This window comes from Nyctereutes procyonoides, unplaced genomic scaffold (genome assembly GCF_905146905.1).
Source record: "Nyctereutes procyonoides isolate TBG_1078 unplaced genomic scaffold, NYPRO_anot_genome, whole genome shotgun sequence".
Lineage (NCBI taxonomy): Eukaryota > Metazoa > Chordata > Mammalia > Carnivora > Canidae > Nyctereutes > Nyctereutes procyonoides.
The window spans coordinates 3,665,905-3,810,083 of NW_026575123.1; the positions used below are offsets into that span (position 1 = coordinate 3,665,905).

The 144,179-nt window shown below is 41.7% G+C and overlaps 3 protein-coding genes and 1 long non-coding RNA gene across 7 annotated transcripts; all 4 read left to right on the plus strand.

Annotated features, from left to right (window-relative positions):
* The first annotated feature begins 9,567 nt into the window (after nt 1–9,567).
* CDKN1B (cyclin dependent kinase inhibitor 1B) lies at nt 9,568–14,903 on the plus strand. The gene is made up of 3 exons (XM_055336834.1): nt 9,568–10,713; nt 11,260–11,395; nt 13,525–14,903. Exons 1-2 carry the CDS (start codon nt 10,239–10,241, stop codon nt 11,379–11,381), a joined length of 597 nt encoding a protein of 198 aa, XP_055192809.1. The 5' UTR covers nt 9,568–10,238; the 3' UTR covers nt 11,382–11,395; nt 13,525–14,903.
* A 3,728-nt stretch (nt 14,904–18,631) lies between these two features.
* On the plus strand, nt 18,632–57,232 carry LOC129517132 (uncharacterized). Its single transcript, XR_008665956.1, has 4 exons — nt 18,632–18,800; nt 42,205–42,491; nt 49,272–49,395; nt 56,474–57,232. It is a non-coding gene; the product is annotated as an uncharacterized LOC129517132 (long non-coding RNA).
* A 15,364-nt stretch (nt 57,233–72,596) lies between these two features.
* Nucleotides 72,597–77,894, plus strand: APOLD1 (apolipoprotein L domain containing 1). Of its 4 annotated transcripts, XM_055336818.1 has the most exons (4): nt 72,597–72,820; nt 73,153–73,303; nt 73,658–73,702; nt 74,113–77,894. In XM_055336818.1, exons 2-4 carry the CDS (start codon nt 73,202–73,204, stop codon nt 74,851–74,853), a joined length of 888 nt encoding a protein of 295 aa, XP_055192793.1. In that variant the 5' UTR covers nt 72,597–72,820; nt 73,153–73,201; the 3' UTR covers nt 74,854–77,894. The 4 variants fall into 4 exon arrangements, with proteins under 4 accessions (XP_055192793.1, XP_055192795.1, XP_055192796.1 ...); XM_055336820.1 differs by lacking the exon at nt 73,658–73,702 and having other exon boundaries at nt 72,602–72,820; XM_055336819.1 differs by lacking the exon at nt 72,597–72,820 and having other exon boundaries at nt 72,829–73,303.
* A 16,867-nt stretch (nt 77,895–94,761) lies between these two features.
* DDX47 (DEAD-box helicase 47) lies at nt 94,762–110,037 on the plus strand. The gene is made up of 12 exons (XM_055336791.1): nt 94,762–94,853; nt 95,495–95,588; nt 102,464–102,652; nt 102,900–102,971; nt 103,223–103,341; nt 103,949–104,020; nt 104,135–104,251; nt 104,768–104,914; nt 105,613–105,750; nt 107,446–107,516; nt 108,082–108,211; nt 109,714–110,037. The coding sequence occupies exons 1-12, from the start codon at nt 94,767–94,769 to the stop codon at nt 109,846–109,848; spliced, it is 1,371 nt and encodes a 456-aa protein (XP_055192766.1). The 5' UTR covers nt 94,762–94,766; the 3' UTR covers nt 109,849–110,037.
* The last annotated feature ends 34,142 nt before the right edge of the window (nt 110,038–144,179 follow it).

A 144,179-nucleotide genomic window follows, 5' to 3' on the forward strand; every position in this document is an offset into this window, starting at 1 on the left:
ATGGCCAAACTTTTCTTCAATTGCTTAGGCCAAAAAGCTTTGGAGTCTTTATGGACTCCTCCCTCTCATGCACACATTTCCAATCCTTCAGCAAATCCCATTGGCTATGTCTTTAAAAACACATCTATCAATTCTATCCTTTTTCTGCTTACATTGCTACCATCCTGGTCTGAGCCGACATGATCTCCTTTTGGATTACTTCAGTGACCTGCTAACTGGTCTTTCTGCTTCTCTCTTGCTTCTTTGAAGTACTTCCCACTCAGTAAAGTGATCAAAGTTAGCCAAAGTTCGTTCAAAACTCTCTGCTCAAAGACAGCTTATCTCAACTGGAATAAAATCCAAAGTCTTTAGCATGACCTATAAAGGATACATAATCTGGGCCCCTATTTGTCTGATTTCATTTCCTACCTCCCAGCCCCTACTTTATTTCTGGCTTTCTAGTTCCCTAACTGTTCTTCAGCCATTCCAGGCACATTCCTACCTCAGGGCCCTGGGATTTGCTATTTCCTCTGCCTGGAACATACAAAATTACATAGTCAATGCCCTCATTTCATTGAGGTCTCTATTCAAATGTCACTTTATCAACGAATCCTTTCCTGTTAATATAGCATCTGCCATCATTACTCTCGGTACCCTGAAATAGTTTATTTTTCTTTTTAGTACTTGTAACAACATGACATACTATGCTTATTTGTTTGTGTATTGTCTGCCTTCCACACTTGAGTGTAAGCTCCATTCCATGAAAGCAGGACTTTGGCTATCTTTGTTTTCTACTGTGTCCCTAGAAAGGCTGGCATCTGGTAAGGGCTCATTAAAAATTTAATGAATAAAGGAATGAACAAATATTCATGTGAGCAGTTATTCAGAGAGTGGTCAGGAGTAGAAAATGAGCACTTTCTCTCTCTCTCTCTCTCTCTCTCTCTCTCTCTCTCTCTCTCTCTGTCTTTTAGGTGTAAGTTTGCATAAACTGAAGACTGAGATCCTAATCAAGGGAGGTTTTCTCCTTCATGTTTTCTCAATTTAAAGAATAGAATGTCGTGGAAAACAGTGAATTGGTAGTGAACATGTTTATTGTCCCAAATTCCACATTCTAGTCCCCAAGTTTGTCCACTTACATTTCAGTCTTGGAAATTGAATAAATTGGGTAAATAAATCACATAAATCAGGCATGTGGTTATGAATCCAGGTTTTTCTGTTTATTTCCCATTCTTATGAAACCAGCAATACTAGTAAATCTGCATTTGCTTACTATATTTTACTTGAAAATGATGATTTTTCTTTTAGTAGAAATGCTCGAGGGATTTTTTTTTTTTCTTTAAAGCATGACCCCACTTATCAATTTGAAACCCTTGAATTCAGTTTCTTTCAAAGATACTAATTTTCTTCCCAGGAATTTAAATCTCATTTCTCGACCCCCCCCCCCCCACCAAAAAGTCGTTCTTCTTTCTTTCTTTCTTTCTTTCTTTCTTTCTTTCTTTCTTTCTTTCTTTCTTTCTTTCTTTCTTTCTTTTTTAATTAATTAATTTATTTGAAAGAGAATGAGAGAGAGAGAGAGCTAGCACTTGAGGGTGTGGGGGGAGGGGCAGAGGGAGAGAATTTCAAGCAGACTTCCCACTGAGCACGGAGCTCGGCTCGGGGCTGGATCCCAGACCCACGAGATCATGACCTGAGCCCAAACCAAGAGTCAGAGGCTCAATTGACCTAGACACCCAGGCGTTGCCCTATCCCACCAACGAAACTTTTTATGAAGAGTCCATTGTACATAAATTAAGGCAATGATGTCTCAATCATAAAATTTACAAATCCACTACATCATTGCATCTTCTTCAAGTGTCCTCACCATGGACTCTGGACTGTGCTTCACAAGCGCAGGCACACTAGTCTTCATGCCTTTTCCGCTTTCCTCTGTGGCTTTGGAACACTCAGCCTTCTGTCTCAGGGCTTCATCTGCAGGAGTACATAATAGCATTCATCTCATAATTGTGGTCTTATGAGGGCCAAATGTGATGACATCAGAAAAGCTGCTTTCAAATATGTAAACTATTGTGTTCATCAGGAACATCTTGGATTCAGCTAACAGAAACCCATAACAAACTAGCTGGGAAAAAAGCAGGGGAGACTGTTTTATAAACACAGGGCTGTCCCAAAAAAACTTAAGTCCAGGGAGTTGAGGTGCAGGATCCAGAAACTGGGGAGTCTTTGGTTGCTAAGGGTTGTCTTTCTAAAACCCATAGTTTCTCTTCTCTGCCCTTCTTTGCATGTCTATTTCATTCTGCTGACACTCTACGCAATCTTTATCTGCAAATCCAACACATATGGGCCAAAGAGACCTTTCTTAAAACCGCTCTTTCAATTCCAAATCTGCATTACCTTATTAATCTTTAACTTCCAATTTATGAACTGAAGGACTCTGAAACCTGGTTCCAAATTTTCAGGAGAGAGAATTTGGTTGGCCAAGTTTAGGTCAGAGAGGATACCCTTCTCCCCTAATCTGGTCAACTTCAGGAACAGAATGGGAACAGTGTCATCTACTCTACTGTCCCTCCGCAAAAGAGGTTAAGGGAACAGACTTTCTGAGAAGAGAGCATGGGATGGTGAAGAAACAATGAATTTGCATACCTGGAGCACACAACATAAACATAAAAGGATTGAAAACACTATGTACATCCTTATTTCCATGCCTTTGTAAACTTTACTAAGTATCTGATGTGGCTATATGATTAATGGCACATTTATAAATATGGACAGGCCTCACAGAGCCCCACTAACTGTGACGTCCCTTCACATAATGGTTCAGATTCATGTTTCTAATACTATCTCTTTTGCCCTCTTTTTTTTTTAAGATTTATTTATTTATTTATTTATTTATTTATTTATTTATTTATTTATGATAGACATAGAGAGAGAGGCAGAGACACAGGCAGAGGGAGAAGCAGGCTCCATGCAGGGAGCCCGACGTGGGACTCAATCCCGGGACTCCAGTATTGCGCCCTGGGCCGAAGGCAGGCGCCAAACCGCTGAGCCACCCGGGGATCCCCTCTTTTGCCCTCTTAACGAACATTGACTCTCTTTCTTTTCTTGGATCCAGTCTCAATGTGTATTCTGACTGTATCAAATTCTTGATCTTCCCTGTTCTTTATCTCAATTTCCCCCTCTATATTAATTACAATTGACTGTAAAATGCTATAGCAAATAGACCTAAACATAATGGTTCAATGAAATAGAAATGTGTTTTTTCTCTCAAGTCAGGTCAGGGACCCAGGTTGACGTGGTTTTTTTTTTTTTTTTTCTTTCTTTCTTTCTTTTTTTTTTTTTTAAAAGATTTTATTTATTTACTCATGAGAGGCACAGAGAGAGAGAGAGAGAGGCAGAGACACAGGCAGAGGGAGAAGCAGGCTCCACACAGGGAGCCCGACACGGGACCCGATCCCAGGACTCCAGGATCATGACCTGAGCCAAAGGCAGACGCCAAACTGCTGAGCCACCCAGGGATCTCTGGTTGACGTCATTCTATCACCTTTAACATGTGGCTTCCAAGGGCACCTGGCTGGCTCTGTTTTGTAGAGCATGGGACTCTTGATCTTGGGGTCGTGACTGCAGGCCCTACGTTGGGTGTAGAGCTTAAAACAGAAACAAAATGAAAAACCTGTGGCTTCCAAAGTTGCAATAGTATTCACCCTGATAGCCCATGGGAAAGGGGAAAGAGAAGCAGAAGCAGGAGGCTGATGTGACAGGTTTTATGCACTGGACCTGGAAGACACATACTTTTCCTTATATTCTGTTGGAAAATACCTAATCACAAGGTCACATCTATCTGCAGGGGCTGGGAAATTTAGTGTGGATGGGCAGCTGTAAGCCCAGTTATAATTATGAGCCTAAGGGAGAAACCAAGAATGGATTTGGGGGGACAGCTAGCAGTCTCTGTAACATCCTCCCTCTGTGTTACTGCTCTTCCTTAACGGCATTACTCTCTGAAATATCCAAGTGTGAGTCCTTAAAGTCCTCCTCCATTTCTCCATTTTTCCTCAATCCCGTTAGCTCTTTTTGTTGTCATTGTTGTTAAAGACTTTATTTGAGGGAGGGAGAGAGAGAGAGAGAGAGCACACAAGTGAGGGAGAGGGGCAGAAGGAGAGGGAGAAGCAGATTCCCTGCTGAGCGGGGAGCCTGATGCAGAGCTCCATCCCCGATGCTGAGATCATGACCTGAGTGGAAGGTGGATGCTTAACCAACTGAGACACCCAGGCACCCCCTCCTTAGCTCTTCTAACTACCTAAGCAATCCTACGTTTGTTCTGTGCTTTTCATTCCCTCCTGCGCAGCACTGCTTAATGCTGTTGTGTTCCTTGCTTGAATAACTGCAATCAACCTCCAAAATAACCAAAATTACCTCCCTGAGTCAGCCTCTCTAGGCTCATCACCCATCTTTTACTCTGTTGTTAGATGTTACTTCCATTAAAAAAAAGAGAAAGAAGATTTATTTATTTATTTATTTATTTATTTATTTATTTATTTATTTATTTTCATTCACGAGAGACAGAGAGAATGGCAGAGACAAAGACAGAGGGAGAAGCAGGCTCTTCAAAGGGAGCCCCATGCAGGGGATCATGCCCTGAGCTGAAGGCAGACGCTCAACAGCTGAGCCACCTAGGCATCCCCAGATGCCACTTCCTAATACAAAGATCCAGTTTTCCAAGACAATCTAGACCCCTTACCAGTTACCTCTCCACCTACCATCAAGGCCGCAATCACCACATACAAAACATCTGCATCTACTTTGTAGCTCAGGTGGTCACGCCAGATGGCCTCTTACCCTCTGTTCCAAATCCTCTCATCCTGGTCTCGTGACCCATGCTTCTACTCTCTTGCCTCACATCCATACTTCATCTAACAACCAGCTTCCTTTGGATTAACACAGTAATGGGACTGTGTACCTAGCTTTCCATTTTGTTCTTTCCATTTGCCACCGTCTCTCAGGGCCCAGGCTTGCTCTTCTTCAAGAGACAAACCTGGACAGTGATCATGTTATTTACTTACCAAAAGCTCTATCAGTTCCCACTGTTTTTTGAAGGAAAAAAAATTTTTTTTTCAGCATACCATCCATGGCCTGCCAACTGTCTGATCCCATTCCCCGATTACCACCCCTACCAATGCAGCCTGATAATCTTGCCATTCTTTTCATTCTTCAAGATCTGACATGACATATATATCACTTCCTTGAAGGCTTCTTCTTTCTCCCTCTTTTGTAGTTCATCTTCATGCCCTGTTCTTCCATGTATTGCTTTCTACCTCTCTAGTGTTTTTTTTTTTTTTTTTAAGATTTCATTTATTTATTCATGAGAGACACAGGGAGAGAGGCAGAGACATAGGCAGAGGGAGAAGCAGGCTCCCTGTGGGGAGCCTGAATGCAGGACTCCATCCCAGGACCCCAGGATCACAACCTGAGCTGAAGGCAGACACTCAACCACTCAGCCACTTGACGTCCCTTACCCCTGTAGTTTTTTATGTACATGGTGGCTTCCCTCACACCTGATGTATACTCCCTAAAGGCAGGGACTGTGATTTAAGTCATCCTTTTAAGCACCATGCCACTGAGAACAATGCTGTGGGGAGTATCTCACACGTGGTAAGATCACATCATTCTGCTGCTTAAAACCTCCTAATGTCCCAGTGGCTTCCCATATCACTGGGTCCGTGATAAAAACTCCACATAGGCCTAAATGGTCTTTGATGATGGGAGTTCCTGCTACCACTCTTTTTTGCTCCTTACTGTTCCTGGAACACATCACACAAGATCTCACTTCAAAGGTACTACATTGACTGTTCCCTTTATTGGGATACCTTTTCCCCAGGTCTTAGCATGACTTGCTTTCTACAGTCCTCAGGGCTTCTCTCCAAGGCCACTTTCTCAGTGAGACATTTCTTGGCCACTTTGGTCACTTGGGACCTCACAGCCTTCTCTTTTCCTTGGCCCTGCTATCACTTCCTTACACAGTATATCTTTCATTCGTCTATTTTTGTGCTTATTTTCTGTCATCCTAGTTTAAATCTGTTGGTTTACTTCTTTAGCTCCAGAGAGATAATTCCTGATATACTGAAGGCTGTCAGTAAACATTTGTTGAAGGGGGGGGGGGATAAGCAAGTTAATAGAGGTGCCCAATAAATATTTCTTAAATTGAATGAAAACGTCACAAACACTTGACTGTGAAATCATCAAATCCTAAAAGTATGTGGGTTGAGGAGAACAGTGAAATTGAGCGAAAGCTGTCTCATTATAAACAACCTCCAGGAAGGATTAAAATTGGGTACTTGTGGGAGCGGCAACTGGGCCGGGAATCCAGTACCTTCGCAGAAACGCTGGGGGCTGCATAACTCCTCCCCCCACCCCCCGGGGACTGCATCTGGGAGGCCAGCTCGCCCTACCTCCCCATTTGGACGCTAGTCGATCACACAGGTGTTTGAAGTTATTTTAGGGTCTGCCTCTTTCAGTTTGCGAAGGACACGGAAACCTTGATGGGCTTTCGTGACACCTCTCAGTTCTAGGTAGGAAACTAGCCCGAGTGTAAACGACAACAAAAACACCGCTCCGGACTCGATACTGGGGTTTGGGGAAGCAGAGCCCATTTTAGAGCAGCGGGAGTGGAACTTTCTGCCTTTGCGACCCAAGCTCCGCCTTCACACTGTTTTTCTGAAAATGTTCTCCCTGGCTTATTACTCTTCCGCAGCGGCCCACTTTCCGCAGGGGGATGGCGCTCTGATGTGCACATTCCCTCTTCCCTTGGGGGCTCCATAGTATTTTTTTTTTTTTTTAATTTTTTCACGCTTCGACGCTACCGCTGCAGACGCCTGCCTTCTCATTATTTGCCCTACGGATCTCCGATCTCCGGTGCCCGGACTGTAAACAAAACACTTTAGATCATAGCAAGGTCGATGTAAGCACAGCCTTTCTGCTGGCAGCCAGTCGTCTTAAGGTGGCGTGACTGTGACTCGTTTACTTTGCAAGATTAACAAAGCAACAAAATGGTGTTCCTACATGTTACTTGCAGAAAGATTCAGGGTGTGTAGGGGACAGGAATATTAATTTCCTATCATTACTTGAGATATTAATTCCACGAATAAAAGGTTAGTTGTATGTTGTGATACTCTAGAATATCTCCATTTACATAATATGTAAATAGTTTCTGTATTTAGACATCTGAATTTATTCTTATATATAACATAGAATTCCTGTGTAGTCTAGCAGCTGTGTAAAAATGTCAACAGGAATCTAATTTCAGAAATAGAGTATAAATCATGGTATGGAGGCCTACCCTCATTTTCCTGTCCTTCTCCCCCCTCCTCCAGTCCAATAAGTTAAATAGCATGTTCCCTGTTAGAAAAGGATGAGAGGTGTTACTTGGATCACAGGTGAAATATCTTTGTCAATTACGTAGGCAGTCCTGACTTAGAAACAAGTTTTGGACACTGCCTCTCCCTCTCTGCTCTCTGGGTATCACCCTTGTCCGTTTGGAATCTGCATTTTAGTTGAACCTAGTGCATAGTGATACAAAAGGCCAGTGACAGCTGCATATAAATATCAGTGACCACAGGCCACATCAAGGAAACATCTGCAGGCAGCCCAGGGAATGAGCAGGGGCCATTTTGAATCCCTTGTAAGAGAGGAGGACCAGCCAGACTGCAGCACAGGCCAATCCAGACAAAACCTGAACCATTAGGAAAGAAAGAAAGAAAGAAAAAGAAAGAAAAGAAAGAAAGAAGAGAGAGAGAGAGAGAGAGAGAGAGAGAGAGAGAGAAGAAAGAAAGAAAGAAAGAAAGAAAGAAAGAAAGAAAGAAAGAAAGAAAGAGAAAAAGAACCTGCCTGAGAGTTAAGGAGACCCGCCTCTAGCCCTGGCTCTGCTATCCACTGGATGTGTGTCCCTGGACAGGAAACCTCTCCTGCTCTCAATTTCCTCAGTGGTAAAAAGAGAGGGTTGAGCCACAGGGTTCAGAAGGGCCATGCCAGCTCTTACATTCTGGAGTGCTGAGGTGAGGCACGCACACAGAATGGAACACACAATACGTGGTTAAGAAAACAAGTTAAGAATCAAACTCATCTGTAGCATAGATGCATAAGAAAACATTGCTGTGCTGTGCACTATTAGAACAGAAGGAGAGCAGTTTCCAGTAAAATGTATTAACTTTGGCCCAGACCAAGATTATATGTATGGGGGTGGGATGGGGTGGTGTGGGGAGACAGTACAAGACCCTTTGAGCTGTGTCTCGGATAGGACAGCCCTCCCCCCTCCCCATACCGTGTTAAGTCCTATCATCCTGCTCAGGATCAAATCGATAGGTCCTTTCAAGTTGGAAAGTGGAGTAAAGAAACGCCCAAGTAAGAATATCAGACGTGAGGACACGGTCGTGGTGGGTTTATGAATCATTTCATAATCTGGACTTTCCGATTACTTTCACCCTTCAAAGACTTGCAGCCCTCTAAAGGCATTCCCTTGCATCTAAATTTTGTTGTGGGAGGGTTGGAGCAGTGAATCTGGTGGGAGAGAAAGGTGGAGGAAGGAAGGAGCTGTTGTATTTGGCGGCAGGACTCAGGTAGAGGAAGCTGCTACAACCCGGGAAAGAATTGAACACTATAAAGAGGGGACGGGTTCCCACACGCAGCCCAGGTCAATGGCTTTCACTGTGCTCGGGAAGCAAGAACCTGGGTCAGGGTGTAACCTCGCTTTTGAAACCCAAGTGTGTCTGAGGCAGCTACAAAAGTTTATTAGGGACTTGGGAGGCCAGTGGAGTTTTTGATCTTGAAATTCTTATTTTTATTGCGGGGAGAGCTTGGGTTCAGACTACATGAGAAGTGCTGCGCCTACGTTCGCCTTGGCGTCTTCCCAGAGCTCCCGCCTCCCCTAGAACAGCAGAGCCTCCTCCTAGGTTCAGAGGGAGCTAACCACTGCTCCCCGCTAGCAGAGGCACCCAGGTCGGGGTGGGGGTGGCGGCGGCGGCGGGGGCGCGGCTCCCGGCCCCTCCGCGAGCGCCGAAGGCCGCCCAGCCTCCCCGCAGCGCCGGAGGGGGGGCCCCCGCGAGAGCGCAGCTGGGGGCGCAGAGCTCCCACCGCCGGCCTCCGCCCCCCGCGGCCCGCACCCCCGGCTCGGCGAGCGCGGGGAGGACGAGGTCGCCACCGGGCCACCTAGGAGGTCATCTGATCCTGCCCCCTCCGTCTCCCCGCGCGCGGAGCGGGCGCGCCAGGCAGCGCAGCGCGGGGACCTGAACCCGAGGCCCCGCCGCCCCCGCCCCCCCCCCCCCCCCCCCCGGCTTCCCGGCCGTTCGGCTGGTTTGTTTGTCTCGCTTTTAATTTCTCCGAGGCCAGCCGGAGCAGGTTTGCTGGCAGCCGCGCACCTCCGGCAGTCACGCGACCAGGCAGGCTCCGGGCGGCGCAGTCGGAGGCGGGCGGGCGCGCGCCCGGGGAGGCGGGGCGGGGCGGGGCGGGGCGGGGCGGGGCGGCCGGGAGGCGTCGCGGCCGCGCGGGGCCACCTTAAGGCCGCGCTCGCCAGCCTCGGCGGGGCGGCTCCCGGCGCCGCGACCAATGGATCTCCTCCTCTGTTTAAATAGACTTGCGGTGTCAATCATTTTCTTCTTCGTCAGCCTCCCTTCCACCGCCATATTGGGCAACTAAAAAAAAGGGGGCTCGTCCTTTCGGGGTGTTTTTCTCCCCTTCCCCTGTCCCCACTGCCTCGCCGCTCCGCGACGCCGACGTCCGCAAGGTTTGGAGAGCCGCTCGGTTGGCGCGACCCGCGGGCTCGCAGCAGCCCGGGCTTGGACCGGCTCTGCCGCCCCCTCCTCTCCCCTCCTCTCCTCTCCCCTCCTCTCCTCTCCCCTCCTCTCCTCTCCCCTCCTCTCCTCTCCCCTCCTCTCCTCTCCTCTCCTCTCTCCTCCCCACCCCTCCCCTCCCCGCCCTCCCGCCCGCCGGTCCTCTAGAGCGGCGGCGGCTCTCGGCTGCGGGCCGGGGCTTCCCCTCACCCTCACCCTCACCCTCACCCCCACCCCCCACCCCTCCCGCCTCCCCCGAGCCAGCGCGCCCCTGACGCCCGGGCAGTTTCTTGTGCGTGTTTGTTTCTCTTGGCTCCGAGCGCGATCGCAGGGCTTCATAAGGGGGGGTTCGGGCTGGGTCGGGGCGTCTTGTTTTGTTCAGTTTTGTTTTCCGAGAGAGGGAGAGAGCGCGCGCGCTCGCGGCGGTCGTGCAGACCGGGGAGGAAGATGTCAAACGTGCGAGTGTCTAACGGGAGCCCGAGCCTCGAGCGGATGGACGCCAGACAGGCCGAGTTCCCCAAGCCCTCCGCCTGCAGGAACCTCTTCGGCCCGGTCAACCACGAAGAGTTGACCCGGGACTTGGAGAAGCACTGCAGAGACATGGAAGAGGCGAGCCAGCGCAAGTGGAATTTTGATTTCCAGAATCACAGGCCCCTGGAGGGCAAATACGAGTGGCAGGAGGTGGAGAAGGGCAGCTTGCCCGAGTTCTACTACAGACCCCCGCGGCCACCCAAAGGCGCCTGCAAGGTGCCGGCGCAGGAGAGCCAGGACGTCAGCGGGACCCGCCAGGCGGGGCCTTTCCTGGGGTCTCAGGCTAACTCAGAGGACACACACTTGGTAGACCCAAAGACTGATGCGCCCGACAACCAGACGGGGCTAGCGGAGCAGTGCACCGGGATAAGGAAGCGACCCGCGACCGACGGTAATGACCCCTCCCCCAGCACAGAAGGTCTGGGTGCCCAGGACCCCAACCGCAGCTTGCTTTTCCAGAGTATTCCGACGTAGTGGAGGTGGGTGGGGGGAGCGAACTGCCCTCCTCTTAGGTTTTAAGTGCTTGTCCGCCTGGCTGCTTGTCTGTTTATGATTTTTAAGTCAGGAGCCTGTTTTTAAGTCAGTGAGATGCTGTTATCTGATCATTGCTCCAACCGAAAACATCGCAGTTCCTCCCGGCTGGCCAGCGCTGGGTCTGTGACTACGTCGGGATGTTTATCAACGGCCTCCCTCTTTGCAGTGGAGAGGGAGAGAGAGAGACAGAGACAGAGACAGCTCTAGGGGCATAGAATACACTTTCTGTTATGTGAAAACAACCTCATTCTGTGCCCTTAAAGGCCACCGGGAATGACGGATCCAGGATGGTGGGTGGAGGTGTGGGTTTTTCATCCCCTGACTATTGTGCCAACTTGTGTCAGCCATTGTTTTTCTAATAAAGATTGTGTGTGTTCTTTTTAAAATTCCCTCTTGCCCTTAGATTCCTCTCCTCAAAACAAAAGAGCCAACAGAACAGAAGAAAACGTCTCAGACGGTTCCCCGAACGCGGGTTCAGTGGAGCAGACGCCCAAGAAGCCGGGCCTCAGAAGACGGCAAACGTAAACGTAAACTGCTCGGTGGGTTGATGACTAGGAGCAAGAAACTGACACTCCGAAATGGGCTTTCACACCCCCAGATACCCAATCTTGGTGGTTGCTGGCAGAATGGAGCTTGTGGGTTTTTGTTTCTATTTTGTGAGGTGGAAAAATAGGAATGGGGAAGGCTGGGAATCACTGGTGGGGATCCTGTAATTTTTTTCACACTGTCTACGTCCTGAGGTCATTTTTCCTTGAAACACGGAATAACCAGAGCAAGTGTCCTAGCCAAAGTACTTGTGACCGAGACTGGATGATGAGTGGGAAGGTCAATTCCCTGTGAATCCCACCAAAACCGTTGGGAACAATAGGTTCTTTCCCCCCATCTGAGCAAGAACTGGCATATGCCTCAGTCCCACTTCATAAGAATTCATTTCCCAGAGGTTTCAAGTTGAGTCAGTAACAGATTTTGAGCCATACATGGGAAGAAGGCAAATAAATGATAAAAGTTAAAATTTGAGGAAAAGGGTGCAGATGGCTCATATTTGGTTGATCCTATGGTTAGTAGTGTGAATAGTGAGGTACGTCACATGATCTTTATCATTTTCATAAATTGTCACTTTCCCTGTTTGCTTACAAATTTGGGGAACAGGAAAGGAACCCTGTGTATTTTTATTTTTATTTTTTTAAAAAGGAAAGCTATAGTATGGAAAAATACTAGGGGTTCCTACAGAATTTCTGATAACACTGAAGTTGCAAAGCAGAAGTTAAATTAACTCTGCTGGAGTAAGCAGTCCAGGAACACGTCACCATGTGTATGCTAATTGTGCTACAAAAGGATCATTTGTATATTAGTAGGGAAATGTATAGTAGATACACGGGCTGGCGAGGGTAGGTCTACCCCACACTGGAGAAGTGGAGATTTTTTTCCATCTACTTAAATCTGATCAGTATGAACAGCTAATTTGAATAATTCAGCACTCAACATTTCGTAGATTGGCTAGCCATAGTGATCAAAGTGCATATGTTAATAGTTTGAAAACTTACCGACGAGGACCATGACCTCTTTTTTTTCCCCCAAAAAACACACTCATAGCTTCGCGTGTAGAGATTTTAGTAGATGTTGATACTAATTTTCAAAATCCTCATTTATAAAAAGGTAAGAAATAAAGAACATAGAGTTTAAGGCGAGATTCCAGTTTGCTGTGTTTTTAGACCATAGTAACATATATATGACTTTTTCACCCACATCTGACGGTTTTCAAAGCTTATACAAAACATCACTCTGTAGAACCTCTATATTACAGTTGTATATGAAATGGGAAAAGTGTATGAAAAAAAATTTCTGAAGCAACCTGCAGCTTGGGACTTGTGGTTTTTGACCTGTAGCTTAGCTCATCAGATGAGCCACTGTGAATCGCACCTACTGGATTTTGATCTGACCCCATTCTGACATAGAGAGGCATTTGTTAGTAAATATGGCCAGTTCAGAGAATTCTAGAAATAGTAGTTAAGAACCTATTCAGAAGCATTCATTTGTATATTTTGCATATGACTAAGAAACTAGAATGTTTTGAAAAAGTATTAATAGAATTTTCTTTAGAGAACGTTTATGAGTTAGAGTTCCGATTAGTTTTCAGATTTAGAAGACTCAGATGCTCTTGAGTATTACAGTTTCTTAATTCTCCTCTCTTTCTTAGTATCTTTGACCCCGATTCTCTAGACGAGGGTTTCTCAACCTCTGCACTATTGACATTTTGGGCTGAATAATTCTTTGTGTGGGACGCCATCCTGTGCATTAGTAGAATGTTTGGCAGCATCCCTGGCCTCTACCCACTAGATGCCAGTAGCACCCTCCTCACCCCCAGTGTGACAACCAAAAATGTCTCCAAACATTGCCAAATGTACCCTGGGGGACAAAACTGCCCACTGTTGAGACCCACTGCTCTCAACAAGAATACACACACACACACACACACACAGGAGAGTAAAAATCCAGTGAAGGAAACATTGGATGGAGAAGACTGTAGTCATCAACTTTTAGTACACACTTTCTTTTCCATTGCTCAGGTATTTCACAACTAAGAGAGTAACAAAAGAATTCCTCTACTTTATTGATAATGTTATTCTGGTGCTTTTCTCCTAATTCCTTCTTCTTTTTTCTTCTGCAGAATTAAGAGCATGTTTCCTTGTTTATCAGATACATCACTGCTCGATGAAGCAAGGAAGATATAAATTAAAAATTTTAAATACATATCGCTGACTCCATGGAATGGACATCCTATATAAGCACTGAAAAACAACCAACACAATAACACTAAAATTTTAGGCACTCTTAAATGATCTGCCTCTAAAAGCATTGGATGTAGCATTGTGCAATTAGGTTTTTCCTTATTTGCTTCATTGTACTACCTGTGTATATAGTTTTTACCTTTTATGTAGCACATAAACTTTGGGGGAAGGGAGGGGAGGGTGGGGCTGAGGAATTGCCATGGGGGGCTATGAAGAGCTTGCTTCCATTTAGAGCAAGGAGAAAAGTATATGACTTGCATGGAGAGAAGCAGTTTGGGGAAGGATTTGAATTGTTTTCTTTAAAGATGTAATGTCTCTTTCAGTGAAAACTGGTAATTCATTTTAAAAAATCATCCGAATTTGAACACTGGTTGCAAATAATTGCTAATTATTTTTACATGAAGCTTTTTCTTATTTGGGAGCTCAAAGATTCCGTTATATAGTAATAAATGGCTTTTTTTTCTTTAACAGCAAAAACTATCTTCAGTACTCTACCCCCCCCACCCCCCCATCCCCATTTTTTCATAAAATCGGAATTTACCAGTTAATTATTCAGCAGTTAGGTAATCATTCCAGGTAATTCTGGGCAAAATTCTGGGGTATATATGTGTGTGTGTGTGTGTGTGTTGGGGGGGGATGGTAATTCTGAATGCTCAGAATCAACCATCTAATTTTTATCAGGTTTATTGAGAAATTTTCTTTGGACTTTGGGCTATGTAGACACAGTCAAAATAATTTTAAATCTTGGGAAAAATTTTAAAGATCTGTAACTTCACACAAAAAAAATAATGAAATAATTTTTAATTTAAAGCTTCTCGTTCTATTGGTTAATTTGCCCAAAGGAAATGTTTTTAAAAGAAAGTGTGTATAAAGAAAAGCACACGTGGAATTACTGAAATGGATACTACATCTTTAAACAGTATTTTTACATTGCCTGTGTATGTGTATGAAACAAAACCAGTTGAAGTGTACCTGTGTACATAACTCTGTAAAGACACTGAGAAATTATACTAACTTATTTATGTTAAAAAGAGATTTTTTTTTTTAATCTAGACCATATACAAGCCAAAGTGGCATGTTTTGTGCATTTGTAAATGCTGTATTGGGTAGAATAGTTTTTTTCCCTTCTGTTAAATAATATGGCTATGCTTAAAAGGTTGCATACTGAGCCAAGTATAATTTTTTGTAATGTGTGAAAAAGATGCCAATTATTGTTACACATCAAGCAATCAATAAAGAAAACTTCCATAGCTATTCATTGAGTTGAACTGTAATGTGCTTTATTAAGCTTGGGGTATTTGACCTGGCATACTAGTCATACTTGCACAAATATAACACAAAGTAGCAGATATCTTGATAATTTAGGCCCACCCACGTCTGAGATGATGTTTATGTGGCTCTGAATATAGTAGTCACTGTTTTCCACTTAGGAAAGTGCCACTTTTGGGTGGACAAAACTTTAGACGTGTAAAGTGGAAACGCCACATTTTCATAAAAGATTGTCAAATCTCCAATAGTTCAAATATTTAGGTCTTAATAGGGTATGTATCAGAACCAAAGATTTTTACACAAGTGTAGGCTGATCACACATTTGCAGGATTGAAAATGAAAGTAACATGGTGACTTCTCTAAATTCTGTATTTACACACTGCAAGTGTGAGAAATTAGAGCAATTGTTCAGACCATCTAATCTACACCTTTGTCCAAAATATTTATATACGGGTCCTTTAGAAATTTGCATGCATTACACACTAATTTAGATAGAACAGGTATTCTCCAAATTAAACTGGTCATGACAAATCACTCAATTCCGAAATTTCCTGGTTATAATCTACACCACCTAAAACTGGTTAATCTCAATAACCAAATCTAAGCGTTTGGAGCCCCACATCCACATGGCAGAGATATTTTTTACTTAAGAAAAATTTAAGGCATTTTCAAGTCAAATTTTCTTTAAAAAAGAAAAACAAAAACCCAAAAAACAATTACTGTTACTTCACTCTTACAAATGTAGCTAAGGTGTAAAAAGTAAATTATTTTTTTCTAGGAATCTGCAGATGGTTAAATCATGAAAATCTGAATTTGGGTTAAGCAGTTCCCGTCAAATACCTGAATTTACATTATTGCACCCCAAAGGGGGCTCTAAACAAGATAGTTTCAGCTTATTTTGATCTGAAGTTACTTTCAAAAAAAAAGAAAAGAAAAGAAAAGTGACTCTTCGGCTGCGGGGAAGGGAAAGGAAGATCATTTGGTGACGGGGCTACATCTTCCAAGTAGGTATTATTTCAATTAAAGGCTAAAGGTGTTTTTGTGATTCTACTCAAAACACGCAGACGGGGTGTTTTTCAGGAAGATACTGAAAAGGCAAGAAAAACAAAATGGGGAGGAAGGAATGAGAATCAGGAAATAATGAAATCAAATTAGTTTCTCTGAACCAGAGAGTACTTCTAGAAGTGTTTCTAACAGAGGAAAAAAAATCCTCTTAATTGCTGCCTGCACCCCATTTTCCTTTCCTCAAGAGGCATCTCCGATGTGAATTTTTAGAGACTGCGTGTTAGGAGCGCTGGGCGAAGAAGTGGATGCTCGCCGCGCCAGGCACGTTCCCAGGGACGCAGCCCCCGGAGTCACCGGGGCGATCCTTTACACGTCTGGGTCAGCTCTCCAAGTGCGTCCTCGGGTCCCGAGCGTCCTCTCCCCGGCCGCGGACGGCGGGGCTGGCTGCGGGCGTCCCTAGGCGGGGATGCGGCCGCCGGCACCAGCCCCAGCCCCAGCCCCCACCCCGCTGCCCGGGGCAGTGCGCCGGCGTCTCCGCAAACTGCCCCGAAGCCCCGCACCCGCCCGCCCGGGCCGCTGCGGGGGTCGGGCAGGCTGGCGCCCCCGGGACCAGGAGCCCCTCGAGTCTCGCCTCTCCGTCCGCCACTTGCAGCGCCCACGCCGGCGGGGCCGGTGCGCGCAGTTCCCGCGCCCGCGGCGCCCGCAGGCCGTGCAGGGCGGCTGCGCCCCGGCCCGCGCAGCGGCGCGGGGCGGCTTCTCACCGACTTTGCTCCCTCATCACCTCTCCGCTGGGTTCAGGAAGAAGCGGAAGCCCCCGCTCCTTTCCACAGGCAGACCCTGCACACCAGCACCTTGCCGAGTCTCGGGCGGTGGCGGGCTGGGGAGCTGAGCGAAGGGGAGAACCTTCCCGAGTCCGTGGGCCCTCCTGGGCAGCCGCCCGCTCCCGCTCCCGCTCCCACCCCCACCCTGGGCTCCAATGATCCGCAGCCCCGCGCATTTCGAAAGGCCTCCGGGCTCGCGGGCGGCCGGGGAGGACCGCAGCGGCGCGCAGGAGGGGCCGAGCGCCACCGCCGCTTGCGGGGTCCCTTCCAGCCTGAAAGCCGCCGGGCAAAGCTCCCCCCACCCCCCATCGCATCCCCGGCTGTCGAGCGCGGGGCACCGGGGCAGGGAAGAAATGGGAAAGCGTGGGGCTGGGGGCTATGACTGGAGGACGGAAGGGACCGCGGAGATCCACACGACGGGAGCGGGGCAAGCGGCCTTTCAGGCCACCGTGCGCCCACCGCCCCGGCCGCGCCGGGAGACCTTCCTCCGCGTCCGCGCAGCGCTGCCTTCGCCATTTCATCTTCATCATTGCGAGCGTGCGCACTTGCTGTCCGTAAGCTTCCCTCGGACTGAAAAGGTGCTTTAAAAGCACATCTGGGGTCGTCAGTGTTTCCCCGAGTGTGCGTTTCTTTTTAAAATGTGCCAGTTCTTTCACCTGAGCCACACCCTACGCCCGCTCCCCTCCCTCCCCGCCAACATCGAGGTAAAATCCTGCACACGCACTGGGGAGGGGGCAGGGAAGGAGGGCCCACGGCCCCGCGAGACCCCCCGCCCCCGCCCCCGCCCTGGGGCGTGGGGAGAGCCTCCCGCATCTCGGCTCGCGTGGGGGTGGGGCGGGGCGGGGTGGGGTGAGCCTCAGGCAGACCCTGCAGAAGCGAAAGTGCAGCGTTTGCGCGGACACCCAAGTCCCCGTGCGGCCGTCCGCGTCCCAGGCCCGTCCCGCGTGGGGACGTACAGGAGGCGGTTCTCGGAAAGCGCAAACTACAAAAATAAACGGGTGCGTGTTGGGCGCGAAACGTCCACGCGCCTCAAAGGAACGCGAAGCCAAGGCAGCGAGCGGGCGCGCGGCGGGGACGCGGGGCCGGGGGATTGCATCATTGCAGCTCCCCCTGCAGAAAATGGGCTCCGGACCGCGGCGACCATCATGGCGCTCGGGTCGGGCCGCGCTTCCCGCGCGCCTTCCCCGAGCGCTCGGGCCGCGGGCACCGAGCCCCAAACGCGCGTTTTGCAGACCTTGCCCCCCTCCCCCTCCCCCTCCCCCGGGCGCCTGCCCCCCCGCCCCTCCTTCCTTTTGTGTGCCTCTGTGTGTGAGTGCGTGCGTCCGTCTGAGTGTGTGTAGGACTAGAGAACTTGAAGATTTTTTTTTTTTTCTCCTCTTTTTTCCCTCCCGTGCTGGTGGTTGTAAACTTGATTGGCATTGGCTGCGCCCACTGACCCCTGCGCCGAGTCCACCGAAGATTTAAGGTGGATCCAAAAGGCTGCAGCTTCAGGCGGAGTCTCGCGCTGTAGCTGGTTTGGGAGGAAAGGGAGGAAAGAGGAGGAAAAAAAAAAAAAAAAAAAGCCCAAAACCGTGCGCCCGGCGCGTTTTCCCGAATCCCCTGCGGTACCAGCCCGCGCGCCCGCCCCGCCCGCCGCGCTCTTCCTCCGCCCACCTCCCGCTCCTTCCCCATTGGCCCGCCCGAGCAGTTTGAATTTTTTTTTTTGGATGCTTGTTTTCTCGTAAAAAAAAAAAAAAAAAATACAGTCCCTCGCATCGTACCACGGAACCCACTTTGGCGGCCCGAGGTGGGGTGTTTTAGCTGGATTTGGGGAGAGGCGGGTGGGCGGAGCATCTGTGCCAAAATTTTGCCCGGGAGTGCGGTTGACATTGTGCAGGCGGGTGGGGGAAGCGTGGGGCCGCGGTAAACAAACGGAGAAGCTTCGGCGGGGGCAGAGCTGTAGTATAAAACGTTAATGGGTGTCCAGGGCGCGCCGTTTCCCCGGCTGCCGGCCAGAGGTGCTAGGGAAGCGCTGACAGGAGCCCGGGAGAGGAGGATGCACCGTCCCCCGCCTTGGAAAGGTAGACTTGGGGAGCGCTGGGGCTGGGGGTGAAGGTGGCCCGGAAAAGAACACCTCCTCTCAACCAAGGAAGGGGGGTGGGAAGAGGAAAGAAACCGACTGGGGAGATGTAAATATAGCTCAGGTCTATTATCTCAAGCGCTACTCAGCTAGAATCCATCATAATTCAGCCAGTCGCTGTCATTTTTATTGGATTTTTTTTTAAAGTTTTCTGTCTTTGATGCCCAGAGGTTTTTTTTGCTTAAGGCAAATGTGAAAATAAAATTGAGGAAAAAGGGAATATGACTTTTAAAATGCCTTTGATTTCTGCGTCTGGAAATTAAATCTTTTGATGAAGTCCTTTAAGATTTAGGATAATATTATTTGTATTACAGGTCTAATAGAAATGATATCCCTTACTAATTGTAACCCAATTATGTTTTACTGTGCTGTGAAATTCTCAGAAGTTTATGATTCAAAGTATTCTTCAAATCACTCTGTCTTCAGATTAGTGAAGCCAGCATATATACATATGTTGTGGGGGTCTGTTACTCTTCCTGCAGTGTAGCTAACGATTTTAACCAGACGTACAGCCCAGCCTTCAGCCCAGTCCTAAGAGTTACTAACTTCCCCAGCCATTTTTTAGTTAATTCCTCCAATCCTTCCTGACCCAACTAACCCTATGTTTACTCAACCTAACAAAGCTCCTGCGACCACCGTAAACCAACCCACCTGTGCCCTTGGTGAGGTCCTCCAGATGGACTGGCAGTCTCGGGAAGTAATGAGTTCCTCATCCCTGGAAGTGTGAATTGGGCACTAGTCTGGATGACCCCTTGATAAGGACATTGTAGACAAGGGCCATATATCAAGTGAGTGTGAGAACTAGTTCCTTTCAAAGTCCGTTCTAAATCCTTGAGATACTGTATTTCCAATCTTGAATGCTATGGATATCCAGTAAATTAAGCAATTTTCCCTGGTGATTACCATTTCTAGAGTTGTACTGTCTGGTATGGTAGCCTGCCAGAAGCCGGTGTGGCTCTTGAGCTTTTGAGTATGGCTGTTCCAAGTTGAAATGCGCTGTAACTGAAATATACACCAGGTTTCCAAGAATTAGTATGAAAAAGAATGTTAACTATCTCAATAATGTTTATATCGATTACATGTTGAAGTGATAGTATTTTTGGTATATTTGATTTAATAAAAATGTTTAATTTCATCTGTTTCTTTTTACCTTTTTTAGCCTGGTTAAATGGACAATTTTAAGTTGCATATGTGACTCCCATTATATTTCTCTCTCTTTTTAAAAGATTTTATTTATTCATGAGAGAGAGAGAGAGAGAGGCAGAGACACAGGCAGAGGGGGAAGCAGGCTCCATGCAGGGAGCCCGATGTGGGACTCGATCCCGGGTCTCCAGGATCACACCCTGGGCCAAAGGCAGATGCTCAACTGCTGAGCCACCCAGCGTCCCTCCCATTATATTTCTATTGGACATTGAACACCTATGTTCTACACCAACACCTTTGCTAACTTGAAGCACTGTCTTTGAGAGTGGTAACTAATAATACTGAGGAGTAGCTGGTAACTTCCAGCTGCCATTCTAACTTTCCAACTGAAATCGTGGCCCAAACAGCCTCTGGAAACTTTAAAAAGAAGTCTGCCAACACCTAACACCTACTATTTCATCTTTAACACTTGGTATTGGGTTTGAGCCCAGACTATGGAAATATGGTACAGATATGTGTCAGATTAAATCAGACTTGATAACAGCTTTCCACATTATGTAAACAGAGCAGTCCAATATGTTAGAAATGACCCTGGAAAACAATTTAGACTCCAAACAAAGTGTCCACAGTAGCTTTTCACCACCACCACCACTCTTCAGTGGATAGGAAGGCAGTGGGCAGACAGAGCAATGTTCTCTCTGTGGATATATCTCTAGCAGAGGACTTCAATAAATGAAATTGTGTGCCATATTCTTGGATAGAAATACTCAATGTGATAAAGATGGCAGTTAAATTTATACTTTAAAAAATTAGGGATCCCTGGGTGGCGCAGCGGTTTGGCGCCTGCCTTTGGTCCAGGGCGCGATCCTGGCGACCCGGTATCGAATCCCACGTCGGGCTCCCGATGCATGGAGCCTGCTTCTCCCTCTGCCTATGTCTCTGCCTCTCTCTCTCTCGCTGTGACTATCATAAATTAAAAAAAAAAAATTATACTTTTACACTAAATTCTGGTAAGTTCTGATTATCCTATTCCATTGTTCTGTCAGTTTATGTATTTAGGACTATATTACTTTAATTACTGCAGATTTAGAGTTTTGTCTTAATTTCTGGTAGCACTAATTCTCCATACCCAACCATTCCCTTTACTCATTTTTCCCCCCCCAGAATTTTCCTGGCCCATTTTGCTTGGCTTTTTTCCCATTTAGATTTAAAATGAATTTGTCTAGTTGGAAATATAATTTTTATTGGCATAAAAAAATGGATTGGGATCCTTATCTCATACTTTACACTAGGATCAATTCCTGGAGGATTAAAGAGTGAAATTAAAAAAAAAAAAAAAGGAATTATAGACCTACCAGAAGAAACAAGTGGATTTTTCTTTTTATTTATTTATTTTTTAAATTTTTATTTATTTATGATAGTCACAGAGAGAGAGAGAGAGAGGCAGAGACATAGGCAGAGGGAGAAGCAGGCTCCATGCACCGGGAGCCCGAAGCGGGATTCGATCCTGGGTCTCCAGGATCGCGCCCTGGGCCAAAGGCAGGCGCCAAACCGCTGCGCCACCCAGGGATCCCAACAAGTGGATTTTTTAAAAAAAAAAATAATCTCAGAGTTGGGAAGGTCATGCTAGGTATGAAAGCAGAATCCATTAAAATGTTAAATTCAATGACAATGAAAATGTTCTGCATGGCAAAAGCTATCATAGCAAAGTTAGACACAATGACATGGGGGTGATAGTTGCACAACAATGTGACTATACTTGATGCCCCTGAGCTGTACATTTAAAAAATGGTTAAAGTGGTAAATTATATGTGTATTTAATAATAAATACTTACATACATGCATATACATATATATGCACATACTACTGGAAAAATTTTAAAGTTTGTCTATGTTCTAAAAGAGTCTCACACACAGTGTTGTGGGTCCCATCGTTTTTGAGACACTAGTTGCACTTCAGGCTTGAATCAGATTACTTGGGTTACCTAATTCACTGCCTATATGACCTTTTGCAAGTTACCTCACCTTTTAAAGTTTCTATTTCTTCGTATAATGAGGATGCATTTAGCTATCTCATAGTGTTTATTAACCTATTCAGTTGGATAATGTATTGCAGTACTTAGCACAGTACCTGTTATATAATAAATACTAATCGTTATCTATATTTATAAACATTATAACATCCACCTCATATTTTGGATTCTCAAGTAACCAACCACAATCAGCAGTATATTAACCTTGTAAATATGTTTCTGTTTTATTTTATTTTATTTTTTTGTTTCTGTTTTAATTACTGCTATAATTACCCTTAAGAAGGGCAATTTTTATTATTTGATAAACACAATATATTGCAAAAAATGGCTAAATGGTAAATTTTATATTATGTATATTTAACACTAATTTTTTAAAAAAGCTTTAAAAATAAGGCATTCATTGAATTTAGGGCAATCTCTAATTATCTCAGAAAGGACCTGGTACAGATGTTTGTTTGTGGAACTAAATCAATAACACACCCACAAACAAATAGAATGGCAAACTGGAAAAAATGTTTACAACCCATATATTGAAAGGCTAATTTCTCTGATAAATATAAAATTTCTGCAAATCAATGAGAAAAAGCAAACTGACAGAAAAATAAGCAAAGGATATGAACATAGTTTTCAGAAAAGGAAATATTAAAGGCTCTTAAAATATGAAAACATGCTCCACTGGTAGTTTAAAACTATAAGAGTTATAAATTATATACACAACACATAAGTCGAGGCAAAAAAAGTCACAATTTCACTTAGATACAAAGGCGGTCATTTTCCTTCCTTGATAGTTTAAGCTTTGCTTCCCTCTCTGTCCAAGGCTGAGTGATCCCCCCCCCCCCCGCCCCAACTCACCAGCTTCATTGGTGACCAGAGAAGCAAAGAGTTTGCATGTGTGGAAGCCATGACTACCTTTCAAATTCAGTGTAAAATTCCTCTCATCCAAACCAGCTAATCTTTGGCTTAGTGTCACTTTTTTTTCACCCATAGAAATCCCCCAAATCAGCCTCTTAAAGTGAGTACAACCATCTTTCTTGACACATTTCATCCATTTCCACTTTTAATTCCTGCATATTGGCTGATAATCTGAGCCTCCTCAAAATCACCACCTTATCCTCGTTTTTCTTACAGGGTCTCTATTTTCTTAAAAGCTTCAAGCAGAATTTATATGATAAACACAAAATGTCGAACCAGCAGAGAGAGACCGTGTTATGGAATAAATGGCATTAGATTATAGGGCTAAAGCCAACAATGTGGGAAAAATGTTAAATCTCTCCTACAAACACATATATACACATATTGTATTTTATATTATATACTGCAGGCTTACTTTTTGATTTAACAATTCCTCTTCTACAAATTTACTTTTGGGAAATAATTAGATGTATGACTAAAGATATATTCACCAGAATGATCTTTGTGAAGTTACATATTTGATTATAAAAAGAAACAAAAAAGTAAACAACTGAACAACAACTCCTTAGATATATGAATACGGGATTATTTGAATCAACTATAGTATATCCAAGAATTATACAGATTGCAGCCATTAAAACACCCTGGGGTTGCTTCATCTACATTAATAGGAAAAGTTGTCAATAATATTAAAGCAGGCACAGAGCAATGTTTTGGTATGACCCCATTTTTGTAAAAAAATTTTAACAAAAAACCACCACAAAGATATTTCAAATTCGAAAAATAATTATCCTTATAATTCTTTTTTTTTAAATTTTTATTTATTTGGGAGAGAGAGAGCAAGCACAAGTGGGTGGAGGGGCAGAGAGAGAGAATCAGATTACCCGCTGAGCAGAGAGCTGGACATGGTGCTGCATCCCCGGACCTCTGGGATCATGACCCGAGCTGAAGGCAGATGCTTAACCGCTTAACTGACTGAGCCACCCAGGTGCCCCTATCTTTATAATTCTTGAATGCAGAAGTTTCTCTTTGTACCTCACATTCTCTTTTCTCAGACATTAGCAGAGAACAAGCATTTCTATAATTCATTTCCCCTCTATTTTTGTCTAGTCTTTTTTTTTTAAGATTTTGTTTATTCATGAGAGACAGAGAGAGAGAGAGAGAGAGAGAGAGAGAGAGAGAAAGAGAGAGGCAGAGACACAGGCAGAGGGAGAAGCAGGCTCCATGAAGGGAGCCCGATGTGGGACTCGATCTCCCGTCTCCAGGATCAGGCCCTGGGCTGAAGGCGGCGCTAAACTGCTGAGCCACCCGGGCTGCCCTTTATTTAGTTTTATATATCATTAAATCCGTATATGAATTTCCAGGAGTGTATGTGTTTGGGTATATGGTTTTGCTTCCAGGACACATAAATGAGGTATGAATATCATTCCCATTGACTAAGGAATATCTTATCAAGCCATGGAAAATCGAGCCTCTTCCATCTTTTTGGCACAAGAGATCCTGTGGATAACATTATCCCAAACCTCACATTCTTTGGTCTTTGGCATTTGGCACACCCAGGGATGCTGCCCAGAATTCAACAGATTAACTCCCTGTCTTAGTTTTATTATTTAGGATGTAGTGCTGCAGAGATTGTTTTAAATTTCTAGTTAGCAGACCGTCTTTAGCTGTCACTCTCCATGGGACTGACGTGGGGCAAATCTTAGAATCTCAGAATACCAGGTGTGGGAGATCACTGCATCCAGTGTTCGTCTTATAGACAAAAATATTCGATCCTTGATTTCCTGTAAAGTGGGGAAGTTAAACAAGATGATTTATAGGTTCCTTCTGGCTTATGATTCTGTGATTTCTGTTTCCTACTCAGAATCACGTAGTCCATCCCTGTGGATCAGGTTATTTTCCAGGGAAGCTAGATTCCTGATTTTTGGCTGAAAACCACATACTCACAGGAGTCAAAGGAAGATGATAGTAAAATAGTGTAGACTGAACAGTGAACATGTATTATCTTACTAGAAAAAAAGCATGTGATAACTTACTGGTTGCTCAGTACTTCTTCACTGTTGCATGTGTACTCATGAAACCCCTGCTAGGGGCCAGGCTCGGTGTCTGAGACAAGCAGGAGTATTGCCCTCTTCAGGCTGTTGGAGGAGATGGACAGGGAATCCGAGCCATCATTATTATTAAATGCAATTTACTTGAGCATTCGGAAATGTTATGAAGGGATCTCAAAGCTTCTGTTTTATGCTCCAATAGTTTCGGCCCCATAGAAAGATGTTTAGCTGAGGGTATAAAGCAGGGGCTGAAATCCAAACTCTTTCCTCAAGCCTCCCTGTGTTGGCCAAAAAGAAACAGACCTTTAAAAATCCGTCTCTCCACATGGGGCCTTCTGCAGTCTGCTGAAAGTTCCCCGGGTTGTAGTGGCTTCTCCTATAGGATGCTGTGAGAGTTTGAGACAGGGTGCCTAACCTAGCGATGGTAGCTTGGAAATCTCTCCTAAGGAAATGACCTTCAGCTCAGATCTGGAGACTGAGCAGGAGATTTAAGCTGTCTAAGGGAGGAGGGGAAGGAGAGTGACACAGGCTGAGCTGGTCCAAGGCCCCAAGTTGGAGAAGGACTTTGAGGAAGTGAAAGAAGGTGCTTATGGCTTAGAGCAGTGAACAAGGCCAGCAGGAATAAGTACTCGGATGGAGCCGTGGGGAGGTCCAGACGTGAGGGGGTTTTCAAGCCATGTTAGGAATTCTGAACTTGACCTTAAGAGCAATGGGAAACCATTTTTCTTTCTTTCTTTCTTTCTTTCTTTCTTTCTTTCTTTCTTTCTTTCTTTCTTTCTTTCTTTTCTTTCTTCTTCTTCTTCTTCTTCTTTCTTTCTTTCTTCTTTCTCTTCCTTCCTTCCTTCCTTCTTTTCTTTCTTTATTTTCTTTCTTTCTCTCCTTCCTTTCTCTCACCTGAGAGAGAGAGAACTTGAGCAGAAGGAGAGGGAGAAGCAGACTCTCTGGCTGAGTAGGGAGGCTGACATGTGGCTGGATCCCAGGACCCTGGGATCTTGACCTGAGCTGAAGGCGGATGCATAAAGGACTCAGCCACCCAGGCGCCCCAGGGAGCCATTTCTTAAGCAAATGACTTGTGCAGGTTCAATTAAACTTGCTTATTTCCTCATTTTATCTAATTCCAGTCAAAGCCCTTAGTCTTGATCAGGATCATTTCTATAGGATGTGGGAAAGAATGTTTAAGCTGGCACCTTTATGTTCCTTTGTGATGCTGTTTAACATACACAACAGAGGGCAGCCCTGGTGGCCCAGCGGTTTAGCACCGCCTTCAGCCCAGGGCCTGATCCTGGAGTCCCAGGATCAAGTCCCATGTCAGGCTCCCTCCATGGAGCCTGCTTCTGCCTGTGTCTCTGTCTCTGTCTCTCCCTCTCTCCCTCTCTGTCTATCATGAATAAATAAATAAAATCTTTAAAAAAAATACACAACAGAAAATATGTTTTAAAACTCTGGTTTAAGGGGCGCCTGGGTGGCTCAGTTGATTACACGTCTGCCTTTGGCTCAGGTCATGATCCCAGGACCCATTGAGCTCAGCATGGAGCCCAGCATGGGGCGGGGAGTGGGGGGGAGGAGTGGGCTCCTGCTCAGCCTTCTTCCTCTCCCTCTGCCTGCTGCTCCCCCAGCTTGTGCTCTCTGTCAAATAAATAAAATATTAAAAATAAATAAATAAAATTCTGGTTTCAGTAAATGAAGGGGACATGAAGTCCTTGGACCATCAGGGCGAACACTGGCCACAACTGATAAATTGCAGGTTCAGCGGGTGGGGGGGCACCCCCTCCCCTGCAAGTCCCACCTCCTGGTGTCTTCTGTTGAGCCATGAAAGCTGAAGGAGTGAATCTCACCACTTGGGCTCCACCTGCTAACAGTTCAGCTTGCCTTCTCTTCTCATTGCCATGATGAGCCGGTTGCTTGTGTCATTTTAGGGGCCAGCCCATGTTTTGCCAGGAGAGTTGGTGTGAATCTTCTAAGCAGGCAAACAGCTTAGGGGTGAATACTGCGCCGTTTTCTTCAAATAGCTCAACGTTTTTGTCTTCCATTTTTACTGGGCAACTGGCTGGAATGTTTACGGCTACTTTGGCCAAAGGATTCACTATTTATTTGGTTTTGGAGGGAGACTTCAGAGGAGGGATGAGAAAAATGGGCAAACCCCGGAGTTCTTTTTTTTTTTTTTTGGCGTGCGTGGGTGGGGGGGGGTTGTTAACTGAAGTTTAGGAAAAGAGAGACCTCTGCTGGCTAAACTGAGATAATGACCTGCACTTGGTCTGTGACCCAAGCAGAAGCTGTCCGTTCAGTGGGTACAGGTGTTTGCAAATTCCCAGCTCACTGTTCATCTCTTCAGCAATCAAATCAAGTGCTTTTGGAGTGAATCTAAGTCACTTGTAATTCCCAGGCCTGGCCATCTTGCTTCTGTTCCAGTTGTCTCTAGGAAGAGCGTCAGATAATCTTTGCATATTTCTAGAAAACAAAAGCTCTAAATATCAACAACTGGTGAAAACCGAGGCCTGAAACAGTTCCTACATCTTCTCTTTTGTTTCCTTTCTCTTTTCTGCCCATCGCCTCCTTGCCATCCTTCTGCCAGGGAAAACAAAATAAAACAAATCTTCACTCAAAAGGGAGCTAGTGCTGGTGAAAGGGAGAGGGAGGAACTAACCGCTTATCTGTAGCAATCCACTGACTATGGTGGCTGGGGGCCAGGGTTGGGTGATACACCCCAGCAGAGCCATGAACCCTGTGCATGAGGCAGTGGGACTCCAGAGACCTGATGCTCCTCTGGAGAAGGCAGAGGGTGGTGATGTGGGAGGAGGGGGGGAGAAGTCTCCTTGTGCCTTCTTGTTTGTCAGCAATGATGACAATGATGAGTGCCCAAGGCCAAGTGCTTTACCTACCTTAATTCTGTTTCTTGCTTTGCCTCTCTCTTTACAATCTTTTTTATATTTTTTAAAGGTTTATTTATTTATTTATTCATGAGAGACAGAGAGACAGAGAGACACAGGCAGAGGGAGAAGGAGGCTCCATGCAGGGAGCCCGATGTGGGACTCAATCTCAGGACTCCAGGACCATGCCCTGGGCAGAAGGTGGTCAACTGCTGAGCCACACAGGGACCCCTGTCTTTACAATCTTAAAACTGTCTCTCTCTAGAAAAAAAATTAAAAATAGGTAAAGAATTTAGAACAAAACCTGCATAAAAATAATAACTATGTGTATGTTTGCTATTTTATTAGTATTTTTTGACTCTACAGTATACCACACCCACCCTGCGTATGGGAAGAGACTTTCCCTGTGCTTGTGCTCCCTGGAGTAAATCCTAAATTCACTTCCAAGGTAATACCTCTGGGCCTGTGGTGGAGAGCACCAGAAGGGTCTCTTCAGTGTGGCACTTTATTTCCTGTCTAACCTGCTCTTACCCCTTAAACACTCATTCTCCTAGGTTTCATCTTTTTAAAGATTTTATTTATTCACGAGAGACAGAGACACAGAGACATAGAGATGCAGGGACATAGGCGGAGGGAGAATCAGGCTCTCTGCGGGCAGCCTGATTCGGGACTCGATCCGGGACCCCAGGATCATGACCCAAGCCGAAGGCAGATACTCAACCGCTGAGCCCCTCTCCTAGGTTCCAACAACTTTTTTTCAGCATTGGCTAACGCAGGAGCTATTAGTATCAGGTAATGGTCACTTTAATGCTGTTAAGGGACCTTACACGATCTAGTCAAAACCTCTCTTTTGAGAAAACTGAGACCCAAAGAGGTGGTCAGCTACCAAGAGTTACCTAGCTAGTGGGTGGCTGAGGCAGGACTGGAACCCAGAGCCCTTGGATTTTTTTTTTTTAAGATTTTATTTATTCATAGAGACTCAGAGAGGCAGAAATATAGGCAGAGGGAGAAGCAGGCTCCATGCAGGGAGCCCGATGAGGGACTTGATCCCAGGCCTGTGGGATCATGACCTGAGCCGAAGACAGATGCTCAACCACTGAGCCACCCAGACATCCCACATTCATTAGTTCTGTAAGTGATAAATCCTCCTGCTTCAGAACTCGTGCAGAACTCATTCATTCATGGATCTGGCAGTTACTGAAGGAGTAACCCATAAAGTATGGTGTACTGAGGCCCTTGAAGACATTTGAAAAAAAGTTTGACATCTGCCTATCTGTCCCCTTCTGGCTGCCTGGAAGGTGGATAAGATGGATGCAACCTGAGGAGGCATCCTTTGTTTCTGAGGATAGAAGGTGCATTGTAGAGCACAAAGATGCAGAAACTATAAGCGATGCCACACCAGCTCTGCGCTGCTTATCTCCAGAATTCCTTTAAAGAAAAGAAAAATACACTTTTATCTTATTTAAGCCACTATTATTTCTGGTCTCTGTTACTAGCTGCCAAATGCAAATCTTAACTGATATAGAAGTCCTTGAGGATTTTTGAGCAAGGGACTGATTCTGATTGGTAGCTACACAAGAGATAGATTCCAGGAGGGGGTGTTCCGGGCCATACAGAGATAAAGTTGGCTTGGCAGGTGTGGATGGATGGGGGGTGGGTAGGCTTTGAATGAGGAGAATACACATCTCACACAGGGTCATTGATTTTGTTTCTTTTCCCCCAGGACACCTCTGCTAAACTCCTGTTATATGATGGTTACTTAAATATGTAGTTACTGAGTGATTTGCATTGTGCTATTATCCTGTGGCCCGAAAGCTAGGGAGATTGAGAAGATGGGTATTCTTTGTGTCTTAAAAAGGAGCAGGCAAAAGCTGGCACGGGAAAAGAGTATCACTGTTACAGTCAAGTGAAGTTACTATGTTTTCCAAACTCCTGCAGACATTTTCAAGGAAAGGAACTTTTGTTACATGGGACTGTCTAATCAAGATACATTTGAAATGTATCCTCTACTAGAGAGCAACTGTAAATAATATTTTAAAAATATATCTTGGAGCAACTTGCAGGGTAAAGATACATTTCATAAGCTAAAAAAAATCTCTCAAAGGGGAAAAACTACTTTATGAACTAGCTTTAAGCTTCATATCTTCCTAGTGAACGTTCCCTCTTGAGGTTGGGCAGGTAAAGTCACACCTCCTAGATCAGAAGACATTTCATTCTTGTTGAAAGGGGTTAGAAACATATAACAGTATAGCTATAATATAGAATAGCTTTCCTGTGAATTAGATGTGCTAACTTAATATCTCGGTCTTTCTGTTCCTTCCAAGCCTGGCTAAAACAGGTAATTGGAAGCCTACTATGAATTTCAAGGTCCCTTTGGACTCTGGCCTTCAGCCTTTCTCCCCCTGTGCATAGGAAGGCAGATGGGCCCAGTATTATCTGAAAATTCTTTTCTTCTTTCTTCTTTCTTTCTTTCTTTTTCTTTCTTTCTTTCTTTCTTTCTTTCTTCTTCTTTCTTTCTTTCACAAGCTCTGACTAGTTAAAGAAAAATTTTGTGTGATTTACATTTCACCAGTCTGTTCTTTCATTCTTCTAATGGTATCAGAATTACCTGGATCAGTGATAGCCAGCCTGCATACTTCTCACATGCTGTGCCCTTACCTGAAAATTCTCCTGCATTAATTATGTTTCCCCACTCTTTCCTCCATTTGGAAAAAATACATTAGAATGCAGGCAACTGGGGGTGCCTGTGTGGCTCAGTCGGCTAAGCATCTGACTCTTGATCTCAGCTCAGGTTTTGATCTCAAGAACGTGAGTTCTAACCTCACATTGGTCTCCATGCTGGGTGTAGAGCCTACTTAAAAAAAAAAAAAAAAAAAAAAAAAAAGGAATCCCTGGATGGCTCAGGGGTTTAGTGCCTGCCTTTGGCTCAGGGCATGATCCTGGAGTCCCAGGATCGAGTCCCACATTGGGCTCCCTGCATGGAGCCTGCTTCTCCTTTTGCCTGTGTCTCTGCCTCTCTCTCTCTGTGTGTCTTTCATGAATAAATAAATAAAATCTTAAAAAAAAAAGAATGCAAGCAACTTATTAGTTGTACCTGGACTATCTGTTGCAAACTCCATACTTTTCTACAAGCTCAATTTTAGTTTTTAGATTTTTAAAAAAGATTTTATGTATTTATTTGAAAGAGGGAGAGTGAGAAAGAAAAAATCACAAGCAGGGGGTAAGGGAAGAGAGAGAAGCAGACTCCCCACTGAGCAGGGAGCTCAATAGGGGACTTGATCCCAGGCCCCTGGGATCATGACCTGAGCTAAAGGCAGACACTTAACCAACTGAGCCACCCAGGCACCCTACCAGCTCAATTTTAATAGCATATATAATTGTCCCTTGTTTATAAGGGGAAGAAACAGAAAAAAAATGATTCCAAATATTAGGTTTTGATTTACAGCTCCCTGAAGTGCCTGGGTTGAATCCCCTGTAGTCTGATAAGCAGATGTTCTCTTCCTATAGTTGAATAGATAATAACATGAACTAACATTTATGGAGCACTCAGCATGTGCCAAGTCACTTGTTTATATCATTTTTTAAAATCCTGATGAAGATCCTGAAAAATCGCTGTATCGATGAAGAAACTGGGCCTTGGGACTATTGCTCACAGTCACATTAAGCAGCTGAACCAGGACCCAGTTCTCACTGACTTTTTGCCTGGGTTAGAGGCAGTCCTGTTTTTCCTGTAAATAATCTCAATGAGAACAAGGCCAAGTGGCTCAGTGTGACACTCGATCCCAAATCATTCTCTTTTACTTTCTGCCAGATTGGAAGACTGTCTAGTGATTAAATATTTCTGGCCAGCAATATCTTGCCATTTATGGAAAAATGATACCCCCTAATCTTTAATAATTGTTTTATTAAGAACCAAAACAAAGCGCCTGCTAAACTTTGGAATGACTACAGGAAAATCTCAGTATTTGCACCTTTGTCTCTGTCTCTCCTGGGGCAAGATGGGAAGAACAGTATCACTTTCCAAAGTTGCTTTAGGAAGGAGACAAACAGAGGATGCTACTGAGTTATTATTAGTAGATACTTTTTGTGGCTACAACTACCACAGGACATTTTAAGGTCAGGAAACCCCCCTTTTTTTTTCTTTAAAGATTTTATTTATTTATTAGGGAGAGAGAGAGATAGAGATAGTGAGAGAGAGCATGAGTGGGGACGACTGGGAGAAGCAGGCTTCCCGCTGAGCAGGGAGCCCAACATGGGGCTCAATCCCAGCACCCCAATACCATGACTTCAGCTGAAGGTAGGCGCTAAACTGAGCCACTCAGGTGCCCCAGGAAACCCCTTCTTAAGGGATAAAGCTTGGAAGGCCTAAGGGAGGGTTTAAAAAAAAAATATGAGCTTGCCTCAGAAGCTCCTTTTGCTTTTGAGCTCCATATAGATTCTGATGTTTCTTCAAGACCACCTTACAAGTTAGGTAAGATGACCTGGTCCTATCTTTGCTAACCTTGTTTGTGTTAGGTTTCCTACCTCCTACTTCATTGGCCTGGGAGAGGGGACCCAGCTTGTTTTTGGGGAAATGTAGTAAGGTAAGAGCCAAGTGATGTTTGCGAATTTCTTTATTTAGTGAAGGATCTCATTAAAATGGTCACCTATTTGTGTGGCTAAAGAGATCCTTGGGAAGTTTTCTCATTTATCTGGGTTTAGGTCCTGTTTCGAAGGTAATTTTGTAAAGAACAAATAAGCCTTAGATTTTCTTTTCAATCTGTCAGTTAGGCCCTGGAAAGGCCAGTTGTTTTTTTTGGTGGGAATCCACCCACAGGTGGGGATGGGAGTGGAGTGGGTGGGTGGAGGCAGAGCTGACTATTTGGAATCTAAGGCAATCTTCCTCAGTGGGCCTTGGCAATGTCTCCATCAGCTGGGCCACCGCAGACTTGTAAGTGAGGTCATCATCTTTGTGTAGGATGCCTAGCTTATGAGGGAAACTAATAACCTCCCCACAAGGTTGTTGTCATGAGCCACTGAAATAATGTATCTGGAAGTGCTTTATAAATACATTATAATAATGTGAGAAAATGGTGGCTAATGGAAGTGCTACAAAATGTCAGTTATTATTAATAGGAGTGCAATTCAATATTAAGCCTAATTGGAGGAAGTTGATTGATACATATATGTGGCAACTTTTCAAAATATATCCTCTCCCTACCTGTTCATTGATATTCCTCAGCATCCATTCCCATCACTTCCCTGCTCTCTCCAATTTGCATAACATATTCATACAAATGCATGCTTCTGTTCATTTTTAGCAGCTAGAGTGTGGATTTGGTTTCCTTAGTTGCTTTGTTCTGTGTGAAGCAAACATTGACTACACATTATTCTTTACTTCAGGAACAGTGAGGACAATCCAAAGCCAAGGGCATGTTGTAACACCACTTAATAACATGATGTAACATGGCCCATACTTGGAATAATAGGTATGTTTTCTTCAGGACTGGTGTCTTATACCTGTTTCCTAGGGCCAGTGCCTCATTACCAAGCACAATATTTCTTAATTAATCAAATGAGAACCAGGTCATGTTGGTATGAAATAACTGCATTAGTGCTTGGCATAATTTCTTCTTTGGTCACCTAAATGAATCATTCAAGATAGCTAAAATAACTGTATGAACCGTGGTTCTCACACCTGGTATGAGGAAGAATTACCTAATGTAGTTTTTTTTTTTTTTTAAGATTTTCTTTATTTATTCATGAGAGAGACACAGAGAGGCAGAGACACAGGCAGAGGGAGAAGCAGGCTCCACGCAGGGAGCCCGATGTGGGACTCGATCCTGGTTCTCCAGGATCACACCCTGGGCCGAAGGCAGGCGCCAAACCGCTGAGCCACCCAGGCTGCCCTACCTAATGTAGTTTTGATGATGCTACAAAGTTCAGGAAAATATCAGTTCTATATCAGTTTTCTTTCTTTTTTTTTTTCTGTATCAGTTTTCTTTTTTCCTTCTTTCCTTTTTTTCCAATAAAAATGTATTGAGTACCTACTATATGCCAAGCATTAGGTATATATAAAAAAAGCATCCCTGCTCTGACGTCCTTAAAGAGCTCAGATGTGTGTGTGTGTGTGTGTGTGTGTGTGTGTGTGTGAGATCACAGTACAATGAGTTATGTATGAACAATGAGATAGGTTTGAACAACCTTCTGTGAGTACACACATGGGAGAAGGCAAATCTGGGAAGGCTTTGCAGAGCAGATGTTACATTAACTATTGGAGGATAAATAGGAATTTGCTGGGCCAAAACCCAACAAACAAGAGTAAAAGAAGGGCCATCCATTTGGCTGAACAGAATCTACAAAGGCCCAGAGACATGGATGAACATGATTGAAACATATGATACATAGTCTGGTATTGCTAAGCTTGGGGAATTATGATGTTGTAGTCCAGTGTTACTAATGCATGGGTGCATGGTTCAAATAATTAGACATTCTGTGGATCTGCTTCTGAGATTGCCCCATGGCTATGGTAATCATCTGCTACAATCTACTTTTTGTAGGCCAAAATCATTTTCCCTCTACTTCATGGTGTGGAATTATGGACAATCAGTAGAACTCTTATGAATCAATTATCTGTGTGGAGATAGATGTGAGTGAAATTCTGAACCCTGAATCAACCACATAGGTTCTATGATAAAATTACCTTATATCATTTGAATTACCTGTTTTAGTAAATAATGCTGGATTTCAAGAGTCACACTAACTCCTATTACTAGACCACAATCAAGGTTAAGTGGTTTCCTCCATCTCTTTTCTCCTGTGCTTTCATCTAATTCTTACTGAGTGTCTAGACAGTGCCTTCTCCATAAGTGAAAGCAGCTCCTGGACCATCTAACTATGCATGGAAGGGGAGTGTGAAAAGTGACAGGTCTAAGATAGGAAAAGCCATGATGGATTGGGTCAAGGGGAAAGAGCAGCCAGAGGAGTCTCATGGCTGCCAGGTGTGGTCTTCAATAGCGTGATTGTGTTCAATCATTGGCTGGCAGCAGCCTTGGGAAGCATGGCCCCAGCACAGAGTCAAGGGCGGGTTTCAGGTGACTGGCTTAAGGACTCCCAGTGGCCTTGCTGAACTTTCTTTAGAACTGCACTGCAATCCAAGACACTTTCACTCAGCCTTCCTTCCTTCCCACTCTCCTTCACTCAAGGTCAGATACGCATCATAGTTTGACAGCTTCCCCAACTTCTCTTGGCTCCTCCTCACTTCCTCTGCAGATGTTTCCCCTAGGAAATTTCTTGTGTGTCTAATTCCACCTTGGTGGCTGCATCTCAGAGGACCTGGAATAATAGTGCACAGAAAGGGCAAAGGAATGCTGTTTTCAGCTCTACATTCTTTACTACTGAGATTTGCCAGTAGGAAAATGTATGACTTTGATCAAAAGAAAAATTTAAAAAGAAAAGAACAAAAGATGTGTCAATAAGAGAAAGCTCTTGAAAAGGATTAACATTAGATAAAATAGAGATAATAGGGAATGAGATATAGGGAGATACAACTATTTAAAAGTATTTGAGGGACACCTGGGTGACTCAGCATTTGACCATCTGCCTTCAGCTTAGGGCGTGATCCTGGGTCCTGGGATCAAGTCCCACATCAGGCTCCCTGTGAGGAGCCTGCTTCTCCCTCTCTCTGTGCCTCTGCTTCTCTCTCTGTGTCTCTCATGAATAAATAAATAAATTTTTTTTAAAAAAAGTATTTGAACAAGCGTGATGTGGAGAAGGGTATAATCAAAATGCAATGGCCAAATGCAAAATGCCACGTGGTGGCACAGCACCCTCCTAAGGAATGTTTAGTGGGCATAGCCTTCACTTGTCTCTAATTGTCTTAATCATGGGCTTCCCCTTTAGCTCACTAGCTCACTCTTGTATAATAAAAATCCTCTCTCACAGTGTCAATTCAGCAACTAGAATTGTCCAATTTGATGCTTAATCAAAATTCAGTCTTCATTCACATGAAAAACTCTTCTTCTTATCTATTGACAGGGACAAGAAGGATCCTATGACCTCTTAAATTCTAGACAAAACTGGTATTCTTGTCTTCTCTGCTTCATTCTATTTGCCAAAGCAAGTTATATGGCCAACTCCAAAGGCAAAATTCAAGGAAATATACTAATTTCTGAGTGACAGAAGCTGTAAACTACATGGTAAAGTGCGTGGATAGAGGGAGGAGGAAAAGTTAGGGCCAGTAATTCAACCTTCTGTAGTACCAAGGGGAGAAAATCTCCAATTAGCTATGCTTGGCTCCTGCGTCCATCCCTTGACCATTCCCTGTGGCCAGGGTGAGGACATGGTAGTATGATTGGCAACTACAATAGGACCATGTGCTTGAAGTGAGTAAGAGGAGCTTTTTCCCCAAAAGAAGGAGATGCTGATCTGGGAAGAAAGGAGGAGTACTGGAAACAAAATAAGCAACATCTACCACCATGCCTTCCATGTCTTGACTTGTCAGTCCTTATAATTATTCTTTGACACAGGTACTACTACTACCCTCTTTTTACAGCTGAGAAAATTGAAGTTAAGAGAAGTTATATAAGTTTCTCAAAATGACACATCTAGAGTGATGAAACTTTTTGGATTAAAAATAGATGTACATAGGTATGGCTAGCTGGCTCAGTCAGTAGAGCATGCAACTTTGGATTTTGGGGTTGTGAGTTCACTCCCACATTGAATATAGAGATTATTCAAAATAAATACATCTGTCTATTCACCAAAGCTACAGTAATTGAGAATGGTGGTATTTATTGAAAGGATAGACACAAAGACAATGGAACAGAATACAGAATACAGAAATAGACACACCCATGTATTGTCAACCAATTTTAAAAAAGATTTTATTTATTCATGAGAAGCACACACACACACACACACAGAGAGAGAGAGAGAGAGAGAGAGAGAGAAGCAGAGACATAGGCAGAGGGAGAAGCAGGCTCTGTGCAAGGAACCTGATGTGGGATTCGATCCGGGGACTCCGGGATTGTGCCCTGAGCCAAAGGCAGACGCTCAACCCCTGAGCCACCCAAGCATCCCTGTCAACCAATTTTTAATAAAAGCACAAATCCAATTTAGTGAAGGAAGGATAGACTTTTCAGTAAATGCTGTTGAAACAAATAACAACCACACACACACACACCGCGCGCGCGCGAAAAAAAGAAAGAAAAAAAAGCCAAAAGGAAGAAAAAAGAAAAAGAATCTCAACCTTTCACCTTATGCAAAAACCTCACAATGGATCATAGACCTAAATGTAAAATATAAAACTATAAAGCTTCTAGAAGAAAACGTAGAAGAGAATGTTTGTGAATTTGGATGAGGGAAAGATTTCTTAGCTATGACACTAAAAGCATGATCCTGAAAGAAAAAAAATTGTAAATTGGACTTCATCAAAATTAACAACTTTTTGTGAAAGTCACTGTCAAGAGAATGAAAAGGCAAACCCTAGAGAAGGAGAAATAGTTTTGAATCATGTACCTGACAAAGGACTAGTATATAGAATATATAAGAATTTTCAAAACTAATCAATGAGAAAACCACCCAATTAAAAATGCGCAAGATTCTTTTCATTATTCTATGTATGAATTATATATATCCTTTATTTTTAAAAATATTTTATTTATTTATTTGAGAGAAAGAGAGCAAGCAAAAAGGGGGAGGGGCCACAGCGAAAGGGACAAGCAGATTCGTGCTGAGCACAGAGCCGGATGTGGGGCATGATCCCACAACCCTGAGATCATGACCTGAGCCGAAATCAAGAGTCAGTTGCTTAGCTGACTGAGCCACTTAGGCACCTCTACGTATATTCTTTCTTTCTTTCTTTCTTTCTTTCTTTCTTTCTTTCTTTCTTTCTTTCTTTCTTTCTTTCTTTCTTCTTTCTTTTTTTCTTTCCTTTCTTCTTTCTTTTTTTCTTTCTTTCTTCTTTCTTTCTTTCTTTCTTTTTTTCTTTCTTTCTTTTCTTTCTTTCCTGAAACAGAAGCAGGGATATAGGCAGAGGGAGAAGCAGGCTCTGTGCAAGGAGCCCAATGTGGAACTCGATCTGGGGACTCCGGGATCATGCTCTGAGCTGAAGGCAAACACTCAACCACTGAGCCACCCAGGTGCCCCCTTTTTAAAAAAATATATACATCCTTTAAATAATACTTTATCATTATAACCTGGATTTTTTGCATGACATAGGCATTAAGGGGATAATTTTTAAAATTTCACATAGTTGAGCAATTTTAGAGGCTGCTTTTATTGTTTATCACATTACAGAGCAAAAATATAAGATATATAGGTTTTCTGCCTTTCTGATACTTATATTTTTCTATCTAAGCAATCCAAAAAAGTAATCAACATCGGCTTAGTTAAAAAAAAAAAGTGGTTCTTCTGTCTTGCTATTAAATCTTACTGTTACAGAGTTATTTTTACATCATTTCTTATTTGATATAATTTGTAAAAGTGTGTTTTATCTTTAAAAATGTTTTACTTTAATTCCAGTATAGTTAACATATGGTGTTATATTAATTTCAGGCACACAGTATATAGCTTCAACAATTCTATTTTCTTTTCTTTTCTTTTTTTTAAGATTTTATTTATTTATTCATGAGAGTCAGAGAGAGAGAGAGGCAGAGAGACAGGCAGAGGGAGAAGCAGGCTCCATGCAGGGAGCCCAAATGGGACTCTATCCCGGGTCTCCAGGATGAGGCCCTGGGCTGAAGGGGGCGCTGAGCCACCGGGGCTGCCCAGTGTATTCTTAATCCCCTTCCCCTGTTTCACCCATTCACCCACCCACCTCCTCTCTGGTGACCCAGTTTGTTCTTTATAGTTAAGAATCTGTTTTTTGGGCAGCCCTGGTGGCGCAGCGGTTTGGCGCCGCCTGCAGCCTGGGGTGTGATCCTAGAGACCCGGGATCGAGTCCCACGTTGGGCTCCCTGCATGGAGCCTGCTTCTCCCTCTCCCTCTGCCTGTGTCTCTGCCTCTCTCTCTCTCTGTATCTATGAATAAATAAATAAAATCTTTAAAAAATCTGTTTTTTGGTTTGACTCTTTTCTTCTTTCTTAGTTTTGTTTCTTAAATTCCACATATGAATATTTGTCTTTATCTGACTGACTTATTTCACTTAGCATACTATCTAGATCCACCCATGTTGTTTCAAAAGGCAAGATTTCATTCTTTTTTATGGCTGAGTAATATTCTATTGTACATACTACCTCTTTTTTATCCGTTCGTCTATGGATGGGCACTTGGGTTGATTCCATAGCTTGGCTACTGTAGATAATGCTGCAATAGGCATAGGGGTGCATATGTTTTTTCAAATTAGTTGTTTTCATTTTCTTTGGGTAAATACCCAGTGATGGATTTTCTTTTTATTTTTTCTATTATTTACTTAATTTAAATTATCTAAATTTATTTTATAATACATATTTATATACTAATATATTTATTATTTTAACTTTATTTTATTATTTATTTATTTCTATTTTTAATCTTTTGAGGAACCTCCATATTAGTTTCCACAGTGGCTGCACTGTTTGCATTCCCACCAACAATGCACAAGGGATCCTTTTTCTCTACATCTTCATCAACACTTGTTGTTTCTTGTGTTTTTTATTTTAATCATTCTGGAAGGTGTGAGGTGGTACCTTGTTATAGTTTGATTTGCATTTCCCTGATGATAAGTGAGGTTGAGCGTCTTTTCATGTGTTTGTTTGCCATCTGGATGTCTTCTTTGGAGAAATGTCTGTTTAGGTCTTTGCCTACTTTTTAATTGGATTACTTGGGTTTTTTTTTTTTTTGGTGTTGAGTTGTATAAGTTCTTTATGTAGTTTGGATATAACCCCTTATTGGATATATCATTTGCAAATATCTTCTCCCATTCAATAGGTTATCTTTTAATTTTGTTGATTGTTTCCTTCACTGTGCAGAACCTTTTATTTTGATGTAATCCCAATAGTTTATTTTTGTTTTTGTGTTTTCCTCTTCCTTGCCTTAGTATACAAATCTGGAAAATTGTAGCTATGGATGTGTCTGAGAAATTACTGCCTATGCTCTTTTCTAAGAATTTATGGTTTCGGGTCTCACATTTAGGTCTTTAGTCCATTTTGAGTTTATTTTTGTATATGGTGTAAGAAAGTGGTCCAGTTTCATTCTTTTGCATGTAGCTGTCCGGCGTTCCCAACACCATTTGTTAAAGAGACTTTTTTTGCATTGTATATTCTTCCCTCTTTTGTTGAAGATGAATTGACCATATGATCATGGGTTTATTTCTGGGCTCTCTATTATGTTCTATTGATCTATGTGTCTCTTTTTGTGCTGGTATCATACTGTTTTGATTACTATAGCTTTGTAGTATATCTCAAAATCTGGGATTGTGATACTTCCAGTTTACTCTTCTTTTTCAAGACTGCTTTGGCTATTTGTGGTCTTTTTGTGGTTCTATACAAATTTTATTTGTTCTAGTTCTGTGAAAAAAGAACATTTGGTATTTTTTTAAAAGATTCTTAAAAATTTATTCACTCATGAGAGACAGAGAGAGAGGCAGAGGGAGAAGCAGGCTCCCTGCAAGGAGCCCGATGTGGGACTCAATCCCGGGTCCTGGGATCATGCCTTGAACCGAAGGCCGATGCTCAACCACTGAGCCACCCAGGCGTCCCGCTTTTGGTATTTTGATAGGGATTCCATTAAATCTGTAGATTGCTTGGGTTGTATGAACATTATAACAATATTTGTTCTTCAAAAAAATGGGCAAAAGATTTTGACTGGATACTTCATGACAGGAGATATACAGATGGCAAATAAACTCATGATATATGTTCAACATCATTAGTAATTAGAGAATTGCAAATAGCAATAAGATAATACCATACCCAGGACGCCTGGGTGGCTCAGCGGTTTAGCGCCTGCCTTCTGCCCAGGACGTGATCCTGGAGTCCCAGGATCGAGTCCCACATCCGGCTCCCTGCATGGAGCCTGCTTCTCCCTCTGCTTGTATCTCTGCCTCTCTCTCTCTCTCTCTCTCTCTCTCTCTCTCTCTCTCTATGTGTCTTTCATGAATAAATAAATAAAATCTTAAAAAAAAGACAATACCATACCCCTATTAGAATGGCTGAAAACCCAAACCAATCCTATCTAACTCAACTGAAACTAAAACAAAACAAAAACTGACGATAAACACTGGTGAAGATGTGGAGCCACTAGAATTCCCATACACTGCTGTTAGGAAGCAAAATGGCACAGCCACTTTAGAAACAGTGTAGGCGTTTCTTATAAAGGTAGCACACACTTACCAGTAATCCTAGGTATTTACCCAAGAGAAACAAAAACTTAAGTTCACACGCAAAAAAACTATAAATGAATGTTTGTTGCAACTTTATTCATAATCATCAGATACTAGAAACCAAAATGTCCATCAACAGTGAGATGGATAAACAAACTGGTATATCCATACCATGAAATACTCCTTAGCAGTAAAAAGGGACAAACTATACACACAACAACATGGATAAATCTCAGATGCATTTTGCTAAGTGAAAGAAGCAGATCTGAGTGACTACTGATTGTATGATTCCATTTATCTGCTATTCTTAGAGATTATTGGTTACCAGGGACTTGGGGTGAGGGGATGTATTGATTATAAAGAGGCAGCATAAGGGGATTATTTGGGCTGATGTAACTCTTCTGTATCTTAATGGTGGTGGTGGCATAATACTGCTGCTTCATTTCTGAGCCAAGAGAAGAGTACACATTTTTTTTTTCCAATTTAGGGAGCTAACATGAGAAATCTTTTGCTTTCTGACTAAATTGAAGTAATTATATCTACTAGTTGAATTCTCTGAAAGGGCTTTTGTTAGAGCTCCAGCTGGAAATTTTAGAGTCAATGACAAGCCTAGGTCTCTAGAAAATTCTATCACAGATAAGATTGGTAGGCAGAATAATGGCTACCCAAAGATATCTATCACTTAGTCCCTGGAACCTGTGAATATTACCTGAAGTGGCAAAAGAGTCTTTCCAAATGCAATTTATGATAAGGATCTTGAAATGGGGAGAATAGCTTGGATCATCCAGGTGGGCCCAATCTAAATAAATGAATCCTTCAAAGCAAAAACAGATATGGCCAGAAGGAGCCATGAGTATAGAAGACTGGTCACTCCTTCTCCCTCATCCCTGATTTGTTTTTCTCCATAGCACTCACTACCATGTAGTAGGCAGAATCATGGATCCCCAAAGATGTACACACCTTAATCCCCAGAATCTGTGAATATATGTTACATGGCTAATGATGAGTGACGTTTGCCGATGGAATTATGTTTGCTAATTTGCTGACCTTCAAACAGGGAGATTATTTTGAATTGTCTAAGTGGACGAATGTCACAAGGATCCTGCAAAGTAGAAGAGGAGGGCAGAAGGCATCAGAGTGAGAGGAGAAGAGGACTCAGCCTGCCCTGGTTGGCTTTGAAGATGGAGGAAGGAACAATGGGCCAAGGAATGCACAGCTTCTAGAAGCTGGAAGAGGCAAGGAAAAGGCTTCTCCCTTAGAGGCTTCAGAAGGGAATGCAGCCCTGCTAACACCTGGACTGCTGCCCCATGAGACCCATCTCAGACTTCTAGCCAATACTGCAAGGTATTAAGTTTGTGTTGTGTCAAGCCAATAAATTTGAGGTAATTTGTTATAGCAGCAATAGAAACTAATACATAAGAGGAATATATTACATGTCATATAGGAAACTTTCCTTTTAAATAGGGGGAAAATAGTTTTTTGAAGATTTTATTTATTTATTCATGAGAGACACAGAGAGGCAGAGACAACAGGCAGAGGGAGAAGCAGATTCCTTGCAAGGAGCCTGATGCGGGACTCGATCCCAGGACCCCAGGATCACCCTGAGCCAAAGGCAGATGCTCAACCGCTGAGCCACCCAGGTGTCCCAACAGGGGGAAAATATTAATGTTAAGCAGGTTTCCTGGTTCTTCATCTCTTAACTCTAGGCAGGTGATCTATTTGTCTACTTTATATTTTTTTAAAGATTTTATTTCTTTATTCATGAGAGACACACAGAGAGAGAAAGAGAGAGGCAGAGGGAGAAGCAAGCTCCATGGAAGGAGCCCGACGTGGGACTCGATCCCAGGTTTCCAGGATCAGGCCCTGGGCTGAAGGCGGCGCTAAACCACTGAGCCACCAGGGCTGCCCTATTTGTCTACTTTAGAATCAGTCTCATTGTCAATGGTATCAGTTCTGATCCTGGCAGTAAACTTATGGGGGTATTTATTGAGAATAAGATTGAGTATTAAACTGCACTCCTGGGGCACCTGGGTGGCTCAGTCGGTTAAGTGTCTGCCTTCAGCTCAGATCATGATCCCGAGATCCTGGGATGGAGTCTCACATCTGGCTCCCTGCTCAGTGGGGAGTCTGCTTCTCCCTGTCCCTCTGCCCTGCATCCCCCCCCCACTCGTTCTCTCTCTCTCTCTCTCAAATAAATAAATAAAATATTAAAAAAACAAAAACAACTGCAGTCCTGTTGCCTACACTAGTGTTCCTGAAAACACTTTCCTGCCTCCTGACCTCCTCTTGCACAGGGGACTTGACCTCATTCTGAACCCAGATGCATGCTATATCTGCCTCTGCCTCGAGGTCCATGTTCTGATCTGCTTTTCCTACACATTACATTACAAACTTGTGCCTCACATTTGCTTAACCCTGACATAACTTTTTCTTCCCTCTGCTTCTTGCCTGCTTGGAATTTTGTTTTGTGCCTATGTGCCAGAGGGGGAAAATGTATCATAATGATGTACTGGCAATACCTCCCTTCTTGTCCACAGGAAGGCTGAATGCTTTGTGTGTTTAGCTCACTCTTAATTTGTTGAATTAAGCGGGGTGACTGGCAATGAAGGGAGTTAAAATGCTGAGAGAAGACCAATTTGCTCTACCCACCACAGGTTGAGGGTGATCCTTGGAAGAAACTTTTATGAGAAGGTTGCAGAGGCAGAAGAGATGGGTGAGCTATAAGCTGTAGAACTTTTGAGGAAAGAGAAACTCGATGCATATTTAAAAGGAAGGTTTCTTGTATGATGTGTATGGTATTATTATTGTCTTTGCTTCCCTAAGAAACTCTCAATAAACGCTGGCTCTATGGGGGCTTGGATGCGGTAAGTGCTGAGGGTGGCCTTAAGGCAAGGGAGGGATGACCCCAAGCAGCCCAAGTAGTTTCAGATGGCAAGTGAGGTGAGAGCAGGAGGTGGTCTTTCCAGTGGCAGGCCTTTCAGCAGGGTTTTGCTCAGTCCTCAGGGTTTCTTCAGAAAGGCTGCAGGGAGAAGCCATGCCTCAGAGCAGTCCAAGACAGAGAGACACAAGGGGACATTTACCTGCCCTTTCCTGTCTTCATTTCCCTTGGCCAAGGTTCCCCCTATACAGAGCCAAACTCCCTGAACTTCCAGGTGGTGTGGTCTGGCCCCTCTGTGACCCCTCTGGAAATTAAGTTCACACATTGCTGCATGGCTGGTTCCTTGCAGTCTGGAAGTGTGCTGTGACTCGCATGGGTGGGGCTCTGATGGAAGAAAAGAACAGAAGAGGCAGTGGAGGGAATCTGAGAAGGCTGACAACATTTGCCTCTAGAACTGAGAAAGGCTTTTATTTAAATCTTGCTCCAAATTGTGAATTGTGTTTTTTTGGTTTTTTTTTGTTGTTGTTGTTGTGTTTTTTTTGGTGTTTTGAGAGAGAAAGAAAGAGTGAGCTCAGGGTGGAAGGGCAGAGGGAGAGGGAGAGAGGGAGAATCTTAAGCAAGCCCCATGCCCAGAGCCCGAATTGGGGCTCCATCTCATGACCCTGAGATCATGACCTGAGCAGAAATCAAGAGTCCGAAGCTTAACTGACTGAGTTACTCAAGTGTCCCAATGAATCGTGTTTTGAAAGCTAATAAATATATGAATTGACTGCAAAAAAAAAATACATGCATATATATATATATATATATATATATATATATATGAATTGACATTTCTTTTTCATAAAGACATACAAAAAACTACTGGGTAAACATTCCCTAAAGCTAGTTGACAATGCCCAGAAATCATATCTTTAGAATTCCAGATTATAACCACAGCATCACAGTCCTACCTGATGGGAGCTTCTACCATTTTGGTTTTTTTAAAAAGTCAAGTTTAAGTATTCAAGTAACATATATATATTTTGACGAGTAAAAAAAAAAAAAAATTCAAGCAAAAATCACCCTTCCAAGTGAAGGCGGTTGCTCTAGGCTTTTCTCTGCCCTTTCTTAACTCAGCCCTGAACTGAAAAAGGCATGATTTGATTGGCAAATTTGGGGGAAATAGAGTGGGCATGCGCAGTTCATTCTCATCCACTTTCCTCCTTGGAATCCTGCCGGCATGGGGTCTGATCCAGGGGCAGGCTGACGCTCCCACCCACTGGGAGGCAAGTCAGCTTTGAACCAGAACTGCTGGCTCTTGCTCTTGGTGTTGGGAAGCTCTTCTAACTCAACTCAGCTTTATCGGGAGCTAAGTCATACTTTGGCCTTCTTCTTCCACTCCTTTATCTTAATTCATTTGTTTTGAGCTCAGAAAAGGAGGAAGGGTGGTATTTTTGGGTTCTGCTTCAGTGTTCCAACACTTCGTGTACTGGCCAGAAAACTGATGTGTGAGAAATAAGATGCACAATTAGGGAGAAGCAAATGAATACCCGTGGAGTGGCTGAGGCTTCGGAGTGGCAAGGGATTGGCCTTGGCCCTGGGGTCTTGTTATTTAGTGTGTGCAGGACATTTCGATCTTGGCAGTTTGTATAGGCCTCTGTTGAGCCAGGTAGGTTTTTATGATGGTGCAGTTGGCTCTTAACAGTGGGGGCCTGGGAAAAAAAGACCCTGGAAAAGCCACTCAGAAGCTGTAAGAGGGCCTTGGCAAGGGCGCAGGGGCCAGCAAGCTGAAGAGGCCTTAATAAGCAGTTACAAGCTGAGGCTAGGATTCATTGTAGGGAGAAAGAAAGTCTTTTCATATATTGCCCTGTTAGATATTAAAGGAGTAGAAAAATATTTGCTGTTTTTAAACTGTGGGGGCAGCTTGGTTCCCTTTGGACCGCAGAGCACTAGTGAGAGATTGGTTTTCAATGTGCTAGTACTAGGTCTAGGTGGGTAATGTAAACAAACAGCCCTGATTTTAATTCCTCTTTTTTTTTTTTTAATTCCTCTTTTATGTTGCTTTGAACTTCTTCAAGGGCAAAAGTGGATAGGCTAAGTTTGCGTTTTTGTAGCTTAAAAACCATGCCTTCTACTTGTCTTGAAGTTTGCTAGAAACTGGTTATTTAAATATGATGGAGAAATCCTCCCCAGGTGATGGTTTTCTTAGGCCTAAGGAATTTCATAGAAAGAGATGGTGGAAAAAGCCATTGCAGCAGGTGCCTGGGTGGCTCAGTGGTTGAGTATCTGCCTTTGGCATTGGTCGTGATCCTGGGCCCCGGGTTGAGTCCTACATCAGGCTTCCCAGTGGGGCCTGCTTCTCCTTCTACATCTCTGCTTCTCTCTGTGTTTCTCATGAATAAGTATATAAAATCTTAAAAAAAAAAAAAAAAGCCATTGCAGCACAGGAATAGAAAATGCTTCCTGGTTATCGTGGGAGCTCTGTTACTGGATGGAATTCACCTTCATTGCAACCCTACAGTGCAGGCACCTAAAGTTCACAAGGGGATGGAAGTTAAAAGGTTTTAAGTATCTGGATGGGAAAGAACAGCTCCATAAATAAGGTGTATTGATGGAAGGTATTGCCACTGCAGATTTCTGCCTTTGCAAGAAGGCAACATCCCCTCAAATGCCTTGCTGCGGGTAAAGCTTCCTAGATATGGTAAATGCAAGGTACCATCATGGGAAATTTCCTGTAGCTAGTAGTTTTCTAACTGTTTTTTTTTAATTTATTATTATTAAATAAATTATTATTATTATTATTACTTTTTAAAAGATTTTATTTATTTATTCATGAGAGACACAGAGAGAAGCAGAGACACAGGCAGAGGGAGAAGCAGGCTCCATGCCCCGGAAGCCCGACGTGGGACTCGATCCTGGGTCTCCAGGATCGCGCCCTGGGCCAAAGGCAGGTGCTAAACTGCTGCACCACCCAGGGATCCCAAATTATTATTTATTTGAGAGAAAGAAAGAAATAGAAAACATGAGTGGGGGGAGGGGTTGAAGGAGAGGGAGAAGCAGACTCCCCACTGAGCAGGGAGTCAGATGTGGGACTCAGTGGCAGGACCCTGGGATCATGACCTGAGTTGAAGGCAGACCCTTAGCAGACTGAGCCACCCAGGCATGCCCTAACTGGGTTTTAATGGATAGTCCATAGATTCTGGATTGTTGGTCTCAATCACCTTGCTTCTTGGTGAGGCTGCTGTCTCTGCAACAGTCTCTGGCAACCCAAAATACTGATTCTGGGTATTTTTCTTGAGATACCTGCTAAAAATCACTTATCTGGGTATGGTATATGTAGAGCTGGTGCTATGATCATTTTGCCTCTCCCAAATCTGTAGACTCTAGGAAAAAGCACATTACAGACTTGCTGGTGTAATTAATCTAATCTCTAATTGGGCCCTGTAGGAGCTGCCCCCGTTCCAGTGAGATCCAGCTTAAGGTGTAGTTGCTAAAGATCTCCAACTCTACCCAGACATTGAAATCCCCTCCTGCTGAGACAGAGCAGAATAAAAAGTTGGGGCAGACAAATTTTGGACCTTAATTTCTTTGAATTTTAACCCACAAAAATAGGATTCATTTTATTTTGAACCTTACTTTCTTTGAGCTTTCATGCCTCATGATTTGGATTTCAATCCTTGGACTTTAATTTTTCCATAGACATTTGATCAAGTGAAGAAGTTTATGTTAAAAAATGTTTCCCCTCAAAACTATTGGCATTTTGTTATTGAGGTTTTGTTGTGCATATTAATATTGGAATAGTGTAGTTTTGTCATTTAATTTCCATCCTGATCCTCTGATATGCTTTGCAGACAACATGGACAAGCAGGATAAAAAATGGGTGATAGAAAAATGAAAATTTCAGCTTTGGATACAAAATGGCATTGGCCTATTTAAGTAATGCATTATAAGGAACTATTTGGAACATTTTGTGAGTGAAATCTCTTTCCCATCAGTGTTCTTGGGAGGGGAAAAAGTTGGGCGATACAAGAGGAAGATGGGGCAGGACAGTTCTGATAGGCTGCTCGGATCCTCTCAAGAATGTCAGATACACCTCTGGTTGACATAGATTTAATGTCTATACCAGTGGTTTAAGAGAACAAAATTCAAGGGAATATTAGTGGGGGAATAATTCTTAACGAACTTTTTTTTTTTTTTAAGATTTTATTTATTTATTCATGAGAACACAGAGAAAGAGAGAGAGGCAGAGACACACGCAGAGGGAGAGGCAGGCTCCATGCAGGGAGCCCGACGTGGGATCAGGCCCTGGGCTGAAGGCGGCGCTAATCCGCTGAGCCACCCGGGCTGTCCAACTTTTGATATTACCTTCTGTCATAGGCTGAATGGTTCCCCAAACATGTCCATGTCCTAATCCCCAGAACCAATGAATATGTTACCTTATGGTGTAAAAGGACTTTTCAGCTGTAAATTAAGATCCTGAGGTGGGGAGGTTATCCTGGATTATCTGGTTGGCCTGATGTAATCACAAGGGTCCTTACAAGAGGGACACAGGAGGAGTTAAGAGTCAGAAGAAGGTGATGTGATGTGATGACAAAACCAGAATGGAAATGATGAGCTTTGGCAATGGAGGAAGGAGACACAACCCAACAAGCACAGGCAGCCACAAATGACAAAAAACAATCAAACAACAACAGAAACAAAAAACCTGCCAGCACCTTGATTTTACCTTAGTGAAATGGATTTTGGACTTTTGACCTCCAGAACTACTAGAGAATAAAGCTGTGTTGTAAGTAAGCATGTTGTAATTTGTTACAGTGGCAACAGGAAATGAATACACCTTCCATAGCGAAGGAACCTAACTTAGTAGATCTGTGTTCTTGGAGAGGGTAATGTAATCTGATTGGTAAATTCTGGAATAATAAATTGAGCATCATGGGCTTGGTTTTATTCTTCTTCCTCTTCGGGAGCCAGTCAGCCCAACAAAGCACAAGCTCTGCTTCTTGCAGGGCAGGGCCACCCAGGTTCGCTTGGGGCTGCCAGGTTCGGCTAGTTAAGTCTATATAATTCTGTGGTTCAGTAGTAGTAAGCTCATTTGCCTTTCATGCTAAGCTACATTCTCCAGTGGCTTTTATCAGAAAAGGTGATATTTTGGTTCCTATGGACCACTTTTTTGATTATTTCTCTCTGTGTATAACTCAAGCATGGTAAAAATGTGAACTTGAAGATAATAGATTGAACAAAAATGACACAATCTTTTCTTCCAGCCCCAGATTTTGTTGAGGAATGGAAAAGATAGATGAAGAGCATCACAACTGCCTGGGAAACAAGAGGGGGAACTTTCCAAGGACCAGAAATTGTGACAAAAATGCCTGCATGACATAGGACCAGGTGAAGAAGATCTACTATAGATAAAACTAGAATAGTGGTTTTTTTTTTTTTTTTTTTTTTTTTTTGCTGCAAAATATAGGAAAGCCCTGAATGCTCATCACCCCAAAGTGGTAGATGCTAGCAGCAGGAAAATGTCCAAAGTTCAAATAAATTGACTAATTCAGGTACCACAGCCAAGGATATCTAGATGGTTTGATCCCTCCTTACCACCCCTTCAGCCAGATGATGTAATAATGGTGGTGTCTATTTCCAGTGGGAAGAAAAATGGGAAGGATGGTGACAGTAAGAAAGATAAAGCAGGGCCCCACCTTCAGGGTCTGGAGGTATCTGGAAAGAATGAGGAGCACCCGCATCAGAACACTAGCCACCAAAGTATAACCAGTGGTACCTTCCATCCTTCCTCAAAACAGGCTAAGAAAAGTGATGCATGGGGTACCTGGGTGGCTCAGTGCCTAGGTGTCAGCCTTCAGCAGTGGTGATCCCAGAATCCTGGGATCGAGTTCCTCATTGGGCTCCCCATGGGGAGCCTGCTTCTCCCTCTCCCTATGTCTCTGCCTCTATCTCTCTGTGTCTCTCATGAATAAATAAAATAATAAAAAGAAAGAAAAATGATGCAATGATGTAAGTCTAACAGGGGCTATCTTCTATAGAGATGAGCAAAAAATTAAGAATGCCTAACTTGAAAGAAGGCCACCTTGGAAGAGAGAGGATATGCAACAGATGGTTAAACTTCCATTTGAGAAAATGGAGTTAGTAGAGCAAGAGGGCTGTAAAGCCAAAGGGCTTTATTTTATTTTACTTTTAAAAGATTTTATTTATTTATTCATGAGAGACACACACACAGAAAAAGAGAGGGGTGGAGACACAGGCAGAGGGAGAAGCAGGCTCCATGCAGGGAGCCTGACGTGGGTCTCGATTCGGGGACTCCAGGATCACGCCCTAGGCTGAAGGCAGGTGCTAAAACGCAGAGCCACCCAGGGATCCCCGGGGTTAGGACTTTATAATAAGTTACGATTTGTGTTGTGAAATAAATGTGAAGGCATAATACACTTAAGTATGAATAAATGAGATTATGGTATCTGATTGTTGAAATAATAAATGGACATTCTGGATCTATAGGGAAAGGATGAACTATTATATTACTGATGCTGGGATAACCCCTTATACATAGTTAGATACCTAGCTCACATGATATACCAAAAATGAGTTCTAGATAAGAATTCAAAGTGAAATGATGTCTGGGTGGTTCAGTGGGTTGAGCGTCTGCCTTCGGCTCAGGTCATGATCCTGGGGTCCTGGGATCAGGTCCCTTCATTGGGCTCCCTGTGGGGAGCCTGCTTCTCCCTCTGCCTGTGTCTCTGCCTTTCTCTCTGTGTTTCACATGAATAAATAAATAAAATCTTTTTAAAAAAATTATTCAGAGTGAAAAGCAAATTTTAGAAGAGAAAACGAGAATATGTTTATGATCTTGCTTTTTAGTATAAAACAAAGCCAAAAACAGAAACCATAAAGGAAAAAACTGATAAATTATTTTTAAAGGTTTATTTATTTACTTTATATATAGAGAGAGCATGAACAAGTGGGGAGGGAAGGGAGAGAGAGAGAATCTCAAGCAGACTCCTTGCTGAGCGTGGAGCCCAAAGCAGGGCTGGATCCCACAACCATGATATGATGAGTAAGCCAAAATCAAGAGTCAGTCACTTAATGGGCTGAGACGTTCAGGTGCCCCCAAAATTGATAACTTCAACAACATTTTAAAAAGATTTTATTTATTTGTTCATGAGAGACACACAGAGAGAGAGGCAGAGACATAGGCAGAGGGAGAGTATGCTCCCTGCAGGGAGCCAGATGAGGGACCCGATCCCAGGACCCCAGGATCACGACCTGAGCCGAAGGCAAACACTCACCACTGAGCCACCCAGGCATCCTAATTTCAACAACATTAAAAGGAAAATAATGTCTGCTTATTAAAAGTCACAAAAATTGAGAAGTTACACTTGAAAGAAGACTTGTAGCAGATAAAATCCACAAAGACTGGCATACAGATTAGATAAAGAACTCCTACAAATCAATAAAATATAAATAACCCATTAGAAAAAGACAAAAATATAAACAGAAAAAGAAGATCAAATGACAATAGAATGATCGACATTATACTAAGATTCATAAAAATGCAAATAGAAACGATAACGTGACTCAATTCTTTTTTTTTAATTTTTTTAATTTATTTATGATAGTCACAGAGAGAGAGAGAGGCGCAGAGACATAGGCAGAGGGAGAAGCAGGCTCCATGCACCGGGAGCCCAATGTGGGATTCGATCCCAGGTCTCCAGGATCGCGCCCTGGGCCAAAGGCAAGCGCCAAACCGCTGCGCCACCCAGGGATCCCCGTCGTGACTCAATTCTTTAGGAAGTTTGGCAAAAATAAATACAAATATGATACCAATTGTTGGTGAGGGCATAGAGCCATAGGACCTATCCCTCCTCTGTACTTCTGGAGGGAAGTTAACTGGTATGTTCACTTTGGAGAACAATTTGGCAATGTCTGGAAGAGTTCCACTCAGAGGCATTCACTCTAGAGAAAATCTTGCCATAGAAAGTCAGCAGCACTCGGACAAGAAAGTTCAGAGTGACATTGTTAAAATAGAAAAATGAGAAACATACATTAGAAATATATGGCAATGAGTAGTTAACTTGGATTCTATTTATAAAAAGATTACTATAAATGAATCTGTTTAGATTGTGATTAAACTTGAGACTTGAGCTACAGATTCAGAATAGGGAGGACTTTTACAAATGTAAAAAAATGAATGAAAAAAAAAACTGTCCAAAAGAAATACATTCAGTAATATATCATTTATATAAAATTTAAAACCAAAAGAATAATATGTATTGTTTCAAGATACATACAGAGTAGTTAAAGCCTAACAAAATGCATGTCCTGATAAGCAGGACAGTGTTTGCCACTAGAAGAAGAGGAGAATGTCATCACTAAGAAAACAACAGATCAAAAAAAGTAACTATAAGAGATTTGAATCAGGGATCCCTGGGTGGCGCAGCGGTTTGCCTTTGGCCCAGGGCGCGATCCTGGAGACCCAGGATCAAATCCCGCATCGGGCTCCCGGTGCATGGAGCCTGCTTCTCCCTCTGCCTATGTCTCTGCCTCTCTCTCTGTCTTTCTCTGTGACTATCATAAAAAAAAAAGAGAGAGAGATTTGAATCAGACAATTAAAATCTTTTTTTTTTTTAAAGATTTTATTTGTTGATTCAGGAGAGAGAGAGAGAGAGAGAGAGAGAGAGAGAGGCAGAGACACAGGCAGAGGGCAAAGCAAGCTCTATGCAGGGAGCCTGACGTCGGACTCGATCCCCGATCTCCAGGATCAGGCCCTGGGCGGAAGGTGGTGCTAAACCGCTGAGCCACCTGGGCTGCCCAAAATCTTTTTCAAAAAAGATTTTATTTATTTATTCATGAGAGACCCAGAGAGAGACAGAGGCAGAGACATAGAGAGAGAGAAGCAGGTTCCATGCAGGGAGCCCGATGAGGAACTTGATCCTGAAACTCCAGGATCACACCCTGAGCCGAAGGCAGGCGCTTAATTGCTGAGCCACCCAGGGTCCCAGACAATTAAAATCTTAATCAAACTTTGGAAACATATATAGCCCATATATGTTGGTATATATATCCAACAGGTAGAGAAATAGCATTTTCTTCAATTCACATAAAACATGCACAAAAATTGAGCATGAATGTAGTAAGCCTATTTCCCAACCTGTATACTATGTAGGTCCCATATATCATGGGCCAGAGTTTGAGGATTGTAGCCTGACTCCTACTAGCATGCTAGTCTGAGTCTCTACATTCTTTTGCCCTCCTAAGATATGCAAATATGATTTTCTAGATTTACCACAACACCAAAAAGTTTGGGAAGCATAAAGAAAAGCTCAACAAATTTCAAGCTGCATGCAGTGATTACAGTGTAATAAGGTTAGAAACTGAGGGTAAAAGGAACCATCCTCAAAAAAAAAAAAAAAAAAAGGAACCATCCTCAAATCTATACACTTAAAAAAAATTAAGAATAAGAAGAGACATTTAAGGGATGCCTGGGTGGCTCAGTGGTTGAGCATCTGCCTTTGGCTCAGGTTGTGATCTGGGGATCCTGGGATAGAATCCCACATCAGGCTCCCCTCAGAGACCCTGCCTCTCCCTCTGCCTATGTCTCTGCCTCTTTCTCTGTCTCTCATGAATAAATAAAATCTTAAATTTTTTTAAATTAAAAAATAATAAGAGACATTTAAAAAACTCTTGGATTAAAAAAAAAAACTCTTGGATTAAAATGAAAGTCAAAATAGAAGTAAATTACCCAGAATGGAGCAAAAAAAAGAACGCTATATATTAAGACCCATGGAATGGGGTAGAAGAAGGAAATCTGTAGTTTATTTATTTTAAATTTATTTATTCATTTTCCATAACCCGTCCACCCAGTGTGGGGCTTGAACTCAAGACCTTGGGTCAATAGTCACATACTCTATCAACTGAGCCAGCCAGGTGCCCTGGAACTCAAATCAGTAGGTTTAAATGGACTTTTATGGAAAACAAGAAAGACAGAAAATAAGTGCCTAGGCTTTTAACCCAAGAAGCTAGAAGAATAGCAAACCCAAAGAAAGTAAAGTAAAGAAAATAATAAGGATAAAATGGGAAACTAGGGAACATATGTCTTACTTTTTTTTTTTAAGATTTTTAAAAAAATAATCTCTACACCCAACCTGGGACTTGAATGTACAGCCCCAACATCAAGAGTTGCATATTCCACTGACTAGCCAACCAGGTGTCCCATGTTATTTTTTTTTAATTTTTATTTATTTATGATAGTCACACACAGAGAGAGAGAGAGAGGCAGAGACACAGGCAGAGGGAGAAGCAGGCTCCATGCACCGGGAGCCCGACGTGGGATTCGATCCCAGGTCTCCAGGATCGCGCCCTGGGCCAACGGCAGGTGCTAAACCGCTGCGCCACCCAGGGATCCCCCATGTTATATTTTTATTTGCTAACCTGGCAACCCTAAAATTAATGAAAATAGAAAACGAAAGTAGGTTTTTTCTTGGGGGGGAAAACAAGCAATTAGGTAAACTTTTAGAAAGTTTAATCAAAGAAAGAAGATAAACTTAATTTTGGGATAGAAAGAGACACACTATAGATATAGAGGAGATTTTCAGAGTTATTAGAGAATACCACATGTAATTTAAGCCAATATATTTAATGAAATGGACAATTATTGAAGATAACCTAAATGTCAAAAATTAGATCCACAATAAGGGAAAAATACGAATATGCCAATAACCACAAGAGAAATTGAAATGATTGTTATAAGAATACCTACTGAAAACGTACATGGTCCAAACATGGCCCGTGTTTTACAATGAATTCTCTCAAGCAGTCAAAGAACAGATGATTCCCATCCTATCCAAGCCATTTCAGAGCACAGAATTAAATGGAAAGCTATGTGATTCATTTATAATCCTGATGAAAAGGACAACACAAGAGAAGAAACAGCCTCAGTCCTATATAGGAACACAGAAGAATCAGTGACTCAATAAGCAAATCTAATTTGGATGTGTTCTGAAAGAATAATGCATCATGATTAATTAAAATTTATCTTAGAATGGAAGAATAATCTAAATTAAAATTGTTAACTAATTTACCACATTAACAGATTCATTTAGCAGGGGTTTATTGAGTTCCTATTACCTATCAGGTGCTGTACAGGAAATGGGGAAAAACAATGGTAAACCAACAGCTTAAAAAAAAATGTTCAACTGTATCTGCCTAAAACTCTACCATAACAATCAGAATTCTGTAAATCTTTCATTTAAGTAAAAATACAGTCACTTAAGTAATAGTAATTTCCTAAACTAAAAATGAGCAACCATTCAAAATTAATTTAGAAAAGGGATTTTTTTGGGACACCTGGGTGGCTCAGCAGTTAAGTGCCTGCCTTCAGCTCAGGGCGTGATCCTGGAGTCCCAGGATTGAGTCCCACATCAGGCTCCCTGCATGGAGCCTGCTTCTCCCTCTGCCTATGTCTCTGCCTCTCCTTCTCTGTGCCTCTCATGAATAAATAAATAAAATAAAATAAAAAAAATAAAATAAAATAAAAAAAGAAAGATTTTTTTTCAAGTCTGCAGTTCAGGGACACCTGGGTAGCTCAGTCTGGTTAAGCTTAAGCACCTAAACTCTTGGTTTCGGCTCAGGTCATGATCTCAGTCTTAAAATCAAGCTCCTGCATCAGGCTCAATGCTGGGTGTGAAGCCTGTTTAGATTCTCTCTCCCTTTTCTTCTGCCCCCCTCCCCACTGTTATCTCTCTTTCTCTCTCTTAAAAACAAAAAAAAAAAACCCCAAAAAAGGTTCAGTAGTGGGTGTGATTGAAAGTTGAATCAACCCTGAAAAGAACTCACTACTGCAGGATACAGGATGGTAGAGTAAAATAGTACATAAGGGAATAAAAGGAGGCAAACATTTTGATGAATCGGTATTTCTTATTGTTTCTGAAGGATGTGGTAGGCCAGGGCAAAAGGATTGGTGTGGTCCATACATGCTTTCTGGAGAAGCAGGAGGAAGAAGAGGTCCCCCTGGACACACTGGCAACATAGAACTATGAATTAGAGAATGAGGTGTGTCATAGATAATTTTATTGGTCAGTTTGCTAGGCTGTGGTGCCCAGTTGTTTAGTCAAGCACCAGTCTAGATGTTGCTACGAAGGTCATTTTTTTAGATGTGATTTACGTTTATATCAATAGACTCTGAGTTAAGCAGATTACTCTGAATAATGTGGGTGGGCCTTGTCAAATCAGTAGAAGGCCTCAAAGGCAAAGACTGAGGTTTTTCAAAAAGGCAAATCTGCCTCCAGATTGCACTGTCTACTACCATCTGACTTTCCAGTCTGCAGATTTCACACTCAAAATTGCAACATCAACTTTTCCCTGAATTTCTCGCCTGCCAGACTGCTCCACAAAGTTCAGACTTGCCTGCTCCACAATTGTGTGAGCCAGTTCTTTAAAATAAGTCTTTCTCTCTGTGTAGATCCTGTTGGTGCTGTTTCTCTGGAGAATTCTACTACAAGGCAGAAGAACACAGTCTTCGAGCAAAGGAAAGACTGAACGGAATGAAAAGATCTGCTCTTAAATGAAGCTGAGGCTGTGTTGAAGAACTATACTGGACAATACTGTGTGTCAGATGGAAAGGTCTGAGTGATTGCAGGGGGGTTGAGTATGTTCTGGTGTTTTTACCCTCCTTGTTATGCCAGCAGCCAACTTCCCAGATTTCTTTTCATCAGTTTTTTCCATCAAATCTGCTTCATCATAGAATACAGAACTGGACCCGTGTGGTTTTTCATAAGTAGCCTCCAGATTTGCTTCTCCCCATGACTCTTCACAAAGGCTGGCATCTTGTAAGGATAACTCCACACCATCTTAATTTCTTAATATGACTAATCTCTTCAACAATTTTACATTTTCCTCCAATTAGTTTGTCAAGTTGTATAGTGAGTTTCCCTCCTTCCTCTACAATGCTTTCTGTTTTGTTTTTTGGTATTTGTTTGTAATTGTAAAATACACTTTACCATTTTAATCATTTTAAAGTGTGCCATTCAGTGGCATTAAGTACCTTTGTAGTGTTGTGCAGCCATCACCACCATCCATTTCCAGAACTTTTGCATCATCCCAAACAGAAGTTCTGCATCTGCGAAGCAAAAACTCCCTATTTCCCTCTCCTCCCAACCCCTGGTAACCACTATTCTACTTTCTCTCTCAATAAATTTGCCTAGTCTACATACTTTATACAAGTGGAATAATACAATGTTTATCTTTTTTTTTTTTTTTTGTAATCTCTACATACAACATGGGGCTTGAACTCATGACCCTGAGATCAAGAGTTGTATGCTCTTCCAACTGAGCCAGCCAGGGCCCCCCAATACTTGTCCTTTCTACAGTTGCTTTTCAGCTGAGTGAAAAGTTCTCCCAAGTGAAAAAATCACAAAATCTTCCAATAATTTTTGCCCACACCATCATCTCCAAAAAAACTCAGAAATTAGAACTTAGACTCATGTTTTCAGGCAACCAGACTACAGTTGTAAGCTTCTCCAGGAGAAGCCTGACACTCATTTCTGAGGCAGTCTGTAGCCCCTTTGTGGAGTTCACGTTCACCACAGACCAGCTTGTGTTGTGGTGGCTGTTGGCCTGCTGTACCACAGCAGACGCCTCCCCACTTTCCAGAACACTCCACAACCTTCAGCTGGAGCCAGACCTGCACTGGCATCTGTCAGTGGAGCAGGCTCAGGGTTCAGAGAGGCACACTGACAAGTTCACTCTACATTCCTTCTTCTCATCAACACTTGAAACATTAACAATTTATGGGGTGCCTGCATGGCTCTATTGGTTAACCGTCTGCCTTCAGCTCAGGTCATGATCGCTGGATGCTGGGATTGAGCCCTGCATCCTGCTCCCTGCTCAGCGGGAAGTCTGTTTCTCCCTGTCCTTCTACACCTCCTGACTGCTCGTGCTCTCTCTCACAAATAAATATAAATAAATAAATAAATAAATAAATAAATAAATAAATAAATAAAATCTTTAAAGGCAAAACAAAACACCCTCCACCCCAAACCCGTTAACGATTTGCTTTACTTTTTACTGAAAAATAAAACTGGTTAGAATATGACACAAAACAAATCATTATAACCACCACCAGAGTCAAGAAATAGAATCTTGTCAGCCACCCCAGAAATTCTTATATGTGCCCCATCCCCAACTCAATCCCCTGCATTCCCTCACAAGTAGTCATTCTTTTGATTTTTTTGGAACTACTTTATTGAGGTATAATTCACATACCATACAGTTCATGAATTTGAAGGGTGGAAGTAAATGGATTTTAGTATATTCCCAGAGTTTTGCAACCATCTCCTAACTTTTACAGAACTTCTTCATACCCACTATATAGAAGAAAGGCAGGATAAATGTTTGTTCTGTCCCTTAATTTATCAGTTTTCAAGATATTAAATTAACTTTCTTACATACTTCAGAGGTGACTGGGTTAGTTGAGGTTTTTATGCTTTTGTTTTTGGGCATTTTGTTGTTGTGCTTATTGTCTTGTTTTGTTTGTTTTTAAGTGGGCTCCATGCTCAATGTGGAGCTTAAATTCGTGACCTTGAGAACAATAGTTGTGTGCTCTACCGACTGAGCCAGGAAGGTGTCTCTGTTTTTCGTTGTGGGTTTTTTTTTTTTTAAGATTTTATTTATTTATTCATGAGACACACACACACACAAAGAGAGAGAGAGAGAGAGAGAGAGAGAGAGAGAGAGAGAGGCAGAGACATAGGCAGAGGGAGAAGCAGGCTCTCCATGCAGGAAACCCGATTCGGGACTTGATCCTGGGACTTGATCCTGGGACTTGATTCGGGACTCCAGGATTGTTCCCTGGGCGGAAGGCAGGTGCTAAACCCCTGAGCCACCCAGGGATCCCCTGTTTTTCGTTTTTTAAAACAATTGTACGCTCATGGTTTTAAATATATTTGGTGAGTTTCAATCCATTGCAAATTATTAGAGAAGCTCAAATTGTCCCACCTTGGCCAGTATTGCCTCCTATGTCCCTTTGACACAACTCTAGTTGTCTTTGATAGCTTTCTTGATATCTGGTATGATGAGCTTCTATAAAGTATGTCAGAGAGTTTGGTAATTTAAACAGTGTGATATTGATGTAGGAACAAGCAAATTAATAGAAAATGGAGGCTTAGTAAGTTGTAAGATTATGAAATTCCAGAGAAATTTTTACACCAAAACAGTCCTCCTCAGTCCTATTTGCTAGTAATATTTGCACTGTGATTGGCTGGCTCTGATTACCCCATAAACTATTTTCATAATTAGTACTGCCAGCAGTAGTGGCATACACTGCAACTTTTCTGCATAAAAAGTATTAATTACATACCTACCACCCATACAAATAGTGTTTCAAACTTAAGTGAAATTAATTTCCATTGCTGTGGCAAGTTTACTGAGAAATTGTTTCATAAATGGATATCCCTACTATGACTGTGAAAACATGTCAAGTGCCACTTTAGTGTCACAGACAGAAAGCACACACCTATGCAATATGGCTTACCCTATATTTATTTGTAAAAATCCAAGCATAGTTTAAAATATATGATGTCAATATTACTAGTCTTAAGTTTTTAAGAGGGTTCCTTATGATTATTCCAGGTAAGTGTATAAAAGAGATTAAGTGCTTTTCCTTCATCACTTATTTTCTTTAAAATCAGCTATTACAAGATATTTTTTTTACTTTATACATGTTTTTTAATTAAAATATAATCACTGAGAACTGAAGTTTACTAATTTTGATTTTATAAGGTTTGTAGCATTACAGAATAAACTGGGATTTATAAACCAGCTGTGATTAACAATGTAAAGAATTATTGAACTTGAATCAGATTTTTAGGAAAATTTTGTTCTTTTTCCCCTTTATGGTCTCACCTAATTTGAATCCTTCAAGAAGAATTTTTCCATACTATTTTTTGAGATAGAAGATAATTGGGGGGTGGGGGTTAAGAATGCATGTATGATACTCCATAAATTCAACATTCTTTAATAAAAGATTATAAACAAACAAAAAAGCTGTAAGGTTATGCAGTGGACATATTTTTTTTGCTGCCAGCATTTATTGCATTTTTTACTAGGAAGTTTCCCAAAGTTTATTTTGGCTGTCATTCCTTACTTATTCAGCCTTCTTGAAGTGTGTTGAGAGGAACTGATGGCATCATCAGCTCTAGTTGCTGCCTTGACGAACTTATGCCACTCATACTATCCAGTCACCTTGTTCACAGTGACTATTCTAGAGATATGGGCATGACCAGAATCCATGAAGACAAGAACACATTCACTGGGTCTTTGAGGAAAGACATGGGGATAATTTGCCTTCCTTTTGGAAGGAGGTATTTAATTTCAACTTCTTACCATTCATATATATTAAATGAAGGGGTACTAACAACCTAGAAGAAGAGTCTGTTATTAGAAGACACAGAAAGGTAAAAAAGCCATGTTGATAGATTGGTAATTTGGTTACATGATGTTAGGACTACAAAACACCATGAATAAAATTAAAAGACAAACAACTGGATGAAAGTAAACATTTCTGACATCTATAACAAGAATTGGTACCCTTATCATTGTAAACCTTCTATATGCGATAAGAAAAAAGGCAACCCAATAGAAATATGGGCAAAGGATACGAACAGATAATTCACATAAGAGGATATAGAAAGGGGAAAAAACCCAAACATATCAAAGGTGCTCAATTTCACTCACAATCAAGAAGGTACATTTTAAAATTACAGTATAACATTCCATAGCGTGAGTTTATTGAAGTGTAACTAACCATTTTCCTATATGATGGGAATTTACGTTATTTTTAATTTACTACATATAATGCTCAGCAGACATCTATCTTGCCTCCTTGAATCTATTTCTGCTTCTTTTTTAAAAAAATATTTTATTTATTTATTCATGAGAGACACACAGAGAGAAGCAGAGACATAGGCTGAGGGAGAAGCAGGCTCCCTGAGGGGAGCCTGATGTGGGACTCGATCCCAGGACCCTGGGATCACGACCTGAGCCAAAGCCAGATGCTCAACCACTGAGTCACCCTGGCATCCCTCTATGTCTGCTTTTGAGATATTAAAGTTGTAAGCTTAAACCTAGAACATGATAGCAGATATCTTGGGGTCTGGGCCTCAAACAGAAGTTGTATATAATGTCAATGTCCTCTGCAATTTACCATCAGAATGTTCTTTGGATTTTATTCTTAATCATGTGCTTAATCTAATACACTTAGGGACTACTGGAACTTTTTCTGGTCAGATTAGTTCAAACAGTCAGAAATTGTTCTCTTTCCTTGAAATAAAGCTGATTGAAGGATTACATTGTCTGAATAGCTGGAGGATTCAGAAACTCCTTTATAAAGACTTACTTTATTTTTAGATTTAAAAATATCCATGATTTCTTTTGGATTAATGGTCTAAACAGGCATGTTTTACTAGGATCTTACTGTTTTATTTATTGTAGCTATAGCTTGTTTGTTACTCACTGTATGTATGTTCCAGGGAGAGGAAATTGTTGACTCTCTGCCCAGGAGGGAGAGAAAATATTCATCAAATTCAAAATATGTTTGCCTTTTGTTCCAGCAGTTACACTTTTTGGAATCTCTCCTGCAGAAATACTCATCTAGAGTATATGCAAACATACACATGGCTGCACCCAAGAATATTCACTCTACTATTATTTGTAATAAGCATTCAATTGAAAATATGATAAATGCCCATCAATAAAGGAATGGGTAAATAAATCACCCTGGGAAAAAAATGTCTGTATACAAGAGGGTCCTGGCGGGCAAAAGAACTCACCCCACATGGTTCAAATGAAGAGATCTTAAGGAAGGATTTGCTTATGAAAGTTGAACAGTGTTAGACCAACAAAGAAGAGATGGGGAAGTGCCTACAGACTAGCAATTAGTGGAAAGCTATTACCATTCCTAGGGCTTAATGTAAAAGGGAGAGGACGAAACAGGAACCCAGTGACATTTGGAACCATAGAGGCAGGGCCACAAGTAGAACTATAGTCAAAGAGAGTTACATCTACTGCAAAAGACAGAGCTGAAGCAGGTGTAAGTAGAGAAGGAACACTCTAACTTCCTCCCTCTTATGCTCTGATCTCCTGCTGGTGCCTCCCATTGGCTGAACCCAGTCAGAGGCATCTGGCAAGGGATCCTGAGTGAAACCATCCACAGGGGTCAGCCCGCTGGGACACAGAGCAGGACAGAGAGAAAAGCTAAAAAAATGACATATGGGGATAGGGAAAGGACTAGCAAAATGTTTATATTTTCTAAGTGGAAAAAAAGTTGAATAGCAATATGTACAACAATATGCTATTGTCATAAAGGAAAACCACAACACATTTCATATAATCATAAACATAATGTAAGAACATATAGCAAACTGTGAAGCTCAGTGTTACTTGTAGAGGGTGAAAACAGATGGAGACAAAACTTTCTAACTTTCTACATTTTTATATTATATAAACATGTTACAAAAAGTATTTCTTTGGTGGTTAGGGAAATCAAGATAAACTGTATTTTCCATGAAAAGAAAGCACTGGGGGCCCCTGGGTGGTTCAGTAGTTGAGCATCTGATTCTGGGGGCCTGGGATTGCGTCCCGTATGGGGTTCCTTGCAGGTCGCCTGCTTCTCCCTCTGCCTGTGTCTCTGCCTCTCTCTGTGTGTCTCTCATGAATGAATAAATAAAATATTAAAAAAAAAAGAAAAAAGAAAAGAAAGCATTGCTATACCTAAGATGAAGACCAAGTAGAAGAACCCCTAAGTGATTAATAAATAGTTGATTCACTCATGGGCACTGCAGAGAGAAACATCCCCCAAAATCTACATTAATTATTATTATTATTATAATTATTATTATTATTATATTTTAAGGATTTATTTATTTTGGGGGGAGGGGACAGACGGTGGGGGAGAGAGAAATCTTCAGCTGAGTGCAACTCCATGCTGAGTGCAAAGCCTGATGAGGGCCTCAATCCCACAGCCCTGAGATCATGACCTGAGCCAAAACCAAGAGTTGGACACTCAACTGACTGAGCCACCCAGGCGCACTACATGTTAATTAGTTTAATGCTAAAGTCAAATAGTAGATTTTGTATGATATAGTGTTGGTTAGGTTTCTCTGTTGCAAAGATGAGAACTCAAATCAATATCATTCAAGGAATAAAAGGGGAGTTAAAAAAAACTAGGGATATATAGATGGTTCATGGAACATAGTGATGGCAAAAAAAAAAAAAAATGAGACTCTTTCTATTTGCCTCCAGGTCCTTGTCTCTTTATTGCTCCCAGCAAACACACCTTCTCTGCTCTCTGGGGAATATAATAGCCAAAATGCAGGTGTCTCACAGATCTGGACTTTCATACTTCATCTGTAACCCCTGAGAAGATTAACTTAACTCTCTTTAGGTGCTTTAAGTTTATGTTCTTTCTATAATCTCTTTAAGTTTTTGTTCTAAACTTCCAGGAGAAAGAATCTGATTGGCCAAGTTTGGTTCAGCTGGCACCTCTGGTCCAGTTGGCTATGGTCAATGGAGCAGTATCATGCAATATAGTACCACCACAGATCCTAGAATCCTCTGGAAGGAGATAAAGAGATATTGTTAGATCAAGGGTAGAGGATATGTTCTACTACAATTCCCAATAAGGCAGAGAACATTATAAATCGATGAGTTAAAAATCACTTTTGCATTGTTCCATAGCTGAAGAGTAAAAATGATATTCTGAGGGAACCATAGAAAGGTTATGGTAAAACACTGATATAAAACAAAATCAGTTGGTGGGATGCCTTGCTGGCTCAGTCAGTAGGACATGCAATGCCTGATCTCAGGGTTGTGAGTTCAAGCCCCATGTTGGGTGTAGAGATTACTTAAAATAAAATCTTTTACAAAATAAAATAAATCAGTTGTAAATCACATACTATACTATTATAATAACAATAAAGTGTACATTTTTAAAGTGTACATTTTTAAAACCATTTAAAAGGTTAGTTACAGATAATCAGAAATCACAGTCACTGGTTTGAAAAAAGGTACTAGTAACATATTTATAACACATTTTATAGGTCTCAAGAGGATTCTACATTCATTTTCTAATTTATTTAAGAAAACCTTATAAAGGTAGTCAAGGATCAGAGAGGTTAAGTTATTTGCTCAAAGTTATACAGGAACTAAAGACTCAGGACTCAAGCCTGGTGTTCTCACTCTACATGCTGAGCTTTACCTTATTGAATATGCTTTCCTTGTTTCTCAAAGGTAATATAAAATTTTTTTAGCATCAAAGTAAAGGCAGAAATAATTTTTGAAGTGCTAAATTTTAGGAAAAATGGATTGATAAGTTATTTTCTCACCTAATTCAAAAGCAAATAGATCAAAAACCCTACTATAGAAACTATTTTTTTTAAAGCAAGTAACCAGAAAAATAGCAATCAACTTTTGGTGTATCGGAAGATACATCCTTGCTTCACTATAATGTTTAATGTGAATGATTACATTCTTCTTTTAAAAAAAAATAGGCTTTGAACAAAGTCAGGAAAGAAAACCTATATCCAACATTCTCTTGCCTATAAGAGACATGCAGAAAATTAAACTCTTCAAGGAGTCTAAAGGTTAAGGGAGAGCTTAAGATTTATTATGCCTCTGTACATACAAAGCCAGCAGGTGTTCTAATCCAGGGTGCAGTGATTATTGTATATGTGTGAGAACCAGAGAGAGGGGATCCCTCGGTGGCGCAGCGGTTTGGCGCCTGCCTTTGGCCCAGGGCGCGATCCTGGAGACCCGGGATCGAATCCCACGTCAGGCTCCCGGTGCATGGAGCCTGCTTCTCCCTCTGCCTGTGTCTCTGCCTCTCTCTCTCTCTCTGTGACTATCATAAATAAATAAAAATTTAAAAAAAAAAAAAAAAAAGAACCAGAGAGATAATGACTAAGCTTAGGAAAGGGAGAGGCAAAGGTAATAGTTTCCTGGTGTCCTGTCCTGGGAGATAAGAGAATCTTTATGGCTCCTGGCGGGGTGTGGATTCAGCTGCAGTCTTTTGGGCACCATAGGAAAAGGCATGTGGTAAAGAAGATATGCTGTAATAGAGCCCATAGGGCAAATACTTCTATGTTAATGATGTAATGTATGTTTCACTCACGTGATCCCAGGTGTGCTCTGCAGGTGTGCACACTTATGGAGGAGAAAGTGGAACAAAATTAAACTGGCTTTAGTTGATCACACTAGGGAGACCGGGCAATTGAAGAGCTCTTCGTGTCAGGTTTGTCCAGAAGAACAAGTAAGATTATATTTTTTTTCCAGAAGACAATGACGATAGATCCTCACTTTATTTTATTTTTTTAAAGATTTTATTTATTTATTCATGAGAGGCACACAGAGAGAGGCAGAGACACAGGCAGAGGGAGAAACAGGCTCCATGAAGGGAGCCTGAGGTGGGACTCGATTCCAAGTCTCCAGGATCACGCCTTGGGCTGAAGGTGGCGCTAAACCGCTGAGCCACCCAGGCTGAAGCAGTGATTTTCAAAATTATATTATATTAAATCAAAAACAGAGAAATTGATCAGTGAAACAGGATAGCATTTCTAGAAGTATAGGCAATAATAACAAATCAAGACAAATTTAGTCCCTTTATAGAACACATTTTTAGGAAAGCATATTACTTTTTTATGAAACTGATCAAAATTATTATATTGATCTGGGTAGGAATTAGGTTAACTCCCACCATGTACTATAATAAACTCCAGGTGGCTCAAAATAGATGAAGAGTTTATGGTGGATGCTTTCTTTTTCTTATTTCTTTTTTTTTCCTTAAGCATTGGTTTCTCTCTCCCCCAACACCTACCATAATTTCCTACTGTAAAATTTCTTCTCCTTGACTATATGTAGTGTTAGCGAAGGTATGTTACCATTTGCATTTGGAAGCTAACATGGTTCACTTTTCCTCTCTCTTTCCAGTATGGCCAGGGGATGGGGACTTGGCGTAAGCTCAGCCAACCTGGTGGTCACTCCTAGAATTTTGATGTTTAAGCCTATGCCAGTACAGGAAAGAACAGTTGTTGGTCAGTGGCATCCAAACAGGCTATTCGAGCTATAAAACAGCAGCTATCCTTTCAGCTTTGGTTTGGCAGAGCTCCTTAGTTCATTCTCAAGCATGTTGCTACAGACTTATATCAATAGTTTGATTATTCTAGCCAGAGCAAGATTCTTTCTATATTCATATAGAGCCTGTAATTCCAAAGAAATAACTGAGGAGGAAGAGAGTGTGTGAGATGCTTGGTGGTTTCACAGTTCACCATAGAATATGTATCTCCTCCACAAGAAAAGCACTCTGGTAGATGGCCTGATGGTTTGCATTTCTTCCTCTTGCCTCTGACTATGGCAGGAGTGTACTTCTGTGTTCCCATTTTTTGGTTGGTCATCTGTCTTGATTGACCAATAGAATGCAAGTAGATATGATGAGTACCATGTCTGAGCAGAAGCTTTAAGCGTGATTTTTCAATTTTGTTTCCTATATATGTATGTGTGTATATCTACTCCATTCCATTTTGCCAACACTGTCCAAATCCATGATAATCTCATTTGTTTAGTTCAACAACGTTCTAATCATCTCTGTCCTTTTAGCCGTGTACCTCTGAAAACTATCCTTCATACAACTGTGAGTGATGTCAGATGTAACCCCTTAAAGCCACAGATTAAAGCCTTCAATCTCTCCCTTTCCCTCACATGGCATTTGACAGCAATCCTGATTTATCTGTACATACCCTCTCAGCCTCATCTCTGGACATTCCCCACGTCATACTTTATGCTAATCAATATGAAATTGCCTGAAGCATCCCAGACACTCCTCCGTACCTTCATCCATTCTGTTCCTTTATTCTATCCTCCTCTCCCTCTTAATTTTATCCAAATAACATCTGTTCAACTCTCAAGTGGGTATCACTGCTTTCAGAAAGTCTTCCCTGGTCCTTCCTAGCTAGGCATGCACTTTCCCTCTGCTTCCTTAGTGCACACACATCTGGCACCCTCCACATTGAATTGAAATGATTTGCTCTGTATCTTTCTCTCTAATAGATTGCCATTTCCTAGAGGGCAGGAATGGTATATTATTCAGCTTTTTATTTATTGTTATATTTTATTTTTTATTTAAAAATATTTTATTTATTCATGAGAGACAGAGAGAGAGGGAGGCAGAGACAAAAGGAGAGCAGGCTCCCCATGGATCAGGGAACCCAATGCAGAGTTCCATCCCAGGACCTTTGGGATCACGACTTGAGCTGAAGGCAGATGCTTATGACTGAGCCACCCAGGCGTCCCATATTCAGCTTTTTATCCTCAAAATCTAGCATGATGTCTGACATACAGTAGGTACTCAATACACATTCACAGAGCTGAAATAAACCAATGAAATTAACCATTAATATAAGAAAACTAAGTCGTCTTAAATTCTGCAGCCGGGATTCCTAAAAGCTAATGGCATAAAGTGGTTCTTCTGGAAAGCAGTATAGCAGCATGTAACAAAAACTATGAAAATGTTCTTTTTCCTTCACTTGGTATTTTCCCGTTTGTGAATACTCCCCAAGGAAGTAATCCAAATGGATAAAATGTACCCAGATGTTCCCAGCAACTCTAGTTATAATAGTAGGGGGGGGGGAAACCCTGGAAGCTATCCAAGTGTCTAATAGGGAAATGACTAAGCAAACAATGGGATTATTACATAGCTATTAAAAATGACAGAGGTGAGGACTATGTCAACATAGAGAAGTGTGTTTCTGCAGGAACGTTAAGTGGAAAAAAGAACATAGACCAGTGTTTAAACAATAGTGGTTAATGAGGAGTGTTTACCTTAACAAAGATTAGAGGCCAGTTTGGAGAAATGAAGATGGCTAAAGTTCACTGGGTCTTTTTTTTTTTTTCCTGTGAATTTCATGGGTTGATGACAATAATAGTTGAGATATTATTACAACATCGATATCCTAAAAGTCCTCTGCAGGATAAATGCTCTATGTAACCTACTAGCTTGTATATTTCAAGAGAGAGTTTTATGGTAAATTCTCATAAAATTATTATGAAAATAATGACATTTCTTTGAGAGAACAAAATAATTTTCTTTAGTTTAATTCTTTTTTTTAAGATTTTTTTTTAAATTTATTTGAGAGAGAGCAAGAATGATCACAGAGGGAGAGGAAGAGGGAGAAGCAGACTGTCTGCTGAGCAGGGAGCCTGATGCAGGGCTTGATTCCAAGACTCAGAGATCATGACCTGAGCTGAAGGCAGACACTTAACTAACTGAGCCACCCAGGTGCCCCAGGTTTATATTTTTGATGTTGTCTCCAAAAAAAGGTTCTATGTATAGTAGCTGAGATATACTGGTAAAGATTAAAAGAAAAAAGTCATCATCATATAATTCTAAACTTATGTTGCTTTACCCCTGTAGTACTCTGTGAGTTAATATTTTATAAATTCTATGCTTACCTTAAATAGCAAAATATTGCCATTACAAGATACATTACATTGCAATTAAAAGAAACCACCCTTTTTTAATATCTTTTTTTAGAAAGTTTTCATTTTTAAAAATTTACTGAGATCCTTAGAAAAATGGAGGTGGTCCAGGCATCTCTGAATCTCTGGGAGATCTTGGTCATAATCATCACTTTATCTTTAAAATATGATAGTTTGGGGATCCCTGGGTGGCGCAGCGGTTTGGTGCCTGCCTTTGGCCCAGGGCGCGATCCTGGATCGAATCCCACATCGGGCTCCCGGTACATGGAGCCTGCTTCTCCCTCTGCCTGTGTCTCTGCCTCTCTCTCTCTCTCTCTCTCTCTCTCTCTCTCTCTGTGACTATCATAAATGAATTAAAAAAAATAAAATGTGATAGTTTTAACAAGGGACCCCAAACTAATAACTGTATAAACACCTAACTCACTAACTGCTGTCAGCGAGCCCTACTGTTTTGCTGCCATCTAACCAGCAGTCAGAAAAGTCACAGCTTCTAAAGCAGAGGTTCACAATCCTGGCTGCATATCAGAATCACCTACATTTTCCCCCAGATCCCACTCTGGACCTCCTGATTTAGATTCTCCAGGACTGGAGTCTGTAGATGACTATGCTTAAAAGGCTCTCTTCCTCTCTTTTTTCCTTCCCTATTTCCTTATGGTTCCAGGACTTGGAATTCAAGCTAGTACTGTTTAGCTTCATCATAGGTTTAACAGATCTGAAGGCTAATCTGAGGGTCAACCACCATTTTCAATGTAGTATTTCTGGGGCAATGTGTTACAAGTGCCACAAGCATAATTTAGAGTAGAAGTTTGAGGATGCAGATTTTTTAGGGGCACTGCTCACATAAAACTTTTGATCAAAATACCTTCGATTATTCTTCAAATTTCTTATTGCATTTAAATATATGAAAGTAAATGCTGAGATGAAAGTGTTATATTCAAGTGTCCATTCTTTTTTTTTTTTTTAAGATTTTATTTGTTTATTAGAGAGAGCAAGAGAGTGAGCACAAGTGTGAGAGAGAATGAGCATGGGGAGGGGCAAAGAGCAAAGTAGACTCCCACTGAGCAAAGGGCCTGACATGGAGCTTGATCCCAGGACCTTGGGATCATGACCTGAGCCAAAGGCAGATGCTCAACCACTGAGCCACCCAGGTGCCCCTCCAGTGTCCAATATTATAAATAATTCAAGGTATTATGTTGGCCATTCTTCTATTTCTTAATTATAGGTCTATGCTATGATTACTGATGCTCTGAAGAAGACGATCCTCCTGTATCTCAGTAAAATTCCTCATCCAAGAAATAAAAATTTAATCGTAGTCATCTAAACCCCAAATACACAAGGAAATATCTAGGGAAGTTGGGAACTGAAGAACCAGTCCCACCTTGCTCCCTGACCCAATTCACTCTGGCTTACATTCCATTTGGGATGATTATATCTATGGGGACAGAGGAAGATATGTTCCTACTTCTTACCAGGAAAGTGCAGGCAGATATTGAAGTCATCTTGAGTATTGATACTCTGAGGAGTTGTGACTGAAATACTTGGACATGGACAAAACTCAGAAAAATCAAGTTCCAAAGGACTATGGTTGTGAGTAGTATAGCAAATGGTGTTGTGTTGATAAATACAAAGCATAATTATAAAGGTTGGGAATTTATTTTTTCCTTTTATTTTTAAATATATGTATTTTTTATTGGAGTTCAATTTTCCAACATACAGCATAACACCCAGTGCTCATCCCGCCAAGTGCCCCCCTCAGTGCCCATAACCCAGTCACCCCAACCCCCCGCCCACCTCCCTTTCCACTACCCCTTGTTCCTTTCCCAGAGTTAGGTGTTTCTCATGTTCTGTCACCCTCTCTGATTTTTCCCATTTTCTCTCCTTTCCCCTTTATTCCCTTTCACTATTTTTTATATTCCCCAAATGAATGAGAACATATGTTTGTCCTTCTCCGATTGACTTATTTCACTCAGCATAATACCCTCCATTTCCATCCACATCGAAGCAAATGGTGGGTATTTGTCATTTCTAATGGCTGAGCAATGTTCCATTGTATACATAGACCACATCTTCTTTATCCATTCATCTTTCGATGGACACCGAGGCTCCTTCCACAGTTTGGCTATTGTGGACATTGCTGTTATAAACATCGGGGTGCAGGTGTCCCGGCGTTTCACTGCATCTGTATCTTTGGGGTAAATCCCCAGCAGTGCAGTTACTGGGTCGTAGGGCAGTTCTATTTTTATTTATTTTATTTTTTTAATTATTTATTTTATTTTATTTTTTATTTTTTTAAAAAGATTTTATTTATTTATTTATGACAGAGAGAGAGAGAGAGAGAGAGAGAGAGAGAGAGAGAGAGAGAATGACAGAGGCAGAGACACAGGAGGAGGGAGAAGCAGGCTCCATGCAGGGAGCCCGACATGGGACTCGATCTGGGGACTCCAGGATTGTGCCCTCGGCCAAAGGCAGGCACTAAACCGCTGAGCCACCCAGGGATCCCCTGGCAGTTCTATTTTTAACTCTCTGAGGAACCTCCAAACAGTTTTCCAGAGTGGCTGCACCAGTTCACATTCCCACCAAGAATGCAAGAGGGTTCCCCTTTCTCCACATCCTCTCCAACATTTGTGGTTTCCTGCCTTGTTAATTTTCCCCATTCTCACTGGTGTGAGGTGGTATCTCATTGTGGTTTTGATTTGTATTTCCCTGATGGCCAGTGATGTGGAGCATTTTCTCATGTGCTTGTTGGCCATGTCTATATCTTCCTCTGTGAAATTTCTGTTCATGTCTTTTGCCCATTTCAGGATTGGATTGTTTGTTTCTTTGCTGTTAAGTTTAATAAGTTCTTTCTAGATCTTAGATACTAGCCCTTTAACTGATACGTCATTTGCAAAAATCTTCTCCCATTCTGTGGTTGTCTTTTAGTTTTGTTGACTGTTTCTTTTGCTGTGCAGAAGCTTCTTATCTTGATGAAGTCTCAATAATTCATTTTTGCTTTTGTTTCCCTTGCCTTCATGGATGTATCTTGCAAAAAGTTGCTGTGGCCAAGACCAAAAAGGGTGTTGCCTATGTTCTCCTCTAAGGATTTTGATGGAATCTTTTCTCCCATTTAGATCTTTCATCCATTTTGAGTTTATCTTTGTGTCTGGTGTAAGAGAATGGTCTAGTTTCATTCTTCTGCACGTGGCTGTCCAATTTTCCCAGCATAAAGGTGGGGAATTTAATTTTGTTCCAGAAAGATATGGCTGTTAAGACTTTGTAGATGAACCAGAGAGTTGAGACAATCATTATTTAAGTGAAAAACCAACTTGCCCTTCCTTATTTGAAGGTGGAAGAATGAGAAGGATGATGTATTTGGGGCTTCCAGGCTGAGCTCCAACCACCTATCTGAACGCTTCAGAAAAGCATCCACAGATGCCATACATGTTTTTCCCTCCGGAATGATCCAGATAATTGCCCTTCAGCCCATGCTCCACTAACCTGGGAATAGAATCCATTCATTTAACTATTGTATAGGGCTACAATTGCCACTTCAAATGAAAACCCAGGAAGCCAAATTCCAGCTGCTGTTGAAAGTGTATAATTAGCTCCTTGTGCAGCCTGACCCCACTGATTTTTCTGACGCATTTGGCCTGCAGTGTGCCCTTTCTGGGACCTCCTGGATCTTCTCCGCAGCTGGAGATTCCCAAAACTGCACGGAGCACTTCCTGTGGGTGTGGCCTTACACTCAAGACTGCGCGCTGAGTGGGTCGCGTTGCAACCGCGCAGATTCACAAAGCTGTTTAAAATACCGGGAGTGGACTGTGGGCGGCTACATCAGCCATAAGAGGGTTCCCTCCTTTCTTTTTCTTTTTAAAAGAGGGTTTTGTCATGACGTCCTCTCAAGAAACACTATACTTGGTCAGCCTGGCATGCTGTTTGTCGTCCTCCCAGATAACGTCATTAGCTATTCTCAGGAGAGGAAAGGCAGGGTATGCCCCCTGGGAGAATGACAACAGTTGTTTCAAGTTGGGGAAGAGCCTGTGGCTCTTTTCCTGCGTTTGGGGGGAAAGCGAACACACAATGTTCGTTTCCTAAAAACGGGATGTGCTGTGTGCCTGGCAGGTCATTTTCCACCATGTCACATCCTTCTGGTTGAAGGCAGCAGGGGACCAGGACAGGAAATGGCAAATTCTCAGAATGAGACAAGGCTTTCCCAGGGCAGCCATTGGTTCTCTGGAACTATAAAACATGCTCATCCAGAAACAGCCTCAGCTTTTGCTTTCCTGGACATAGCCAGAAGTGAATGGTAAGTGGGGGAGCCTAGAGGGATTCTGTCTAAAGGATGGCCATTGGAATAGTAATATTGGGGTTATATCCTTGGTCCACTGTATATTTTGTGTGACTCTTCCTCATTTTACTAAGAGGTGTCTTTGCCTGAAAATTTATCACCGGTGGATGGAATAATGAGGGCGTGCAAATAAAATTAAGGCCTAGGAGTCGGGAGACCAAGGTTCTAGACGGTTCTGTGAAGAATCAGCTGCATCTAGAACGTGTCTGTATCTTTATTTTTCTCATCTTTCAGATGAGAATAATGATCCGCTTTGATGTCTCACAGTATTGAAATGCTCTATTTCTAAGGTTTATTTGCGACTTTTAAGAAGTTCCTATAACGAGGAGTACAGTGGGTATGAAGGTGGGAATCTCTGGCAACAAGGAAGGATGTACTTTTACCCCAGATGTACAGTTCTCTCTGTCATCTTCAACTGGCTTCAATTCAACTTGGTACAAGGTAGCCCTCCGTGAGTTGTTAAACAAAAATGTCGGACACTTGATTTTATCCAGCCGTTACTCATTTTTTAAAGGAAGATTTCCTCGTAAAGAAACATAGTGGCACTAATTTTAATGTGATTTAGTTTTAACTGTGCACCCATCAAAGAGTGAGAATTAGAAAAAAAAAAAAAAAGCCCAAAGGACATCTTAGGCTTGACTCTAAAGTAAGAACCTGGAAAAACAAGCAGAAGAGTTAATTCAGGGAAGCATCTAAGAAAGATTAGTTTCTTACATTTGATAAAACAATACGATTTTTGAGGTTGGTTTTTTTTTTTTTTTGGGGGGGGGGTGACTTGTCTTTCTCACTCACCAGGAGGGAAAAAACATATTGCAAAACTCTCAGGATCCAAGTCTTCACGTAAGGAAAAGGCTTTGCGAACTGGGTACAATGTGCCAGATGTAAAGTGACAGAGCAGGGGCCTCGGAACTGCAGTAGACTTCCAAGGCCCCCACCCCTCCCCCCTGAGCATCTCCCATCTTAGGTAACGGCGTTCCCGCTCCCGCTCCCGCTCCCGCTCCCGGGGGAGGGAAGCAGAGCAGAGCATTACACCCCCCGCTTGCATGTGCCTGTTAGGGTCCCGAGAACTGGTGTGGTTGGGCGCAGGTTCCAGAGCTGGTCTTTGCGAGCGGGCCACGCACAGGCCTGGCTGGAAAACGAGCTTGTGTGATGCCCCGTGGCGCGGCAGCAGCCGCCACCAGCCGCCGCGCCGCACCGGGGCGGGGGGCGGGCGCGGAGACTCGGGCTGACGCGCGTGTGTGTCCCCGCAGGGCATGGAGCCGCCGGCGCGGGAGCTGCAGGGCGCCGACGCGCTGCGCCGCTTCCAGGGGCTGCTGCTGGACCGCCGCGGCCGCCTGCACGGCCACGTACTGCGCCTGCGCGACGTGGCCCGGCGCCTCGAGCGCCTCCGCCTGCGCTCCCTGGCGGCCAACGTGGCCGGGAGCTCGCTGAGCGCCGCGGGCGCCGTGGCGGCGATCGTGGGGCTCTCGCTCAGCCCGGTGACCCTGGGGGCCTCGCTGGTGGCGTCGGCCGTCGGGCTGGGGGTGGCCACGGCCGGAGGCGCCGTCACCATCACGTCCGACCTGTCCCTGATCTTCTGCCATTCCCGGGAGCTGCGCAGGGTGCAGGAGATCGCCGCCGCCTGCCAGGACCAGATGCGCGAGATCCTGAGCTGCCTCGAGTTCTTCTGCCGCTGCCAGGGCCGCGGGGACCGCCAGCTGCTGCAGTGCGGGCGCAGCGCCTCGGTCGCGCTGTACAACTCCGTCTACTGCGTCGTCTTCTTCGGCTCCCGCGGCTTCCTCCTCCCCAGGCGGGCGGAGGGGGCCACCAGGGTTAGCCAGGCCGTGCTGAAGGCCAAGATCCAGAAACTGGCCGAGAGCCTGGAGTCCTGCACCGGGGCCCTGGACGAGCTCAGCGAGCAGCTGGAGGCCCGGGTGCAGCTCTGCGCCAAGGGCGGCCGCGGCCGCGACCTCAGGATCGCTGCTGACCAGGCCGCAGCGCTGTTTTTCTGAGAACATCCTTTCCCCGGTGACCAAGGCCAGAAGCCGTCCCCACGGGATGCTCTAGATTTGCAGTTCCCTCAGGAAGACAACTCCAAGTTGGATTAGGAGCCGAACGCAAAGGATGAGAAAAACTGTTCTTGACTGTTCTTGAAATCGGGGAAAGGGGGGAGTCCTCAGAGCCCCTCTGTTCCCATCACTGTGACGTCCTGCCTGGGGTTGAGGGCCAGGGGCTTTTTTTTGTTTTTTTTCTTGCCTAATCCTATGGGCTGTGTGAGCCGAAAATGATGTTTCCTTTATCAGAACCGTTCAGGCTCCACTGCGGTGGGCACTACTGTATTAAAGCTGTTTCAGGGTCCCTGCCCCAGGCGCGGTGGTTTGGGTAGAGGTTGGGAAGGACGCGGGAGCAGCCACCCTCTGGGGCCTCTCGAAGCTCCATCAGCAAGCACTGCGGGCCTCAGAATGCCTATGGGAGGAGACACTAGCTTTTAAACTTCTCTTCCAGAGTGTCTGAGTACAAAGAGCTCCAGAATCCAGAGCACATCAGATACCCTCTGCACCATGTAGCAGGGTTTAGTACCCAAGAGGGGCCTCCCCCGTCGACTGGCCCTTGCACCACTCTCAGTGTCTCCGACTCACAAATCGAGCTCGGGGCAGAGGAGTTATTCCTGAGGACTTTCATATCCAGACCTTATCATATACAGATATTCTGGGAGGGAAACCAGCTAAACGGTCATCTGAGTCCCACCCCCTTGCAACAAGAAGCTGAGGCCAAGGGAGATGAAGTGACTAACAATTGCATTTACGGACAGCCTAGTGTACTGAAGAGAGCAGTGGCTTTGAGTTAGACAGTCCTGGGTTTATTGTAAGCGCTGTCACTGCTGTGTGAACTTGGCCACTTAATTTCTCTGACACTTAGTTTCTTGGTCTGTGAAACAGATGCTAAAATGTCACCCTGTCATTGAGGTATTGAGATAAAGTGCCAAGCACAGTGTCTGGCTCATGAAGTGTGGCCTCCGGACTGGAAACATTAGCATTACCTGGGAACTTGTGAGAAAGGCAAATTCTCGGACCCAACTGTTGACTGAACGGGTCAGAAACTCTGGAGGTGGGGCCCAGCAACCTGTGTTGGTAAACCCACAGGGTGATTCTGATACCTACTAAGTTTTGTAGAGCACTGCCACACATGTTTGTTTCTGATACCCTTGTGAGCGTTCACAAAGTCTCAAGGCCTCTCCAGAGGCTCCATGGTCTTCAGAGTCGTTCACAGAAGGTCAGGAACAGACAGGGTCCCAAAAATAAAAGAAAGAATGTGCATGTATGTGGGATATGTTTTAGTGGGTCCTGGGGCAATTTCCCACCACTGAAATAAGGGCTATTACATAATAACTCCTCTAGAGGGCAGTGTTGCCCACTCATTGTAAGAACTGATACACAAAGGAATGTGAATTTAAAGCATATTGAACTTTGTTACCTTCTCTGAAAACTGCCAGGCCATGTATTATTTTTTTTTTAATTTATTTTAAGTTTGTTATTTAAGCTGTTTATTATTTGCATTTAGTTGTATTTAATCACCACATCACATTTAGGAAACAATAGGAAGAGCGATTTTCTGAATGGGAGACTACTGAGGCTCTTTTCAGGATATGAGGTTGAGTTCATTTCCCCCCTAAGGTGGGGCATGAACTGGAAATGGCAACGGTCTTCTTGAATAAGTCTCTCTCCAGGCAAGGGATATTTTATTCCCCAGTAATTTAAAGGGTCCTTTTAGGTAAATGTGGGAAGTTCTGAATAGAGAGACCAAGGGCCGAATTTAAGCTTATCAATGGAGGTTTGACTTGTGGGCTATAGAAATGATGCAAGCATATTTATCGTGAAGGTACTTTACCAACAAGTAACACTTGACCTGAAAAGCAAACCTATTTTGTGCAGGGAAAGAACCCCAACTAGAGGCATGTGAAGGAAGCACTCGGACCAGGGAAGCCTGCTGTCCTGTAATATGGGTGATAGAAAATATGGGTGATAGAAAAATAGCTTGTATCATGGTGTGAGGTGTCATGTTTTTACTTTGGGAGCTGTAAGGAATCTGTAAGCTGTCTGTAAGAAAATGCTTATAGTTTCTTCAATTTCCATTCCTACAACTATAATGTCGAAAAATCTGTTGAAAAGGCTTTGGGACCATGCACGCAAAACTAGGCTGTGTTATTTAATTATCTAACATGCTTTAAATTGACCCATTCTACCCCCATGTTTCCTGATGATGGAAGAGTATCTGAGGAACTTTAATTTCAGTGCTGGGCGGGACGGCTTAGCGGTTCTATTTTTTGCTTTTCCTATAAATTGCAATTGATCTGTATCCTGGTTTCTTTTGAAGTTGGTACTGGTTTCTTTTTAAACTGGTGTCATTTCTTAGACTACAGTGCACGGATACCAGCATTTTAGATCATCAGAATGTACCTCGCATTGTTGGTTGTGTTATGTCACAAAGGTACAACTACTCCCTAAGGCCATCTTTTATTAATGCTGAGGTTTGAGTTATAGTTTTCCAATGGGTCGGTGGTACTCTAGAAATAAACTTGGCATTTCAGGAAGCAAACAGCAAACTCCTCCTATCATTAGAGTATCTGGGGAAATCAAAGTCATAAACTCCCAAACTTATCATTTCAATGGCCCCTGTTACACTTAAGGAAGAGTTTCTACTTTGGAACAATACTTGGAACATTATAGGAGCTCAGTACATGGATTTAGATAATTTAATGAAGTGCTTAGCTATATTAAAAAGAATTTGTCGATAATGAAATATTATCCATCCTTTTCTGTGGAGCCTTCTAACCAGGATTTAGTCAAGTTCAGTTAAATGGGTCCTAGAGACAAATGTTTATTTATTTCTTTTGCGGGAATGCAAATAAGGCTTTTCCTTAAGGACTTCATTCTATAAACAAACAGATTGAAATGGTATGTTGTAAAAGGAAGAAGAGAGAGGGATACTTAGATTACAAATGCACTCCAGGAAAATGTCCAAGTTTGAAAAATAAAAATTTTGTACTAAGATTTATGTGCTTCTGTTAGTTTTTTGGGTTTATAATCATTTGGATTGTTTTTTTCCACAAAAATGAGGTTTATCTGGTTCTTCATTTCAAGGATTCAGTAAATGACATTCTGCTCTATGAAAAAATGATCCTTAGCAAACATTCTGATCTTCATTGCTTTGATGCATTTGCCCTCAGGCACTTGTCATTTCCAAGAAGGCAAATGTCAAAGTGGAAAGTAGTTACTTGGAGAAAAAAAGAGAAGAGTGGCGTAGAAGCCACCCTAGATCAGATAAGCCAAACAATCAGTCAACTTGATATATTTCTCATTCAATACTTTAGTGTGAAAAAAAGGAAGTAGAGGGAAGTGAGACATGGGCATAAAACATTGTGCAGAGATAAATGGGGATACGGTTAAATGCAGCTGTTTCTGAACTCCACATTTTTTCCCACTGTAGCAAAATAAGTCCTTTCTTTTCATTGAAATAAATTGCCCATTCTTCAAACTTTCTGACCTTTTTGTAATTAATCACCTAATCTTATGTCCACCTGCGTATAAATTAGTAACTTTGAAAAGGGGCAGATGTGTAATCATGTTCACTTAGAATATTCAGTGTTGAATTGTATAAATCAATTTTTTAAAAAATAATTAACTCCTGTTACAGGAATTATCTTATTATCTAGAAGTCTCAGCAGTTTCAAAATCTTTGGACATAATTGCAACCTAGGAAGTAATTGGAAGGAAACCTAGAATCCGCCAAATCAGCCTTCACAAAACCCAAACACTAGAGAGAGGCAGAAAGTAAGGGTGAAGGCAAAACTGTCCCAGAAATTTGCAGGAGACTTTACTTTGCAGGTAACTGTCTTGACCATGCAAGGCCTGTTGGGAAATGTAGTATTTTTAGCCACAAATTCGCTGCTCTTAATATACCTAGGATTCTGTTTATTCCAATTTTAGTATATGTATATAGTATATGCCAAAGCCAGCACCCTCGGATTCCTTTTGTAAGGAAGAAAAGGATTTTGGACATTGAGTGGGAGGCACAGCAATCCAAAGAGTCTGTAGTGGTTGTCTTTTGAGAACTGTCCCAGAGGTGATCTCACTTATCTGAGTGCCAGCCTCTGAGTCTCCACCTTGGAAACTCCCCTGGGTCTGAATGTTGCACTATTAATGACTATGCAGCCAGGAAAAAAAAAAAGGAAGAAGAAGGAGAAGAAGAAGAAGAAGAAGAAGAAGAAGAAGAAGAAGAAGAAGAAGAAGGAGAAGAAGAAGAAGGAGAAGAAGAAGAAGAAGAAAGAAAAGAGAAGCAAAGAAAGAAAGGCTGCATTGGAAGGACTGTTTGCAAAAGTCAGCCACAAGCTGGGATCCTATCTTTGCTGAAGTATATGGTGTTCCTGTCATGACAAGTGTCCTTTTAGTTAATTGCAATAAATCTCTCCTTGTTGAGTTGACAGGAGGTTCGGATGGTGTTTTTTGCAAACTCATATGATAGAAGGTAAACCTGTTGTGGTCTGGAAGAGGACAAAGAGTGAGAGCCTCATGATCTGGAAATAATCCCTTAGCAACCAGAGAATCAGTAGGAGAGGGGAAGTCATGCTGCTGAAGCAAGACCACTGCAGAGGCTAAAAAGGAACATTAAGGCCCCATCCACACCCCCATCCTGACTGGTAGTAGAATTAAGTTGTGGGGAGAAGGTCCTCCAAAATGCTCTTGTCTGCACAGGTAAAGCTTGGCTCTACCAAGCTACATCCGCAAAGGATGATGTTTAATGCCATTTTGTATTTCCAATATAATCCCAGGGCTGGGCCTGCAGGCAGGCTTGTGACCTGATTTGCCCCAGAACTTTAGCAATGAGTCACAGCCAAGGCCTCTGCCTCCCAGAGGCAGAAGTAGCCTTGGTATGGCTTGTTCCAGCATTTGTGTGGATAAAGTTGTTAAATTTACCAAAATTTTTGTAGCTAGAGTGGGGGAGGGATAATGATGTCTCAAGTCTTTCTTTTAGATTAAAATGACTTTTTCCAGGCTCCCTGGTTGGCATGCAGACATTTATCCTGCCCTCCCTTGTTAGTAAAATTGTACTGGTGAACTGTTGAGGAACATTACTTTTCTCAGTGTTTAAATAAAATGACATGTAGATAATAAATATAAAAGGTGTGGATATTTAATGATAGTAGTAATAGCTAACATTTATTGAAAACTTGTTCTAAGTACAGTTTGACATGTATTATTACATTTACCTTACCAAAATCTTATGGGGTGGTCAATATGATTACCCCATTCTGTTAGATAAAGAAGGTAAGGAAGTAAGAGGTCATTCAGTTAGCTAGAGGTGTCTCAGGATTCGAATCCTGGCAGTCTGACTCCAGAATTATGCTCATTAGCTCTTCTGAGAGTACATATATTTGTAATATAAAATGATAGCTCACAATCTTGACAACATTTTTAATAATAGGTTGACAGATTCATTCATTCATCCAGAAAATACTTATTGAATACAAATTTAACTACCTACCGTCATCTGTGAGCAAGATAGACAGTGTTCTAGATCTCACAGTGCTAACCATCCTGTAAATTAGGCAGGGTAATCTTATGTCAGTAGGCTAATCAACAAGAAACTAAAATGTAGCTTTGCAAATGATGAGTATTTGAAAAAAAAAAAAACAACCCAGAAAACAAAAAACGCAATGTGGATGTGATTTGAAAATGATCAAACTTCAGCTTAGATCATAAAAACTTGTGCACAGATATTTTGTAATGCTGCCCCAGATGTCTCAATCACGACAAAATTCTTGTGAACAAAACATTTTGAATGTAAGGACATGCTTAATAAGAACTTTTTGCTAACTACTGATGGGCTGGGAAGGCATTGTCAGAGGTCACACTGACATGCATAAATAAATGACTGGTTCAACAGGCCTTTCCAGATCTTGTATAAAAACCTCTGAAAATGAAACATCTGGGGGTCATTCCATCGAAACCACCACTGAACCTGCTTGTCAGTTTTCTTCCCGTTAGGGGTGTGTACTCAATTCCATTGTGGTGGTATGGCCTCAAACTGCTGGAAGCTTGTGGGAAAGCTGATGGGTGTGAGTACAAGTAAGACCTTAGGTATCATGAAACTATTCAAAATAATATCACTTTGTGGATAATCTGTTGTTCTTGGTTCTTTTTTTTTTTAAAGATTTTATTTATTTGAGAGAGAGAGAGAGCAAGAGCGGGAGGAGGTGCAGAGGGAGAAGGATAAGCAGACTCCCTACTCAGTGGGGAGCCCAATGCGGGGCTCCATCCGAGGACCTGGAGATCATGACCTGAGCCAAAGGTAGATGCTTAACTGACTGAGCTACCCAGGCACCCCCTTGTTGTTTTAAAAACTATTTTTAAAAGTATCTCCACACCCAATATGGGGTTCCAACTCACAACCTCAAGATCAAGAGTCGTGGGCTCTACCGACTGAGCCAACCAGGTACCCCTGGATGACCTGGGTTTTTTGTTTTCATTTTTGTTTTAAATATTTTATTTATTTATTCAAGAGAGACACAGAGAGAGAGGCAGAGACATGGGCAGAGGGAGAAGCAGGCTCCATGCAGGAAGCCTGATGTGGGACTCCACTCCGGGACTTCAGGATCACGCCCTGAATCAAAGGCAGAAGCTCAACCACTGAGCCACCCAAGTGTCCCTGTTTTATTTTTTAACATTCTTGCCTTTTTTTTTTTTTTATTCATGAGAGACACAGAGAGAGAGACAGAGACACAGGCAGAGGGAAAAGCAGGCTCCCCATGGGGGAGCTTGATTCGGGACTTGATCCTGGGACTCGATCCTGGGACTCTGGGACCACACCCTGAGCTGGAGGCAGACATTCAACCACTGAGCCATCCAGGCATCCCATGCACTTAACGGAATGTCTAAGAGCACTCTGTGTCTCTTACACAGACTTAGCACATGATGCCTTTTATTAGAGATATGTGTACATACCCCAAGGCTCTTATGAACAGAAACAGTATCAAGGATAGTATTTAGCCTCCCCACAGTGTCTTTCCAGCTGCCACCACAGGACATGCTCTGTAAGCATCTGTTGCATGAATGAACAAATGAACAAGTGCTGTTTTGCTCAGAGATATACTGGCATTACTTCCCAGCATGCCTAAAGCTAAACATATTCTCCTTCTCTTTGGCAAAACTGGTGCAGTTTCACAACACTTCTATCAAAGGGAGCATTGGAATTCCTGATGCCTGTCTTGAAATCTCACTGTCATTTCTAAATCTTCCCCCTCCTTATCTCTCTGATAAGCCTTTGCCAAGGTATCGCCTTTTCATTTTGATCCATTCCATTGCTACTACGACCTATCTGGGCTTTTACCCCTAACACCTGCAACAATCTTCCATCTGGTTCTCCTGATTTCAAGCTCTTTCTGCTCAAATTCAAGCTACTCTCCAATCCTTGATTTATTTACATGAATTACAGATTTCCCCACTTTCCAGTCTAATGGAATGTAACCTTACCTAAAACTTGACTCTGAATTTGAGTACACAACTCAAATTGAGTGTGCTGAGTTCCTGTGTTGTTGTTTTAGTAGGGTGTTCTGATTGGTGAGACTGTGAGGGCCAAGATGAATTTGATTCTGTGGTTTTAATGAAAAAACAATGATGTAGTTTGGGGATTTTACAAGAAGGGCTGAAACAGGAAAACAAGGACCCAAGTGTAGTGGTGGGTGGAAGCCTTGTGGGAGGGAGGAAGGTGGAAATCAGAGGGCAAGCAGCTGGAATAAGCAGGGTCAGGCCATTATGAGGTGGATATCTTCCAAGAAACTGCAGGTCTGGTGGGATTTTTCTTCTTTTATTGAGATAGAATTGACATACAGCACTGTTTAATGAACTGACTTGAATATATCGCAAAATTCTTACCACAATAAGTTTAGTTAACCTACATCATCTCATATAGATGCAAAGAGAGAGAGAGAGAGAGAGAGAGAAAGAAAGAAAGAAAAAAAAGATTTTTTTCCTTGCGATGAGAACTTTAAGGACCTACTCTTTTAGCAACTTTTCCACTATACAGCAGTATTAGCTCTAGCTGTCATGCTGTCATGTTGTACATTACAGACCTGCTACTTATTTCTCTCATAACTGGACGTTTGTACCTTTTGATTACTTTAGTCCAATCCCCCTTCTCCTGCCCCTGCCTGTGGGGGTCACAAATCTAACTGATCTTTTTTTCTATGAGTTTTTTTCTTTTAATTTCACATGGAAGTGAGATCATACAGGATTTGTGGTCCATTGTCTGACTTATTTCACTTATCATAATGTCCTCAATATCCATCCATGCTGTCACAAATTGCCAGATTTCTTTTTTATGGGTGAATAGTATTCTACTGTAAATGTATGTAGTACATTTTCTTTATCCATTGGGCCTGGTGGTTTTGAATGAGCTGGGCGGAAGAATCAGAAGAATCATTGTGTGCCACCAGTGCAAATGTTTGCTAGTCCTTTAGTGATGAAAAGCAGGAGCAGAGAGGAAAGGCAGTTCTATGTTGAACCTGATGCCTCATCTCCGTAGGCTCTGGCATCAAAAATGTAAACCCAGCCCTAGGTCAGCACTGAATCATAAATCTGTCATGCTGACAGTGAACTTCCTGATCTCTGAAAGCTTTCCTCCCCAGAGTGGCCTCCTTAATTAGGGGTATCTTTTTTTTTTTTTTTTAAATAAGGGATATCTTCTAAGAGGGGAAGTCTGGGTTATCATTTTCTATCTCTCTAGCATGACCAGCTCTGTAATTTTTCTCATGTAGTTGGTGATCTGCATTTCCCTCCCAGGATAGGATGGGAAGACACCATTCCCTTTGGTGTACAGGAGCTAGTAAGGGAAAAAGTTTTCCTTTGTGTACCATAGTCAAGTTGGACCTTGTCCCCACACTCCTGTCTTATATGTGGAAAGCTGTTGAGCTTCTCTTCTCTTTACCAGGGATGACCAATCTGGGCCCAGTTTCCAGAATCTCAGTCTAGTTTACTATTCCTTTTGCATACAAGCATATAACCTTTCCATGTGACATTCACTGCTCTCTCTTTCCTCTTCCTCATTCCCTCTCATACACATCAGACACCTACAGATATGTAGATATTCATTCATTCAACAAAGTATTTATTGAATACCCTCTATATACTAGGTATTTTTCTGGCAGTGGGCACAGAGTAGTAGACAAAATAGCCAAATATCTCTACTATCATGGATTGTGATGATAGGGAATACAGACCTAAGTAAAGAAGTAAATATCTAGTTTGTGAAATAGTATTTGTTTCCTATTGCTGCTGTAACAAATTACTGAAAGCTCAGTGGCTTAAAATGACACATATTTATTTTCTTACAGTCAGAAGTCTGACACGGGCCTCACTGGACTAAAATAAAGTAGCTGGTGGGGCTATGATCCTTTCCGGAGGCTCTAAGGGAGAATTGTTTTCGTGCCTTTTCTGTCTTCTAGAGGCTGCTATGTTCTTAAGCTGTGTTCTTAAGCTCTTCTTCCCTCTTCAAAGCCTGCAATGATGGGTTGAGTCCTTCTCCCATTGCATCATTCTGGCCTCTTCTGCCTTTTCTTCCACTTTTCTGGACCATTATGATTACATTGGGCCCACCTGGACAATCTACCATCATCTGCCTATTTTAAAATCAGCTGATTAGCAACCTTAACTCCATCTGCAACTTGATTCCCCTTGTTCCCCTGAACAGAAGGTGTGCACAGATTCTGGAGATTAGAAATGTGCACATCTGTGGGGGCCATTATTCTGCTTATGGTAATAAGTGCCATGGAGAAAAACAAAGCAGGGACAGGAGAGAGAGTGTAGGCAGAGAGGGGTTGCAAGGCCTCAATGACAAGGAGACATTTGAGTGAAGACTTAAAGCTGGTGTGGGAGAGAGAGCCATGCAGGTACCCAAGGAAAGAACATGCCAGGATGAGGGACCAGAAAGGACAAAGCCTCTGAGACAGAAGCATACTGGATGTGATTTAGAGAGCTTGGAAGCTCAGCAGGACTGCAGCAGAGCAAGTAAGAGGAGCTGGGCAGGAGATGAGTTCAGAGGGCAGTGGGGCCCACATGGGTTGGACTTTGTGGACTGTTGTAAGGACTTTGCCTTTTGCCCTGAGTGAAATGGAAAGTCATTGGAAGGTTTCAAGCAGAGTCTGATCATAAGTCTGATCTGATCAGGTTTATGTTCTATAAGGATCCCTTTGCTGCTACATGGAGAATTCTCTACAGAGGGGTGAGAGTAGAGGCAAGAAGACCAATTAGGAGGCTATTGCAATACTGCAGGGGAGAGATGTTGGTAGCTGGCAGTAGAGAAAAGAAATGAGATAACAGATATACTATGAAGGTAGACCAACAGGATTTGCTTATGGGTCGGTTGTGGGAGGCGGGAGAAAGAGAGGACTTCTGGCCTTAGTGGTTGAGATGGATGACATTGCCATTTCCTCACCTGGGGACAGCTGTGGGTGGCATGAATTGGGGAGGAGTGGAATCGGGAGTGTTCCATTTTAGAGACATTAAGTTTGATACACGGGAGACATTCAGGAGGAAAGATGAGTAGATGGTTGAATAAATAAGTCTGGAGCTTGAGGAGAGGTCAGAAAAGAGTTGTGAATGTGAGGGTTCTTAGCAAATGGGTGGTATTTGAGGCATGAGATTGGGTATGACACTTTGGGAGTGAGTAGACATAGACAAGGCAGGAAATAGCTCCAAGGACTCAGCCCTGGGTCTGCCAACATTCAGAGTGAGGAGTGGGTGGGGATAAGGGGAAGCTAACTAGGAAGGCTGAAGGAGTGGCCAACAGAGCAGGAGAGAAACCAGGCGTCTGCAGTGACTTGGAGGGCAATGAAAAGGATTTCTCAAAGAGGAGGGAGCCAAAGGCTGCTGGAGAATCAAGTAAAATGAAGAATGAGAATTGGCCATTTGGTTTAACAGCATGGAGGTCACGGCCATGACCTTGACAAGAGAAATATCTGTAGAAACAATGGGGACTTTACTGAAGTGGTTTTAAGAGACAGGATTGGAGACAGCCTGTATAGACAACTCTCTTGAAGGGTTTTGCTGTCAAGGGGAACAAAAAAGTGGGCACTTGCTGCAGGGGGGTGGGTACAGGGTTATGAAAAATATTCTATAAGATGAAAAGAAATCATCTCTTCATCTTGTCCAGCAGTGGATATGATCCAGGAGAGAGGGAAAAATGTGATGGTGCGGGACAGGAAATGGAGGCTTTGGAAGAGTGTTCTTGAGAAAGTAAGAAGTTGGGGGTTGCCCTTCACTTGCTGGGACACTGAAAGTAGATCCTCAGAACAAGAGGGGAAGTGGGGCAGGCAAGTGTTAAATTTGGCGTGGGAACTTGTGGAAGTCCTCTTCATTTTTCCCCAAAATAGAAAGCAAGGTCATGGGTTAAGAATGACAATGGGAGAGGGGCGGCACTGGGTGGTTGAGAGGATGTTTAGGGCAGCAGGGGAGACAGCAGACAGACACAGGAAATGTGCTAGGCTCACCAGGCAGCGTGCAGCGTCACTTACAGAGGGGCAGCTGAAGAGTGTGTTTTAATTACGTAGAATTGGGGAAGCATGGTTTCTTCTCCTTAGCAGCTCTGCTACATAGAGTTCCTAGATGCAAACAACAGAAGCTCTTCCAACTAATTTAACAGAGAAGTTTATTAAAGTATTTTAGGAAGATCAGAGAATCTCCAAGAAGGTACAAGTAAGGCTTGTGGGTAATGCAGCTGGGAACAACCCCCAAACTCTGTGACATCACTACACCAGCAGAAACTCCACTGCTGCTGTCACTAAGCTAGGACACCTTAGGTGGCATCTATAAGTTCAATACAGGCTCTGGACACCAGAACCTTTGCCACTGCTGCCCTCTGTAGCTGGACACCTCTGCCAATGCCACGATCCACATCCTTGCATCACTCTGTTCTGAACTAAGCCCTGGCATGGGTGTCTCTGTTTGATAGAGACTTGTGCCTTAGGTGTAAGGGAGGGTGGGCAAGTGAGTTTCTGGTTTCTACTTAAGGAAAAGAAATCGTACTGGGGGAACATTGTCAGTCATCAGACAGTTGTAGAAAAGTAGTTCGACAATCATGAAGGATGAGAAATGCCCCAGATAATAGTTAATGTTTTATTTTATGTTTATTCATTTTAAACATTTCGACATCAAACTCATTATACTTAAATTCACAGGCCTCTATTCGAAAGTGTGGCTGGAAGCTGCTGTGTGTGGCAATGGTACCTGGATTGCCAGGAATTACAAAAACGCCTCCATTTCTAACAATTTTTAAAAATTGTGTATGCAGGGGTGCCTGGCTGGCTCAATCAGTAGAGCATGAGACTCTTGATCTCAGGGTTATGAGTTCAAACCCCATGTTGAGTGTGGAGCCTACTTTAAAAAAAAAAAGTAAAATTGTGCATGATTAAAAATAAAACACTTATGTAAAAGGCATAGGAAACAACCAGGAAACCAGGAAATGAGACATAGCTGCCTTTCCTTTATCACCCATCCCATAGTATGAGTGAACTGACCTTGAAACTTTAGGCTTTGTGGTTTTCTACATAAGGATTATAGCATAACATTTGAATTTCCTGCTTGTTGTTGACTTCAGGTCAATACCATTCTTTATATATTTTATTTACATCTTAGAATACTGTCCTCTGCACTGTAACTCTCAGTCTGAGACACCAGTTTTTTTTCAGGTCCCAGACATAGGATTCTCTTATCTGAAAGACCCAAGGATGGTAGTAGACCGAGGGGTTCTGGCTAACGTCCAAGGGGCCAAATGGCAGGGTTGGCTGAGCAGCTGGCTTTACTGCCACACTGAGTGAGCTGCTCCTAGCCACTGCTTGTGGGGTGGTGCCTATTATGGGAGTGGCTGCTTGCAGTCTTATTAAATTGAATTTCAGAAACTCCTATGATCCATATAATTAGTAAATAAGTAGGCTCTGGGGATTTATTCATGCTAACCTCACTCATAGGAGCCTAATCTACAAATCAGTCTCATTTATTCACTGGGCAACTATTTGCTAAATGCTTATTCTATGATAGGCACTGGGCATTGCAATGAGGCATAGCACAGTTGTGATCACTGCCCTTGTAGAGCATATAGTCGGGTGGGAAATCACACAATTAGAAAGTCCTTTTTTTTAAAAAAAATATTTTACTTATTTATTCATGACACACACACACACACACACACACACACACACAGAGGCAGAGACACAGGCAGAGGGAGAAGCAGGCTCCATGCAGGAAGCCTGATGTGGGACTCGATCCTGGGTCTCCATGATCATGCCCTGGGCTGAAAGCGGCACTAAACTGCCGAGCCACCCGGCTTGCCCCCTAATTGAAAATTTTAAGGGCATATTATTTATATTCCTATCTCCTGTAGCTGTACTAGGGATAACACATACATAATTCAGTATGGTGGTAAGAGTGGGAGCTCTGGAGCCAATCTGGGTTGGGTTCAAGGCTCAGTTCCTACAATAACTATTCTCTTCTGACCATGACCTCACTCACTTTATCTGCCCACATATTGCCTCTCTTCCAGTGTCTCCTAGCTATATAAAGGTTCCAGTTGGTTTCTTCTTGCTCAAGCCAGACACTGGGAATCATCAACACATCCCCGGCCTTCCTCCTCCATGTTAAATCATTCATGAGGATTTATCCAGTTTTTCCACACCCTTTGATTTTGTCCATTTCTCTCCACCTCCACTGCTCTTCTTTGGTCCAAAATACCATCATCTTTAGCTTGAATACCTAGTAAGTGATGTTACTCTTCCCTCTGACCGGATCTGTTCTCCATTGCAGGAGATTGAGCCATTTTTTCAAATACAACTCTGCCCAAATCTCTGCAAAGGCTTCCTGTTGCCCTTGGAATAAAGTCTCAAATCCTCAGATCCTTTTCATGGCCTATAGGGTCCCAGATATTCAGATCCCTCTCTATACTGCCAGCTTTATCCTAAATCATCATCTTTTTTTTATTTTATTATTTATTCATGAGAATACACAGAGAGGAGACAGAGAGAGAGGCAGAGGCACAGGCGGAGGGAGAAGCAGGCTCCATGCAGGGAGCCCAGGATTGAGTCCACCTCAGGCTCCCTGCTTGGAGACTGCTTCTCCCTCTGCCTGTGTCTCTGCCTCTCTCTCTCTGTCTCTCTCTCTCTCTCTCTCTCTCTCTCTCTCGGTCTCTCATGAATAAATAAAATCTTAAAAAAAAAATAAAGCCATTCCTTATTCCCACACAACTAGTCAATTCCAGGTCTCAGTTTAAAAGTCACTTCCGCAGGGAGAACATCCATGATTCACAGATAAAGGTTAAGTCATCCCCTTGCTTTTCTCCTTAGAACCATTCATCTCACTTGTGATTACTTTTTTGCGTCTAAAACTGTGAAAACTGTTCTGTTTTCAAGTCCCACCTGACTGTGAGGATTCTTTCTTTCTTTCTTTCTTTCTTTCTTTCTTTCTTTCTTTCTTTCTTTCTTTCTCCCTTCCTTCCTCCCTTCCTTCCTTTTTTCTTCTTTCTTTTTCTCTCTCTTTTATTTTTTTTAAGATTTATTTATTTATTTGAGAGAGACAGCATGCTTTTGAGTGAGCAAGAGGGAGGGGCAGAGGGAGAGGAATCTCCAGCAGAGCCTGAGGCTGGGCTCCATCCCAGGACTCAGGTCATGTCCTGAGCTGAAATCAAGAGTTGGATGCTTAACTGACTGATCCCCCCCAGGAGCCCCTCTTTCTTCTTATTTTTTAAACAGGCTGTCTCCTTAACTGGAGCACAGGTTTCGTGCTTACTCCTGGATCCTGATGTCTGGATCCTGACACAATGTTTGAGACTATTTACTAAACAAACAAACAAACAAACAAAAACAAATACAGATTCCTTTGTATTTTAAGAAGCTTTTCAAACCAAAAGCAAAAAGAAGACATTAGCAAACAACTGGGACTAGCTTTCTTTCTTCCTCTAGGCTTGGATTGGTTATGTAACTAAGTAATTTGTCTGTTAACTCTCTGTCTTCTGGATGCTGGGTACACATGGTTCTCTTCTGTTTCTCTCATTGTAGCAATCATCTGTGTGCCTCTTCTCTTGAACATATACATTCATAGCAGATTTTGATTTGTAAGTTAAAAGATAATTTTCTTCCTTCCTTTCTTTCTTTCCTTTCTTCTTTCTTTTCCTTTCTTTCTTTCTTTCTTCCTTCTTCCTTCCTTCCTTCCTTCCTTCCTTCCTTCCTTCCTTCCTTCCTTCCTTCCTTCCTTCCTTCCTTCCTTTTCTTTCTTCTCTGATTTTATTTCTTTATTTGATAGAGCACACAGAGGGAGAAGCAGGCTTTACCAAGCAGGGAACCTGATATGGGGCTTGATATCAGGACCCCAGGATCAGGACCTGAGCCGAAGGCAGGCGCTTAGCCAACTGAGTCACTCAGGGGCCCCAAAGATAATTTTCTGACTGATTAAATGTGGCACTGGTTCCTTCTTGATGAATACAGGACAAGTTCAGAACAGAAAGGGAGCTTTCTCCACAATAGACTACAGGGAATGCAATGTCTGGGAGGATTCTCAGCTGAAACTGATGAACAATGGATTCTCTGTTGTGTCTTCTGCAGAAGTCTTATTTCTAAGTTTGGGGACTCCCTTCACATTTCGTCCAGGAGCCACTGCTGTCCTGACTTGCTCCTATCCCAGAGCAGCCCAGTGTCCCCGACCTGCTGAAAGCTTTGTCACCACCACTTCCCTTATCTGCCAAGTGCAGTGGCCACCGTGCCTGGAGCCAACCATACTTTCAGCGGCCCACCAAAAAAAGGTTTTACCTTCTTCTAAAATCAAAAGGAAAATAAAGGGAGCACCTGGGTGGCTCAGTGGTTGAGTATCTGCCTTTGGCTCAGGTCGTGATCCCAGGGTCCTGGGATCAAGCCCTGCATTGGGCTCCCCACAGGGAGCCTGCTTCTCCGGCTGCCTATGTCTCTGCCTCTCTCTCTGTGCCTCTCATGAATAAATAAATAAAATCTTAAAAAAAAAAAAAAGAAAAAAAAAAGAACTTTCACATCAAATAAACTATCTTAATATGGTAATATTTATATATTTGTCCTTATACTAACACAGCCTTGAAATGTAATTTTTAGTAACTTTTTTGTGTGCAGAAAAAAGGGGCCTATGAAGGCAGGAGTGCCTAGGGCCTGTGAAGACCTTTGAGAGTAAGGTGGGGCCAGTCACTTTGCCCTCTCTCCTTCTGGACCCAGTATATTGTTTCAGACTTGCTTTTCCCTCTCATCATTTTGAGAGTTTATTTAGATTTCCTCTTCAACCTTCCTCATTGTTCTAAAGTAGAGGATATGACACTGCTCCGTTACTAGAATGGCTTCTATTATATCTACGACTAGAATATAAATATCCAAATGACACCAGACCTGGTAGGAATTGTCAAAAGCAGCTGATTCTCGCAGCTGATGCAGGCTCTCCTCTGTGGGAACCTCTGTGGTCATCCTGCCAGTGTGACATGAATCCTGTCACTGAGATGGGTGCTGGTTGAGGCCCAAAGCTTGCCGGCACACCCTGGACCATGGACTGGTGCCACCAGGTCGCTGCCACCGCCACTGTGCAGTGGCCTCTTGGCGTCCCTTTGCACCTTGGGGACACTGGCATGGGAAGAAGTTTTTAAAATAGCTGATGTCTGAGTTATCCAAAAACAAACAGAAAAGGTTTTTGCTTGGCTGAACAGGACAGTTTATTTTATAGTAGTTTTAATCCATTCTCCTTCAGAGCAGCACCAGATCCCCAGAAATCTTCTGTGTGATTTTTTTTCTTTCCTGTAACACATTTGAACAAAACTTGGGTAACTCTAGACCCTGTATGATATACAATTTTATAGTGCTTCTAATTGTTTCCATCTGGGTCCCTTTCCAGGCCTCTAGCTTCACTTCTTTTCCAGTGGGTGCTTCCGGCTTCCCTCAGCACTTTTCATTCCCTATTCCCCTCTTAAATGAAATCAGAAAATGTGTCTAAGGGAAACTGAATAAGTACTTAGCTGCTCTGTTGTTCTTACAGAAAACTCGGGGTGGCAGAGGAATTCTGAGCGTGACCCCACAGGAGCAAGCTGCTGTGATCATGGAAGACAATGTTCTCTGCAGTAAAAGCACTGGCTGGGTCCTGGAGGCCTGGGTTCTACTCTTTGTTTCTTGTTACCTTACTGTGTGACATTTCTCTTCACCCTCTGGACTTGGGTTTCTCATTTGTCAAACGAGGTATCCAACATTTCTAGCAAGTCTACAGAGCACAGTACAGAGAGAGGAAGAGCCACAGCAGTTTGGGCGACTTTCTCTGGGATAAGTAAACTTCTTCTCATCCCAAAGAGTATTACCCACTTTGGAAATCACCTAGAGTGGCCTAATCCCCAGTCCTGGGAAAACAGAGAGCATGCAGGAGTAGGGAGCTGAACGGAGAGCTGGAGTGTCTCAGTGCCTCAGACTGTTGGCACAAGCACGTGCAAATGGAACCAATTTCAGGGTGACCTGTTGTTTTATGCAGTGTGTGTCTTCTCTATTTTTTTCCTTCTCTCCTAAAAAGACTGAAGGCCCCAGTATATTCTGCAGGAGGTAATCTCAAAGCTAGAAACAACTTCACTTCCTCAGCAAACAACCAGTGAAGTCCTTTTTGATCTGCCATCATACTCAACCTCAATGCTTTGCTAAGCTATAATTCATCCAGGTAGCATTCATGGAGTATGCTTAGAGTTGAGGGTAAGAAGATCACCTCTGGCTTCTTAGAAAGTTTCTTTTCATCCTTTCCTCTCTACAATCTATCTTCATAAAGAGTCAGAGTGATATTTTAAATATGTTAGATCATGTTGCTTCTCTGCTCAGCACCCTCCAGTGGCTTCCTTTGTATTCAGGATAACATCCAACCCCAAGATTTTTTTTTTTTTTTATTACAGGGCCCCTGCAGGGTCTTACCAATCCTACTCCTCTGACTGTACCCTTCTGACTTTTTGTGGTTGCAGACACCAACATGATTCCTAAAATGGGACCTTTTTGCAGCGTGGCAGTGGAAAGGACCTGAGGCACAGGGGATTGAGCTGACAATTCTCAGATAAAGGCACATTGTCATCAGAAGTCCCTTCTTTTGCTTTGTATATGTATTCTTCTTTATTCCCTGTTCCCCAGTTCCCAATTTTATTCCATTTCTGCTTGCTCCACAGATCACCAATCTCAAATGTCTAAAGTGTATTTTTCCCTGTGTATGTGCTGCAGCAGAAAGTGATATTTTGTGGGCATGTATTTTAAATGTACATGACAGGGGCGCCTGGGTGGCTCAGTGGTTGAACATCTGACTTTGACTCAGGTCATGATCCTGAGGTCCTAGGATCAAGTCCCGCATCAGACTTCCCATGGGAAGCCTGCTTCTCCTTCTGCTTATATCTCTGCCTCTCTCTCTGTGTGTCTCATGAATTAGTAAATAAAATCTTAAAAAAAAAGTACATGACATATTTTATGCTTTTCTCACCCTGCACTAGGTTTTTGAGATCCAGCCATATTGTTGTAGGCACATTTGGTCATACTGTGAGCACATTTTATTTTTATTAAATTAATTAATTAATTAATATTTTATTTTTATTAAAGTTTTTTTTAAACTTATTTGAGAGAGAATGAGAGCACAGAGGGAGAGGGAGAAGCAAGGAGCCTAATGTGGGGCTGGATCCCAGGACCCTGAGATCATGATCTGAGCCAAAGGCAGATGCTTTACTGACTGAGCCACCCAGGTGCCCCATGTGAACACATTTTAACTGTCTACTCTTGCAAGGATGGACACCAGTTGCCTCCAACTCCCCACCTCCAGAATAATGATTCAGTGAACACCATGACACCATGTGAACCTGCATGCTGGACCATAAGAGTGTGCTTGCTGGACATAGGGCATGCAACATAAAATACATTAATTTGCATTAGTAGTGGCAGATTGCTTTCCAGAACAGCCTCATTGGCTATATTCCCTCAGGGCCTTTGCACTTGCTATTCCTTAAGTCTGAAATAATTGTCCCCTGGGCTCTTGAAGGGACTTTCTTCTTCTCATCACTGAGGTCTCAGCTCAACTATCACTGCCTGCCAGAGGCCTTGCCGGATCTCAGTTATTCCCACAACACGCTCTCCCCATTACGCTCTACCATTTTTATTTCTATTTGTTACATCATAGCATTTTTCACCATTTGACATTATCTGTGATCTTTTTATTGTCTGTCTTCTCCACGACAGCAGGGGATGCTGTCTTGTTCACTTGACATCTAATGTAGCCCTAGCCTATGGTAGGCTCTAAAGAAATATTATTGAATAAATGAATGAAACAATTATAATAAATAAATGGTATTGTGGTATCAACCTGTTCAAAGCTCTATGGTTAGAAAAGCAAGGAACATAACAGGTGTGAGAGGTGGAGAGTTTCTATAAAGGGTCCTAAACGACAGATAGGATGCACTCGGCTACATTTTACAAGTCCACACGTTTATAGCTATCCCGTCCCCTTTTTAATTTTTTTTAAATTTTTATTTATTTATGATAGTCATCACAGAGAGAGAGAGAGGCAGAGACATAGGCAGAGGGAGAAGCAGGCTCCATGCACCGGGAACCCGACGTGGGATTCGATTCCGAGTCTCCAGGATCGCGCCCTGGGCCAAAGGCAGGCGCTAAACCGCTGCGCCACCCAGGGCTCCCTCCGTCCCCTTTAAAAAAAAAAAAAAAAAAGTTTCCGCTAAGCCGCCCCCTGCCCCGCCCCCCACCCCGGCCCGGCAAATCCCAGAGAGCCCGCAGGGGGGCGCCCAGACCATGCTGGCCGGGGAGACTAAAACTACATTTCCCAGCATCCCGCGCGCCGCCGACGCACTTCCGGAGTCCGCGGTAGACATGGCGGCGCCCGAGGAGCACGATTCTCCGGCTGAAGGGCCTCAGCCGGCGGTGCAGGAGGAGGAAACGAAAACGTTTAAAGATCTGGTGAGCGTGGATGGCGCCGGCTTCTCTTTGTTTTGCTGGCAGCAGGCTCAGGCGGAGTCCAGCTGCCTCGCATCCCGGCTGGTGGTGTACAAAAGCAGCTGGGGCCTGGCTTGGGTTTCCTTCAACATTTCCGGAACTTGGGTTTCGGACGCTGCCCCTAGGCCTCCGGGTTTGAACGGTGGGAAGGCTGCCCATCCCTGAGGGTCCCCCTTTGTGGCGACGTCTGTATTGGCCAGGAGGAGCTTGGACTCCTGCCAAAGTGTCGGGCTTCGGAGTGAGATGAAACGGGTTTGGATTCCGACCCAGTCCCTTACTAGGGGATGTTACCTCGCCGTGCCTCACTTTGCACATCTGTAGATTGGGGGTAATAACAAGTGCTTCACAGAATTGTAAGGATTGCATGAACTAATAGTACATGTGAAGAACTTGGCTTTTCTCTTTGAGTGGAAAGTGCCACGTCTTGAGGCGCGATCTCCTAGTGCGCGTAATAGGGGAGGAGACCGAGCAGGCTCAGTACCCTTTGAATCAAAGGGTAAGGGATGCCCACGACACCGGCAAGGTGGTTCTGACAGTCGTTTAATCAGCAGGGAGGCAAGTGTGTGTGTTCTTCTTTGCCTAAGTGTGTTTTTCTGAATTCTAAGGGTGTGACAGATGTGTTGTGTGAAGCTTGTGACCAGTTGGGATGGACAAAGCCCACAAAGATCCAGATTGAAGCTATTCCTTTGGCCTTACAAGGTAGGCTGAAATGAAATATGTGGCTTACCCACAGGTATAATAAGAAATTACACTCAATTAAATCCTTTACTACTTTTGAAAGCTATTCTTGTGTAGCTCAAGTGATATAAAAACATGATCACTAGGGACGCCTGGGTGGCTCAGCAGTTGAGCGTCTGCCTTTGTCTCTGGAATTTCAGGATCGATTCCCCACATCAGGCTCCTGCGTGGAAGCCTACTTCTCCTTCTGCCTGTGTCTCTGTCTCTCTCCGTGTGTCTCTCATGAATAAATAAATAAAATATTAAAAACAAAAACAAAGACATGATCTCTAAAGATACAAAATTTGTGGCTTATTGGCTTTGAAAAAGTAATGCTCTTCTATTGAGGTTACTTTCTACAAGGCGATTTGTTGTTTGCAATAGATGCTGACTTTAAGGAAGCACTGGATTAAAGTGTACTAACAAGAAACCTGTTAGAAATTATGAGTCAAGGGGCACCTGGATGGCTCAGTGGTTGAGCATCTGCCTTTGGCTCAGGTTGTGATCCCAGGCTCCTGGAATGGAGTCCCACAACGGACTTCCCTCTGCGTATGTCTCTGCTTCTCTCTCTGTGTTTCATTAATAAATACATAAAATCTTTAAAAAAAAGATATTATGAGTTAATAAATGCAGATTTACATAAGAGTGCCTGGAATATCAGTTGGTATCTAGAGGAGTTGAGAGATCTTGCTTTGTGAGACATATTTATCAAATTTGCAGAAGAATGGCTAATATTGGTTGATGACTAGTGGGATCGAAACAGGATAAACTTTCTAGGAGTAAGGGTAAGTAAGAGTAAGTGCTGCTTTTATATTCCCAAAGTCCAGCTTCACAGGATTAGGATTGGTGGTAAAAGAGGCCCAGCAGTGTTAACTGATATTCATTAAGATCCTTAGAGAAAATGAGTATAATCATAGCTACATTAAGGTTTTTTCCCCAGGAAAAAATGTATAAATGTATCTTTACATAGAATTTACCCCCTCACCCTGAATTCCTCTCCCGCATATCCCATGTTAGGAACTTCTGAACTAGCTCGAGAGAGAGAAAAGTGCCTTGTGCTGATTAGAACACACCTAGAATATTATGCTTAGTTCTGGGGATCAGTTTTGAGGGACCAACTGAGTGGTACTGGATGTGGTATAGTATCAAGAATAGTCCTGGGTTGCTTGGGTGGCTCAGTCAGTTAAGTGTGTGCCTTTGGTTGAGGTCATGCTCTCAGGGTCCTAGGATTGAGCCCCACATCAGGCTCCCTGCCTAGTGGGGAGCCTGCTTCTCCCTCTCCCTCTGCCTGCCACTCTGCTTGCTTGTCTTCTCTCTTTTCCTCTGTCAACTAGATAAATAAAATCTTAAAAAAAAAAAAAGAAGAAGAAGAAAAAAAAGGAATAGTTCTAAATGGGGCAGTTGGTTGAGCTTACTACTCTTGATTTTGTCTCATGTCATGATCTTGTGTTCCTGGGATTGAGCTCCAAGTAGGACTACATGCCCGGTGTGACTCCATGCTTAGTGCAGAGTCTGCTTCAGATTCTTTCTCTCCCTTTGCTGTTCTCCACTTATCTTACTTATCTCCCAGTAATCTGGGATAGAGAGGTTTTGGATTTTAGCTAGGGAGAGGTGACTGCAGATTTGAGAAACATGGAAATAAAACCAACAAGACTTGTTCAATTTTTAAATTGATGGTAGACTGTTTAAGCAGTGCCTGGCATTTGTAGTTGTGTCTCCTTTGGATATTGGGCTTGCATGCTCTCTGTCTCTCTCAAATAAATGAAGTCTTAAAAAAGAAAAAAAGAATAGTCCTAAATAGCTAAAGGAGCTGAGTGCATTCACTCTGAAGAGTGGAGCTGGGTGGGATCTGATAATTGGCTTCAGGATTTGAAGAGCTGTCATGTGGAAAAGTAATTAAACTTACTCTGTGAAATTCCACTTGGTCCTTCCATAAATAGTATGTATCTGTTGTAAATGTAAGGCACAGAAGTTAAGATTCAGCCCTCTCCAAGAACTTGGAGACTAGTAAGGAGGTAATTATAAATCTATTACAAGGGACATAAAGTTATATTCCAAGTGCACTGAGGGAGTATAGTTTATTACTCATTGGAATGGATTAGAGAAAACTTTAGTTTTTGGCTGGGAGGGTTGGAAAGACATTTGAGCTGAACTGTGAAGACTGGATACAATTTAGACATTCATGTATGATGGCAGGGAGGACTTTCTAGGCATAGAGAACAGCATGGAAAAAAAAAAAAAACTAAGGAGGCTGGAAAACATGGGCATATGTGCAGGCCTGCACGTACTTAACAGAGAATGGAGAGAAAGATTAGTAGATCATTGGGGCCAGATTATGTCAGACTTAAATGCTGAGTAAAGGAATTTGGTCTTGTTCCATGGGCCGTGGAGTGCCTTTGGAGATTATTTTTTAGCAGGGGAATGAAATCCTTAGAGTTGTATTCTTGGAATATTAATCTCATAGCTTTGTAAGGTAGTTTAGAGATGAGGCACCAGAGGCTGGGAGACCAGTTAGGATGGCCTTGCAGTAATTTTGGCAACAAATAAAGGATAGGATAGTGGTAGTGAGAATGAAAAAGAGAAAATGATAGAAAAAGAATCATCATGATTTTATAACTAATTTGTTAATGGAAAGCAAGAGGTGGGGAAATCTAAGATTATTGCCTGTGTGTTTAGGACATATTACTGGTGTAAAAAGGAACATAGGAGGAAAAACAATTTTAGGGAAGAGGATTTCGGTTGGAAATAATTGATTTCAGGCATCAAAGAGAATTGACTAATGCACAGTTGGAATCTAGGGATTAGAGATTGCTTAAGAGGCCAGAACTGGCTACAGACCATGTCCAAAGGGAAGTTGTAGCTGAAACTGGACATGGGTGAGGTTGCCAGGTAAGGTCAAGAGAGGACAGAGGGGAGAAGTGGATGCTCAGTAGAGGGTTGAAAATCGTGAGAGTACAATTTCATACAAATTAGGTAAGGGAGAGTGTTTCAGGGAGGCGATAGTAAACACTTTGAACTTGTTTAGAGAAGCTAGGAGAATAAGGACTACAAGGGCCACGAACGAGGAAGACGTTTCGGCAGTCAGCACTGCTGGAGTTGCTTTCAAAGAGCAAAAAGAAGGGTTGGCGCATTCTGGCATTTTCTTGCTTACTCTATAGAATGTGTTGGCAGAAGGAACCCAAATTAGGTGGTGGTAATTCTGAAATTATTCATAATGTTTTCAGTAAAAAGTTTGTATTGAATGCAGAGAAGATAGGAGTCAGTGAAAGATTACTAGGAACTGAGTACTGTGATCGACATAATCATCATGCAAAAAGTCATTATTCTTATTCTTGAGCTTATCTCATTCCAGTGAGCAATTTATAAATGCTTCATTAAAAACACCTATACACACTGGCCCTAAGCAAGAGGTTTAAATAATCTAACAAAGTTTTTCTTTTCTCTATTAAATGAGCTTTAAAATTTTAGTTTGAGTACTATTGACTGTGTCCCTTTCCACAAAGTTACAGAGTCCTGGGTATATCCATTGTTCTTAAACCTTGTAACGATTCTGAAAGGCAGGAATGATTATTTTATTGGTGAAATTGAAGGTAAGCAGATTAAGTACCTTGACTAGAGTCACATAACTATTTCGTGGAGCTAGAATTTGAATATAGGATGTCCTAGCAGAAAAGCTTGCGTTCTTGGCCCTGTAACACAGTGTTACAATGGAGAGAACAAAGTCTTTTGATTTTTTTTTTAACAAGATTTATCTATCTATCTATCTATCTATCTATTTATTTATTTATTTATTTATGGGGTGGGGAAGTGGCAGGCAGAGGGAGAGGGAGAAGCAGGCTCTCCGCTGAGCAGGGAGTCCCATGTGGGGCTGGATCTTAGGACCCCGAGATCATGACCTGAGCCAAAGGCAGATGCTTAACCGATTGAGCCACCTAGGTGCCCCTTTTGATTGTTTTTGAGGATGCTTTTCTTCCCATTTGTTTCATGTATTAAGTTTATTTCTAATTCAGAGATCATTCACAGTCCTCTAGGAATTACAGACAGTTTTTTGAAAGGCTGCCACATACCATGCAGTGTGTTAGGTGTCGGCAATGTGGCCAAGGTGAATGAATTTATTGTGCCCTTATGGGGTGTGTATTCTACACAGATAGTACCACTGGAAAGACTTAGGGGTTGTGAGAGGAAGAAAGGAAATAATAGAGAAAAATTAGTCTCACAACGTGAATATTGTTTTGAGGAGATTATAGAGAACTAAAAGCAGTACAGGTGCAGGCCTTAACCTGCTGGCAGTGGGCATTGCTCACAGCCATGTGAATCAAGAGACTTAAACTCCCTTACTTCCCTAAATCTTTCTTGTATACTCCTTTCTTCTGAAATTTTAAGATTTCTTTTGACAGAAAAGGAGGAGAGATCCCTCTAATTTTTTTTTCTTTCTTTTTTTTTTTTTTTCCCCTTTTCCAGAAGGCTTGTTGTACCCCAGCAGGGAGGACAGAAACCCCAGAGTTGGAGAATAAAAAGCTTTGGAAGCCCTTAGCTGACAAATAGGTGGATGCTGTTGTAGTCCATTGTCACTTACCCTATAACCAAGAGGAACCTTAAAGTTAGTAAATGAAGGAGAAATTTTATCCTTATATTGTCATTTGTTTCTGTGACCTTTACAAAGTTAGTTGATTGTCTGGTCTGACTTATAACTCACCTCTACACCTGTAATTTTTTTTTTTAAGATTTTATTTATTTATTCATGAGAGACACAGAGAGAGGCAGAGACATAGGCAGAGGGAGAAACAGGCTCTTCACAGGGAGCCCAGTGCAGGACTCTATCCCTGGACGGGGATCATGCCCTGAGCCAAAGGCAGATGCTCAACTGTTGAGCCACCCAGGTGTCTCTACACCCGTACTTTTATATGGAAAGCATTGATGTTACTGTTTAGAAGGGTGAAGGGTGGCATTCACTAGAATATGCAGTGACTGATCTGGCGTGACTGATCCCAGTTTAAGTGATTAATGTCTAAGAGACGGATATTGAGGAGTCTGTTCTATTTGATATCACTCACTCTCCTCTCTTTTCAATTTCAAGTCAGTATTTTCTTCTTTTTTTTTTTTTTTTAAAGATTTTATTTATTCATGAGAGACAGAGAGAGAGAGAGAGGCAGAGACACAGGTCTCTGTGTCTTTGTCTCTGTATCTTTGTCTTTCTAACTATTCGTTCTCAGTTTCTTCTGGTTCCTTTTTTTTTGCAATGTTAATTCTATCGTTACTCTTTTTCTCACTCTAAAACAGTAGTAAGATTCTCATCCAATCCTGAATCTTTAACACTGTCTGCATCAGTGAATCTCAGTCCGTGGTCACCAGAATCACCTGTGGAACTTGTAAAACAATAAAACAATAGAGATTTCTAGACCCACTGAAACAGTTTCTACATGTGTGACCCTGGTGTGTAGACATATGAAAGTCTCATAGATGATTCTAATGCATCTGCCCTTAGAGGAGTACCACTGTTAGGATGCTCATGGCTTCCATGTCTGTGTTTCTAGCCTACCTTCTCTGCTGTGCTCCAAACAAGTATGTCCAACTCGTTTTTAGATATTTCTCTCTGAGCCTGTTGCATAAACCTCAAGTGCCCTATGTTCAAACCAGAGTCATTGTTTTCCTCACCGGAACTAATTTTCTGTAAGTCCTTATCCCTGATGTCAATTTATGGCCTTTGAGTTCCCCAATCTAGAAGCCCATGTGTCAACTACATTTTCTTGCATTACTTTCTACATCTCACTTATTTCTGTCCTCATGGCCTTCCCTTAGTTCAGACCGCCATCATAACTCCCCAGTATCCTAACTGAGCTCTCATTTTCCTGTGTGTTTCCCCTTCTGTTTGTTTAGGTCATTTTAGATCTTAAGGAAGAGTCATGTTCAGCTAATCTCAGAGAGAAGGAGTTTATTTTAGGATTAATCTCTAGGTAAGGAAATCTAAGCAGTTATATACAATCAAGGAATAATGTGAGCATCAACTAGAGGGCATTTTCAGTAGGAAGCATTCCCAGTGGGTGCTGTTACAGTGCACAACTATGTTTTGAGCTGCAGCCCACCAGCCTAGAGATGGGGGTCTTGTTTTGGGAGTTAATTTCCAAATTTTATAGTTGTAGCTTGATTGGTGATAACAAATCCTGGGGACTTCTTTAAGGGATTACTTATGGCATTTTCCCTCAGAAGAAGCAGTGGAAATGGCCTGTACTGTTGAGCTCCTTGGCTCTTTATGCCATCAGGCCTAGGGTTTATCTTGCAGAGGAGTAACATTGATCTTGATGTTCCCTGCTTAAAATTCTTCAGTTCCTCCCTCTTAAAGGAAGACACCAGAACTCCCTAGCATGGCTTATGAGTTTCCTTTCTAGCGTCATTCTTCTCCCTTTCCCTCCTTAACACTTCTGTGTTCTGATCACATTGTACTTCTCACTCTCCCTGCACCTGCTGTGTTCTTCAAAGCCTCCATCCTCTGTCCTGGTATAGGAATGTCCTTCCTTTCCTTTGCTTACTTCCAGATTTGATTTACCCATCACCTCTGTTAGCCTTTCCTGACTCCTCTGGGCTCTAAGTTATTCCTTCCTTTGTGTTTTAACTCTGTTTTGTAGGGGCTTATCTTAAAGCCCTTATCACATCGTACCGTCTTTGTATATGTCACTCCCAGATTTTGAGCTTATCTAGGACAGAGACCATGTCTTCTTCCTGCTCAGCCTCTCTCTCCCTCCACTTCATCAAATGTTTATTCGTTGTCTACTTTGTGCCCACATTGGGTCATTGTAGAAAATATGGAAATAATGCAAAGAGTATATCTTTGCTGTTAGATGTTTTCTTTTTCTTCCTAGGTCGTGATATCATCGGGCTGGCAGAAACTGGATCTGGAAAAACAGGGGCTTTTGCTTTGCCCATTCTGAATGCACTGCTGGAGACGCCCCAGCGTCTGTTTGCCTTAGTTCTCACGCCCACTCGAGAGCTGGCCTTTCAGATTTCAGAGCAATTTGAAGCCCTGGGGTCTTCTATTGGTGTGCAAAGTGGTAAGTGACTAAGAGGAGAATCACAGTTTCTTTCCAAGTTTAGAATGAGTGTTAAAGGAGAATAGAAGGAAGTGTTATTAACATGAGTTCATTGACCTTAAGAGCCAATTTGGTATTTTAACTTTGGGGAAAGTTATATAGGAAGAAAAATTTAAGTAGAAATCTAGCACTGACTTTAAAAGATGTTCAGTGAACTATGGAAAAAATAAAGGATCTCTCTTCTATAAATTTTTTTTTATTTTTGTAGCTGTAATTGTAGGTGGAATTGATTCAATGTCCCAGTCTCTGGCCCTGGCCAAAAAACCACACATAGTAATAGGTGAGTAATTCACAAAGGTTAAAGGCACTGGTGATGATAAATTGGAGGAAATCTACTGATGTTGGGCGTAACTTATTGGTGCGGAAAGACTTTGAAGAAAGGATTTTTGCGATTGTTTAATTTTTTTAATTTCTGAAAATTGGGGTTTGGGGGAGTGCTGTGGTTGGTAACTTTCTTTTTGTCCTTGTCCTTAAATATTGACCTTTTCCCCCAATGTTTCTTTTTTTTTTCCCCCCAACGTTTCTTGATAGCAACTCCTGGTCGATTGATTGACCACTTGGAAAATACAAAAGGTTTCAACTTAAGAGCTCTCAAATACTTGGTCATGGATGAAGCAGACCGAATATTGAATATGGATTTTGAGACAGAAGTGAGCATTCAATTTCTTTTTTCCTCTTTGGGCATCTCAAGTGCCCTGTTTCAAAATTTGGTTCATTGCACACCTACTTTATGTGGAATCCTGTATCAGCATCAGCTAAAAACATCTCTGCCACCTTTTCTCATTCTTGGTGCTCCTCACATTGTCAGTGCCTCAGCATCCTCTCTAGAATGTAGTTTGATTTTGATTTCAGACATGAGAAATTTCAACAGATTTCCTTTCCATTTGATTTGATGTATATCTCTCTCATACACTTTGAAAAGTCTTTATTTTCTGTCATCATAGCTGACCCAGTCATCATGTCTTAGTTGATGAACATTTATTCTTTACTTTTCCTTTAGAGTGGCTCTACTCTAATTTAAACTTCTTTTCTCTGAATGACATTTTTAAAAATAGCATCTGGGATGGTATCAAAAAGTACTTAAGATAAGTACTTATTATCTTAAGTAATATTCAGTAAATTTTAGCTGAATTGAATTGAATTTTTGAGTTCCCACAGGGATACTTTTAGTTTTGTACTCAGTCTCCTTCACAAAGAGCATTTGCCAGTGTCCAGTGTAAATGTTACATTGCTGTCCTTTTCCTCTTTGTGTCTTAGGTTGACAAGATCCTCAAGGTGATTCCCCGAGATCGGAAAACATTTCTCTTCTCTGCTACCATGACCAAGAAGGTGAAATTTTCTAGGACTTAACATTTTCTTCTTTATTAAGTAATAAAAACAATAACAATAATAAAAATAGAGCATTTAGGAATCTGTGTACTATTCCAAGCTTTCTTTCTGTAGGTGCAAAAACTTCAGCGAGCAGCACTGAAGAATCCTGTGAAGTGTGCTGTTTCCTCCAAATACCAGACAGTTGAGAAATTACAGCAATATTATCTTTTTATTCCCTCTAAATTCAAGGTGAAGTGTTTACTTTGATCATTCCTGCCTCTCCCTCTCCTTCCTCAGCAAAGCATCTGAAAGTGTGTCCACTTATGATTAGCTAAGAGCTGTGCTACTGTTTGTTTTAGAGCACATACTGTGCTTACATTTATCACTGATAAAGTCAAACATTCCGGGAATTCACAGCATGCTAAACCACAATAATGATGTAATTCCTTTCCAACCCCATTCTTGAAGTAGCTTTTCTTTTGTCTGCTGCTGATGTGCCTTTTTTATAGGCCTGGGACCCTAGTTTTGTGCTTTGATGGAAGGGCTTTTCCTGGTTGCTGGGTACAGGGAGTTGTGTTTGGCTTTAGGCTATAAGTGAAATTCATGGTTCACAAAGATGATAACACTGCTTCAGGAATGCAAAATGGGCAGCTAGGGTCTGGATAATTGGGAAACAACTATAGGCTTAGGCTCTTGCATAATTTATATGCCCAGGACTCCAGTGTTACCTCCAGGTTCAATCACTCACATTGTTTTGTAACTTAGGATACCTACCTGGTTTATATTCTTAATGAATTGGCTGGAAACTCCTTTATGATATTCTGCAGTACCTGTAACAATACTCAGAGAACAGCTTTGCTACTCCGAAACCTTGGATTCACTGCCATCCCCCTGCATGGACAGATGAGTCAGGTAAAGATTCTTTGGCATTATTAGTGGTGGACTGGTGGCATGAGAAAAGTAAACATAGAGCAGTAAGTCTGTACAATAACAACGTCAGTGCATCCTCCTAGAATTATTCTGATTTATGGGCCTTAAAGTGTTGCTCTGGATGGTCACTTCCTCCTTTCAGGACGGCAGAAGGTCCAGATTAGAAGATTTCATGGTTATTTGTCCGATATGGAAGCTCTTGAGTTGATTTATTCAGCCCTAGTGGTAATAAGTGATTCTTTGGTCTCAAAAGATTTTTAATAAATTATTTTTTACTCTTTATCATGTCTTGTTTTTTTTTTTTAAGATTTTATTTATTCATGAGAGACACATACATAGAGAGAGGCAGAGACATAGGCAGGGGGAGAGGCAGGCTCCATGCAGGTAGCCCGATGTGGGACTCGATTCTGGAACCCCAGGATCACACCCTGAGCCAAAGGCAGATGCTCAACTGCTGAGCCACCCAGGTGTTTCTACTCTTTATCATGTTAAATTATCCTTAATGTTAGTATTTTTCTAGCCTTAGTCTTAAATATTTTTTTGTTGCTTCTATGTTTACTTTTGACCTGTGAATCTGTCTCTCTTCTTAAATTTATTGTTCCTAGAGTGTATGACTTAGATTCTAAGATTCCTTAACTTTCCCAGATTAAAGTTCTTTTCATTTCTTTTCATCATCTCAGAGCAAACGCCTAGGATCCCTTAATAAGTTTAAGGCAAAGGCTCGTTCTATCCTTCTAGCAACTGATGTTGCAAGCCGAGGTTTGGACATACCTCATGTGGATGTAGTTGTTAACTTTGACATTCCTACCCATTCCAAGGTGAGTCTTGTCGCTGACCTGACAGTCTAGTCTCACAGTGTATTTCTTTCTTTTTCTTAAATTGAGGTATAATTGACATATAACATTAGTTTCAGTTGTACACCGTAATGATATGATATATGCACATATCATAAACTGATTGCTACAAATTTAGTTAATATCTGTCACTATACTTGGGTACGAATTTTTTTTTCCCCTCGGGATGACAACTTTTAAACTGTACTCTCTTAGTGGCTTTCAAGTGTGTGATAGACTGTTACTAACTATAGTCACCATGCTATACTTTACAGCCCCATGACTGACTTATTTTGTCACCTGAGGTTTTGTTTTTTGATTTCCTTCATCCAGTTTTATATCCCCTACCCCCATTATTCCCACCTTTGGCAGCTATCAGATATAGTCTCTGTATCATGAGCTCAGTTTGTTGTTGTTGTTTTCTTTTTAGATTGTACATACAAGTTAGCTCATGCAGTATTTGTCTTTCTTGGACTTATTTCACTTAGCATAATATCCATAGGGTCCATCTTTTGTTGCAGATGGCAAGATTCAGTTCTTTTTTTATAGCTGAATAATACTCCATTGTATCTAAAGTGTATTTCTTTTTTCTTTCTTTCTTTCTTTTTTTTTTTTAAAGATTTATTTATTTGAAAGAGAGTGAGTGAATTGGGAGAGGAGCAGAGGGAGAGGGAGAAGCAGATTCACCACTTAGCAGAGAGCCTGACACAGGGCTCAGTCTGGGAACTCTGGGATCATGACCTGAGCTGAAGGCAGACGCTTAATCGACTGACCCACCCAGGCACCCCCAAAGTATATTTCTTAATGGAATGTTTTTATATCTCCTTAGTTGCAACATTATTTTATTTTATTTTTTGCCCTCAATTAATTATCAAAAACTGGGAAAATTCTTGATTTATTCATTCTCATTATTTTGCACATGCTTGAGAATGTGATATTAATGTGAATGAAGGTAGCCAAAGAGAGGTATTGGGGGCTTATAGCTAAAGGGGTAGATGCAGCATATGCTATTCTTTGTCAGTCTCATTTCTTTAGAACGATCAGCTTATGGTTCTTAGCATATCTCAGAGTTTTTCAGCCTTGGCACCATTAACATTTTGGGCTAGCAGATTCTTTGCTGGGCTGTCTTTTGCATTTTAGGATGCCTAGTGGCATTCCTGGCCTCTCCCCACAGGTGACATTGTGTCAACCAGGTAGGTTTGTTGACATTTCTAAATATTCCATGGGGAGGACAGAATTGCCCTCAGAACAACTAATATCTATTGGCTTTGTATTTAACTGCTGCCTCATTTGATTTTCACAATGACTCTGCGTTTGGGCATGGATTTCTAGCCCTGTTTTATAGAGAGAAACCAATTCAGAGACTCTGTGTGACTTGCAGACAGTTGTGTAGATGGTAGGACAGAGCCATGATCCAAGTCTGCCTCTAGATCCACTGCTGGTTTTCTCTAGACCATGTAGATACACGTTAGATTTGCGTTTTTGTAAAAGAAAAGAAAAAAGAACCAATTTGGTGCTGCAAGAAGAGGAAGTAGATTTATCTCAACCTATTGCCTAATCCATTTTTCAGTGTTTCATCATGAATCTGTTTTCTTTCAAAGGTTTACAATAAGACTTTATATTCATAGTTTTTTGTTTGTATTTTATATAACTCACACTTATTTATGCTTTTTGTTTCAGGATTACATCCATCGAGTGGGTCGAACTGCTCGAGCTGGGCGATCAGGAAAAGCTATCACCTTTGTCACACAGTAAGTGAGTTGACTTCAGGGGCAGAACAATGGAGAGAAAAGAACAGCTTTGAAGCCTTCTGACTTGGCACCTGACTTTGCCATTATCTCTACTAGACATTTAACCTCCCTCATGCTGTTTTCATCTTTTGTAAAATGGAAATAATAATACCTACCTAACAGGGTTTTAATGAAGATTGGTGATCCATATGTAAAGGATCTAGTATGGTATTTGGCATTATAGAAACAGAGGAAGAAGCCCCCTGCTGTTTCTTTCAGCTGCTGAAGCTGGAGCTCAGTGACCTTTCCCTCAACTCAAAAGTATTAGAGTAATTATTTTGGTTTTGTTTCTAAAGGAACAAATTTTTTTGTAACCAGGACTTTTCTGGGACTAAGAATATGATGGGTGATTATCTAGTGGGCTGTGTACAGAAGATTGCATCTAATCAGTATTCTGAAGAGTAATAATGAATTCAGTAGTGTTTAAAACTGGCTCTTGTTGCATCATATCACATAATGTATACTTTTGGAATGGACAGACATTTGTGTTGTCAGCCAACCAAAGCCATGCCATTTCCTGCCTCAGGTATGATGTGGAACTCTTTCAGCGCATAGAACACTTAATTGGGAAGAAACTGCCTGTCTTTCCAACACAGGATGATGAGGTTATGATGCTGACAGAACGTGTGACTGAAGCCCAGAGATTTGCCCGAATGGTATGCAACCTATTTTCTCATCAACTTAAATGCAAATGACGTTAGCTGTGTCTTAGACACTGTTGTATTAATCCTCAGAAGGAACCATAGGAACTGAGTATTATTTTATTCTAAAATTAGGATGAGCATACTAAAATATAGAGATGGTAGGTAATTTGAGTCAAGGTTTGGACTCAGTCTGACCACAGTGACCACATGCTCAGCCACTCTTCATGTTTCACATGTGGCAAGAAAACCTTTGGAGTTGAGATCAGAAAACCCAACTGTGAATTGAACATTGTAGGTTTGGGCAATGCATCTACCTCTCAGAATCAGTTATTTGCTTGAAAATTGGGAATAATAATTACATTGATACTGTAAAAGGGTTTTTTTTTTTTGGCACCAGATAAAGCTAATGTGAAATATATAGTTACTAATAATAAGTAGTAATTATGATCGTTGTAGGATGGATGGGAAGATTCTGAAGAGAACCCTATCAAGTACTGTCTGTTCTCTAGAGTTCCAGTTTGAGGGATAGGCAGCTCTGCCCCTGGGATGCTTTCTGAGTAGCTGGTGTGTGAGCTTGTTTTATTTTTCTGCTCACATGGAATTCTTTGGTATTTTGGTTTATAAAAGTATTCCATGTACATTGGAAAGAATTTCAGAAAATATAGAAAAGATTAAAATAACAAATGAAGCATATAAGCCACCCAGCACAGAGAACATTTGGCTATTTTTCTTTTTTCAGCCATACTTAGATCTTTATGTAGTTGTATATGATTAACATTTTTCTATTTTAACAAATAGAGAGTCATGTGATCACTTCTTAGTGGCTACAGAGAATTCCGTTATGAATATATAACATGATTTTACCTTAGTGCATATTTATACTTTTTCACGTGTTTTGTATTTTAACTGGTACCATGTTGGGCATTCTAGTATGCACAGCTTTTTGTTTCTTTAGAATAAATTCCTTGAAGTAGAATTGTTGGACAGAGGAGTAAATACAGTTAAAATTCAAATTCATATAGAATGCCAGATTTCCTGCCCCTCCCCTCTGAAAAGATATAGCAATTTACCCTGTGAACAACAGTATATGGGGATGTCTCCATACCTTGACCAATAGGAGGTGTTACCATCCTCTTAAATTTTTGCTGGCCTGTCATGTGAAAATAATAGCTTATTGTTTTAATTTTCATATAAACATTTTTGTGTATTGGAATTTTGGTCTTAGCCCTTTGCTAATATGAGGTATTAGAGAGTTACTTAGAGTTTTATTTTTTTTTAATAAATTAATTTTTATTGGTGTTCAATTTTCCAACATACAGAATAACACCCAGTGCTCATCCCGTCAAGTGTCCCCTCAGTGCCCGTCACCCATTCACCCCCACCCCCCGCCCTCCTCCCCTTCCACCACCCCTAGTTCGTTTCTTAGAGTTTGATTTTAAGGAGAGGAGACCAGGGATGTGTTTGTTACTTGCAGTGAGAGTAATTTTCACTCCTATCCTTTTCTTTTCTTGCAGGAGTTAAGGGAGCATGGAGAAAAGAAGAAACGTACACGGGAGGACGCTGGGGACAACGATGACACGGAGGGTGCTATTGGTGTCAGGAACAAGGTGGCTGGAGGAAAAATGAAGAAAAAACGAAAAGGCCGTTAATTTCTTTTATAAAGATTCAATTTCAGCCTTCTGTTCCATAAAAGGGGATTGTAGAAGAAAATGAAACTCCCACACAGGGAGTCTGACGGGCCTAATCCCGGGTCTCCAGGATCACGCACTGAACCGAAGGCAGCGCTAAACCGCTGAGCCATCCAGGCTGCCCAAGAAATAAAATGTAAAAAAAAAATATTGAGAATGAGTTTGGCAGAAGAGAAACTTTCTGTATATATCTTAATGAAAAGCACATTTTTCAATGATTGTGTTTCTTAAGTCGGAGTGGTGAGAAGTGAATAATAACCATCAGTACAATTCTCTGTGGTAGTCAGGTGTGGACTGCAGGAAGATCTTTATAGACATAAGGTGAGGGGTACATTCTGCCACAAATGCATCCAAGAGGAATGCCTGTGAATAAGGCATTTGTAATTAATTGTATAAACACATGACTTATTTTGTTGTTTAGTTTGCTCCATGTTTCATTGCTCTTCTTATGGTACATTGGAGCGAAGGTTAAGTTAGAGAAGTCAGGAGTCACAAAGAAATACGGAAAGGAGAGGAAAGTAGATGAGTGGGGCCACAGTTGTGACTTTGAGTTGCGTGTACCACTGGAGCTAATTCTTCCTGAATGTTGTATTTTTCCTGATGAAACTCTCCAGGGTAGCTTAGGATAATAGCAACTGTCTCTCTCTGAGCCTTTGGATAAAAGTGAATGGGTGGTTGCTGTTTCAGTTCATTGGAGGACTTCAGAAACAAGCTGACATTGAATTGGAGGGTGAGTGGTGGGTAAGGAAGAGATTAGAATTATCCTGAAGGAGTCTGAACTTTCTAAATAGGTCTCTCACATAGGATCTGTAGACCCCTATGTGTATGCCTATTTCTGGGGAAACCAAAAGGGTTAAAAACTAGTGCTCTAAAGCTTAGCCGTTGTCTCTAAAGTATATACGTAATTATGCTCTGCTAGGATGGGATGATAGGACACTAAGCAAAGACATGAATGATATGATGTGTCTTTAAGCATATTAGTAGGTCCGGACCATAAGCTAGAGTCCCACATAGGATGAGTAAAGATGTTACCGTGAAGGACAGGAGGCACAGAAATAAATAATTGTGATTTGTTAGTGAATAAGGATAGACCAGTGGGTTTGTACCATTAATCAGATGTGTTCTTGTTCCCTTATCCTCCGAGGCAAGGTCTTGCGAGATCTTGCTGCTAAAACCCCAATCAAGGTGTGTGTGAGTTTCCTAGGGCTGCCGTAACCAAGTACTACACATTGGGTGGCTTAAAACAAATTTATTGGTTCTGGAAGCTAGAAGTCTTAGATGAAGGTGTCAGCAGGGCCTGGCACCATCTGAAACCTCTAGAGAAGTCTCCTTCCTTGCCTCTTCTAGCTTCTGGTGGTTGCCAGCAATCCTTGGTGTTCCTTGGCTTGTGGCTATTTAACCTCTGTCTTCATCTTTAATTATATAAAGATAACTTCTTCATGTGTCTGTGGCTTCACCTAGCCTTCCTCTAAGGATTCTAGTCATTGGACTTAGGATGGATCCTAATCCAGTATGACCTCGTCGTAACTAATTATATCTGCAAAGACCCTATTTCCAAATAAGGTCACATTCTGGAGTTCCAGGTAGACATGAATTTTGGGGAGAGATTATTCAATTCAGTACAGACCCATCTTTTTAAACTACTATGTTGTTTGGGATTTAAGACTGTCTTGTGGAATAGAAGTGGTAGAGATAGAGTTGATTACAAAGAAAGTAGAGGGCACCTGGGTGGCTCAGTGGTTGAGTGTCTGCCTTTGGCTCAGGTCTTGATCCCAGGATCCTGGGATTGGGTCCCCGAATTGGACTCCCTGCAGGGAGCCTGCTTCTCCCTATGTCTCTGCCTCTCTCTCTCTGTGTCTCTCATGAATAAATAAAAATCTTAAAACAAAACAAAGAAAGTAGAGAAAAGACAGAACGTAGGTATTTAGAAATGGCTAGAATGGGTGGAAGCCTAGTTTAAAATGAAGGATACCTGGCTGGCTCAGTTGGTAGAGCATGCAACTCCTGATCTCAGGGTTGTAAGTTTGAACCCCATGTTGGGTGTAGAGATTATTTAAAATCTTAAGGAAGCTTAAAATGTTAATTCTCTTAAATGAAATATAAATTATCTTTGCAGTCAAGGTACCAAAGGCTCTAGTTTCAGGGGAAGGGAGGGTGTTACTGGCCTTTCTTCTGTTTCTTTCTTGGTGTAATTCCTTAGTTCTGCTTTCCTGATTTAAGAAACAGAGCTTTGGGGCACCTTGGTGGCTCAGTTGATTGAGCATCTGACTCTTGATTTTGGCTCAGGTGATGATCTCACGCTATCTTGTAAGATTGAGCCCCATGTTGGACTCCGCGCTGGGGTGTGAGCCTTTTTAAGACTCTCTCTCCCTCTGCACACCACCCGCTCCACCTCTGTGTTCCCTGCCCCCCACCACTCCCACACTCATTGCTCTCTCAAAAAAAGAAAAACCAATCAACCTCACCCTTTCCCCAATGGCAAACAGTTCCCACACCTAACTTGCATGACTTCATAAAGGAAGTAGCTTATAATAGTCATGTAATGCTGGCCCAGAGAAGGTTTTCCCCTTATTTCTCATCTGAGTCACGAAGCCACTTAATATAGTCATTGTATCATGGCTTCATGATGCTAGCTAGCCTGGTTTTACTTCCTCTGTCCAGAGCTGAAGTGAGATGAAAATATCTCTACCTCATGAAGGGGTCCAGGGATCCTAGTGACAGGGTTTCAGTTGGGTCGACCATTGCAGGCTTAAAGCAGGCCCAGAAATCCATGTACTCTGGAACTTAAGGGTACTCTGAACATACTCCAGCAGTTGCCAGGAGGGGTCTCAATTCAACTAGTTTACAATTACTCTTAGTCCCTTAAAGATGTGCTGAATATCCTAGAACTTGGCTGACTCTGTAAAAACATCTGGCTTACAGCCAAAGTGAATTCTGGGTAGCTTCCTACCTGCAGATATCCAAAAAGCTAAATCAGAGACTGTCTACCCCAGCTCCTCCAAAGCCTGGGAAAGGGAACCAGAAAGAACTACAGGCTGTGGCATTGGTCACAGAAAATGAAGGCATCCAAGTTATCAAAAGCAGGTATCAAAATAACATCCAGAAAGTATGTTCCAAGAACTTGAATACAAAATTAGAGAATATACAAAAAGTTTTGATCCACCTAGTTTTTAAGGTGAAATCTAGCCTCAGGGCAGATAATAAATGAAGGTGTGAGTCATCTCTTCAGTTGGAATGACAAGAGATCCAGACCTTGGCACTAGAGATTCAAGGGTTATCCACACCCACATTCCTTTTCATGCCTCACCTGTCCAAGGTATGCACTAAAACTCCAGCTAAAAATAACTATAGAAATTCGATCTCTGGGAAATAGCACTAAACAGTAACCCTAAAGTGAAGAGCTGGTTTGTGCCAAATGGAAGAGGGAGAGACAGGAAGAAAATGGGCTCATGTGGGACCATGTAATCTCCAGGATGTGAGCCCTGATGTCCGTTGGTATTCTTGGAAGGTTTTATCTGCTCACAGCCATCCCTCCACCTATTAACCTACAGGTGCCACCTAGGAGCTGGTAGAAACCAGAAGGATGGGGGAATGCAGCGGAGGGTGGGCAAAATGTTAGTCAAGAGACCTGTTGACTCACTTTGTGACCTTGTAGGAGTTACTGAACTTTGATTTCTCTCCTTTATTTTTTTTTAAGATTTTATTTATTTACTCATGAGAGACACAGAAAGAAAGGTAGAGAGAGATATAGACAGAAGGAGAAGCAGGTTCCATGCAGGGAGCCCGATGTGGGATTTGATCCTGGGACCCCAGGATCACGCCTTGAGCCAAAGGCAGATGCCCAACCACTGAGCCACCCAGGTGTCCCTCTCTCAAATCTGCTCCTTGGGCAAGTTATTCAACTATTTGTGTTTCAGTATTATCTGAAGAAACGCAGATAACAATAGGCCAACCTTCGAAGGCTGTGAGGCTTAAATGAGGTAGACTGGCTCATCATATGATTAGTATGTGTTAGCCATTATAAATATGTTATTGGGGGCGCAGGGACCAAAAAATATATAAGTATGTTATTGTTACTATTATTACAGAGGGAGAGTGGCTAAGTAGCTTGCCTAGGTCAAATGGCAGGTAAAGGGCCAAGCAAAATTTGGTTTCAAGACTCTACCCTTGATACTACATACACTGCACGCGCGCGTGCGCGCGCACCGTGTGTATGTAACTTCGCATTATTCATTCAGTAAGTGCTTATTGAAGGAACAATTGTACCATGATAGAATATATATTTTTTTCTTCTGGAAACATTTCTTCTACCAGCAAATAAATATTAACCTAAATGAGCTTTCAACTTTACAACCTATTTGCAAATTGGGAGGGAATATGGTGGGAGAATATGACATTTTCATTTCCACCAGTAGATGGCAGAAAAAAGAAAAGATACTTGTGAATGGGCAGGAGTTCTCAATCTGAGCAGAATGAATAATCATGAGACCCATTAGAAGTGCTCTTGGTGTCATGTCTGGCCCACAGTGACTAAGGGATGGAGGTCAGCATGGGTATGAGAACTTCCCACAGGTATTTGAAGGATGACAGCCTTCAAGAAAATTCAGGCTGACCCACAGGATGGGCCGTGGGAGACTCAAGTACACAGAAGTTCAGATGTAGTACGAAGAAAAAGTTGCCTTCTCTTCTCTCTGCTCCACAGCCATAGTCAGCCTTCCCTCCTTTTCCTCTTACAAGCAGCTTTGTTCTTTCCAAAGTCTGCCCTTCCTTGGGATTTTGATGAAGTCACTTGCCCTCTGTTTATGCCTCACCCCCCACCCCAGCCTGTAACCTGTGGGTAATTGTTATTCCACCCCCACCCCCACCCCAGTACAGGTTTTTTGTGTTTACAAACATAAATTCTCTGAGCCATTGGTCTCTTTCTGTTGTATCCCTCTCTCTCACTGCATATCCATCTGGTAAGCTTTGCCTATTGCCTCCCCTCCTCCCTTGAATCAGCATGGTGCTGGTTAGCTGGTGAGCCACTTCTGCATCCATTCTGTCCTAGAAAGACATCTTGCAGCTCCCAGTGATGAGGAACTGTCCCTCTGGTTCCATGAGAGTAGGAGAAGCAGTCAGGCATGGTGGTCAGAAACACCGGGCTAACCCTGCTCTCGCTGATTTCTGTGCTGGCTCTTCTCCAAGCATTCCTTTGCAGGAGGAGTCTACTGATGACTCCTGCCCAATACTTGACTTCTTAGAAATTCTAACCCAACCTATTCAATCCAGTGCCAACTTCAAAACAACATCCTTGTTGTGTTTTCTGGGTGGGTCAAGAGAGTGGGGACCGCCGAAGATTTCTTATTTGACACATTCTGTTTGTACATTTGTAATGGTTTGTTTGTGATTCTTTATAATGAGGCTATGGAGAGCCCGCTGTGTGCTAGATGTTTGCTAGGGGCTTGGCATATACCAATTCATTTACTGGAAGTAATGATGCATTTCTTGAGGAGACCTAGAAAAGCTTTTTTATGATATGTTAAAAATACAACCTGATCATTCCTTATTCTGCGTCTTCCATGATTTCATCCATCCATCCAAGGGTGTTCAAGAACTTTTGCAGGGAGGGCTTATGCTGACGAAATGAAGCAGAGATTCCATCACATCATAGTTAATCTGTGGCTTCTGTTCTATTTCATTGACTTAGGTAGAACTCAAAGGGTGGGGGGTGAGGGGGGAGGTAAGAAAGATGCTCCTCTGGACTATAGTTTTGTACTTTCACCAAATCCCTGGAAAATGAATAAATTTGACATTTGGATGCTTTCATAATGTTCACGTGTGCAACGTCACACATAATCAGAACTTTAGGGTTGAGAGGATTCTTGGCGATCAATGAGATTGTTCATTTTTCCTTTGAGTAAAGGAAATTATAAGTTTGGATTTATAAGTTTGGATATGGTTTACATTGTGCTCAGGAGATTACAGCTATTTAAAGTGAGACCTAACAGACTCCTTCAAAAAAGTTCCAGTGGAATTTTGTTCATAATATCTGCCTAAGGAAAATAAAATGCTTGCTTTTCAGGACTAACATCTTAAGACTAGAGTCTCCTTCATGAGAAGAGTGGTGGAAAAGTGTTTTAGAAAACCCTAATGATTAGCATAACCTATTTTCCTAATGAGCGCCAGTGTTGTCTCTAACCAGATGCGAGGTGCTCTCATGGGGGAAGTGTGGCATCTTTGTCCAGGTGAACTCCAATTATGTATGATGACCAAGGGAGGCCCAGAAGGAGGCAAAAGTTGACATAGGGTAAGGGTCAGGCTGAGAAACTTACATGAGAATGGAGAAGGGTAGTACACATCTCTGTTGATCCCTTGGGTAGGGTACAGGGACAGAGAGGAAAGGACAGAAAGAAATGTGTCATGTGAGATTTACAACCTGTACATAAACAGCAGAGTTTTATGACACTTAGCAACACTAAGGTCACTTCCTGCCCCTTCTCCACACTCCCTAGGTAACTCATGATTACCTGTAGCCAGGGCTCACTTTTCTCCCCTGTGGCCATAGGAGTGGTTTCCATGGTGGGCACATGCATCCAGGGGAGTGCATGACAATTTTTGGGGTGTGAAGAAGATACTGGAATTTCAATTTATACTTTATTTATTTATTTAAATTCTTTTTAAAGATTTATTTATTTATTTATTCATGAGAGACACAGAGATAGAAAGAGGCAGAGACACAGGCAGAGGGAGAAGCAGGGAACCTGAGCGGGACTTGATCCCGGGACTCCAGGATTACTCCCTGAGCTGAAGGCAGACGCTCAACTGCTGAGCCACCCAGGCACCCCTTATTTAAGTTTTAAGAAAGATTTTATTCATTAATTTGACACAGAGAGAGGGAACACAAGCAGGGGGAGTGGAAGAGGGAGAAGCAGGGTCCATGCAGGGAACCTGAGCGGGACTTGATCCCGGGACTCCAGGATTACTCCCTGAGCTGAAGGCAGACGCTCAACTGCTGAGCCACCCAGGCACCCCTTATTTAAGTTTTAAGAAAGATTTTATTCATTAATTTGACACAGAGAGAGGGAACACAAGCAGGGGGAGTGGAAGAGGGAGAAGCAGGGTCCCTGCTGAGCAGGGAACCTGATGTGGAGGCTCAGTCTCAGGACCCTGGGATCATAACCTGAGCTGAAGACAGATGCTTAATTGACTGAGCTACCCAGGCACCCTATACTTTATTTTAAACTCATCATTTTCTAATTTATATTTTTGTGTTTTAGGATGTATATAAAGTATGTTAACAATTTATAATAAATATATACAAATATGGAAGCTTGTTTAAATGTTAGGTTAAATCAAGATTTGAGACTAAAGCTCTAGGGAATTATTCTGACAACAGTCCTTTAAAAGAATTATTTCATGTTTCATTCTTAAATTCATTTTCAGACAAAACTCTGATACATCTTTATCATCTATCTATTTATCTATTTATCTATCTCTCTATCTATCCATCTATCATCTATCTATCATCTTTTAGAACCCTAGATTCACAGCAAAACTGAGAGGAAGGTACAGAGATTTCCCATATACCTCCTCTCACACAGGTGCACAGCCTCCCCTGTTACCAACACCCCCCACCAGAGAGTACATTGGTTACGATCAATGACACCACACTGACACATCAGTCACCCAAAGTCCATATCACCTCATGGTTCATATTTGGGGTTGTGCATTCCGTGCATCTGGGCAAATGTATCTACGACTATAGTAACACACTGTATAGTATTTTCCCTGCCTTATAAATCCTGTGCTCCGTCTCTTCATCCCTTTGTGGTCACCCAAACCCTGGCAACCACTGATATCTTTTCTGTCTCCAAAGTTTTGCCTTTTTCAGATGTCATATAGTTGGAATCATACAGTATGTAGCCCTTTCAGACTGGGCTATTTCACTTAGTAATATGCACTTAAGTTTCTTCCATGCCTTCTCATTCTCTTTTCTTTTTAGCATTGAATAATATTCCATTGTTTGGATGTATCATAGTTTCTCCATTTGCCTACTGAAGGACATCTGGTTGCTTCCAAATACTGGCAATTATAAATAAAGTTGCCATAAACATCCCTGTGCAGGTTTTTCCCCCATTCTTTTTTAATGTGATAAAATTTACCATGTTAACCCATTTTATTTTATTTTTATTTTTTTTATTTTATTTTTAAATATTTTTATTTATTTACTTATTTAGAGAGAGAGAGGCAGAGATATGGGCAGAGGGAGATGCAGGCTTCCTGTGGGGAGCCCGTGTGGGACTCCGTCCCAGGACCCCGGGATCACAACTTGAGCCAAAGGCAAATGCTCAACCACTGAGTCACCCAGGCGTCCCTTATCTTAACCATTTTAAAGTGCAGAGTTATGTGGTATTAAATACATTGATATCATTGTGCAACTACCACCACCAACAATCCCTGTAACTCTTTCCATCTTGTAAAACTAGAAGTCCCTATCCATTAAACAATAAATTCCCATTCTCCCTAATCCTAAGTCCCTGGCAACCACCATTATATTTTCTATCTTTATGATTTTGACTACTCTTAGTACCTTATGTAAATAGAATCATACAGTATTACCTATTTGTGACTGACGTATTACACTTGGTATAATATCCTCAAGTTATACACATGTTTTGGAATATTGCAGGGTTTTCTTCCTACTTAGAGCCGGATAATATTCTCTTGTATGTAATAGACCACATTTTGCTTATCTATTCATCTGTCAGTGGGCACTTGGGTTGCTTCCAAGTTTTAGCTGTTGTGAATAAAGCTGCAATGAACATGGATGTACAAATTTATCTCTTCAGCACTCTGCTTTCAATTCTTCTGGGTATAAATCCAGAAGTGGAGTTGCTGGATAGTTCTATCTTTAACTTTATGAGAAAGCACCAAATTATTTCCAATAGTGGCTACCATTTTACCTTCCCACTAACAGGGTTCTAATTTTTCCATATCCTTGCCAACATTTGTGGTTTCTGTTTTTTTTTTCCCTGTAGTTTTGATTTGCATTTCCCTAATGATTAGTGATGTTTAGCATCTTTTCATGTGCTTATTTGGAGAAATGTGTATTTAAGTCTTTCACCCATTTCTGAATTGGGTTTTTTTTTTTTTTTGCATTCATTCATTCATTCATTTATATATTTTATGAGGTTGAGTTTTAGGAGTTCCCTGTATATTCTGGATATTAATTCCTTACCAGATATATGCTTTGCAAATATTTTCTCCCATTCTGTGGGTTGCCTTTTTGGTCTGCTGATAGTATCTTTTGATGCACAAATTTTTACAAATTTCATGAAGTCCAATTCGTCTATTTTTTCTTTTATTATCTATGCCTTTGGTGTCATACCCAAGATGTCATTACCAAGTCTAATATCATGAAGCCTTTTTCTATGTTTTCTTCTAAGGGTTTTATTGTTTTAGGTCTTACTGACATTTAGGTCCTTGATTCATTTTGAGTTAATTTTTGTATATCTTAGGTAAGTGTCCAACTTCATTCTTTTGTATGTGGATATCTAGTTTTCCCAGCAACACTTGTTGAAAAGATTATCCTTTCCTGGTTTGGCACCCTTGTTAAAGATCATTTGATCATATATAAAATGATTTATTTCTGGGATCTTTATTCCATTCCATTGGCCTATGTGTATGTCTTAATGCTGATACCACACTATATTGATTACTTATAGCTTGTACTAAAATTTGAAATCAGAGAGTATGAATCCTCCAGTTTTCTTCTTTTTCAAGATTGTTTTGACTATTCAGGGTCCTTTGAAATTCTATATGAATTTTAGGATGAGTTTTTCCACTCTTGCAAAAAATTGGGATTTTGATAAAGGATTGCATTGAATCCATGGATGACCAGGTGATACTGACATTTTAACAGTTTTAAGTGTTCTAATTTATGAATGTAATTCATAAATTACATAAATTCTTTAATTTCTTTCAGCAACATTTTATAATTTTCATTGTACTAGTCTTTCACCTTGGTTAAGTTGATTCCTAAGAATTTTATTCTTTTTTTTTTGAATTTTATTCTCCTTGATGCTATTATTAATGCAACTGTTTTGTAATTTCCTTTTCAGATTATTCATTGATAGCATATAGAAATGACACTTGTTTTTGTGTGTTGACTTTGTATCCTGCAACTTTGCTGAATTCACTTACTCTTAATAGTTTTTTTGTGGAATCTTTAGTTTTTGTTGTTGTTGTTTTACATAGAAGATCATAACATCTGCAAACAGATAATTTTACTTCCTTTTTTCCAATTTGGATCCTTTTATTTCTTTTTCTTGCTTAATTGTTTTGGCTAGAAATTCTAGTACTATGTTGAATAGAAGTGGTGAAAGTGGGCATCCTTGCCTTGTTGCCGACCTTAGAGGAAAAACTTTCAGACTTCCGTCACTGAGTATGAGGTTTGCTCTGGGTTTTTCATACATGGCTTTTATTACATTGAGATAGTTTTCTTGTGTTCCTAGTTTGTTGTATGTTTTTATCACGAAAGGGTGTTGAATTTTGTTAAATTCTTTTTCTGCATTAATTGATAGTATCGTGATTTTATCCATATCTTTATCTTTTGATGAAGGGTTTAATCCATTTACATTTAAAGTAATTACTGATAAGAAAGGAACTTCTGTCATTGTGCTATTTGTTTTGTATATGCCTTATAGCTTTTTAATTCCTCATTTCCATAATTACATGGTCTTTTCTGTTCAGCTGATTTTTTTTTTTTTGGAGTGAAATGTTTACATTCCTTTCTCATTTCCTTTTATGTATATTCTGTAGGTATTTTCTTTGTGGTTACTATGGGGATTACATTTAACATCCTTTAGTTATAATACTCTAATTTGAAATTATTCCAGCTTAATTTTGATAACATACAATTACTCTGCTCTTCTATAGCTCTGTTCCCACCTCTTTTGGTTGATGTCACAAAATTACATCTTATACATTTTGTACCCCAAAACATAAACTAATAATTCTTCTAAATACATTGGATTCTTAAATTATGTAAAAAAAGAAAATTTGGAATTACAAACCAAAGTTACAGTATGTTTAGCTTTTATATTAATAATTTTTTCTTTAAATTTAGTAATCTCTTAAACCATATAGGAAACAGAAGTGCAGTTACAAACCATTGTTAGAATAATGATAGCTTTTATAATTGTCCATTGTATTTACCTGTATATCTTTTTTTTTGTTTTCTTTACCTGTATATCTTTTTGTTTTGTTATTGTTCTTGTTTTTCATATTAACCTATATTAAGATCTTTATTTCTCCATATGGTTTTGAGCTACTATTTGGTGTATTTTTATTTTACCTTGCAGGAATCTCTTGAGCATTTCTTGCAGGGCAGGCTTAGTGATCCCTAGCTTTTGTTTACCTGGAAACATCTTAATTTCTCCCACAGTTTTGAAGGATATTTTTACTGCAGACAGGATTCATGGTTGACCGTTCTTTTTCTTTTTTTTTTTTCCCTCTTCTCTTTTCTTTCCTTTTCTTTTGTATTTTTTTTTTTAATTTTTTTTTTTTATTTATGATAGTCAGAGAGAGAGAGAGAGAGAGAGAGAGAGAGAGAGAGAGAGGCAGAGACACAGGCAGAGGGAGAAGCAGGCTCCATGCACCGGGAGCCCGACGTGGGATTCGATCCTGGGTCTCCAGGATCGCGCCCTGGGCCAAAGGCAGGCGCCAAACCGCTGCGCCACCCAGGGATCCCTCTTTTGTATTTTTGTCAGCCTACTATATTTTGGCTCCAAAATTTCTGGTGAGAAACTTGCTGATAATTTTATTGGGGATCACTTGTATGTGGTGATTTGCTTCTCTCTTGCTGATTTTAAGATTCTCTCTGTCTTTGCTTTTGAAAATTTGATTGTGTCTATGCGTGAATCTCTTTGAATTCATCTTACTTGGAGTTCTTTAAGGTTTTTTTTTTTGGTGTTTATACTCATGCTTTTAATCAAATTTGGGAAGTTTTCAGCCATTATATCTTCAAATATTCTCTCTGCCTCTTTTTCCTCTTTACCTTCTGGAACCCCCCTTCTCCTCAAAATGTGCGTTGGTCTTTTTGATTGTGTTTCACAGGTGATTTAGTTTCTGTTCACTTTTCTTTCTTTCTTTCTTTTTTTCTGTTCACTTTTCTTTAATCTTTTTTCTTTCTGTTCCTCAGACTTGATACTTTCCATTTCCTCTCTTTAAGTTTGCTGATTCTTTCTTCTGTCTTCTCAAATCTGCCTTTGAATCCCTCAAATGAATTTTTAGTTTCAGTTCTTGTACTTTTCAGCTATCAGCTTTCTTTTTGGTTTCTTTTTAGGTTGTCTGTATCTTTATTATTATTTCCGTTCTGTTGACACATCATTTTCTTGACTTTCTCCAAATCTTACTGTAGTCCTTTGAGTATCTTTAAGACAGTTATTTTAAAGTCTCTGTCTCATAGATCAGCCATTAGGTCTTTTTCAGAGACAATTTCTATTGATCTTTTTCCCCCTTTGAATGGACCATACTTTTTTATTTGTATGTCTTGTGATTTGTTGTTGTTATTGAGCACTGTTAAATTTAATAATGTAGTAACCCTGGGGATCAGTTTCTTCCCTTCCTCAGCATTTTGCTGGGATGGGATTGAGATTGCATAGAATCTATAGATCAAGTTGGGAAGAATTGATATCTTCAAAGTATTGAGTCTTCTATCCATGAACATGGAATATCTCTCCATTTATTTAGTTCTTTGATTTTGTTGATCAGAGTTTGTAGTTTTCCTCACATAGAGCTCGTATATGTTTCATTAGATTTATATTTAAGCTTTTTATTTTTTTTGAGTACTAATATAAATAACATTGTATGTTTTATTTTTTTTTATTTTTTTTTTCATTGTATGTTTTTAAAAAGGATTAATTTATTTTAGAGTGTGTGTGTGAGTGGAGGGAGGGACAGAAGGGAAGGAAGAGAGAGAGGGAGAGAAGCAGAATCCTCACTGACTGGGAAACCTGATGTGGGGCTTAATCTCATGACTCTGAGCCAAAATCAAGAGTTGGATACTTAACTAACTAAGCCACCCAGGTGCCCTAATGTTTTTAATGTCAAATTCCACTTGTTCATTGCTGGATGTAGGAAATCAATTAACTTTTTAATATTAATCTTATATTCTGTACCATTTCTATACTTGCTATGAGTACCAGGATTTTTTGTCAATTCTTTTGGATTTTCTATATAGACGATCATGTCATCTGTTAGCGAAGAGAGTTTTAGTTCTCTCTTCCCAATCTGTATACTTTTTTTTTTTTAGATTTTATTTATTTATTCAAGAGAGACACACAGAGGCAGAGACATAGGCATAGACAGAATCAGGCTCTGTGCAGAAAGCCTGATGTGAGACTCGAACCACCCAAGCGTCCCCCCCAATCTGTATATCTTTTACTTCCTTTTCTTATCTAATTGAGTTAGCAAGGACTTTCAGTATAATATTGAAAAGATCTGGTGAGGGACACCTAGGGGGCTTAGTGTTTGAAGGTCTGCCTTTGGCTCAGGTGGTGATCCCAGGGTCCTGGGATTGAGTCTCGCATCAGGATCCACAAGGGAAGCCTCTATGTCTCTCATGAATAAATAAATAAAATCTTTAAAAAAAAAAAAGAAAAGAAAAGATCTGGTGAGAGGAGACATCCTTGCCTTGTTCTTGATCTTAGTGGATAGGCTTTGAGTTTCTTACCATTAAGTATGATGTTAGCTGTAGAACTTTTTGGGGGTATATATTCTCTTTTAAGTTGAAGAAGTTCCCCAATATTCTTAGTTTGATGAGAGTTTTTATCATGAATGGGCGTTGGATTTTGTTAAATACTTTTTTCTGCATCTGTTGATATGATTATGTGATTTTTCTTCTTTAGACTATTGTTGTGATGGATTCATTACTTGATTTTCAAATATTAAGCCAGCCTTGAACAACTGGGATAAATCTTACTTGGTCATGGTATAGAATCCTTTCCTTTTCTTTTTTACATTGTTATATTTGGTTTGTTAATGTTTTGTTGAGAATTTTTGCTCTATGTTCATGGGAAATATTTGTAATGTCCTTGTCTGGTTTTGGTAATATGGGAAGACTGATCTTAGAATGAGTTAGGAAATATTCCCTCTTCTATCCTCTGAAAGAGATTCTAGAGTATTGGTATAATTTTTTCCTTAAATGTTTGATCGACTTTACAAGAGAACTCAGTTCACCTGGAACTGGTGCTTTCTGTTTTAGAAGGTTATTAACTATTGATAAAATGTCTTTAATAGATATAGGTCTATTTAGATAGTTATTTATTTTCAGGACTTGAATTTTTAAATTTTTTTTTAGTCTGTGTTCTCCTTGCTTTTCAGGTTTGGAAGTTTGTATTGAGATATCCTCAAGCTCAAATACTCTTTCCTCAGCTATGTCTGGTCTATTGATAAGCCCATAAAAGGCATTCTCCATTTCTTTTACAATGGTTTTCATCTCTAGCATTTAATTTTTGTTCTTTTTAAAGATTTACATCTCTCTGTTTATATTGTCCATCTATTCTTGCATGCTGTCTGTTTTATTTTATCCATTAGAATCTTGAGCATATTAATCATAGTTATTTGAATTTCCAGCCAGATAATTTCAACATTTTTGCCATGTTTGATTTTGATGCTTCTCTGTGTCCTCAAATTGTGTGTGTGTTTTGCCTTTTGTATGTCTTGTAATTTTTTCTTGATAGCTGGACATGATAGCTGGACTGAATGAAAGGAAGTGCTATAATGGACCTTTAGTAATGTCCTAAGTATATAGGACCTTTAGTGCTATAATGGACCTTTAGGAAGTTGTGGTAAGGTAATCTGTGGCTCTGTGATTAAGTTTCAGTCCTTTAGTGAGCCTGTGTCTCTGGACTGTGAACCTTAAGGTGTGTCTCAGTTTTTTTTTCCTCCCCTACCATAGGTGGGACAGGATGGCTAGAGTAGGTGATCTTGGGTATTTCCCTTCTACATGTAAGGCTAGTGTAGGCTGGAGTTGAGCACCTCCTTTCCTTCAGGTCTGATAATAACCTAGCAAGTTAGGCTCTGTTTAACTAGTTTTTCTTGAAGATAGGCCTTACTAAGAAGAACAGCATGCTCTGATATATTTCACATGGTTCCCTTTCTCCTCCCTCTGTTAGAAGCACAGAGAGATTTTTCTCTTCTTTTTTTTTCTTTTTTTTTTCTCTTCTTTTCATTGAGGGAACCTGGTTGAGCTCCTAGAGGTAAATCTCACAAATTGTGAGGCTCTCCTATAGACTGGGTCCCCCTGGAGTTTTATTTTATTTTATTTTTTTGTTATTTTTTAAAAGATTATTTATTCATGACAGACACACACACACACACACACACACACACACACAGAGAGAGAGAGAGAGAGAGAGAGGCAGAGACACAGGAGGAGGGAGAAGCAGGCTCCACACTGGGAGCCTGATGCGGGACTCGATCCTGGGACTCCAGGACTGCACCCTGGGCCAAAGGCTGGCGCTAAACCGCTGAGCCACCCAGGGATCCCTCCTCTGGAGTTTTAAATTCTCAGAGTTGTCCACACTGAACATCCAGCCATTCATCAATTACTGTTTAGGTTTTCCTTTTTCCTACCCTGGCACTGGTTCCCACAGTGGTTTCTGTTTTGAGTCTCTCCCCTGGGAAGCCATGACTTCCTATATTCACCTATCACTCACCAAACTTGAGGGCAGCAGTTTAACATGTATCCTTACCTCTCCTATAGATCCTAGAAGAGCTGTTGATTTTTCAGTGTGTTTAGCTTTAACTTCTTGTTAGGATGGAATGGTAATTTCCAAGCTCCTTACATGTTGAAGTAAAATGAGAAAACAAACCCACTCTTATGTTTTTATATTCATATAGTGTTAAACCTTAGTGTAGCCTCCAAATTCTAGTTTCAAACCAGAGATTTTTCCTCAGTTTTCTAAGAGTTCACAGGTTTGTGAGCTATTTTCACTATTTCCAGAGCCTAAAAAAAGTCTTACATTTACTCAAAATAAGACTGTACATGCCAAAGTAAAGGTCAAGTGCTTTGTGTTGGTAAAAAAAATACTAAGTAGTTGGAGCGGTCCTCTCATGCTGATCAGGAAATGTAGCTAGTTATGGGTATGGAGTTGACATTTGCTGCTTTGTTGACTTCCCAGCATCCCAACTCCCCCTCGATCTTGAGGGATTTCCTCAGAAGGATGAAGTGGGGCACACCATTCCCACATCGTGATTTCTGGATAGCACTGAGTTTAAAACTAAACAAATGAGGTGGTCCTCTACACCCTGCTTCTTAGGAGTCCCCATGCTTTGGAGTGTGTTTCTTAAAATTTTCTAAATCCTCCTTCCTCTTTGTGTCCATATATTTCTAGTGTATTTCTTTTAAATAGCATATACTTGGATATTTTTGCTCCAGTGTGAAAATTTCTGTTTTGTTATTGGAGACTAGCTCATTTATATTTAATGTAACTTCTGATATGTTTAGGTTTAATTCTACATCTTGGTTAGATGACATTTTGTTCCTGCTTGTCCCTTCTATTATTTGTTTCTCTGTTCCTCTTCTCCTGCCTTCTTTTGGACAAATTGAATAATATGCCATTGACTTTTTTATTTATTTATTTTATTTTATTTTTTATTTTAATTTTATTTTAATTTTTTATTTATTTATGATAGTCACAGAGAGAGAGAGAGAGAGAGAGAGAGAGAGAGAGAGAGAGAGAGAAAGAGGCAGAGACACAGGCAGAGGGGGAAGCAGGCTCCACGCACCGGGAGCCCGATGTGGGATTCGATCCCGGGTCTCCAGGATCGCGCCCTGGGCCAAAGGCAGGCGCCAAACCGCTGCACCACCCAGGGATCCCTATGCCATTGACTTTTTAGCTAAACATCACCTGTTGCTTTTAGTGATTTTCTAGAGATTACAATTATCTTTAGTTTTGCACAATTTATCTTTAAATAACATTATTCTAGTTCTCAAACAATGCATGACTCTTATACACTATAATTTCACTTACTAAACTCTCATTCTTTGAGCCCTGATTATCATGCTATATGTTGTGCAATGTCATTATTGTATTCCGTAAACAACAAATGGTCTTTAAAAAACATATAGATGTCTTTTATATTTAGTTTTATATTTATGGTCTTTGGGGCTCTTATTCCTCCTTGTAGATCTACACTCAGTCTGTATCATTTCCCTTCTTGTAAAGAATGCTTTATGAACATAAATTCCCCCAGCTTTGTCTGAAAATGTGTTTAATTTACCTTCAGGTTTGCAATATATGCAGATTTCTAGGTGGACAAGTTTCTTTAGCTGTCTAAGGGAAATTTTCTATTGTCTTTTGACCTCCATTGTTTCTTCTTTTTTTTTTTTAAGATTTTATTTATTTATTTATTTATTCATGAGAGACACAGAGAGAGAGGCAGAGACAAAGGCAGAGGGAGAAGCAGGCTCCCTGTAGGGAGTCTGATGGAGGATTCCATCCCAGGACCCCAGGATCACAACCTGAGCGGAAGGTAGACCCTCAACCACTGAGCCACCCAGGTGCCCCTGACCTCCCCTGTTTCTGATAAGAAGTGAACTGTAATTCATAATTGTTCTTTTTAATTTGGATGCTTTTAAGATTTTTATTTTTATCTTTGGTTTTCAGCATTTTATTATATTATTATTATTTAAAGATTTTATTTGTTCATGAGAGACACAGAGACAGAGATAGAGGCAGAGGGAGAAGCAGACTCCATGCAGGGAGCCCGATGTGGGACTTGATCCCAGGACCGTGGGACCACGCTCTGAGCTGAAGGCAGATGCTCAGTCACTGAGCCACCCAGGTGTCCCAGTATTCAGCATTTTAACTGTGATATGTCTATGTGTGATTTTCTTTGTATTTATTCTGCTTGGACTTCACTGAGCTGCTATGGTCTGTGGGTTGATTTCCTTAATCAATTTTAGAAAATTTGTATCTATTACCTACCTCTTCAAATATTGTCTCATCCTGTCTCTCTTCTTTTTCTGAGACTTCAAATACAAATATGGTAGACCATTTGATATCATTCCAGCATCTTTTTTTAAAGATTTATTTATTTATTTATTTATTTATTTCATTCATTCATTCATTCATTCATTCGAGACACAGAGAGAGACAGAGATAAAGACAGAGGGAAGAGCAGGCTCCCTGCTGGGCGCCCAGTGCAGGACTCAATCCCAGGACCCTGGGATCACATCTCAAGCAGAAGGCAGACCCTCAAACACTGAGCCACCCAGGTGTCCTCTCCCAGCATCTTTGATGCTATTTTATCACCTCCCTCCATTTTTCTATTTCTGTTTTAGTTTGGATAATTTCTATTGAGATATCTTTAAGTTTACTGATTATTTCCTCTGCTGTGCCCATAATTCTGTTAAGACCATCAAATGACTTCTTCATTTCTGATAACATTTATTTTTAGCAATTTCTTTCTTTCTTTCTTTCTTTCTTTCTTTCTTTCTTTCTTTCTCTCTTTCTTTCTGCTAAAATTCCTCATTTGTTTAGACATGGTGTTTACTTTTTACACTAGTTCCTTTGTCATATTCATCAACAATATTTTATTTTTTATTTTATTTTTTCAACAATATTTTAAAATCTCTGATAATTGCAAAGTTTAGGCCTACTCTGTGCCTGCTTTTATTGACTATTTCCTCTCTTATAATGGATCATATTTTTTTGCTTTATGTGCCTCATAATTTTAGATTACATGCTGGACATTATATATATATGTATATATATATATATATATATATAATAGAAAATAGAAATCAGAGTAATATTTATCCTCGACAAAGGGCACACTGAATAGGAGGCTGAAATTTAAAATGCGTATGGGTAAGATGCCTAGGTGGCTCAGTTGGATAAGTGGCCAACCAGCCAATTCTTGATTTTGGCTGAGGTCATGATCTCAGGGTCCTGGTATCAAGCTTTCCACTCACATGAGGCTTTCCACACACTGGGGAATTTGCTTGAGGATTCTCTCTCTCCCTTTCCGCCTCTATCCCACTGCTTGCTTACTCTTTCTGTCTCTCTAAAATAAATCTTAAAAAAAATATATAGGTCTGGGATTTTTGCTATTTTAGTTTGATTTGGATCACCATTGGCTTCAAATATTTTAAGGACAGGATAAGGACTTTCCCTTTAGCAGAGCTTGGGATCTGACACTAGCAAGACCACAGAGATCATCTTTTGCTTTGTATGTAGCCACCAGCTTCATAACCATGGAAATTTCTCTCTTTCTAGCTCAGCTGCTCAGCATATGTTTCTGGGAAGTCCTCTTTGCTTTCCAGTCATGTTACTGGCTTTCTGCACCTAAGAAAACTTCTCTTTGCCTTGCTGCTCTGTCCCTAGTCTTTGGAGGTCCCCTGAAGTACTCTCCCTAAAGGCCAAGAGTACTCAGAGGGATTCCTTTCAGCTCTCTTTTCATGGCTGCAGCTGTGTGCTTGGGGAAGACTTGCATACTAGAGGAGATCTCTCTTAGCTTTCCTGTCCTGTCCCTAGCATTTGAGTTACTACCCATGTGTATATGGTGAAGGCCATAGGAAAACATGGGTAGGTGGGTGCAGACTTGCTCTGTAGCTTACCACACACAGCCATTAGAAGTTCATTGGAAGTTCAGCTGCTCTTCTTATTCCCATATCATAGATTTTTTATCCTTCACTACTCTGTCAGAAATGAAGGCTTCTGTGGTTCCCTTATTTCCTAGGAAACCCTTATAACACTGAAATTTAGTTCGTTTGGGTTTCTTTGTCTCTTCATATCTCTGATAGATTTTTTTTAAGCTGTAATTTTGTAGATTAATCCCCTTATTTTCATTGTTAGGGTGTAAGTCTCTTGTGACTCTCTACAACCCCACTCATTTTTAAAAAATAATTTTGAAACAATTTCAAGTTTATAGAAAAGTGGCAAGTATAGCAAGGAATCTTTTGTCCCCTAAATCACTTGAGGAAAAAATGTTTTCATCATCCCTGAGTACTTTAGTTTATATTTCTTGCAAACAAGTATGTTCTCCTACCTAACCTAATTGTGACCACCCAAATCAGAAAGTTAACATTGACACATTATTACAATCTGATTCAGATTCTATTAAACTGCAGGCCATTTATTTTGTAGCATATTCCTCAATTTGGAATCTAATGTGTTCCTATGATTAGATTTGGGTTATGCACTTTTAACTGAATATGAGAGAATTGATGCTGTGTTCTTCACTTGGAAGTTTATGAAGTGGCTCCTGGTTTTGATTTTCTCATTACTGATATGGTCACTTTGATCATTTGATTATAGTGGTATCTGTGAGCTTCTTCACTACGCAGTTACCTTTTTCCTTTTGTAATTAGTAACTTTTATGGAGAGATGGTTTGTAAGAATATAAATACCCCCTCTTCGTGAAGCTTTCAATTTATTTCTTTATATCAGTATGGATTTATGGCTTCCTGTTTTACTTGTTATTTATGCTGATGCTTAAATTATCCCAAACTTGGCCAAATGAGAGCGCCCCCCCTTCAGCTGGCTTCTGTGTCCTTTGATTTATCTCCATCATTCTTTGAATACTTTATTTCTGACACCACAAGGCATTCATTCCAGGCAGTTTTTGTACTTTCCCCCTACAGTTTGGGAAGAGTCATTCTTCAAGGGGCCCTCCTTGTTCCTTTTAGTATATAATAGCATTTAGAAACCAACATCTGAGCGCTATGTATGGTCATTGCTAATGAGATGTCATTGTTCTTAGTTCCTCTCAGTGGACAGAGTTAAAAAATACATATGTTTGTGTACATATAAATTACATATACATATAGACATATGTTCACATTTGTCTCTTATTTCTCTATCTCTCTGTATTGGAAAACATGAGTTCATACCAATATTTCCAATTCCAATCTCTAACAGCAGAGGGTTTATTCTAGTTTTCATCCTTTCTGTTTTTCTAATTTCCTTCTCTAATAGTGATGGCTCTTATTAGCTTTCATATTAATTTCTTTTTTTTCATCAATCTTTCTGTATATAACCAATATCCCATAACTGCTACTAACCCTACCTCTGAGTAGATGACTTTATAACTCCATTTGGGTGCTCAGACACTGTGTCAAATTACCCCCATGCTTGGACATCTCATTTACCCTAGTTGATTTTGGATTTCTCATCCTCGGCTGCCTTCAGGTGTGGATGCCTTCCCTACCTTGCTCAGGTTCCACTACCCTACTCCAGGTTACCTCTCTGTGGGGATATCACCCTGCTTAGACTCTGATACCTTGTGCCAGGCTATCATCTCATAGCATAGACATATCTGCTTGGGCCCTAATATCCCATGATAGTCCCCCTTCAAACATACCCTCTTCATACCATTCTGGCTCAGACATATCACACTGTGACATCCCTCTGTGGGGATACTCTCTTCATCTCCTCGGGTTCCAATTCTTCATGATGGACCATCTTTCCTTTTACCCTCCCTGGTCCCCTATGGATGTTTTCCTCACCTTTCAGTTTCCAACTTGCTAATTCTGGGCAACTGCCATTCAAGGACATTCTTCTAATCCTACTTGGGCTTTAAAACCCAGTATTGGGGCTCTGTGATACCCTTCTTCTCACCCAACATGAAATTTAAAATCAACCCCATGCTCTGTTTACACCCTCTCCTCATGCCCTCCTATCCTATCTTACTCTTACTCTTTCTGATCTGGAAATCATTCAGAGGTTGAAATCACCCATTTCAATTGTACAGCTTGATGAGCTTTCACAAATTTATGTAGCCATCACTATAATCCAGTTTTAGAACACTTCTTCACCCCTCAGAATTTCCTCATGGCCATTTGCTTTCTATCCTTATTGTTTTGCCCTTTCTTCTTTTTTTAAAGAGGAAAAAATTATGGATTCATACTGTTATTTCCAACGCAGTTTGTCCTGTAGGTGGCATTTTCTTCTGCTACACCTAGTAAATCCTAGACAGGTTTGGTTGGTGTTGAACCTGAACCTGGGAGTGCCACCATGTTAAATGGTGCATGACCATCCCACTTCCCTTAATTGTTACCTAATCAGTGCTTAAAATACTCATTTATGTCCTCCTTGAGCTCTCTGTCAATTCAACTTAGAGCGGCTTGGCTTGCTTTTCTTTTCATCCTTGATTTTAGAAAAATACTAAGACCTAAAAAGAGGATCTCTTCTGCAAGTTAGAAGCCAAAATAAATGCAGTGATGCCACATGAAGTTTTCCTAATTTAACTTTTTATCAGATGCCAAAATGCACAGTGTACTGTACAAGCACAGCAATTAAAACAAGTCAGTAGCTACAAGGGATACTGTGAGAATATGGAAGCCAGGAAAACCCAGGAAATGTATGGCACAGAAGATTGTCTGACCTCACCCCAACAGTTGAGAGGAGGTTAATAGGGAGAACAGCTGCAGTTCACTTCTACACTGATGAAAGTCCTTTCTTTTCACTGTTCCATTTTCAGATGAGGAAATACCAAATGGAGAATTCAGGTGATTTGCCTTAAGCCTCTAGCTAGGTGGAGCAGAACACAACCTTGTCTGACCTGGGCAGCACACTGCTGCCTGTGGTTCAGGCCTGCTGCAGGGGAGACTTGGAGGACTAGGCAAGGCTAAGGGATATCCTGCTCAGACCCAAGGATGGGATAGAAACAACAAGTCCGCTATATGCCTTCAATGTTGTGCCTTTCCTATGTGCATGAGGGCTGTGTCACACTGGGTGCTTAAGCTGTCCACACTACTGTACTTTTCCTTACTGTGAAATGGAGTCATAGAATAATACCACCCTCACAGAGTTGTTGTGAGGATTAAGAGCTAATTTGGTGCTAATAGTAGATACTCATAGGATGTTAAATCTGATGATGATGATGATTACTTCTGTTTCTGGGTCCTGAGGGGTTTCTAAACACACCTTCTTGGCAGCTGCTCTTTGGACCACTCAACCCTGGAGGTCAATGTTCATGATTAGAACACATTCCCTCCCCCTACCTTTTCCACCAGCCCATATCATTCTTCTGCCTTTCTATGCTGCCTCCATGATTCAAAATAAATGAGAGCAGAGACTGAGCAAACTCTGAAGATCTAATTGGTGAACAAGATTTTAGATTAGCGGCATATTAGATGATAAGAGAACAATCAGTTTTTGCCTTTAAGGAGATTTCAGTCTTAATTGAAGAGTTAAAATTAAGAAGTGCACAATTAAAAGGTATGATTCAAAATTAAAATGGAGTGCTGATTATATGGCATAAGTAATAAAAGAATAAATAAATAGATAATTAAAGCTTAAGATGTAATAATAAAAAATAGCACCTAATATTTCCGAGGCCATGCTATGTATCAGATGCTTTTCTAAGTGTTTTATGTGCATGATTTAATTTAATTTAATTTGCCCAGAAGTTCTCTAAGGTAACTATTATTAATATCTTCCTTTTCAGAAGAGGAAGCAAAAACTCAAACAAGTAGCTTGCTTAAGGTTTCATACAGATGGTAACCAAGTAAGGAGGATACACATAATAGAGAATAATGAGTTTAGAAGAGGTAGACTATGTCAGCCCAAGTAGATGTTTGTCACTAATTCTGATCTTTGTCCTGAGTTCCCCTCTAGGTGAAGCAGCCCTTGTCAATCCTCAGAAAGATGAACCAACAACTAATCCACCTAATCTTCCATGTCTTTCCATTGCTCTTTGGAGAAAGGATAAAGACAGAGCTACTTACAAGTCTCAACATGTCTCCACTAACCTCTCCAGCAGTCTTTACTTGTCCTCCCTCCCCATGACCTTTTTAGTTCCCAAGCTCCTGCTCGCCACAGGGCCTTTGCACATGCTATTTTACTCTACCTGCACTCTCCTCTTCTGTCCTCTTCACCTATGCAACCTCTACCCATCCTTCAGATCTCAGCTCAAGCATTCTCTTCTTCAGGAAAGCCTTGCCTGACATCACTGACTAGGTCAAGTCCTCCTACTGGGGACTATGATTGCATGTTGCATTTCTATTTTGTATCACTTGTGATCGTATTATACTTGTCTGGCTATTTGGTATCTATTTCTCTCACTAGATTATAAGCACAATGAGAGATGAGACTGAATCCATTTTTACTCATCATTAAGCATTACTCATCATTAAGCACCAAGCAATGTGCCTAGCACATAATGACACTCAGTGAATATTTGTAGAATGAATTGAAGACTAAGTTAAGGAAAGTTCCACAGAAGATCTAGGACATGGGATGCCTAAAATAGAAGAGATGTGGAGAGGTGAGGAGAAGCATTTAAGGTAGAGAAACTAGTGAGACAACTAGTAGGTGATCTTGCAACATAAATGAGCTGAAAACAAACAAAACCTGGAAATGGCAGCCCATAGACCCATAAAATGGTATCAATGCCTATTCCCCTCTCCCACACTTTTGGAGTTATATTTATGGCTAAAAGCATATCCACACACAAAAATCTACTCACTAAGTTATGCCTTTGCTCAGGATTGCACACATTCTTCTCTCCCTGCCACTTCTGAAATGTATGGACCTCAACCAAATATAGTGGTTGGTTTTAGAAGCCAGAATGTTCTAGTTCTTTATCTTTTCCACTTCTCAGCCAGTCCTAGCGATTCCTGGATGTATGGTGAAATAGTTTCTGCACATGTCACATTTATGTATAGAGAAAACAGAAGGATAAGCAGTGCTCTCTAGTATGTGCAATCATGTCTCCCAAACAGGTTATTTTAAATTCTAATCCCCTATACTTGTGAATGTGACCTTATTTGAAGATAGGGTCTTTGCAGCTGTAATCATGTTGATGAGATCATACTGGGTAAGGGAAGGCTTTAATCCAATCACTGGTGTCTCTAAAGAAGAGAAAAATTTGGGCACAGAGACAGAATACACACAAAGGAAGGGCCATGTGATGATGGAGGCAGAGATTGGAGTAAGCATCTAGGAGTAAATGAACACCAAGGATTACTAGCAACCCCCAGAAGGTAACAAGAGGCAAGGAAGAAACATCCCTTAGAGCCTTCAGAGAGAACATGGTCCCACTGACACCTTGATTTAGAAATTCTAGTCTCCAGAACTGGGAGGGAATAAATTTCTGTCATTTTGAGCCATCCAAGTTTGTAGAACTTTGTTAACGGCGGTCCCAGGAAACTAAGCTAATCCTCTTTGGACACAAAGTAGTCCTCAAAGGTCAGGAAAACAATTAGAACACAAATAAAGAAGCCCTGACCAAGTTTTGGTAGACCAGAGCAGGCAAAATTTAAGTGCAGTGGCAAAATAGAACTCTAAAAATTGTCAGATACTCTTGACATTGGAGTCTCCATTTATTGTATGAGGGAGCATCACTACATATAGACACCCCTGCATTTTGATTACATAAGAAATATTCAAGGGGATAGGAGGTGGTTTTGGCTGAAATTATATCTAACTTGATAAAGCATGTCGGTAGAACAGTGGTGACAAAGCCATATGAAATCACTGAGGTGAATCAGAACATTCTGTGATCTGTTTTCAAACTCTTAAGGTTGCTACCAGGAAGGGTAAATTTGGCACCTAAATCCATGCCCACTTTTGTGTGCTACTGTCAGAGACAGAGCCCCTGTGCAGAGATCTTACCAGGAGTATGCCTCACGGTGGTTTTGTAGTAGGAGGGAAAGAGTACCTGCTCATTCTCTTCTCCATATGAAGTATTAATTTGTTTTCCTTTCATACTGTGTCAGTTACTACTTTATGACCTCTTAGCTCCAACTGCACCCTTCAGTGTGATGATAGACTGGACTCTAAGCATTTCTTTTACATGCTGAGAATGATAAGTTGTCTCAGTAGAGGGCAAAGGAGGGAACTTGAAGAGGAAATTGTCAGCTTTTCTTCCTAGTTTCTGGTGCACTGTGGTTTCCCTTTCTTGCTCTTGCTGAACAGGTGGTCAGTGGTGTGGATCTGTGCAGACAATGGTGTTCTGTCCTAGCTGTTTGCTCAGAATGTGCAGTCTTTTGGAGACAATGCAGGCCCAGTGACCACCTTCTTGTGGCCCTCCCTGCGTGGCTCTGTATGCTCCAGGCCTGCAGTGGTGCCCCTACTCCCTCTGCATATCTGCCTACCAACCTCAGCTTGTGTGTACTCTGAGGAGTTGCTTCCTGCCTGCCCAGCAATTGGGGACCAGCTCTGGCCTGGGCAGCCCAGAGAACTTCCCCACCATCCGGTAGCAACAACCACATCTTCTCCAGTGAAATCTGAAGCCCAGCCTTGGGACGAGGCCTCCACTTCAAATTTGTCTTTCCTTGGATATTCTCCTTCAGCCCTAAAGCACTCTTGATAGTTCTCTTTACATCTGATAATTATGCTCCTATCACAGTCTCATAGTTCTTTACATTAAACTCTCCCTGTTGGAAATACTATGTGGTTTCTGCCTCCTAACTGAACCCAGACTGACATAGGTACATTCCCCTTTGACAGGGAGATAAAATGCAGAGACTTCTCTTTTAGTAGAGAGACTCTTTGTCTCCTGACATCTAGCTTGGTCTCCCAGATTGGGATTCCTGTCATACATAAATTGAGAATTCAGTTATGGTCTTGAAGGGATCCACATAGCTGGCCCTCATTCTACTCTACTTACTGGGCACTTATGTCAGCTACATTGCCTTCACCAGCTCATTTTAGCTTTTGAAAGCTATTCACATAGTTATATAACATTGGAAGGTAAGCTCTGCATGACAGCAAGAGTCTTCTCTCTAGCCAGGCAATGCAAGCCACACTTTTGCTTTCTGAAATAGATCAGCCTAATACTATAAACCAAGTAATATTAAGCAAGGTGTTGAATGCTGGAGAATGGTTTCAATCAGAAGTAACTGTGCCTATGTCATACGGTGGTTATGAGAAGTCAGTGAGATATTCCAGGTAAAGTGCTCAGCCTAGTACTGGCACTTAGTATGTGTTCAGTTGTTGTGAGTTCTCTTTTCCATTCATTTAATAATTCATTCAACTTATGTTTAGGAAGCAGCTACCATACAGTAGGTGCTATTATCAGCATGGGGAATGAAGACGAACATGATTTCTTTTTTTTTTTAAGATTTTATTCATTTATGAGAGACACAGAGAGAGAGGCAGAGACTTAGGCAGAGGGAAAAGTAGGCTCCCTTGGGAAGCCCAAATTCAGGATTCAATCCCAGGACCCTGGGATCATGCCCTGAGCCAAAGGCAGATGCTCAACCACTGAGGCACCCAGGTGCCCCGAACACGATTTCACTTCCTGCCCTCCAAGAATGGCCAGTCCAGAATCTTGTGTAGTATACACCAAAGTATAATAATCCCCCTCTTCACTCTCTTTCCAAAATATGAGCGTTCAAGTAAGTGAAATATAAGTAATGGTTTAGTCATAAAATGTACAGCATGGAGACAAGTTCCATGTGTAGAGGGAGCTTTCTGCTGTTAGTCTGATGTGAGCTTTGACAAGCCCAGGTTATTGTTGGGATATATTCTTTTTTCAGTGATTAACTGTAAGTATATTTAGTCACATGTGATATATGTATTATATATAGAATGTAACCATATAATGGTCTATGTGATGAATATTACAAACAGTACTTAATTTAACCCTTACAACTACCTTCTAAACTAACCATTATTATCCCCATTTTATAAATGATGAACATGATGCTCAGAAAGTTTGAGAAATTTTCCTTGAGTCACTCAGAAAGCAAGTATAGGGCCAGGATTCAAACAACTTCATCTGACTCAAAAGCCCAGCAATTGCTTTTATCAACCATACCATATGGCTTTCTTTTGTCGATTTTTAGCTTGGCTGTGCTAAGGACTGAACTGTCATTCCCTTACTCTTTCTCCACCACCCAAACTCATCATACCATACTGTACTTGCCTGTTTTCTTGACAATCTTTGCCATTAGACTAAGACTTCCTTGGGAGTAGACACAATCTCCTGTTCAGTACTGTATCCCCACTGTTCTGGTTATCTATTCCTGCTCAACAAAACCATATTGAAGATTAGTGGCTTAAAATGACAAATCAAAGTTCAGTGGGTTGATGGGGCTTGATGTTCAGTGGGTTGATGTTTCCCTCTTGGGGTCTCTCATACAGTTGTAGTCAGGTGGTGGGAGGGGCTGGTGTTAACTGAAGGTTCAACCAAGCTAGACATCCAAGATGGTTTCTTTTCTTTTCTTTTCTTTTCTTTTCTTTTCTTTTCTTTTCTTTTCTTTTCTTTTCTTCTTTTCTTTTCTTCTTTTCTTTTCTTCTTTCTTTATTTTTTTAAAAGATTTTATTTATTTTGAGAGCGAGAGAGAGAGAGAAAGTGAGAGAGTATGAACAGGGGGAGGGGCAGAGGGAGAGAGAATCTCAAGCAGACTCCATGCTGTGAGATCACAACCCAAGTCAAAATCAAGAGTTGGATGTTTAACCAACTGTACTATCCAGGTGCCCCCAAGATGGTTTCTTTATCACATATCTGGTGCATGGCCTTTGATGGCTAAAATAGCTGAGAACTGGCTGGGCATCTTTCTAGCTCCACTTCGTTTTCCATGTGGCTAATTTGGCTTCCTTATAGCATGAGGCACTTCTTACATATATTCTGATTTGCTCCAGAGTGAGTGTTCCAAGATATTTGGGTGGAAGCTGTTAGGCTTTTTATGACTGAGGCCCAGGAGTTACTCAAGATCACATCTACCATACTCTGTTGTGAGTCACAGGGTCATCTGAGATTCAATATGTGAGGGCAACTACATCAGGGCAGGCTATTGGAAAGCATCATTCATCATTGGGTGCCGTCTTTGGGGACTACCACTGAGGGAAGAGGGCAGTCTGGGGAGGGAAAACCCAGAGGGAAAAAAACATACTTGGGGTTGCTCATATGAAGATTTGGAGTTAGCCAAGTGAAGAAAGGGTAGGGAAGAGAAAGGAAGAGAGAGCAAATGGTCTTCCAGGCTGAGAGAACCTCACTTACAGAGACATGGAGATAAGAAGAGGGGGTGATAAGCCTGGGGCATTAGGATCTACCATTTACTTGTCAGGTGACTTTGGATAATTATTTAGCTTTTCTACATCTTGGTTTCCTCATTTGTGAAATGGAGGTAATCATAATTGTTACCTACTAGCTCTGTAACAAATCAGTAATGCATGAAGAGTCTTTAGAATAGTATCTAGTACAAAGAAAACACTCAGTGAAAGTTGGTTATTATTAGTATTATATTGGGTAACACGGACAGTTAAACATGGCTGGAACAAAGGACTCCAGATGAGGGAGGGGGAGGTTTGAGTCTAGAATGGTAAGGAGGGGCCAGAGCGTGACTTTGTAAGTTATACAGAGGTATTTTAATTGTATCCAAAAGTAAATGAAAAGATGTTGGAAATTTTGGGGAGGAGAGAGTTAACCAGATTTGGGATTTTAGGAAGATTTCTACACTAAAGGTCTCCAGGGTGGGGAATACTTGGGCGGAGACAGAGATTAGTTGGAAGCTGCTGTGGTCCAAGAGAAGGACATAGTGGCCTGGCCTAAGGTTGTGGTAAATGGAGATGAAGAGAGGAGCACCTACTAAAGGTCACGGTGCTAGTTAGTGACAGAGCAGAGACTGGAGTTGCTGACTAATCACACAGGAATTTCCTATCAGGAAATTAGACTTTTTTCACTTGTTTATATAGGCACAAGTGTAATATGTGCTGTTTGTTGGAGCCAGATAAGTAGCTACAAGTAACTGGGAAGGGATAGTTCAGGTGGGACATATGGTTTCCAGTTCCATTGCTTATGCCTGCAACTGCTAATAATAAATAGATGTACCCCACCCTGAAATCACTGCATCCAAAGGAAACTGAGCAGGGAGAGTGGTTTTCTTTGAAGGAGAGCTTTTTTCCAACTCTCTTTGAAGGATCACACCCGTTTTCTTATGGCTGCTTCATTTGTTCTCCTTTGGGTAAGATTTGGAGTGTTGATTTGCTTTTTCTATTTTATTTGGCATGTGGAACACTAGTAAGGTCTGATGGGCTACTTTGTTGGGGCGTCCTTGCCCTATCAAGCAGTATGTTTCAAACTCTGTGGACACTGGTTGGTCATGGAGTCTAGAATTCTTAGAAGGTCTGGAAACAGCTGGGAATGAGTGACCCTAGTGGCTGCTACTTGGAGGAGTGGGTTTCTGAGAAGAGACATCTGAGGCAAGGGTGGCTGCTGGGACCGTGGGCAAAGAATGACCTGATGTTTTCATCCACTGACTTAGGGGACCCTGAAAATCAAAATTATATTCTAAATGACCCTTAACAGGATTTACTCTAATCTCTTATCTTGTTCACCAATACCCCATGCTTGTTCCTGGGTCCATATGGGGCCTACATTGGTAGAGTTCCATACGTTCTTCAAAGCACAGCTCAAATCCCACTTCTATGGGAGACTCTCGTCACTATTCTAGCCCTTGTGGGTCACTCCCAGACCCACCCCTGTTCCAGTTGGAAGAGTAGGCACCATACAACTCAGTGCTGACTCACACATGCTGTGTATATTGTTTTCCAGGCTTTACAGGAAGCCCTCTGAGGGTTGATGTTTTTCTCTCCCTCATCTCCAGAATGCTTCTTGGAGTTTTGAGGCAACCTCTGTTGATTGGCAGATCAGAGGTTTGGAATATGTGTTCAGCTCAGATTGTGAAGCTGAGGAGGAAAGTGTTAAGTCAACTTCCCAATGTTGTAAAGGTTGGCATTTATTCAAGAGCTAACCAGAAACACATTTTGCATATATTTGTTGTTGAATCTTTCCAACAACCCCAAGAGGTAAGTCCTATTATCCACATTATATGGCTGAGAAGACTGAAGCTTATGGTTTTTAAAATAACCCCAGAGCACTTCAGTGCCAAACCCACCCAGAACTAAAACCCAGGCAGTCTTACTCCTTACTGCTTCGCATTTTCAGGGCTTCCTACATTGTATCCCCAGTTTACCTACCTGTCTCCTCGACAAATTAGACCATTACCTTATCTAAGGATAGGGGCTAGGCTGTTGTTTTTATTTTATAATTGGTAACCCTAGGCCTAGCATGGAACCTGATGCCTAGCTGAGGTTCCAAAAATCACTATTAAGGAAATGTTAAGTGAATAAAGAGCCAACGATAAAGCTTATTTTTGGTTCAAGTTGGTGCAGTCTCCCTGAGAAGACTGGGTTGCTGTGCCCGCTTTCAGAGTAGGATCTCATAGGATTCTTTACTCCCCTCAGGGTGATAGCAGAAACACTGTGTGAGGAGAAATGTGACTTCCTGGTTTCCTTTGGAAGCCCTGTGGGAGGAGGTTGGTGCTATGGTGGAAAGACAGCTCCAATGGGGAGTGCAGGCAGGCTTTGACCTGCTGCGCTGGGCCTCCCTTCTGGTGCAGAGATCTACTTTTAATCCATAGAAGCCCTTGGAGAAGGTGATATTTTGTGAAAAGAAAGAACACAAAAACAGAATGAATATAGAAACATATGCTTAAATGAAGCCCCCTCTCTCAGCCTCAACGGTATGGTGATGAAAAGTTCAGTCCCTGGCCAGAGAGACTTAGGACTGGTTCTGGCTTTCTCCCCGGCCAGGTTTGTGGCCTATGGTCCAGTTGGTCACCTAATTAAGCTTCAGTTTACTCCCTGTAAAGTAGAACACAAGTAATGCCCACCTCACAGTGTTGTTGTGAGGATTAAATAAGAAAACATGTGCGTGGCCCTCATCAAAAGGCACAGTGGATGGCAGCCATGGTTGTTGGCCAGTTACAGGTCTGGGTAGGAATGTAGAAGAGTAGCAGTACTAGCAATACTGACACTGGTGAAAACTCTCAAAGGGTTTTCCCAAGGCAACACTATCAAGCACTGGGAATTTATTTTCCAGGCCTTTCCATTTTCTTTCTGTGGCTCCCTGGTGCAGCACCTCCTCTGTTCGTGCCTGTAGGTCAGGCTCCCTGAGGAAGTGCTCCCCAGGGGAGATCAGTGGGACCCCTGGACAGGGCAGAGGAAGAAGCCAAGTAAGGTGAAGCCCTGCAGAGGGCAGTCTCCCCCACTCCTGGCCTGCTTGAAGGTGGGAGGTGGGCTAAGGAGACTTGACCCAGCTGGAGCCAAGGGAATTGGAGCTTTCACACTCTGCTCCCACCCCTGCACCCATCAGTGGTCGGCCAGACTTTGGTTCAGCGCCACGGACAGGCATCAATTCCTGGGTACTGCTGGCTTTTCATAAGTGCAGGCAAAGTGGGTTCCAAAGCAGGGAGAGTCTAGCAACTGTTCAGAGAGGAGAATTAGAAAACACACAAGTTATGAGCAGTAATAGCCAGATTCATATACTGGCATTTCAAGGCATATGAACATGAACGTTTCAAGGTAAGACTTTTATTAATCCTCATGGCCCACCTTTGAGTGGATGACAGAGTTCTAGCAAGAGATTTGGGGGTTAGATGGGCCTTCCTGACAGCTCATATCAAAGGCTGGCTTTCACTTTGCCAGACATGGGAATAGACTTTAACTTGTCTTATAAAGTCATAAGCTCACAAACCTCTGCTCGTAAAGTGCCCTCCACCCCAACCAGGATGTTTGCAATGTAAATTATCTTTTTCAGTCTGGAGAAGGGGGCAGCACCCCATGGGTGCTTTGACTATGCATTATTACCATCACAGAGTTGAAAGTCAGGAAGTCAGTGCATAGCTAGGTGCTGGATAATATTTGTTGAGTGAATGCTTTCAGGAATGAAAAGCAACCCTGTAGAGAGTCCCATGTTTTAAGTGTTATTGCTCATCTGTTGTGTCTCAACTTATTCTTTAGTTCATTTCTACATGAACTCTTTCCTGCTTTTTTTTTTAACCTCCAGGAGAAATTGCTCTCTCTTAAATTCTTAACTTATTTACTTCTTCGTGTTTAACTTGCTATATTGCGATCCTGTGCTTCTATGTCTTTTTCTTCTATTAGATTATGAGGGCCTCAAAGACAAGATTTACTTTACTTATGTCCTTAATTCCAGAGCCTGGTACCAGGTAAGACAGTAAATACTGATTGAATGCATGCATGAATGAACAAGATGGCTAAGCCAGTTGTATGTTGTCTTAAATTACAATATGGATGTGTGTGTGTGTGTGTGTGTGTGTGTGTACTTAAAATTGTTTCTCTTGATGATTCCCTTAATTCAAGGCAAATCTAGCCAAGGAAATGAAATAGTTGATTTATAAGCAGTAATAGTAAATGAACATCAAGTGGACAGGGCTAAAAGAGATGGGTCAGTCCCTGAGCCTTCCAATTCAGCCAAGTGCCTAAGGTAGACTAACTTAGCCAATCCTTTTGTTTGAGTCCAGATTGATGTTGCATGACCAGAGAAGGGAGATCCTGGAGACCCAGGATCGAGTCCCATGTCAGGCTTCCTGTGTGGAGCCTGCTCCTCCCTCTGCCTGTGTCTCTGCATCTCTCTCTCTCTCTCTCTCTCTCTCTCTGTGTGTGTGTGTGTGTCTCTCATGAATAAATAAATAAAATCTTTAAAAAAAATTTTAAAGAGACATTCATGAACTTTCTGTAGTTTCAGGAGTCCTGGAGCCTCCTTTGCGTAGAGAACTTTGGTGTTGCAAGATAAGTAAAATGGCCTCACATAGTAGGTACTTAATATGTATATTGTGTGGAATCAAACTGAGTTATGATATTTGCCAACAGTCTTGCAAAAGAGGAACAGGTGAATGAACCTCTCATAACATGATTCAAGGTCTTATAGGAAAGCATCTCCAATCTACCAAAATAAACCAAACTGTGTATTTCACTCCTTACCTGGCTTACTAATACTTTCATATTTACCATGACAGCCTCATGGTTTGCTGTAGATCCAATTTCCACTAAAGTGCCCCAAGGGTAACTTATTAAACCGTATCTGTTCTATATCGCTCTCCATGAATGTGTTTATCAGGTTCTTGGAGCGGAAAATGATTGTGATAATGGATATAAAGCAAGTAATGCAGTGCCTGGAATACAAAGGTGCTCAACAGATGTTAGCTTAAAACGTAAAAAGACAAAAGAGCAGATTAGAATTGGGGAGGTGTTCAGAAAACAGAGGAGATAGAGGGAAGGATATAGAATTACCAGGAGTGGGGTGGGGGTGGGGTGCAGGAGACCCAGGACTGAGAGGCCCTTCCCAGGCCGCTCTAGACTAGACTGACCTTGTCTGCCAGGAGCTCTTAACGTGACAGGTGATCTGGGACCCACAAAATGGGGTGAAGCTCCTCAATGATACTAAATAAAAGTATAGCCATTTGGCAGATCTGTCCTGTATCTTAGAAGGCGTAGAAATATGATAATAGCACCAAATATGAATCATGGAAAACAGGCCATGAA

Bases quoted from the DNA above. Each gene is read 5' to 3' on its own strand.
- CDKN1B (XM_055336834.1), top strand. From the start codon at position 10,239: ATGTCAAACGTGCGAGTGTCTAACGGGAGCCCGAGCCTCGAGCGGATG. The intron at 10,714-11,259 runs GTAATGACCCCT...TCTTGCCCTTAG, and splicing joins GAAGCGACCCGCGACCGACG to ATTCCTCTCCTCAAAACAAA.
- APOLD1 (XM_055336818.1), top strand. From the start codon at position 73,202: ATGAAGGTGGGAATCTCTGGCAACAAGGAAGGATGTACTTTTACCCCA. The intron at 73,304-73,657 runs GTAGCCCTCCGT...CTCACTCACCAG, and splicing joins TCAATTCAACTTGGTACAAG to GAGGGAAAAAACATATTGCA. The intron at 73,703-74,112 runs GTAAGGAAAAGG...GTGTCCCCGCAG, and splicing joins CTCAGGATCCAAGTCTTCAC to GGCATGGAGCCGCCGGCGCG.
- DDX47 (XM_055336791.1), top strand. From the start codon at position 94,767: ATGGCGGCGCCCGAGGAGCACGATTCTCCGGCTGAAGGGCCTCAGCCG. The intron at 94,854-95,494 runs GTGAGCGTGGAT...CTGAATTCTAAG, and splicing joins CGAAAACGTTTAAAGATCTG to GGTGTGACAGATGTGTTGTG. The intron at 104,915-105,612 runs GTAAAGATTCTT...TCATCATCTCAG, and splicing joins TGCATGGACAGATGAGTCAG to AGCAAACGCCTAGGATCCCT.